This window comes from Coregonus clupeaformis, chromosome 29 (genome assembly GCF_020615455.1).
Source record: "Coregonus clupeaformis isolate EN_2021a chromosome 29, ASM2061545v1, whole genome shotgun sequence".
Lineage (NCBI taxonomy): Eukaryota > Metazoa > Chordata > Actinopteri > Salmoniformes > Salmonidae > Coregonus > Coregonus clupeaformis.
This window is the reverse complement of record NC_059220.1, coordinates 18032639-18176352: the sequence shown is the minus strand read 5'-3', so window position 1 is coordinate 18176352 and position 143714 is coordinate 18032639. Positions and strand designations below refer to the sequence as shown.

The following is a 143714-nucleotide window of genomic DNA, read 5'->3' as shown; positions in this document are numbered from 1 at the left end:
ATCTATGTGTGTGCATGCAAATGGGTGGAGTTGGATTTTTGGAGTAGTGGACACCTTTTGGTAACATGATATCCTCGCCGGTCCCACTCCCAAGGGGGCGATAGCAAAGTATTTCATTTTTGTCTTTTCATTTTGTGAAAACAAGGAAGAGTATCCTTCCCTTGCAAGTAGTAGCTAGCTGGCAGCCTGGCTAAAAACATAGCTAGCAAGCTAGCTATCCTTTTTAGCTTCCCACATCTCCATGTGAAATTATCAGATTTACAGTGGCTTGCGAAAGTATTCACCCCCCCTTGGCATTTTTCCTATTTTGTTGCCTTACAACCTGGACATAAAATTGATTTTTGGGGGTTTGTATCATTTGATTTACACAACATGACTACCACTTTGAAGATGCTAAATATTTTTTTCTTGTGAAACAAACAAGAAATAAGACAAAAAAACAGATAACTTGAGCGTGCATTACTATTCACCCCCCCAAAGTCAATACTTTGTAGAGGCACCTTTTGCAGCAATTACAGCTGCAAGTCTCTTGGGGTATGTCTCTATAAGCTTGGCACATCTAGCCACTGGGATTTTTGCCCATTCTTCAAGGCAAAACTGCTCCAGCTCCTTCAAGTTGGATGGGTTCCGCTGGTGTACAGCAATCTTTAAGTCATACCACAGATTCTCAATTGGATTGAGGTCTGGTCTTTGACTAGGCCATTCCAATACATTTAAATGTTTTCCCATAAACCACGTGAATGTTGCTTTAGCAGTATGCTTAGGGTCCTTGTCCTGCTGGAAGGTGAACCTCCGTCCCTGTCTCAAGTCTCTGGAAGACTGAAACAGGTTTCCCTCAAGAATTTCCCTGTATTTAGCGCCATCCATCATTCCTTCAATTCTGACCAGTTTCCCAGTCCCTGCCGATGAAAAACATCCCCACAGCATGATGCTGCCATCACCATGCTTCACTGTGGGGATGGTGTTCTTGGGGTGATGAGAGGTGTTGGGTTTGTGCCAGACATAGCGTTTTCCTTGAAGCCAAAAAGCTCAATTTTAGTCTCATCTGACCAGAGTACCTTCTTCCATATGTTTGGGGAGTCTCCCACATGCCTTTTGGCGCGCACCAAACGTGTTTGCTTATTTTTTTCTTTAAGAAATTGTTTTTTTTTCTGGCCACTATTCCGTAAAGACCAGCTCTGTGGAGTGTACGGCTTAAAGTGGTCCTATGGACAGATACTCCAATCTCCGCTCTGGAGCTTTGCAGCTCCTTCAGGGTTATCTTTGGTCTCTTTGTTGCCTCTCTGATTAATGCCCTCCTTGCCTGGTCCTTGAGTTTTGGTGGGCGGCCCTCTCTTGGCAGGTTTGTTGTGGTGCCATATTCTTTCCATTTTTAATTATGGATTTAATGGTGCTCTGTGGGATGTTCAAAGTTTCGGATATTTTTTTATAACCCAACCCTGATCTGTATTCTCCACAACTTTGTCCCTGACCTGTTCGGAGAGCTCCTTGGTCTTCATGGTGCCGCTTGCTTGGTGGTGCCCCTTGCTTAGTGGTGTTGCAGACTCTGGGGCCTTTCAGAACAGGTGTATATATACTGAGATCATGTGACAGATCATGTGACACTTAGATTGCACACAGGTGGACTTTTTAAAAACTAATTATGTGACTTCTGAAGGTAATTGGTTGCACCAGATCTTATTTAGGGGCTTCATCGCAAAGGGGGTGAATACATATGCACGCACCACTTTTCCGTTATTTATTTTTTAACAAGTTATTTCTTTAATTTCACTTCATCAATTTGGACTATTTTGTGTATGTCCATTACATGAAATCCAAATAAAAATCCATTTAAATTACAGGTTTGAATGCAACAAAATAGGAAAAACGCCAGGGGGATGACTACTTTTGCAGGGCACTGTATAATTTTCAAAATACGCCTGGCAAATATTCTTATACTTGCCAGTGTAACCTAAAACATTATCTCAGTTTGATATGCTGCGTGTGTATTCATTCCTATACTATATCAGCTAAAAATAGAAAGTCATGTTTTGGTCATGGAGAAAAAAAGCACATGGCTAGCTAATTAGGTTCTACCTTTTCACAATCGCCTGTAATCACTATTTATTACTTTTAAACCCAAAACATTTTGGGGGGATTCTAATAAGGCTCCAATGTTGTTTGGTTTATTGTTTGAACCGTCGCTTAGATTATATTTGCTTGTCGATGCAAAATAGGGTACTTTGATGCATGTCCTATAGATCTGATCAAGGAACCAAGCAAGCTTCATTGCCTACATAACACTGCCCCCACGGCTACAGCTCGTTCCAATTTTCATGTGGCACGGGAGTACTCAAATGTCAGCGCATTACAAGGAGGCGCCCCTTTTGTGACTGGCAGGCTACTGTATAATTCTTCAGTCTTGTGATCATTTACTAGTGTGATGACACATTTTTGGATAGGCCTATCTTGCCTTTATTTTTTTATTTATTTTTTTAACCAGTTTCTAAACTTACTTTATCTAACTATCAGTCTACACACAGATAGAACAATGAGATAGATATTTCACGGGATGTATAAATGTGAAGCATCCGGTTGGCGTTTCCACTCACAACCAAATATGGTGATGAGAGGAAGCCCAATGGCCGGCAGTTGGAGAAGATGGAGCGAGATGGATTTTGGCCGACTTTCTGCACATTTTCTCCTCGATGAAACATTTGATCTCAATAGTTTTCTGTTTCCAAAACTACAATCTGTTACGAACATTGTGGACTACGTTTTGTAGACTTTACCCTTTGCCAAAGTTCCTAAAAAATTGCGTTGTTTAGAAGTGCAAGGGCGAATTGAGTTATTGCACACGCGCACTTCAGAGTAGGCGTTCCCTAACAAAAATATGCAAATACATGCTAGAACGCGCCAATAAGCTTTCGCTAGCTCGTGCTTAGCTCTGCCCACTATGATTCATTTGTTCCCGAAACGACAAGCTGCGGTCTATCTTGGGTTAGTTATAAAGAATCTTTGGTCTGCACACACTTCTTATGCCAGATAAAGCTAATGGAATGAATCTTTGAAATACAGATGGCGACCAGAGTTCTACATTTACACGAGAGTTGCGCAAATACGCATTTTTACAGGTGAGACAAGGCCCTACCTGGCTGTAAAAATTTGACATTTCACTACACTGTGTCCTATGGCGGACTATTACGGTTGTCCATCTGCAGTAATTGTTCATTACTTGGTAACGACTCGAAATTATAGGGCAAGGTGGAGCCGACTAAATTCAACGATTTACCATACTAGTCGCTGCCCAACTACATCGTAAAACGTTGAGTTTAGTCGACTAAGTTAGGCAAGGTGTTGTAGTTACCTATCCGGCTAAGCTACCCAAGTAGCCTAGTTATTTTCGAACCATTCTCGACCCAAAAAGGATACTGAAGATTGCTCTCTCCCAAGGTTCCAACATGTATAAAGCTGTGACGAGAATATACTGGTAATACAACCAGGAGATTTTCTTCCAGACATCTTCAAACGCCATAACTTTACGTTGTATTCTCTCTTCTTTGTGATCTCCGATTATTTCCTTGTAATGACGTTTAATCACACGGTTGTCTTTGTCAACCAATCACGAATCCCATGAAAAACGACGCGCAAAGGGGAGTTCCCACTTCCTGTCTCCTTAAAAGCCTATTCTACAAAATACACTGCTACCAAAGACAGGGAGATGGAAAGTACAATCTTCGGTGCTACTTTAAGCCCACTGAGGGGCAGTAATGTCACCATGCGGTGGCCCCTTCCTAATTGGTCCCTCCTTGCTTTCGGGATAAAACTTAAGATAAATCTTAACCAAATCTCTTTATACCAAATCATATGATACAACTAACATCTAGTTTACATGATTCAATGACATTGGGTTTAAATATTCCCTTTACATTTTTTTCTCATTGCAATAAACTCATGTTTTTCTTCTTCTAGTAATAAAATCAGAGGAAAGTTCTGTAAGAGAGTTCAGCTACCTGATTAATGCTGATTTTGGAATGACACCCAACAATCATACAAATAATAACATCAAAATAAAATGTTAATGTTTTTAATATGTACTAATGACTAAATATCTGTGGTAGCCAGGTCCAACTTCAGAAAAACAAAATAAGTAGATTTGTTGCACACAAAAAATATATAAATACCAAGAAAAATACAAATACCATAGGGGTAAACTTAATATAATGTTGGAGGACAGTGGCTGTACAGGTACTGTACATGATAATACACACCTGTCTTATACCACAAAAATATGTTGGCATGTGCATTCAGGCAACAGAAGTCTTATCAGAGATATCACAAAGGTCACAGCAACAGTGTAATTTTAGCAGTGGCTGGCGAGGATGTTAAAAAAGTGGTAGACCTCGTCCTTATCGAGCACTGCCACCTCAGTGGAGCACTCTGTACACTGGACAGGATGGTAGATCTCTCCGCCCATCCCCAACACCGCTCCTGAATCTGTGGCTTCCATTGCTGTTGTTGGCTCTGGTTGACACCCTTTCCTCCTCTTTCTGTTCCTCAGATTTTTCTCATTGAGCGTTTTGTACCGTAAAATCTCCTCTTTGTTTACGGTGCAGTTCATGACAAACATGGCTCTGTATTGAGTCCTGTATTTGTCATGCCTGTGGACAAAAAAACTCAGACAATTGGTTTTCTTCAATTTTTTTCATTTAAAGACAATATTCACAGCCAAATTAATCTACAAGTCTTCATTTCCTACCTTTGGCAGTCGAGGCACAGCGTGATCATGCATGCTGGACAGTTAAGGACAGCATCGCTGCTTGGAAGCCCCTGGGACTGCCCTCTTCTGTTCCGTGATGATGGCAATCTTCTCTTTTCATTGTACCTGATCAAATAGGGGAACATAATTGACATCTGTGACCAAAACCAACCCTACTCTTGACTAAAAAGCACTTTCAAATGAGATTCTCCACCAAGCATGCTTTACTAATCTGGGTTCGGGAAACCGACCCTAAATATTTAGATTTTCTTTCAACTTTCACCTGGCAATTTCTTCCCCTCCAAGTTTTAATGTCACATGCACAAGTACAGTGAAATACCTTTCTTGCAAACTCAAAGCCCAACAATGCAATAATCAATAAAGATGTATTACTAGAAAAAACTAAACAAGAAATACACAATAAAGTAAGTAAGCATACTATATACAGGAAATATAAATAGTCAGTTCCAATATCATACATGTGCAGGGATACTGGAGTGATGGAGGTAAATATGTATAGGAGTAAGGTGACTAGGCAACAGGATATAAGATATAGAGTAGCAGCAGCTTGCATGTGAGTGGGTGTGCAGAGTCAGTATAAATGTATGTGCATATTATGTGTGCGTGAGCAAATGATGGAGTGACACGTGTGCGTGTGTTGGAGTGACAGTGTGTGTGAGTGTGTATGGCCCTGTGAGTGTGCATAGAGACAGTGCAAATACTGAAATAAAAGGTCAATAAAGATACAAAGTAAACTCCGTCTGTGTAGCTATTCTGTTAGCTATTTACCAGTCGTATTGCTTGGGGATAGAAGCTGTTCAAGAGCCTGTTGGTGTCAGACTTGATATACCGGTACCTCTTACACACCAAAACACTTTTGGAACATTTTGTATTATGGATACATTGCTTACCTCTTCCTCTTGGCGTCCACCCATGCCTGATCCCGGTCATCCTCATCAGGGTCGTACAGTAGTTCATCATTGGTGGGGATGGATCGCTGTTTCCTGCGTCTCTGACCTGACGAACTACCTGCAGAAGAGGATCAAACGATTATGTTTTTATTTTGCAGCATCTGTACAACACAATAAGACTCTGTCCTGAACTTAAACATGCTCGATGGAGAATCTCCATTGAAATAGCTTTTTAGTCCAGGGCTAGGCTTAATCTGTGTCCAGGAAACCGTCCCTCGGTGTCTCAGAGTTTGGTTTACCAATGAATCCGAGCTACACACTTACTTGGAGCTGTTTCCTCCTCGTCTGAATCGGAGTCAAAATAAACGTTGTCATAAAGCTCTGGCTGTGGTAACCCAGGTGTTGAAGCATTATCATTGGTACCTGAAGTCTCCCCTGGGATGGACAGATGGACACTTATGAGTACAGTGATAATATGAGTACAGCGGTAATTAAGATAAAATGGCCAACAAATTCAGTAAATGCAGCTGAAGTGTTATCCCTATTCATAACAGAACACTGTGCATAGGCCTACTAATTGGACAGGTATCCCACACAAAAAAAGACACACAATGATGCTAGAAGGAAATTCCACCTGCTGATGCTGTAGGTGGCACCCATTTGCACTCCATAGTTTTAATGGTGGTGCTGAGCTCTGCCTCCATCTCTTTCTCAAACTCATCCCCACTGGAGGACTCACTCTCCCCAGTGAGGTATTCTCGGATGAGTTTCTTCTTCTGATCTGGGGTCCCGTTCAAGAGCACTTCCAGCTCATCCTCAGAGCTGGAAATACAGCAACAACATAGGAGGTTCTTGATGATGTACAGTTTTAATTGGTCAGATCCTGTTTGAACAACACTCACAACTTTTGCGCCCCTACAATAAAGTACTTATTGATAGCAGGACTGGGGTCGATTATTTCAATTCAGTCAATTTTTGAAATGGAATTGACCCCAACCCTGCATCACAGATTTGTCCAAGTAATCTTGAATGTTATGGGCCTTCAAGCAAATCAAGGTACATAATATGTTAACACAATACCCAAACATTTAACATTGACACGTTAGCCTACTAGCTAGATAGCATCACTAGCGGCCATGCTTGCATTGAACGACCAGTTTACCTAAGTCTGCTAGCTAGCTATCCAAATGCTAACGCCAAACCATACACCCATAATTACCTGTCTTCAGCTCTTTCTTCATCACTTGGCTCCTCTATCTCATATGAATCATCCTCTACGTGTCTGTTCATTTGGTCTTTTGAGAATTCTAACAAACTTACGTAAGCGGTAGCTAAAGGTAAACAGAGAACACTTTTTTAGATGCACGCCAGGATTTTGTAGCTTACTTCCTGATATGAGGTCATATTACGTCCGGTTTGCGCTTTTCAAAGTAAAAGTTCCAGTATTCAAAATTAGTAGGCAACTGTAGATTTTAGTGTGAGATACATACAATAAGTGCTGTTTTCAGTTCAGTATGAATTCAGTAGACAGATATAAGGTGTGTGATATAGTGAGAGACTTCAGTAGAAAATGAAATTCTTGTTTGAAGTAGTGGACAGTTTTCAATTAATTAGTTAAATGTCAGTGTATTCCTTGTAGTGGTCCTCTGTAGCTCAGCTGGTAGAGCACAGCGCTTGTAACGCCAAGGTAGTGGGTTTGATCCCTGGGACCACCCATACACAAAAATGTATGCATGCATGACTGTAAGTCTGCTAAATGGCATATCATAATGACTAGAGTAAAAGAGAATTGCTCAAATACAGAGCCTTGTGTAAGTATTCACCCCCTTCTATTAATGAAATGTTGATTTCCTCCCCCCACTGATCTACACAATACACTCCACATTTTCAGGGTGAAAGAAACCTATTACAAGCGGTTTAAAAAGTGGCCATCTTTTTTTATTCAACCTTAATATGAACAGTTGATATGGAGTTTAATATATTGAAGGACATTATCCATTGCTTCCCCTGGCTTTTATTCCATGTTTCTCGGGGTCATAAAAGCTACAGAAATGAAAATGATTACAACTAGATAGATGGACAACAAAGAGCCTACTCAAAACATTGAATGAAATTATGTTCAGAATGGTTCTAAGGTAAATAGTATCATTTATTACTATTTTCATCATTTTTATCATAATTATCCATATTACCGTTTGTTTCAGCATTTCTCCATCTAAATAAATGGAAGCTTTGGTCACAGAGTGAAAAAAACATTCATATACAGTGCACTTTTAAAAAATCTGGGTGAAAACAAAACAAACGTATCCATTTATGTTTTTTTTGTTTTGTTTTTTACAATACTTGATAGGATTAATCTACATTAAGGCAAACATACTGAAGCATTACTTGTCTGGAATGAAAAAGAACAGAATTTGTATGAAATAACTGAAAACAAAAGTATTAGTGAAGACAAACGATCATTAGCAGTACAGTAAGAACTAATACAACATTTACAAGGCTTTTAGTGACAATACACTTTAATAATAGTAACAATCAGCTCATCTTGAACAAAGTAACTGAGCAGCATCACAGAAAAGTTTTACTGAAACTATTGGCCTCAACGATTACTCTAAGCAAAATAATAACAAATAACACATCTGGACAGACATGACATGATATAGATTGAGAGAAGATTCCCATGGAGACCGATGATTGTTAACAATTAAAAAGTTGACGTGATTAAACAAAGTTATAGGTTAATGTGCTGTGTGGATTTTGCAGGTATTCCACACTGGCTTCCTCACGTTTTTAGGTGGGGTTGTGAAGGGAGTTTGGTGTCTCTGGTAGTAGTGATGACTACGAACAGGCATCCTGAAAACAAACTGACCCCAGATATGCTCTCTCTTCCATCTTCTCAGTGAAGATTAGGCCAAAGCGGGGAAAGCCCTGTACAGTGAACCTTAAGCAAAGACCTAAGTGTCTCCTTTGAGGACTCCGAGACAGCTTTGCAATAATTGTAAATTACCCTGTGGAGAAACAGAGAGATAGAGGTTCAGCCTTTTACTAAGCACAGGCAGCAGTTTTGGATGTCTTAATAGACAGCCATGTATAATGCAAAATTACCTTAGCATGTTTGAGTTCCAGTTCAGAAAGTTCCACCAAGTTCTTTCTGAAGGCTGCTACTCGTCTTGTCTTGAAGTCTATGAGCTCTGTATTCCGGAATAAACAGAAAGTTATCAGATTAACTGCTCTTCATCCATGGGGCTGTAGTGGAACAGGTTGAGAGCTTCAAGTTCCTTGGTGTCCACATCACCAACAAACTATCATGGTCAAAACACACCAAGACAGTCGTGAAGAGGGCACGACAAAGCCTATTCCCCCTCAGGAGACTGAAAAGATTTGGCATGGGTCCTCAGATTCTCAAAAAATTATACAGCTGCACCATCGAGAGCATCCTGACTGGTTGCATCACCGCCTGGTATGGCAACTGCTTGGCCTCCGACTGCAAGGCACTACAGAGGGTAGTGCGTACGGCCCAGTACATCACTGGGGCCAAGCTTCCTGCCATCCAGGACCTCTATACCAGGCGGTGTCAGAGGAAGGCCCTCAAAATTGTCAAAGACTCCAGACACCCTAGTCATAGACTGTTCTCTCTGCTACTGCACGGCAAGCGGTACCGGAGTGCCAAGTCTAGGTCCAAAAGACTTCTCAACAGCTTCTACCCCCAAGCCATAAGACTCCTGAACAGCTAATCATGGCTACCCGGACTATTTGCACTGCCCCCCCCCCACCCCCACCCCATCTTTTTACGCTGCTGCTACTCTGTTAATTATTTATGCATAGTCACTTTAAATCTACCCACATGTACATATTACTTCAACTACCTCAACTAGCCGGTGCCCCCGCACATTGACTCTGCACCGGTACCCCCCTGTATATATAGCCTCCCTACTGTTATTTTATTTTACTTCTGCTCTTTTTTTCTCAACACTCTTTTGTTGTTGTTTTATTTTACTTTTTTAAATTAAAAATAAATGCACTGTTGGTTAAGGGCTGTAAGTAAGCATTTCACTGTAATGTCTGCACCTGTTGTATTCGGCGCATGTGGCCAATAAAATTTGATTTGATTTGAATCTGGTTTAGCTTCTCTTACATGCAAAATCTGGGACTATTGTTTAATTAACAGGGAGGAATACTTTTTGGAAAAGTATGAAATGTCTTGAATTGTTAATACTCTTAAACAAGTATAAACATTTATAAATGCAAGTGGATAAAGTACCTTGCTTTGCAGACTCTGAGATTTTCTCAAACTTCTGACAGCACACCTGCTGGCTGGTCTCTGCCTGAAGCACATCTTTGTTCTTTGCCCTGGCTCTGTCCAGAGCTTTGTTTGCGTTCTCATAATCAACCAGGGCCCTCCCTCGTCTGTACAATAGATCCTGAAGAAAGAAACAGCAGATTCCATTTAGCACATTAATAATAATCTAAACACTATGCTGTCTGATGAAAAATCCATTAAGGCAAACAAATGCAAACGGATGGAGGTTGAAGAGACTATTCTTCAGGAAATGCGCCAATACTACCTCTGATAACTGACCAGCGTATCTGATCATAATTGTTTGATGATTTAAAAAATGCAGGGTCAAGTTAGATATTGTACCTTCGCAGCTTGCGACTCCCTGAGGTAATACTTCAGTAAGTCTGCAAGTTTCAGGTCCTCATCCGCAGCCACTCGAGCCTCTATTTTCTGTAGAGGAAGGACACCAACAGAAACTTGTGAACTTCAGACAAAACTCATTTTGTCATTGATGCTAATCTGCATTGCAGCCGATAGATGAAGCTACATGACATGTAGTGAATATAGGGCTAGTTATTGACTTCAGCGGCCATTGCTAGTACACAATTGTGTGATACATAGAATCAAAAGACCAGGCAAAAAAAGAACGTACCCGTGTTTTCTCAAACAGTTCAGAGACTTTCAAGAAAAATCTGGAAAACAGTGGGTTGCATTTGAGTTACGGTTGGATCAAAGCTTATTGGCACCAAACAATGTATAGGGAGAAAAGGACAAATAATTTAGTTTCATACTTGCACACATCTGTGGAGTCCTGGGTTCCTAAAGTGTACAGTGTGGAGGCAATTCTATTGATATCATCTGCAGCACCTGCAACACAAGAACACAACTTTAGATTACATCACGACATTCCAAATAACACCTAAACCCCCGTACTCATACACACAGATGGTCGGTCAATCATGTACAAAATGCATCGAACAAAATGCAAGCATAGATTTTTAGAAAATAACATCTGCAGCTGGACATTTTCACTTTTCTAATATAGCATCACGTTTTAATGTTGTGGAAATGAAGTAAATGACAATACATAATAGTTCCTACCGGAGTTTAGGATATGACAGATGTACAGTCTGATCCATGGGAATGACAGACGACTATATATTATATATTATTTTTGAGGGAAATTTGGATCCTGAAGCCTGAAGCCTGAAGTCAAACGTTTCATTCAAGAGACTAAAGACAAGCTCATGGCTCTTACCTGTTAGGATATTTACAAGATATTGTCCTCATACATTTTTTAAAAACAAATGGAACATGACAAGTTTCAAATTGAGTCGGCTGTCATCCCCAACACTTTAAGACTGACTGACCCAACTACAAATAAACATACAACTTACCAATTTCCATATTTGTCAGCGAATTAATATAAAACAAAAAATAGACGTAAAATACAACGCACAGCACAAGGACAAACAGACAGGCTGGTTTCCACAAACATTAAAACATGATACCAAAGTGACTCAGTCCCACTCACCGTTCACAGAAAAAAATGCAATACTTTCCATTGGAATTACTCAAATCAATCTCATTCTCAATAACTGATTAAAATCCATGTATATAGCAGAAAGCTTACCTAGCACGTGGAGATTTTGAGACAGAGAGGAGACTTACTTTTGTGAGACCTGATCATTCTATCAGATTTGGCGGAGGCATCTTTGACACGATTATGGTATTCTAAAAGGAATGTCTTCTCATGCTCAAAGAAATCATCTACATCCTGAAATCCAAAAGACAATCACGTCAAACTTTATACAAGTAATAACTGTTAGAAATAAATTATATAAAAATCGGAAGTAAAAAAAATCAGAAAATAAACTAATTTGACAAATGCATTTACACAAATGTGAGCACCATTCATGATGCTAACAATGTTTTTCAAACAATGTTTAAGTCGTGAAATGCTTATGTTGTGCCTTCATTATAATATAAAACTCAAAGCAAGTTCAATACCCATTTGCTTGGCTGAATGGATTTGCATAGAAAAGAGTGGATGAACGGTATACATTTACATTTCAGTCATTTAGCAGACACTCTTATCCAGAGTGACCTACAGTTAGTGAGTGCATACTTTTTTTTCTTCCATACTGGCCCCCCGTGGGAATCGAACCCACAACCCTGGCATTGCAAGCGCCATGCTCTACCAACTGAGCTACAGGGGACCTATACATAGAAAAGAGTGGACGAATGGTTTACATAGAAAAGCGAACCCAACTCACCTTCACCCCTGCCACTAACACACCGTCTGCAGACTTCACCACATTCTTGAAGAAATCTTCCATCTTCTCCCTCTTGTTTTTGCCTCGTACACTCAGCTGTGAACAAATGATAAGGACAAAATGTCAGTTAAGGACAAACTGACAATGATAAAACTAAGACAAGGTAAGGGAACAGAATATTCTAATGTTTTCAGGCACATCCGACTTTTCAGTTATCTAAAGTTCAATAAAACGAGAGAGAGCTTGTCTAAGAACATGTCCACAGCAACAATCGTCACCAAAATCCTAATTTGGTCATTATAACCACACTCACGTCTTGGTTGTACTCTAAAAATACATGGAAGTTCAGGTCTTTCCTCAAGACAGGATGCGCAGCCACACGGCAAAGAAACACTTCATGCATCGCCACAGTCTTCTTGAAGATAGCCAAGTATTCGCTGAAACACACAGATATAGCCTAGATATTACCAATAGCATTATTATTAGCAAATTATCCCAACCAAACCACTGTACTGAAACACAAAAACAATGTCAGAGCAACATCGGTCGTGTTCAGTAGGAACGAAACGGAAGAAAACACTAAAACAGTGTGGTACTATCTGAACTTGTCCAACAAGAAACTTCACACAATGTGCCCTAATGAACCCCGCCATGAACTCTAAATCACTCACGCTTCAAGTTCCTGTTTCATTTTGGTGAACTCTTCCTTGGTCATGGAACCTTCACCTTCCCCTAGTTTCTGTAACTTCTCTCTGGAGGCATCAAAGTCAGGTCTTGGTGGGGCTGGGGGAATCTATGGGGAATCACCATTACACTTTAAATCAGTAGTTTTTTTTTATTGAACATCTTGCTAATAAGTTCTTACTACATGGAACCAGGGAGTTTGAATAAGAAAGGGGATTGACAATGAATAATTAAGTTGTTTTACAAAACACTAAATTTATGAGCTTATCCTGAAAGCCAAAACATGCTGAGTCCCAAAATGGCACCCTATTCCCTATATAGTGCACTACTTTATAGGGTGCCATTTGGGACCCATACACAGAGTATCTCTGATGGAGCTCAGTACTTACAATGTAGCCTGCATATTCCTCATTCTCCACAAAAGAGTCATGGAGCCAGATGAACTCCTCATGCTGCCTCACCACTGAAAACTCATTCTGCTTGAAGTTAGGAAGAGTGCTCTGGGAAACAAAACAATAGGAATCAGATGTCACTGATGATGTTCCATCTAAAACAAATTCCGGCACTGAGCAAATTCCAGGTCTGCTGAGCACAAACTTGAACGTTGTGAAAATTCTGTGCAACTTCCAGCATGCGTTTACTGTGAACACTGAGGTTGTACCCGCTTTAAGTTACAGTTTTAATAGTGGCCAAGTAGGCTACTGTGGCTATTTGATCATAATGTAGGCCTACCAGAGTGGCCTACCATCAAAAACAATGGGGAAAACACATCCCATAACATTTTAACATGGAAATAGCTGTTCTATCATTCAGCCTATAGTAGCAGCCAATGTGTGGTCTTCAATGCCTACATTCCATGAGCCTTTTGAAAAAAAAAACATGCAGGGCTTGACATTAACCTGTTCATCCACTTGTCCTTCAGACAAGGAGGTGACTGAAAATGTGTTTGATGCAGCTTAGAGGGAACATTGGTCACTGTTGGGACAAATTCTACTGAAAATCATAGCCGAATAGAGTATGTATGGCATATCATGGGTCTCCTAAAAATATCTATCTGCAAATTAGAATGTGCAGCTCAATAAAAAGGGAAAACCAGACTTGATCTGGATCAGAATGATCATCTCAAGTGTCAAGGCAACGGCTAACCCCTTTCAATCATGATTTAATTCCTTCCTTCACAAGAGTCCTTGCAACATGATAAAAGTTGCTGTAAAAACATATAAACCCATGACATTATGAGGTTACACTGACAGGTAATGACTATTGGAATTCTCTCTGCATTGAAAATTAAGTGGAGTGAAATGCGATCATGCACAGAGCTTAATTTCTTCATTTGCATTCCATGACTTCAACAAAGCATATTTTGCATACATGCACACTAGGTTTCAGAAGACAATATGAATGTGGCGATAACACAACTGCTGGGGAGGAACATATTTGCAAGTCATGTGACATGAGTCTCGATTCAGACATGTACAGTGGGGAGAATAAGTATTTGATACACTGCCGATTTTGCAGGTTTTCCTACTTACAAAGCATGTAGAGGTCTGTAATTTTTATCATAGGTACACTTAAACTGTGAGAGACTGAATCTAAAACAAAAATCCAGAAAATCACATTGTATGATTTTTAAGTAATTAATTTGCATTTTATTGCATGACATAAGTATTTGATACATCAGAAAAGCAGATCTTAATATTTGGTACAGAAACCTTGGTTTGCAATTACAGAGATCATACGTTTTCTGTAGGTCTTGACCAGGTTTGCACACACTGCAGCAGGGATTTTGGCCCACTCCTCCATACAGACCTTCTCCAGATCCTTCAGGTTTCGGGGCTGTCGCTGGGCAATACGGACTTTCAGCTCCCTCCAAATATTTTCTATTGGGTTCAGGTCTGGAGACTGGCTAGGCCACTCCAGGACTTTGAGATGCTTCTTACGGAGCCACTCCTTAGTTGCCCTGGCTGTGTGTTTCGGGTCGTTGTCATGCTGGAAGACTCAGCCAAGACTTATCTTCAATGCTCTTACTGAGGGAAGGAGGTTGTTGGCCAAGATCTCGCGATACATCGCCCCATCCATCATCCCCTCAATACGGTGCAGTCGTCCTGTCCCCTTTGCAGAAAAGCATCCCCAAAGAATGATGTTTCCACCTCCATGCTTCACGGTTGGGATGGTGTTCTTGGGGTTGTACTCATCCTTCTTCTTCCTCCAAACACGGCGAGTGGAGTTTAGACCAAAAAGCTAAATTTTTGTCTCATCAGACCACATGATCTTCTCCCATTCCTCCTCTGGATCATCCAGATGGTCATTGGAAAACTTCAGACGGGCCTGGACATGCGCTGGCTTGAGCAGGCGGACCTTGCGTGCGCTGCAGGATTTTAATCCATGACGGCGTAGTGTGTTACTAATGGTTTTCTTTGAGACTGTGGTCCCAGCTCTCTTCAGGTCATTGACCAGGTCCTGCCGTGTAGTTCTGGGCTGATCCCTCACCTTCCTCATGATCATTGATGCCCCACGAGGTGAGATCTTGCATGGAGCCCCAGACCGAGGGTGATTGACCGTCATCTTGAACTTCTTCCATTTTCTAATAATTGCTCCAACAGTTGTTGCCTTCTCACCAAGCTGCTTGCCTATTGTCCAGTAGCCCATCCCAGCCTTGTGCAGGTCTACAATTTTATCCCTGATGTCCTTACAGAGCTCTCTGGTCTTGGCCATTGTGGAGAGAATAATAATAAATAATAATATGCCATTTAGCAGACGCTTTTATCCAAAGCGACTTACAGTCATGCGTGCATACATTTTTGTGTATGGGTGGTCCCGGGGATCGAACCCACTACCTTGGCGTTACAAGCGCCGTGCTCTACCAGCTGAGCTACAGAGGACCACAGGTTGGAGTCTGTTTGATTGAGTGTGTGGACAGGTGTCTTTTATACAGGTAACGAGTTCAAACAGGTGCAGTTAATACAGGCAATGAGTGGAGAACAGGAGGGCTTCTTAAAGAAAAACTGACAGGTCTGTGAGAGCCGGAATTCTTACTGGTTGGTAGGTGATCAAATACTTATGTCATGCAATAAAATGCAAATTAATTACTTAAAAATCATACAATGTGATTTTCTGGATTTTTGTTTTAGATTCCGTCTCTCACAGTTGAAGTGTACCTATGATAAAAATTACAGACCTCTACATGCTTTGTAAGTAGGAAAACCTGCAAAATTGGCAGTGTATCAAATACTTTTTCTCCCCACTATACATTATTGCCAAGATTTTTATAACTAAACCAAGATAGACCACTGCCTGTCGTTTCTAATGGGAACAAATGAGTCATAGCGGGCAGATCAAGCAAGGAGGTGGGCAGAGCCTAGCACGAGCTAGCAAGATCCTAGTGGTGCATTCTAGCATGCATCTGCATATTTCCGTTAAGGAACGCCTACTCTGTGCAGTGTGTGACATAATATAATAATATGCCATTTAGCAGATGCTTTTATCCAAAGCGACATACAGTCATGCGTGCATAAATTGTTTGTGTATGGGTGGTCCCGGGGATCGAACCCACTACCTTGGCATTACAAGCGCCGTGCTCTACCAGCTGAGCTACAGAGGACCACTACAAGGAACTCCATTTGCCTTTGCACTCCTTCTAAACAACGCAATTTTTTAAAACTTAGTCCACTCTGTTCATAACAGATTCTAGTTTTGGGAACAGAAAACTGTATTGAGATCAACTGTTTCATAGATGAGAAAATTTGCAGAATGTCTTCCAAAATCCATCTCGTTCCATCTTCTACCACACCCAGCCAGTGGGCTTCCTCTCACTACCATATTTGGCAGTGAGTGGAAACGCCAAGCGGATGCTTCACATTTATACATCCGGTGAAATATCTGTCTCATTGTTCTATCTGTGTTATTGCCCTTTTATTTGCCAAGTGTCAGGGCAAACAGGAAGAAATACTGACAGATAGCTTAACTCTCTTACCTTAGTATGGACAGTAAACTTAACCTTGTCCCGCTCACTTAATGCATCAGAAATGTCCACTTGAAGTGTTGCATCAGTTTGGAGGTCAACATTGACTGCCCTAGGCTGTAAAATATTGTAATAGATATTGAATTTAGTATTGTATTTAGTGACAAGCAAATGACAAAATCACCATTCCCCACAAGCTGGCTACATTCCACAGAAAGAGATGACAGATATAGCAAGACTACTGTTTGTTTTGCCCCTTTTGGAGGAGAGGGATATACCAATATGCAAATGAAAAGGTATGTGAAACTTTCAACTAGCGTTGACAGCAGTCTTCCTTGCTTACTAGGGTTAGTAATGTTGTTGTTATCCAATTATACTAGCAAGCTAGCACAATATTGCTCAGCATTATGAATGAATGAAATGCGCTAGCATACAATGCCATTATAGCTACATAGCTAATGCTCCAACAGGACACAACAATTACATCTAACGGCTAGTTAGCTAGCTCTGTCAAATGATTGCTTAGCTAGCAAACTAGCCTGCAAAACAATAGCAGAAAGCTAATACATATGCATAGTTAGATGGGTGGGCTACTAGTTAGCAATGGCAATATACTTCTTATTAATACAGTGAGCAGTTAAAATAAGCTTATGTAAGTTCATTGTTAACAAGAGGGAGCTCTCCTAATGGATTGTAACAGTTGCCAGCTAGCTGGCCAGCTAGGAAGTCAACTGACTTCTGATGTGGTCAAGCTGACTACTGTATGTAGCTAACTTAGCTAACGCTAGCTATTCAACAAATGTGACTTCTGTTGTCACCTGTCTAACAGCTGATCAGATCATGCAATAAGTAATTACTGCAGAGTACGAATAAGACAAAAATATAATCTAGCTAACTGTTACGACCAGAGACAAATAAGAGAAATATATATATTTTTAATCTAAGAAGAAAAAAACTTACTCCTCTGTCCTCCTCGGAGAGGAAATCGGGACCATCGTCCAGCCCTTCTTGCTAGGTAACGTTAAACAGAAGACGGCGGCACAAGACAACATGCATTAGCCACATTACCGTTCGATGCGCAAATCATCGTTTATTGATGAATGTGTCTGTGTCGGATGATTGCACATATAAAACAATAAGGTTAGCTAGCTAGAGTAAATTGTGAATAACACCTACCATCATGGCTGCTGCGGGTAGAGTAGTGAGGAAGTCGTGTGACGTCACGTGACGAGGCCGCAGTGGGATCTGAAAACGTGGAGCTTTCAATCCAAACCTTCAAGTGGGGCCAAGAGTACATTTACATTACATTTTAGTCATTTAGCAGACGCTCTTATCCAGAGCGATTTACAGTTAGTGAATGCATACATGTTTTTATTTATTTTTACTAATAGGCCCTTACAAATATGTTCACTCTTACAATTTCAACCACCACATTCACAAAACTTTTCTAAAGGTTTAAACATTGACTAGGCAGCTCTATGGATAGATCCAAGTGAGTTATTTGACCTTTGGGGATTAGATTTGCATTTGCAGCACAGACCACCAATGTATGACCTTGGTTCAATCATATACCTCAGTGGTTAACCCCCCTGAGTTAGTGATCATGTGATCTAGAATCTGAATAACCAATTGATTCAGAATCAACAGCAAAAGGCTTTCCATAATTCTTTGCATTTCATGACTTTTGCCCTAATCCATTTGTGTGTGTGCACATGTGTGTGCCATAGCTACCATAGCTACATCAAAATCAATTAACCTAATATGTTTTGTAAGAATAGAATATCTTCTGGCTACTGATCTGACTCTCTACCACCCCACAGAATATGTACTTTGAAATGTGATGGTTATAAACTACAATCTGACAGTCCAGAACAGCTGACCCAAATTATATTAGTTCTGTTGTCTTTGTTATTGCATAAGATGTGTGTGAAATGGGGGAAACAGAATGAAAAATATATACTGGTCAGTCTTAAGCAAAGGGGGTCAGAGGCTTGTCTACAACTCGTCTTGGAGGTACCGTTGTGGTATGAGCTTTGTTCTGTGTGCTGACTACAATTTGTTGAAATACATAAAGCTTTGGCATGTATATATTATAACGACCACTAGATGGCACAAAACTCACACGGTGATAATAAACAGTATGCGAGTGTTGGTATGATGCCATGTTATTACCATGTAATAAATTACAGCAAATCTTTTAGTCTTACCTTGAAAGTAATATCTTAAATATTCATTATATTAACTACAAAACATGCATTGTGTCTTTCTGTGATTTGATGCAATTATACAAAACACGCACAAACAATGTAATGAATCGCTTAAATTCTAGACGTGAGTGTAACTTTATCACAGCATCAACATGGCTTGTTGTTGTTCTATTTTGCAATCCTTATAAATTGAGAAATATGTTTTGACATGGTGCAGAACTGTGACAACACCTTGTTGCTTCATAACGATACATTACCGTTTGACCCACACAGCTAGATACTGTAATATGTATGCTCTTTCATCATTACATCGCTGATGTTCTTGTTTGACTTTTAGGTTTGAATACAGTCACCTCCAAAATGATTGGCACCCTTGATAAAGATGAGCAAAAAAGACTGTGTAAAATAAATAATACAAATACTGAGCTTTATTTTATGCTAAAACAAATGGGGGAAATTATATTACTTTACACTAATACAATTGCTCAGAGAGAGATTTTGTTTAACAAGTAATACAAAAAAATCTAAAAATAATAGGTGTCAAATATATTGGCACCCCTTAAGATTGTTAAACATAAAACAAAATAAAATCTGCATTAACATGTTACTTTTTTAAAGTTCATCTGAGCTTTATGAACTGTATTGTGGCCTTCCATGGCTTCCTGCTTCCGTATGTTTTATGAGATTGGAGAACACATTGGGAGGGATCCAATCTCATAACATAGAACAATACCCAGTGACATTATCCTAGCAAGATGAGGGTGCACAAAGTATTAAAAACGGGTGCCAATCATTTTGACGCCTATCTTTTTGAGAAAACAAAATATTGCTTTTTAAACAAAATCTCTTTCTCTGAGAAAATGTATTAGTATAAAATAATATAATTCCCCCCCCTTTTTTTTTAGCATACAAAATAGCTCAATATTTGTATTATTTATATGATAGTCATTTTTTTGCTCATCTATATCAAGGATGCCAATACTTTTGGAGGTGACTAAGTATATATGATGTATATGACTATGATCATAATTCTGAATGACAACCTACATGCGCTGGCTCGCTGTGCTCATCCTGTAGGCATGGATAATCTTTGTTGAGAACAAGGAGAGGTCACTTGTTTATTTTCAGCTCACTTGTCCTGACACATTTTCTGAGTTGACATGAATGACAAGCACTTTGTTTAACATGTGTATATGGCCCTATTCAGTGGATGCTGAAAGAAAGCAAAGGTAACGGAACTTAATAACTATCGCCCCATAGCACTCACTTCTGTCATCATGAAGTGCTTTGAGAGGCTAGTTAAGGATCACCTCTACCTTACCTGACACCCTAGACCCACTTCAATTTGCTTACCGCCCCAATAGATCCACTAACGATGCAATCGCATCGCACTGCACACTGCCCTATCCCATCTGGACAAGAGGCATACCTATGTAAGAATGCTGTTCATTGACTATAGCTCAGCCTTCAACACCATAGTACCCTCCAAGCTCATCATTAAGCTCAGGGCCCTGAGTCTGAACCCTGCCCTGTGCAACTGGGTCCTGGACATCCTGATGGGCCACCCCCAGGTGGTGAAGGTAGGAAACAACACCTCCACTTCGCTGATCCTAAACACAGGGGCCCCACAAGGGTGCGTGCTCAGCCCCCTCCTGTACTCCCTGTTCACCCATGACTGCGTGGCCACGCACGCCTCCAACTCAATCATCAAGTTTGCAGATGACACAACAGTAGTAGGCCTGATTACCAACAATGACGAGACAGCCTACAGGGAGGAGATGAGGGCCCTGGCGGATTGGTGCCAGGAAAATAATCTCTCCCTCAACGTCAACTAAACGAAGGAGCTGATCGGGGACTTCAGGAAACAGCAGAGGGAGCACGCCCCTATCCACATCGACGGGACCACAGAGGAGAAGGTCAAAAGCTTCAAATTCCTCTGCTTACACAGCACTGACAATCTGAAATGGTCCACCCACACGGACAGTGTGGTGAAGAAGGCGCAACAGCGCAACAGACTGAAGAACAGCTTCTATCTTAAGGCCATCAGACTGTTAAATAGCCATCACTAGCCGGCTATCACCCGGGTTACTCAACCCTGCACCTTAAAGGCTGCTGTCCTATATACATAGACTTGGAATCACTGGCCACTTTAATAATGGAACACTAGTCACTTTAATAATGTTTACATACTGCTTTACTCATCTCATATGTATATAATGTATTCTATTCTACTGTATTTTAGTCAATGCCACTCCGACATTGTTTGTCCTAATATTTATATATTTCTTAATTCCATTCTTTTACTTTTAGATTTGTGTGTATTGTTGTGAATTGTTAGATACTACTGTACTGTTGGAGCTAGAAACACAAGCATTTCGCTACACCCGCAATAACATCTGCTAAATATGTGTATGTGACCAATAAAATGTGATTTGATTAGAATAATGGCTGGAACAGCGCAAATGGAATGGCATCAAACCATGTGTTTGATGTATTTGAAACCATTCCACCAATTCCGCTCCAGCAATTACCACGAGCCCGTCCTCCCCAATTAAGGTGCCACCAACCTCCTGTGATGTAGGTGTCTATGTTAAGTGGTCTGATAAAGGGACCACATTCTGAATTCAATACAGTGGGAAACCATTTTCCATGGGAGAGAGGAAAACAGGAAAACAGTTACATTAAAAAAAATCTTAACTGTGAATATAATACAGTAGGCTGCTGTTCATCGTAAGACCAACAGTGGTGTAAAGTACTACTTAAGTAAAATTACTGTAAAGTACTACTTAAGTCGGTTTTTGGGGTATCTGTACTTTACTATTTATATTTTTGACAACTATTCCTAAAGAAAATAATGTACTTTTTACTCCATACATTTTCCCTGTACATTCCTAAAGAAAATAATGTACTTTTTACTCCATACATTTTCCCTGACACCCAAAAGTACTTGTTACATCTTGAATGCTTAGCAGGACAGGAAAATGGCCCAATTCACGCATTTTTGCAATTACATTTACTTTCGATACTTAAGTATATTTAAAATCAAACTCTTACTCAAGTAGTATTTCACTGGGTGACTTTCACTTTTACTTGAGTCATTTTCTATTAAGGTATCTTTACTTTTACTGAAGTATGACAATTGGGTACTTTTTCCACCACTGAAGTCCAATAACATTTAGATGCCTGAACATGATGCGCTGAGCTTACTGAGACTTTTGGCAGCATATAGTAGAAGTATTTGAAAGATAAACGTTTTTTATACTTTTTTTTTAATAACCTGTCTTGACCCTGTCTGATAATACACCCAGGGACATGTTTGTGTGACTTGTCTATATGGGAGAAGTTACACAGCAGGAGCCTGGAGACCAGTTTCATAACCATGACTAGTAGGTTCCAGACACCACTGGGGACATCACTGGGTACTACTCATCGCTCACAGATTTGTAGCCTAGTCAATCTAGTCTTATTGCATGTAAACAATGTTCCAGCATACGCTAGTATAAAACTAGTGCTGTTGCCCTGGGTCTGGGATATCCGTAACTCTAGTCAATCCAGGCAGAGTTACATTCAGAGCTGGTTCTAAGTGTATTCGGTGTGACACCAAGCTACACCATACAGTATATCTTAGCTGTCACAGGTATGGGCCATCTGTTGAGTTAGATAGTTCCCATAAGCAGGGGTTTACAACATCTTATAATACTTCAAGGATTTTTTCAATGTGTTTTTCCATTCCTCTCCTATTCTGTTCCTTGAGTGGGAAAAGCATTCTTGGTAGGGCGCAGCGGGCATGTGTACTCTAACTTACTGCTCTCCTCCTCTAACAGGGCTTCCCTTTCATTGCTCTTTGGAAGCTTGTCCGTTTTGCCATTTGTGGACAACGATGACAAGGCACAAAAGCATGTGTTGGCCATAAATAGCTCTGACCAGCAGAGGATTGCTCACTGCCTGCAGATCAAATTCTCCACAGGGAGCAGGCAGCAGGCCTGGACCCCAGCCCAGTTGCAGTAGAAGACACACAAGTCTGCTCTCTCTCCTAGAAACACTCTGCCCTGCTCAAATGAAGGGACAGGGAACAACTGCCCTTAGAGCGTACGAAAAGCTGGCTACATTAATTTCGGGAAGCTGCAGTACTCTTAGTGTTAAGGTTGAAAGATCGCTACATTAAATAAATTACAAATATGAGTTAATCTATAGACGTTCAAATTACAGTTGACAGTACTCCAATTCACCATGACATACAGTATGATCGGTCATTAATGATTTACTGTACTCCTACAGCACCCGATGTCACAGGAAGGCCAAAAAGATCATCAAGGACATCAACCACCCGAGCCACTGCCTGTTCACCCCGCTATCATCCAGAAGGCGAGGTCAGTACAGGTGCATCAAAGCTGGGACCGAGAAAATGAAAAATAGCTTCTATCTCAAGGCCATCAGACTGTTAAATAGCCATCACTAGCACATTAGAGGCTGCTGCTGCTGCCTATTGAAATCACTGGCCACTTTAAGAAATGGAACACTAGTCACTTTAATAATGTTGACATATCTTGCACTACTCATCTCATATGTATATACTGTATTCTATAATATTCTACTGTATCTTAGTCCATGCCGCTCTGTCATTGCTTGTCCATATATGTATATATTCTTAAATTCCATTCCTTACTAGTTTTGTGTGTATATGTTGTAAAATTGATAGATATTACTTGTTAGATATTACTGCACTGTCGGAGCTAGAAGCACAAGCATTTCGCTACACCCGCTATAACATCTGCTAAACACGTGTATGTGACAAATAAAATTTGATTTTTACTAGCTTGGCTTCCCTCATAAAACTGTAGACATTAGATATGAAAAGCATCAGAGAAACCACCGTACACAGAAAATATAGAACTGAAATTCCCTATTCTACACGACAGAGAATGCTATCTATTCTAAACAATATATTTATATCCGAATGTTCCGTAACATTGTACAGTTCTGAACAGAGCCAAGAAGATCGTCACTCACTGCATCCGGTTTAATTGAATAAAACACTAACCAAGGCAATGTAGCAAAACACAGCATGTAGACCAGATCTTTTCGATTTCCTGTTAAAGAAAATCAGTCATGCATCTCTTTATTGCTGCCCAACCCTCCTGATGAACAGATACAGATAGACAACCCAGAACAGAATACACTTCATTCTGTTATCTGCCACAAGGTTTTATTGTAAAGTGGCAACCTCCTCGCCCCATCTCAAAAACAATGTTCCACTTAAGGTTCCAAATGCACATATTGCCATCTTTACTGATATTTTTGATACTTTTAGTGTTAAAAAAAACTGCAAGCACCAACCCTCCTTTTTACTGTGGTGTACTGTACATTCAAATGAAAGTAAGGTGGCAATTGAACAGTCAAATACTAATCTGTTCTTGTCCATTTGCATAAAAGGAATGAAAACTAGTAACATCTCTATCTAGTTGACATAAATACAGATATTCTTTAGTTATTCTTGACCTTTTTGCCTCAACTTCTGTAGTGTATAAACAAAGTGCTTAGTATATGCATAGTCTATTACGTGTTTTGCAATGTCAAATAACATATTGGATAAGATAGAACAGTTCAAATAAATAAGTCAGTCATATGAAAACCTCATGAGTGCAAAATACTTGCTATTAGCTGTAACCGGGGCAGTGAATATGACTGTCAAGGCATTATAGAAAGCATTCACATTTTCCTACGCTACTGAGCATTTAGTCACTGTTTAAGTGGCAAAGAATGCAAAAACAGTGCTAATCTTAATGTTTTTGTTGTGGGAGTGTTATTAATCTCAGGTAGTGTGGCGTTGCTGTTCATATTTGTTTGGAAAAACACGTGATGTGTGAGCATTCCTTGAAGGTTAAAAAAACAAAAAACAACAAGGATTTTTTTTGAAGAAGTCGTCTGGCAAAATAACTTGTAGTCTTTCGCATATGTTAATGAGATCTCCTTCCATTGTATGAAGAAAAAAAAACAGAAAAAAAGCCTAAAGCAATTCCTTTAGGCTCAAATGCTATAGATACAGCTGCTAAGATGAAAGCGTCAGGAATCCAGATGGCATGTAGTATTTTCCATTTACAATGGTAACCCTTCGAGTGATACCACCACGTTGCCTCCCAACTTGTCTGCCAGGGTGGCACGGTCCTGGATGTCGTCTAATCCGTTGACTTGCCATTCGTGTTTGATACCTGAAAAACAAAGGGGTGTATATAGAGTTAATTCCCATCTGTTTTATACTGTTGTGTTGAATACTAAGGAGGCACTTTCAATAATTGCAGGGGGATTTTGTTTGATACCACACCTTTTCTTCTCTAAACTTTCTATGGATCTATGGGGTACAAATTAAATGGTATATTGAATAACTTGAAACGCCAACAATGACATTCATGACACTTTCATAGAACATATATAGGAAAATAAAATAACTTATGTAGTTATTAATAGTTAATAGTTTTGATAAGATAGTAAAAACTAGGCTATGCAAATTTTCTGACATCACCTGAATAAATTACTGAACCACACGATCATACAATATCAGGTCAAACATACAGGAATAGTTATTTGATATAGCAATTTTCACTTACCTGTGAACTTCTTTTTAATGGCATCTTTAGAGCTAGCATAGATCATCTTGCTTTTCAAGGGCGCACCCTCAGGTGCCCTAGAATAAGGAGGGAAACACAACAACTTAATAAGCCTAGCTAATAACGTCCTTATTCCATAGTAATCCATACCACACAAATGAAAGCAGCAGCAACATTTGTGTTTCTCAAACTTTTTTATACCAGGGACCACCAAGTTATGGTCCTCCTACACAACACTTAATAATAATTGACTAATTCGGTGTCAGATCCCAGAGATTGAACCGGTGGTTAACACAGCCACTGATCTAGGGTACCTACCAAATGACTCCCCAGCCAGGCTAGGGAATATAGGCTTTTAAGAAACATTCTTGACAGTTGCTTTGCACCATCCAAACTAACAAAGGACAACGTACAAACGTACCAAAATATAAATACCAGGTCTTCTTTCTTGGATTCTTTTGTTTCATATGTGGCATCGTATAAGCCATATCTGCAATCGTTGAGAGGTAAAAGCTTGACGAAACAGGCGTATGGGTCGTCCACCGACTCCCCAATGTCACCAACGAGGATCCACTTGCCCTCCTCTACGATGATCTTCTTCTTGTCATCACTGAGGCAAAACAGCACAGCCTTTTTACGCTTTTTTACATCTTCAGTAGAGGATGACTTCCTGACCTTCATGTCATTGAAGACCTTGATGACTTCATCGTTTACAGTGACACCAGAGGCCTGTGGAAAGAGGGGAGAATGATACACAAGGTTCATTCAAGGTGTGATTTAGAAATCAGTGTGAACCAGATGACATAGCTGCCTAGATTGTTGTTACCTGTTCAATAGCTAGTAAACATAGGGTACATGGCTGACATTAAAGACTGCAAAGACATCCTGTTTATTTATGATGTGGACATTGAATCTAGGCCTATAGCTAACAGCATGGAGATAGGAAATGCTTTCCTTAACAAGGTATTGAAAATACAAACCTTCACACATACAGTATGTAGCTAGTTACCAGTAGTCATGCAGACAGAATAACAAATGACTGCAGCATTGATCATAGCCTTTCTTTCCTTTGACACTCACTTACAATGAATCAACACTATTTCACTCTGACACTATCTACCACCACACATGCAGAGTCATTTTGCATAGGCTGCAGGCCAAAGGCCGGAAGGTGGCATATTGATGGTTTCATCTTACCTTCCAAAAGCATTGTATGCAGCCAGCAATACACTCATATCCCCCTTGGACCGGTTCTTACCTAAAACATTCTCCATTCAGGCTGCAAAGGCGTCGATTTCCTCCTGAACTAGATTTTAAATAACAGAAAATATGCGTACTTTCTTTATGAAACACCATTTTCCACCACAATGCTAAAGTAGCTAATGCGCCTAGGAATACTAGTCCTGGATGTTGCGAACCGCGTTCAGCTTGCAACAGTCCGTTGTTTACCTCTGGCTGAAAGCAGGGCAACCTCAGGAAGTAGCATTAGCCACTAGCATGGTGGTGGAAATGGTGTTTCATAAAGTACGCATATTTTCCTATTTTTTTACCGCCTTCTCGCCATTAAATGTAGTTAAGGAGGAAATCGACGCCCTTGCAGCCTGAATGGAGAACGTTTGAGGTACGAACCGGTCCACGGGGTATATGAGTGTATTGCCGACTACATACGTTTGGACAGCAAGATGAAACCATCATAACGGATCAATATCGCCATCTGCCGGCATTTGGGCTACATAGGCTGCTATGTCAGTTGGCCAAAGTGTTCTCTCTATTAAAGATGACAATCGGACCAGAAAGCCAAGCCGTGTCAATAGTACGACATTCCAACACAGTGGTGACTGCTGGCTAGCCACCCTCAATATATCAAGTGTACGAAACTCGCTGACCTGTGACTAGTTAGTGACCACCACACTAGTAACCGTCAGTGAATGAGACAGCAAACTTTTGCATGTCTAGCAACATGTGCATGTGTCACGTACCACGGTAGCCGATTAAACAACTCCACGAGTTATGGTGTTGAGCTGCGACCAGTATGGGCTGACTGGACCTAGGACGTCACAAAATGACGTTGTCAAAAACGACTGATTTCAGCACGCAAAGCCTGCAATTACACACAACATTGTTATGTAATTGCAGGCTAGTCTTTTGGGTCCTGAAATAATTGTGTGACTTCGGAGCTCCAGTGCGCCCACACTAGTCGCCACTCAACTCCATTGTAAATCGTGGAGTTGGGTTTAGTCGGCTAGGCCCATTGCAGTAAACCAGTAGCTATGGGAACAGTATTAGCTGCAAATGCTAGCTAGTTTCCACGGTCAAACAAGCGTGGAAATCCGCATGGGCGCATTGGTTTGAGTGCAATCAAACAAAACAGGATGCAGGCAAGACCATTACAAGTTAGCTAGTCCCAATCATTTTAGGTAGCTTGTCGTGTAGAAAACGTCATTGCTATAACGTAGCTATGTTATTAGCTAGCAAGCCAACTTCGCTAAACTTTTAGATCATGAAGCTAACTGGCAGTAGTAGAGTGAATAACTTTACCGTTAGATAGCGGACTGCGCTATAATTAGGTTAAAATGGCCGCCTGACAATGCAGGCCCTGTAAGGATCCTAAATTGGAATTGATTTTACAAACGAAATAACTTTTATATATATTGAACAAACATTGTAGCTATAGCTCACCACTGCCGAATGCCGAACTGTAACCAGCAATCAAACATGGGTGCGAAAGCAAGTAAGCCAATGTTACTGTCGAACACAGCCCAATGTTGCAAAAGTTACAAAAAGTTAAAATCAGCACTCAACTAGAAACTACCAGAGTAGTTTCAGCACTCAACTAGAAGAGTAAAGAATCTTACCATGTTGTCCGATCGTCGGTCCCGTGAGATTTGCTATTATGTGGGGAAATCTTTTGGGGTAAAGAGATATGGGTATGAACGACCTGACCGGGTGTGAGAGAGAGCGAGGGGCGGAGTAAGGGGCGAGCGAGTATGAGTCACTGCACTTGCGGCGGGAGGGATCAGGAATGGGATTCGAAGGGATAAGAGGAATTTGTCCTGGACACGGTTGACAATGAAGCTAGGTTGACTTGCGGACTACTACACTCAACTCCGGCTAACCAACTTCCCGGCAGGAAAGTTACAAGTTATTTCTCTAACCCTACCAAAAGATTGAGGCCATTTTAACTCAGTGAGGTGTAGAAAAAATATTATCCTAAAACATACACGCCATTAATACATTCATGCACTTCATATTTATGGATCAGATTGGCAACAAAAGTGAGAGATGACCAAGAAATATTAAAATCAGGTGAATTTATTTTTTACATATAGAAAATATACACGATAGCAAATACAAAAGCAGAGGTGAGAAATTTAGGGGGACAACGCTCAGTATTTAAACCCTACCCGGAAACAGTTTTCTATAGTTGGAACTCAAAACTATGCCAATAATTCTTTACAAAAACAAAACAAACATGTTCTATAAAAATATAAATAAAAGTTCTTACCTTCAAAACTAAAATAAATAACCAATGAATTATAGGAAATAAGGAACAATAAATCAGGTTCCAGTGTAGTGTTTCACTGAAAGATGGGAACCTGAAACAGTCCATGCGAAATGTGTTTTTACTGTTCACTAATGTGAAATGCACAAATGCAAAACTGTCCATATTCAAAGTTAATACTTAAGTCATCTAAATTGAACTGAAATAGTCAAATAAGAAAAGTATGTGCACAATTGTATTTGTCTAGAAATGCTGCCAAGATACAAAATATAAAAATGCACTGTTAAAAACATTGTTTTTTCAAACCACAATTCGTTTTCCCTGAGTGAATACGAATAGAAAGGAGTAGTTTTCAAATATTCAGTGCAAAAACTTTCACAGCGAGTTAGTTGTTCCTGCATTATCTTGAGGGAATTATATTACACTGCCAAGGCTTTGGGAATGTTCAGACTTTCCAATGAATGGTGGTATTCACTAGAAAACAAATGGATGAAAACAAAAAAGTGAAACAGGGAGGGACTACCTGAATTTGTCCAATAAGAAACTTGTTTTTGTCAAAAAACATTAAGGTAAAAAACATTTTGCTACAGTTTGCAACGGTGTGCACTAATGAATATGACCCAGTAGTTTCAGTCAGTCAGCTTTACATCCGGGACCGCTTCTGTGGAGGAGTGGTCCGGTCCGCCAGCCCCAGGTTAGAGATCTCTGAGTTGAAGAAGGCTTGGAGCCTTGTTCCTGCTTTAGCTTCATTTGTGTGCTGAGGGTTGTATTGTAAACAGTTGGCGAACATGAGCTCCACGTCGTCAACGTACTCCACTGTGAAAAAAAAAAAAGGAAAATGGATCAAATCAAATTTCCCATCTGGTGAAGTACAGAAACATGACAGCATAAACACGTTTTAGTTAACAGGGAAAAACAAAAGCTCAACTTACTGGCTGTTTTATATTCACAGTTGTTAACCTTTTCTCTGATAGTGCTCAGCGCAATGGGCTTTTTGATAATGTCAAAGTAGTCTGGAACCTGCAGAAGTGAGGACAGACAAAATCAGGTCAATTAAAAAGAAAACAATCAGCGAATCTCAAAGCAATACAACAAGTTAGTATTTAGGTTGACTAGTGAAGTATTTAAGACATCACTAGTGAGTATGACAGAAGGTATGTTACCAGTAAAAATATATAGGGCAATGTTTATATGAATCCCTTTCAAACAGCCCGTTATTTTCCACATTCTTGCAAGTATAACCCTTCTATACATATCAGTGGGTAACTGGCAAATTGGGAGGGTGGGGGGTATTAAACCATGGGGGCTGTTTGCATTTGAAATTAGGGAGGCGTTAGCCAATTGAAGTGTTAATGAATTCACCTGCAAAAAAGCAGAGAACCATTCACATACACCCGATACCTATATTTTGGTTACAGGAGGAAGCCTGTATAAAATACAAATATTCCAAAACATGCATCCTGTTTGCAACAAGGCACTAAAGTAACAAACATTTTTTGTCAAAGCAATACATTTTTGTTCTCAATACAAAGTGTTTGGAGCAAATCCAATACAACACATTACTAAATACCACGCTCCATATTTTCAAGCATAGTGGTGGTTGCATCATGTTATGGGTATGCTTGTAATCGTTAAGGACTGGAGAGTTAAGGATAAAAAAATGGAATGGAGCTAAGTACAGGTAAAATCCTAGAGGAAAACCTGGTTGTCTGCTTTCCACCTGACACTGGGAGATGAATTCACCTTTCAGCAGGACAATAACCTAAAACACAAGGCCAAAGTGGCTTACCAACAAGACAGTGAATGTTCCTGAGTGGCCGAGTTACAATCTATGCCAAGACCTGAAAATGGTTGTCTAGCAATGATCAACAAACTATTTGACAGAGCTTGAAGAATTTTGAAAAGCATAAAAATGGCAAACGTTGCACAATCCAGGTGTGCAAAGCTTAGACTTATCCAGAAAGACTCACAGTTGTAATCGCTGCCAAAGGTGCTTCTACAAAAGTATTTACTCAGGGGTGTGAATAATTATGTAAAAAGAAATTTCATTTTCAATAAATGCGCAAACATTTCTAAAAACATGTGTTCACTTTCTCATTAATGGACAGATGGGTTAGAAAAAAAATCAATTGAATCCATTTTGAATTCAGGCTGTAACAACAAAATATGGAATAAGTCAAGGGGTACAGTTGAAGTTGGAAGTATACATACACCTTAGCCAAATACATTTAAACTCAGTTTCACAATTCCTGACATTTAATCCTAGTAAAAATTCATTCTCTGTCTTAGGTCAGTTAGGATCACCACTTTATTTTAAGAATGTGAAATGTCAGAATAATAGTAGAGAGAATGATTTATTTCAGCTTTTATTTCTTTCATCACATTCCCAGTGGGTCAGACATTTACATACACTCTATTAGTATTTGGTAGCATTGCCATTAAATTGTTTAATTTGGGTCAAACGTTTCAGGTAGCCTTCCACAAGCTTCCCACAATAAGTTGGATGAATTTTGGCCCATTCCTCCTGACAGAGCTGGTGTAACTGAGTCAGGTTTGTAGGCCTCCTTGCTCGCACACGCTTTTTCAGTTCTGCCCACACATTTTCTATAGGATTGAGGTCAGGGCCACTCCAATACCTTGACTTTGTTGTCCTTAAGCCATTTTGCCACAACTTTGGAAGTATGATTGGGGTCATCCACAGGTACACCACAGGTACACCTCCAAATTGACTCAAATGATGTCAATTAGCCTATCAGAAGCTTCTAAAGCCATGACATCATTTTCTGGAATTTTCCAAGCTGTTTAAAGGCACAGTCAATTTAGTGTATGTAAACTTCTGACCCACTGGAATTGTGATACAGTGAATTATAAGTGAAATAATCTGTCTGTAAACAATTGTTGGAAAAATTACTTGTCATGCAAGTAGATGTCCTAACCGACTTGCCAAAACTATAGTTTGTTAACAAGAAATTTGTGGAGTGGTTGAAAAAATAATTTTAATGACTCCAACCTAAGTGTATGGACCAGTATGAAAAATAAAAAAAATAATGTATGCACTCAGTCGCTCTGGATAAGAGCGTCTGCTAAATGTCTAAAATGTAAAATATGTAAACTTCCGACTTCAACTGTATATGAATACTTTCTGAAGGCACGGTATATGTGTCACAAGTGACGTAGCTAGTTATGTAATACTATAGGAAAACGTGTATTCATAGAAGCGCTTGCATGGGTGTGTGCTGGGTCTTTAAATGCATGCATGCATGCATGCATGGCTCTGTGTTTGCATGCATGTCGCTCTGTGTGCCTCTCCTATCTACCTTTAAAGTAATGTATTACCTGTGTCCTAGACACCAGTTTCATGAAGGGCCAGCTGTCTTCATGTCTGACTAGCTCTACAGTCATCTGCTCGCAGGCAGACAGCTCATGGACTCCTAGGTTCCTCCCTGAGCTACGACGATTGGACGAAGAACCTGAGACTGAGGGAGTCAGGACCAGCTTGGGCTTGTGGGAGACCTCTGCTGGAGAAACAGAGTCGAAGCAGTTGATGGTGAATATCAATGCAAAGATGAGCACAGAGTGAGAAAGCCCCAACTAGAGGGAGGTTGTGTATTTGATACACCCCCCTGAGTATTTTCAAGTGCTACATGAGAAAATGACAATTCAACACTTCTGTACAGATTTTTTTTGCATTACATCTTCAGCAATATAAAGACCCTGGCAATGTTGACACACTACTTTACAAGAACACAATTTTGTATTTTTATCACCCAATACAACAACCCTCTTCCAACTCCCCGTCTTTAGAACTGGTCTTACCTGAGATTGGTCTTTTACGGGAGTCTGCCTGAGAGGGAGATGGAACGGGCTGGCTTCCTGGCCTGCTGGAGCTACCGTTGGTGGCCAATATCTCATTACTGAGCCGGGAGCTGACTCTGCTGCCTGGCCGTGGTCTGCCGTTGGAGACTGGGGTGGGCTTGTTGGAGACTGGGGTGGGCTTCTTCCCTGAAGACCTGGAGGTGGCTCCCTTCCCGGCTGAGAGGACCTGTTTGGGGGTGGTCTGCTGGCTCCGGGGGGTGGAATGACTTGAGTTGGTCCTGCTGTTCGACCGACCTCCTTTGGTAGTAGGCACAGGAGGTTTCACAGCAGTCCGGACCTTTTTAGCAGCACTAAAGGATAAGAGGGAGACAGAATCGGGGGAGGGAAACTTCAGATATCTGAATAAACAAAATGTGTTGGGTTGTTTTTATTATGTTTTAAAGTATTAAATGTACAACATTTTTTAAATCATCTTGGTCGACCGAGAGTCTGTTCTTCCGACCAATCGATATAGACACCCCCTATGCACTGAGCTTGTCTGATGCTTTAAGCGCAATGTTTGATGAAATAATTAAGACACACAAATGACAAAAGGGAGATCGATGGCCACGTTGAGTAAAAAATACATTAAAATGACAGCGAGTGTCTGACTAGCGCACGTTGTCCCTCTCCTCCCTGCTGCAGCGGACAGGCAGCAGAGCAAGTGTTTATCGCGCCGTCCATGCTGAAGCTGCAACATAATTACAGCCATTTTGTTTGTTGTTTCTGACTGAAAAGTTGTTACTGAAATACCTCAACACGTGACAGCAAAATGGATGCGGTGGACGTGAAAAATAAACTCGAAACAGAGGAATGTTTACTGGTTGCTCAGGAGGAAGTCCGATCTCTAAGACATTTGACTTAGTTGTGGAAAGGATGGTATAGGAGCAAGGGCTGCGTGAGTATTATATGTGCCAAACAGGTGCTGTCAGATTACAGTATACTTTTTTTCTGACCTTTTGGAACAGTGTAAACACTAAATAAATTATAACTGTACCAGAGACTGTCCTAACTATGTTTTTTATGTAGCCTTTATAATAATAAATAATAATAATATGCCATTTAGCAGACGCTTTTATCCAAAGCGACTTACAGTCATGCGTGTATACATTTTTGTGTATGGGTGGTCCTGGGGATCGAACCCACTACCTTGGCGTTACAAGCGCCGTGCTCTACCAGCTGAGCTACAGAGGACCACGAGATTACAGCAAAGACAAAAACAGTTATGTTTTATTGTTTAGGATAATTATCCAAAGCTCCCTTTGTTATTTCATTTTAAAACTAAAATGCTTGATTGCATCACAAAGCACATATGCTGTGAGATTACATGAACGAATGATTAATACAGTAGCCTATATATTGAAATAGGCCTAAGTTATGGTATTAAGACTAAACAGGACGTGCTCTTAGGCCTACAGCTAATAATAACTGTAATAATAACAATGAGATCAGGAGATCTAGAAAAAGAAGGTTATAGGAGCGAGAGCTGCGTGCATATGTGTCACAAGTGCTGTTAGATGACTGACCGTTTGGAACAGTGTAAACACTAAATACATTTTAATACCAGAGTTTCTTCTAACAATATTTTTTAAAGCCTTTATTACAGCATAATAAAGATATTAAAAACAGCCTAATTTGTGAAATTGCTTTATCCGACATGTGGTTGCGTGAGGCTTTGTGCTCACGGAATCAGTAGGCTATTAAACAAACACTCAAACAGGATATGTCTCATTTCTGTAGATATATATGGATGAGTTATAAAGCCAGGCAAATTTAACAGTTAGGTTGATTATAGACCTAATTAAGTTGGGGTTTCATCTCGCCTAAATTCTTAAGACAATTAAGGCAAGGGCCGTTTCCTCATCTCCTCACTTCCTTTGTCTCCGCCACATTGTTCTCAACACCAATACGCTGGTTAACATAGCAACATGGTCTAGGACAAGGCGCCAATTCAACGGCACACTGAAGATCACGTTTCAGAACCACGGACAGCAACCACTATCCAACGCGGGAGAAAGCGCATGTTATGGAATAAATATTATTTGTAATAGTGTTGCACCATTGTTCTCATGTAATATAACCATATACAACTTCAGTAGCACGTCTTCGAGTGATGGACTGTGCCATCCCCACGGCCTCCACAATGGATTAGTCCACTGAGAAAGGCGCAAATCAGACAGGTGTCTCGACTAAAGAAGTCTCGGTCAACCAACAGCCTATCGACTAAACGGGGTCAGCCCTAATATCAACCCAATGAAGTTTAGTGACGCTCAGAACACACACACACACACACCTCTTCTCCTCCTCAGTCTCCTCCCCAGATTCCACTTCCTCAGAGTCTTCTTCCTCCGAGTTCTCCTCTTCCTCTACTTCCTCCTCAGAGTCAACAGAGGACCGTTGGCGGGAGGTGAGGCGGTTGGCTCGCTGTTTGGGACGGCACTCAGGGCAGAACCAGTCCCCTTCTGGGACGGCCTGGACACAACACAGAGCAAAGGAGAGGTTTAGATTAGACCGGTACAGTAGACAGCAGGGTTACAGGTTTAGATTAGACCGGTACATTTGACAGCAGGGTTACAGGTTTAGATGATTACACCGGTACAGTTGACAGCAGGGTTACAGGTTTAGATGATTACACCGGTACAGTTGACAGCAGGGTTACAGGTTTAGATTAGACCGGTACAGTTGACAGCAGGGTTACAGGTTTAGATGATTACACCGGTACAGTAGACAGCAGGGTTACAGGTTTAGATTAGACCGGTACAGTAGACAGCAGGGTTACAGGTTTAGATTAGACCGGTACAGTAGACAGCAGGGTTACAGGTTTAGATTACACCGGTACAGTTGACAGCAGGGTTACAGGTTTAGATGATTACACCGGTACAGTTGACAGCAGGGTTACAGGTTTAGATGATTACACCGGTACAGTTGACAGCAGGGTTACAGGTTTAGATTAGACCGGTACAGTAGACAGCAGGGTTACAGGTTTAGATTAGACCGGTACAGTTGACAGCAGGGTTACAGGTTTAGATTAGACCGGTACAGTTGACAGCAGGGTTACAGGTTTAGATTAGACCGGTACAGTAGACAGCAGGGTTACAGGTTTAGATTAGACCGGTACAGTAGACAGCAGGGTTACAGGTTTAGATTAGACCGGTACAGTTGACAGCAGGGTTACAGGTTTAGATTAGACCGGTACAGTTGACAGCAGGGTTACAGGTTTAGATTAGACCGGTACAGTTGACAGCAGGGTTACAGGTTTAGATTAGACCGGTACAGTTGACAGCAGGGTTACAGGTTTAGATTAGACCGGTACAGTAGACAGCAGGGTTACAGGTTTAGATTAGACCGGTACAGTTGACAGCAGGGTTACAGGTTTAGATTACACCAGCACAGTTGACAGCAGGGTTACAGGTTTAGATGATTACACCGGCACAGTAGACAGCAGGGTTACAGGTTTAGATTAGACCGGTACAGTAGACAGCAGGGTTACAGGTTTAGATTAGACCGGTACAGTTGACAGCAGGGTTACAGGTTTAGATTAGACCGGTACAGTTGACAGCAGGGTTACAGGTTTAGATTAGACCGGTACAGTAGACAGCAGGGTTACAGGTTTAGATTAGACCGGTACAGTAGACAGCAGGGTTACAGGTTTAGATTAGACCGGTACAGTTGACAGCAGGGTTACAGGTTTAGATTAGACCGGTACAGTTGACAGCAGGGTTACAGGTTTAGATTAGACCGGTACAGTTGACAGCAGGGTTACAGGTTTAGATTAGACCGGTACAGTTGACAGCAGGGTTACAGGTTTAGATTAGACCGGTACAGTAGACAGCAGGGTTACAGGTTTAGATTAGACCGGTACAGTTGACAGCAGGGTTACAGGTTTAGATTACACCAGCACAGTTGACAGCAGGGTTACAGGTTTAGATGATTACACCGGCACAGTAGACAGCAGGGTTACAGGTTTAGATTACACCGGCACAGTAGACAGCAGGGTTACAGGTTTAGATGATTACACCGGCACAGTAGACAGCAGGGTTACAGGTTTAGATTACACCGGCACAGTAGACAGCAGGGTTACAGGTTTAGATGATTACACCGGCACAGTTGACAGCAGGGTTACAGGTTTAGATTACACCAGCACAGTAGACAGCAGGGTTACAGGTTTAGATGATTACACCGGTACAGTTGACAGCAGGGTTACAGGTTTAGATTACACCGGCACAGTAGACAGCAGGGTTACAGGTTTAGATGATTACACCGGTACAGTTGACAGCAGGGTTACAGGCAACCTGGAACTACACTCTTTCAGCAGGTTACTTTTGAAGAAAAGACAACAGGGTCCCCAAATGAACCTTGAAAGGTTGCATACCAATTTTTTGGTAGCAGAGGGGAAACACGGGGCATCCATAGACCAGGTGTGAAGAAAAGCATCATTCATCCTACCTTGAGTTTCGGGCGGACACAGTGGATGTGGTGTCCTCGGTCGCAACAGTCACACAGCAGCATGTTCTCTGCATCTCCCTTCCTGCGGCAGACCTTACAGCGGGCGTTGAGCAGGGACTTGGCCCAGATGACACTGCGCTCCAGGGTGGAGAGGTGGAGGAAGACCTGGGACAGGCTGGAACAGCCCAGCAGAGACTCCCTCCAACGCTCCTGGACCGTCTTCACCACCCGACCACTGTCACTACCGTCTGGTCAGAGAGAGAAGAGTCATACATTATTACAGTAGTCATCACCACCCGACCACTGTTACTACCGTCTGGTCAGAGAGAGAAGAGTCATACATTATTACAGTAGTCCTCACCACCTGACCACTGTTACTACCGTCTGGTCAGAGAGAGAAGAGTCATACATTATTACAGTAGTCATCACCACCCGACCACTGTCACTACCGTCTGGTCAGAGAGAGAAGAGTCATATAGTCATACATTATTACAGTAGTCTTCCCCCAACTAGGGATGGGCATTTGAAATTATTTCACAATTATTTTCTTTGGATATCCGGAGTGTCAAAATACATGCGTTTTATAGAAAAACTACTTTTCCTACTTCAATGGGGTCTTGCTTGCGCGGCGCTCTCTTGTTTCAGCACAGATGGTGGGGAGGGACGCGAGATGAGCAGGGGCCAGTGTGTCTGACACGGAAGGAGAGAGAAAGTAGCCCAACTGACTCGCGCAAGTTAGACAAACTTGTTGCGGTGATAGATTATCATCTCATGTAAAGAAGCTAGCTAGCTACACTAGCCAGTTAAGTTAGTCAGCTAGCGAGGCCATTTTGCAGCACTTCCCGCGTCCATTCATATTAAACAGCCTACCAGTTGGTTGATCAATGTAGCCTACTCATTCTCATTTAGCCAACTTAATTACGTCATTGTTATTCCTTTTTGCATCGATTAGAAATCTCCCACTTCACTTGCTACACATGGAGCCTCTGACGGTAATGCTGCTTTGATTGACCGACAATTACAAGCGTGAAAAGTGTGTAGGCTACCGGTACATCTTTCTTTATTGGGCGCACTCAAAAACGGTCAAAACTTTTTTTCTAAAAATGTTGAATGTCATGGTCTATCCTTGTATGTAGCAATGTCATATTGATAATTTAATTTTAGACAAAGCATTTTACATTAAAAAAAGGCCTCTAACTTCTCAAAAATGAATACTCTCGCAAGTAATCGAATACTAAAGTCTGTTCGGATATTCGAATATCCGTGCCCATCCCTACACCCGACCACTGTCCCTACAGTCTGAGGTTCAGAAAGAGAAGAGACAGTCAGGAAGGCCCAGAAAATCATTAAAGACTCCAGCCACCCAAGCCATAGACTGTTCCCTCCGCTTCTGCATGGCAAGCGGTACCAGTGCATCAAATCTGACACCAACAGGGTCCTGAACAGCTTCTATCCCCAAGCCATAAGACTGATAAATAGCTAACAATGGCTTCACTGACTGAGTTGACCCTTGTATTTTATTTTTTACACCATCTAAGCACACTCACAGGACTCTACACACTCAAAACACACATAACATGCGCACATATTTATACTGACTTCACACGCACTCACATACACTGCTGCTACTGTTTATCATATATCCTGATGCCTAGTCACCTTACCCCTACAAATATCATTGTAAATATGGTATTGGAACTGACCCTGTATCTAACTTCTTACCTACGCGTTCTTATTTCTATTTCTTGTGTGTTTTTGTTCTACCTTATGTTATTTTTTGTGCTACATTGATATTGATTACTGCATTGTTGGGTTTAGAGCTTGCAAGAAAGGCATTTCACTGTACTTGTGCATGTGACATGAAAAAACTTGAAACATGGCACAGAATACAGCACTCCTCTCCGTCATCTACAATACAAGCCAACAGTCTTCACCACCCCACCACTGTCACAGCACTCCTCTCCGTCATCTACAATACAAGCCAACAGTCTTCACCACCCCACCACTGTCACAGCACTCCTCTCCGTCATCTACAATACAAGCCAACAGTCTTCACCACCCCACCACTGTCACAGCCCTCCTCTCCGTCATCTACAATACAAGCCAACAGTCTTCACCACCCCACCACTGTCACAGCCCTCCTCTCCGTCATCTACAATACAAGCCAACAGTCTTCACCACCCCACCACTGTCACAGCACTCAGAGCCGAGACAAACTGTCAGATCAACAGCAAATCACTCACTAATTCCCTTTAAATATATATACACACAGTGAGGGAAAAAAGTATTTGATCCCCTGCTGATTTTGTACATTTGCCCACTGACAAAGACATGATCAGTCTATAATTTTAATGGTAGGTTTATTTGAACAGTGAGAGACAGAATAACAACAAAAAACGCATGTCAAAAATGTTATAAGTTGATTCGCATTTTAATGAGGGAAATAAGTATTTGACCGCTCTGCAAAACATGACTTAGTACTTGGTGGCGAAAACCCTTGTTGGCACTCACAGAGGTCAGACGTTTCTTGTAGTTGGCCACCAGGTTTGCACACATCTCAGGAGGGATTTTGTCCCACTCCTCTTTGCAGATCTTGGTTTCGAGGCTGACGTTTGGCAACTCAAACCTTCAGCTCCCTCCACAGATTTTCTATAGGATTAAGGTCTGGAGACTGGCTAGGCCATTCCAGGACCTTAATGTGCTTCTTCTTGAGCCACTCCTTTGTTGCCTTGGCCATGTGTTTTGGGTCATTGTCAAGCTGGAATACCCACCCAATATTTGACGGTACATGGCCCCGTCCATCGTCCCTTTGATTCGGTGAAGTTGTCCTGTCCCCTTAGCACAAGAACACCCCCAAAGCATAATGTTTCCACCTCCATGTTTGACAGTGGGGATGGTGTTCTTGGGGTCATAGGCAGCATTCGTCCTCCTCCAAACACCGCGAGTTGAGCTGATGCCAAAAGAGCTCGATTTGGGTCTCATCTGACCACAACACTTTCACCCAGTTCTCCTCTGAATCATTCAGATGTTCATTGGCAAACTTCAGACGGGCCTGTATATGTGCTTTCTTGAGCAGGGGGACCTTGCGGGCGCTGCAGGATTTCAGTCCTTCACGGCGTAGTGTGTTACCAATTGTTTTCTTGGTGACTATGGTCCCAGCTGCCTTGAGATCATTGACAAGATACTCCCGTGTAGTTCTGGGCTGATTCCACACCGTTCTCATGATCATTGCAACTCCACGAGGTGAGATCTTGCATGGAGCCCCAGGCCGAGGGAGATTGACAGTTATTTTGTGTTTCTTCCAACTGTTGTCACCTTCTCACCAAGCTGCTTGGCGATGGTCTTGTAGCCCATTCCAGCCTTGTGTAGGTCTACAATCTTGTCCCTGACATCCTTGGAGAGCTCTTTGGTCTTGGCCATGGTGGAGAGTTTGGAATCTGATTGATTGATTGCTTCTGTGGACAGGTGTCTTTTATACAGGTAACAAACAGATTAGGAGCACTCCCTTTAAGAGTGTGCTCCTAATCTCAGTTTGTTACCTGTATAAAAGACACCTGGGAGCCAGAAATCTTTCTGATTGAGAGGGGGTCAAATACTTATTTCCCTCATTAAAATGCAAATCAATTTATAACATTTTCGACATGCGTTTTTCTGGATTATTTTGTTGTTATTCTGTCTCTCACTGTTAAAATAAACCTACCATTAAAATTATCGACTGATCATTTCTTTGTCAGTGGGCAAACGTACAAAATCAGCAGGGGATCAAATAGTTCTCTTTCACTGACTGACTGTCTATAATTATTAGATTGTCATCTTATTTCAGGTTACCTTCATTGAGGTACAATCAGTCTTTTGCATGAGATCAGGCAGAGAGAGCGACCATCAAATCCATTATGCTAGAGGAAAAAGTACAAGATTTCATTTAGCCTTCCTTGTTGCTATCATCCTTACCTTCACTGTGTTGATCCTCATCTTTCTTCTTCTCTTTCTTCTTCGCCTTCTGGTCCTTTTTAGAGTCGTCGTCGCCTGATGGAGGGGATGGCATAAGGTGAGGCACTGTTTTGCCATGACAGTCGAGAGATCAATTTGCACGTCAAACATATAAATCAAAAGCTCTGAACACTAAAAGGTAATAAGCGGAGATAATAAAATAGGACACAGACCTTGATGGTTGGACAGGTTATGTAAAGAGAGCCCCTAAACTCAGCAAAAAAAGAAACGTCCCCTTTTCAGGACCCTGTCTTTCATAGTTCATTTGTATAAATCTGAATAACTTCACAGATCTTCATTGTAAAGGGTATAAACACTGTTTCCCATGCTTGTCCAATGAACCATAAACAATTAAATGAACATGCACCTGTGGAACGGTCGTTAAGACACTAACGGCTTAGAGACGGTAGGCAATTAAGGTCACAGTTATGAAAACTTAGGACACTAAAGATGCCTTTCTACGGACTCTGAAAAACACCAAAAGAACACCAAAAGAAAGATGCGTGAACGTGCCTTAGGCATGCTGCAAGGAGGCATGAGGACTGCACATGTGGCCAGGGCAATAAATTGCTATGTCCGTAATGTGAGATGCCTAAGACAGCGCTACAGGGAGACAGGACGGACAGCTGATCATCCTCGCAGTGGCAGACCACGTGTAACACCTGCACAGGATCAGTACATCCGAACATCACACCTGCGGGACAGGTACAGGATGGCAACAACAACTACCCGAGTTACACCAAGAACGCACAATCCCTCCATCAGTGCTCAGACTGTCCGCAATAGGCTGAGAGAGGCTGGACTGAGGGCTTGTAGGCCTGTTGTAAGGCAGGTCCTCACCAGACATCACCGGCAACAACGTCGCCTATGGGCACAAACCCACCGTCGCTGGACCAGACAGGACTGGCAAAACGTGCTCTGCACTGATGAGTCACGGTATTGTCTCATCAGTGGTGATGGTCGGATTCGCGTTTATCGTCGAAGGAATGAGCGTTACGCCGAGGCCTGTACTCTGGAGCGGGATCGATTTGGAGGTGGAGGGTCCGTCATGGTCTGGGGCGGTGAGTCACAGCATCATCGGACTGAGCTTGTTGTCATTGCAGGCAATCTCAAAGCTGTGGTACCCTTCCTGCATGCTCATCCTGACATGACCCTCCAGCATGACAATGCCACCAGCCATACTGCTCGTTCTGTGCGTGGTCCTGCAAGACAGGAATGTCAGTGTTCTGCCATGGCCAGCAAAGAGCCCGGATCTCAATCCCATTGAGCATGTTTGGGACCTGTTGGATCGGAGGGTGAGGGCTAGGGCCATTCCCTCCAGAAATGTCTGGGAACTTGGTGGAAGAGTGGGGTAACATCTCACAGCAAGAACTGGCAAATCTGGTGCAGTCCATGAGGAGGAGATGCACTGCAGTACTTAATGCAGCAGGTGGCGACACCAGATACTGTTACTTTTGATTTTGACCCCCCCCTTTGCTCAGGGACATATTATTCCATTTATGTTGGTCACATGTCTGTGGAACTTGTTCAGTTTATGTCTCAGTTGTTGAATCTTATGTTCATACAGTTTTTTTGCTGAGGTAATACAGTGGGGGAAAAAAGTATTTAGTCAGCCACCAATTGTGCAAGTTCTCCCACTTAAAAAGATGAGAGAGGCCTGTAATTTTCATCATAGGTACACGTCAACTATGACAGACAAATTGAGAAAATCACATTGTAGGATTTTTTATGAATTTATTTGCAAATTATGGTGGAAAATAAGTATTTGGTCACCTACAAACAAGCAAGATTTCTGGCTCTCACAGACCTGTAACTTCTTCTTTAAGAGGCTCCTCTGTCCTCCACTGGTTACCTGTATTAATGGCACCTGTTTGAACTTGTTATCAGTATAAAAGACACCTGTCCACCACCTCAAACAGTCACACTCCAAACTCCACTATGGCCAAGACCAAAGAGCTGTCAAAGGACACCAGAAACACAATTGTAGACCTGCACCAGGCTGGGAAGACTGAATCTGCAATAGGTAAGCAGCTTGGTTTGAAGAAAATCAACTGTGGGAGCAATTATTAGGAAATGGAAGACATACAAGACCACTGATAATCTCCCTCGATCTGGGGCTCCACGCAAGATCTCACCCCGTGGGGTCAAAATGATCACAAGAACGGTGAGCAAAAATCCCAGAACCACACGGGGGGACCTAGTGAATGACCTGCAGAGAGCTGGGACCAAAGTAACAAAGCCTACCATCAGTAACACACTACGCCGCCAGGGACTCAAATCCTGCAGTGCCAGACGTGTCCCCCTGCTTAAGCCAGTACATGTCCAGGCCCGTCTGAAGTTTGCTAGAGTGCATTTGGATGATCCAGAAGAGGATTGGGAGAATGTCATATGGTCAGATGAAACCAAAATATAACTTTTTGGTAAAACTCAACTCGTCGTGTTTGGATGCAACTCAGCATTCTTTGTCCTCCAAAGAACACAATACCTACTGTGAAGCATGGGGGTGGAAACATCATGCTTTGGGGCTGTTTTTCTGCAAAGGGACCAGGACGACTGATCCGTGTAAAGGAAAGAATGAATGGGGCCATGTATCGTGAGATTTTGAGTGAAAACCTCCTTCCATCAGCAAGGGCATTGAAGATGAAACGTGGCTGGGTCTTTCAGCATGACAATGATCCCAAACACACCGCCCGGGCAACGAAGGAGTGGCTTTGTAAGAAGCATTTCAAGGTCCTGGAGTGGCCTAGCCAGTCTCCAGATCTCAACCCCATAGAAAATCTTTGGAGGGAGTTGAAAGTCCGTGTTGCCCAGCGACAGCCCCAAAACATCACTGCTCTAGAGGAGATCTGCATGGAGGAATGGGCCAAAATACCAGCAACAGTGTGTGAAAACCTTGTGAAGACTTACAGAAAACATTTGACCTGTGTCATTGCCAACAAAGGGTATATAACAAAGTATTGAGAAACTTTTGTTATTGACCAAATACTTATTTTCCACCATAATTTGCAAATAAATTCATTAAAAATCCTACAATGTGATTTTCTGGATTTTTTTCTCGCTCATTTTGTCTGTCATAGTTGACGTGTACCTATGATGAAAATTACAGGCCTCTCTCATCTTTTTAAGTGGGAGAACTTGCACAATTGGTGGCTGACTAAATACTTTTTTCCCCCACTGTAACTTCACTGTCCAATTTACAGTAGCTATTACTGTGAAAAAATACCATGCTATTGTTTGAGGAGAGTGCACAACAATAAAAAACATATCACAGCAACTGGTTTGATACATTCAGCTCTGAAGGTAAATCATGTATTCAGTAATCTTGCTCTGATTTGTCATCCTGAGGGTCCCAGAGATAAAATGTAGCATAGTTTTGTTTGATAAAATCCATTTTTATATTCAAATGTAGGAACTGGGTTCTACAGTTTGAACTCCTGCTGTCTCTGGCTCCACATCCACCCCGCCCGGCCATCTACAGTTGAAGTTGGAAGTTTACATACACTTAGGTTGGAGTCATTAAAACTTGTTTTTCAACCACTCCACAAATTTCTTGTTAACAAACTATAGTTTTGGCAAGTCGGTTAGGACATCTACTTCGTGCATGACAAGTAATTTTTCCAACAATTGTTTACAGGCAGATTATTTCCCTTATAATTTCACTGTATCACAATTCCAGTGGGGCAGAAGTTTACATACACTAAGTTGACTGTGCCTTTAAACAGCTTGGAAAATTCCAGAAAATGATGTCATGCTTTAGAAGCTTCTGATAGGCTAATTGACATCATTTGAGTCAATTGGAGGTGTACCTGTGGATGTATTTCAAGGCCTACCTTCAAACTCAGTGCCTCTTTGCTTGACATCATGGGAAAATCAAAAGAAATCAGCCAAGACCTCAGAAAAAAAATGGTAGACCTCCACAAGTCTGGTTCATCCTTGGGAGCAATTTCCAAACACCTGAAGGTACCACGTTCATCTGTACAAACAATAGTACGCAAGTATAAACACCATGGGACCACACAGCCGTCATACCGCTCAGGAAGGAGACGCGTTCTGTCTCCTAGAGATTAATGTACTTTGGTGCGAAAAGTGCAAATCAATCCCAGAACAACAGCAAAGGACCTTGTGAAGATGCTGGAGGAAACAGGTACAAAAGTATCTATATCCACAGTAAAACGAGTCCTATATCGACATAACCTGAAAGGCCGCTCAGCAAGGAAGAAGCCACTGCTCCAAAACCGCCATAAAAAAGCCAGACTACGGTTTACAACTGCACATGGGGACAAAGATCGTACTTTTTGGAGAAATGGCCTCTGGTCTGATGAAACAAAAATATAACTGTTTGGCCATAATGACCATCGTTATGTTTGGAGGAAAAAAAGGGGGTTGCTTGCAAGCCGAAGAACACATTTTACATTGTACATTTTAGTCATTTAGCAGATTGAGTGCATACATTATTTTTCATACTGGCCCCCCGTGGGAATCGAACCCACAACCCTGGTGTTGCAAACGCCATGCTCTACCAACTGAGCTACATCCCTACCGGCCATTCCCTCCCCTACCCTGGACGACGCTGGGCCAATTGTGCGCCGCCCCATTGGTTTCCCGGTCGCGGCCGGCTACGACAGAGCCACCTGTGAAACACGTGGGGTGGCAGCATCATGCTGTGGGGGTGCTTTGCTGCAGGAGGGACTGGTGCACTTCACAAAATAGATGGTATCATGAGGAAGGAAAATTATGTGGATATATTGAAGCAACATCTCAAGACATCAGTCAGGAAGTTAAAGCTTGATTGAAAATGGGTCTTCCAAATGGACAATGACCCCAAGCATACTTCCAAAGTTGTGGCAAAATGTCTTAAGGACAACAAAGTCAAGGTATTGGAGTGACCATCACAAAGCCCTGACCTCAATCCTATAGAAAATGTGTGGGCAGAACTGAAAAAGCGTGTGCGAGCAAGGAGGCCTACAAACCTGACTCAGTTACACCAGCTCTGTCAGGAGGAATGGGCCAAAATTCACCCAACTTATTGTGGGAAGCTTGTGGAAGGCTACCCGAAACCTTTGACCCAAGTTAGACAATTTAAAAGGCAATGCTACCAAATACTAATTGAGTGTATGTAAACTTCTGACCCACTGGGAATGTGATGAAATAAAAGCTTAAATAAAATCATTCTCTCTACTATTATTCTGACATTTCACATTCTTAATATAAAAGTGGTGATCCTAACTGATCTAAGACAGGGAATTTTTACTAGGATTAAATGTCAGGAATTGTGAAAAACTGGGTTTAAATGTATTTGGCTAAGGTGTATGTAAACTTCCGACTTCAACTGTAGATGTGTGAAAGTTAGTGTATAAGCTAATGATCCATCATGTATGACATTCCTGGGAGTGTGTAAACTTACATTTTGTATTACCATATCATTTCTGTATGTTCTCTATAGTTATGTACTTGAAAATGTATCAATTGACCAATTCGGCACATTTGGGCAGACTTGATACAAAATAGTCCAGTATTGCAATGCTTCACTGGATCAATCTACACACACTGCTGTCATCTAGTTGCCAGAATCTAAATTGCGCCTAATCTGCAATATCATATTGTGGCCTTTTTCTTGCATTTCAAAGATCACATTTTAATTTTTTTAAAGCATGTTTTTTTGTTTGTATTATCTTTTACCAGATCTAAGTTGTTATTTCTCCTACATTCATTACACATTTCCACAAACTTCAAAGCGTTTCCTTTAAAATGGTATCAAGAATATGCATATTCATGCTTCAGGTCCTGAGCTACAGGCAATTACATTTTTACATTTACATTTTAGTCATTTAGCAGACGCTCTTATCCAGAGCGACTTACAGTTAGTGAACACATATATATATTTTTTTATATACTGGCCCCCCGTGGGAATCAAACCCACAACCCTGGCGTTGCAAACGCCATGCTCTATCAACTGAGCTACATCCCTGCCAGCCATTCCCTCCCCTACCCTGGACGACGCTGGGCCAATTGTGCGCCGCCCCATGGGTCTCCTGGTCGCGGCCGGCTGCGACAGAGCCTGGATTCGAACCAGGATCTCTAGTGGCACAGTTAGCACTGCAAAGCAGTGCCTTAGACCACTGCGCCACTCAGGAGACTATTCGATCTGGGTATGTCATTCTAGGCGAATAAAAAAAAAAAAAAGTCAGATCCTTAAGAGGTTAACCAATTTAGAAACAGTACTTTAGCAATGGGTTTGTGCAGTAAGCTATAGGCCCAATACATTACCACCGCATATTGCTTGCGAACCTTGAGTCGCACCGCATTATTTCTGCCTCAGGCACAAATTCATGTTGTTACTCCTATGAACAGAGAAAGTGAAATATCCTCGATATTAAAAAAGACCAAGCCGCTAATAATAACGCAAGCTTATCGATACACTTTCCTACTCATTAATTACAGCTGTAGTGCTTGTTGTAGCGCTGAGTGGAAACAGGAAGAACACGCATTTTATGGCTTATAAAAAGGTGTTGACAGTGTTGAGTAAGAACTTAAACTCACTAATAAAAACAGCAGCTCTTCGCTGTATTCATTGTATTCGCTGTATTCGCTGTATTCGCTGTATTCATGGTTTTAAACGTTTTGAAGTCTCATAGTATCAACTTTGCTGTATCTTTCTTTTATGCCTGCTACGTTACTGCAGACAGGGTCATCTGAGCCATCCGATTGGCCAAGGGTAGGCCTATAGTGCACTTAATTTGCTCTCTGGGCCCACCGGGAAGGTAGAGTTTGTACCTTTAGACACATGAAATGGTTCAAAATGGCAACAGTTCGCCTTCCCGGCACGCAAGGCAGCTGCACCTAGCGCCAACAGACCGCTTGTTACAGAAATGTTTGACGATTAACTAGGAATGCCTTGGAGATCGACCAGTCGATCGACCGGTTGGTGACCACTGCTCTAGAAAGTTGAGTGAAGTTCAATCTCGTGCTTCTCTATGTGGGCTTACAGGGAACATTGTCTGTGACTAAAAGCTTGGCCTAAAAAGCATTTCAAGAGATTCTCAATTGCAATTTTTTAAATCCAGGAATAGTCTCAATCTGGATATCAAAATTACTACAATTAGCATTGATCTAAGTGTGCACACTCTGCGTCTAAATGGCACCCTATTCCCTATAGGCCCTAGTCAAAAGCAGTGCACTATAAAAGGGACTAGGGTGCCAATTGGGACAATTTATTTTCTTTGCAGGAAGGCGTTATGATGTGAGAAGGAGGAGTAGATGACCTACCCAGTGGAGCCTTGAGGAACTTTCTCTCGATTCCCTGCTGGATGTGGGCCAGGGCCTGAGCCAGGTAGCGGACAGTGTTGTTGACCAGCTGTGGGGTGCTGGTGGAAGCTGCGCTCATGCTCTCCCTCTTCAGCTCCTGTACCCTGAACAATGACACCTGTAACCTGAACAACAAGGACAAGAACGAGAGAGATTGTGTTAAACTTAAGACTGTGCTTCCTCGGGAGTCAAAGATACTATGGGGAGTAAAGAAAATAGAAAGGTATGTGGAATTTAAAAGACTTATTGCACCAGATGTTGCTCGTTCTTGGGGTCATGAGTTTCCCCATTAAACATTATGACAAACAAGTTCAACACCACATTTTTACAAGTCTGGTACCTATGCTTTTTCTCAACTAACTCACACTATAACCATACAGTACCAGTCAAAAGTTTGGACACACCTACTCATTCAAGGCCTTTTCTTTATTTTACTATTTTCTACATTGTAGAATAATAGTGAAGACATCAATACTATGAAATAACACATATGGAATCATGTAGTAACCAACAAATTTAAATATATTTTATATTTGAGATTCTTCAAAGTAGCCACCCTTTGCCTTGACAGCTTTGCACACTCTTGGCATTCTCTCAACCAGCTTCACCTGGAATGCTTTTCCAACAGTCTTGAAGGAGCTCCCAAATAAGCTGAGCACGTTGGCTGCTTTTCCTTCACTCTGCGGTCCGACTTATCCCAAACCATCTCAATTGAGTTGAGGTCGGGGGATTGTGGAGGCCAGGTCATCTGATGCAGCAATCCATCACGCTCCTTCTTGGTAAAATAGCCCTTACACAGCCTGGAGGTGTGTTGGGTCATTGTCCTGTTGAAAAACAAATGATAGTGGGACTAAGCCCAAACCAGATGGGATGGCGTATCACTGCAGAATGCTGTGGTAGCCACTTGGTTAAGTGTGCCTTGAATTCTAAATAAATCACAGACAGTGTCACCAGCAAAGCACCCCCACACCATAACATCTCCTCCTCCATGCTTTACGGTGGGAACTACACATGCAGAGATCATCCGTTCACCCACACCACGTCTCACAAAGACACAGCGGTTGGAACCAAAAATCACCAATTTGGACTCCAGACCTAAGGACACATTTCCACCGGTCTAATGTCCATTGCTTGTGTTTCTTGGCCCAAGCAGGTCTCTTCTTATTATTGGTGTCCTTTAGTAGAGGTTTCTTTGCAGCAATTCAACCACAAAGGCCTGATTCACGCAGTCTCCTCTGAACAGTTGATGTTGAGGTGTCTGTGACTTGAACTCTGTGAAGTATTTATTTGGGCTGCAATTTCTGAGGCTGGTGACTCTACTGAACTTATCCTCTGCAGCAGAGGTAACTCTGGGTCTTCCATTCCTGTGACAGTCCTCATGAGACAGATTCATCATAGTGCTTGATGGTTTTTGCGACTGCACTTGAAGAAACTTTAAAAGTTCTTGAAATTTTCCGTATTGACTGACCTTCATGTCTTAAAGTAATGATGGACTGTCGTTTCTCTTTGCTTATTTGAGCTGTTCTTGCCATAATATGGACCTGGTCTTTTACCAAATAGGGCTATCTTCTGTATACCACCCCTACCTTGTCAGAACACAACTGATTGGCTCAAACGCATTAAGAAGGAAAGAAATTCCACAAATTAACTTTTAACAAGGCACACCTGTTAATTGAAATGCATTCCAGGTGACTACCTCATGAAGCTGGTTGAGAGAATGCCAAGAATGTGCAAAGCTGTCATCAAGGCAAAGGGTGGCTATTTGAAGAATCATATAAAATAATATATTTTATTAAAAAATATAAAATATTTTGATTTGTTTAACACTTTTTTGGTTACTACATGATTCCATATGTGTTATTTCATAGTTTTGATGTCTTCACTATTATTCTACAACATAAAAAAATAGTAAAATAAAGAAAAACCTATGAATAAGTAGGTGTGTCCAAACTTTTGACTGATAGTGAATATCTAGCTAACCTCTTGGTCTCCCCCTTCAGCTCCTGTAACATGACCAGTGAAACCTGTAACCTGCACAACATAAATTTAAAAAATATGCATGCTTTTTACTGATCCTGTGCAGTCTCACCCCGGAGAGTCAATAAAGATACATTGTGAATAAAAATATTTGGTGGCTATGGCTTTTTCTCAGACGTAACCATAATTAATCTCAATGTAACCATATTAGGGATGTGACAAATGGAAAAATGTTAACGTTTAAACTGCCATTTTAAAATTGGTTCTCCGTTAAAACGATAAGGGAAAAAATCATAGAATTCTGCTTGCTCCCGCAATGCGATCTGAGGCTCCGTACGGAAGGTGTGACAATTGTGGAGCCTGCAGAGGCCAAATCGAGCTCCGTACTGCATCACCATGCGCCTCACAAATGTTATAACAATGCGGAGGGCTCCATATAGCGCCGCATTGTCATGATTGGTTGACGGTAGGTGGGGGCGGGAGGTCCTGTATAACAAACTCACTTCCTTGACAACTTCCTCACAACAGCTCTGCGAAGCGCAAGAATGATGAATGCCCTGACTTCTGCAGAGACTGTATCACAGTAAATGCTGTACGGCCACTGCAGATGTCAGACTGACCATGCAGAGTCTTTAATGGTCCAATTGCGTATGTATGACCGCTAGGGCCGGGCAATGAAGTTATATCTACCGCAACCCTTAAAAAGACATAGAACGCAGCTACAGTAACACGTCAACAACTGATAACATTTCAGACTTTTTTTTTTGGTACCTTTTCAGACAGTGCCAGCATATAAATGTTCTATTGTTTCCCTGACAACAATAAGTGTTGCTGATTGATGTCCTGCTGTGTTTATTTTATGGTATGGTAGCTAGATGTGCTTTCTTTCTACTAAATGTCTCGGTAAGTCGCGACATTTAACAAACTTTAAAGTACTTTTTTAAACGGAAGAGTGGTCTGCGCGGAGGGCAGCAGGCTGGCTAGAATTTACAATTCTGGTCGCCTAGTGATGGAAGTCAGTCCCGCTTCAGAAGCAGCATTACTTTACAGACAAGTAAAATACCGCCCATATCGCCAGAGAAGGTTTCGTGTCAGTGTTTAAAAAGCCTTAGTGTAGCCTAGCCTAACAGACAAGCCATAGCGCTTTCAAAGGGCCACATATCTTTATATCTGAAAAGGGTAGGCCTAATCGATAGACTATACCGGTAGCCTACTGTAATTTCATATAAGACAAACACACTCCCACCCACTCAGCAACGAAGAATAGCCTACCCCGTGCTTGCAAGACTGGCCCGAAGATACTGTACCTCTGTATCTCGGTCCCATAAATACCCTAAGCTAGAATATTCTACATGCAACAGACCAAAGACTGAACACTCCTGTCAGTAGCAAAGATTAAAAAGCAGGCAGGGCAGCTCGAGGGAGAGAGAGGCGGGCAGGCATGCGCATATGTCTTGGTAATCAACATCTCGCAATTTCTTAATTGTCTTGCATGCCTCGCAAATTCACCATGTAGCTTTAAGTTCCTCTTCCTCTGGTTCTCCTTAAATTACCCAACTTTCCCCAGGCCTTTATAGCCATATAGTCTAGTTAGGCTATAACACAGAACATTATGTTTTGTGATAACGGCACTGATTTTAATTATGTGGGGGGGATTTTATTTCTTTTTTCGGTTAGGGATTTTTCTTAACGTTAAGGATCCCAACTTCGTTTTCATGTTTACACCCCTAAACCATATTCATTATAGCTAGCTAACCTCGGTGCATATATGACAGACAGTACTATGATGCTGTGCATTTACAGTACTTACCTTTCTTTTTTCAAGTTGTTATCATTCATTTCCATGTTCTCCACATCACAGTTCTCTCCTTTAGTGACACCATTCTCCTTCAGCTCAGGGCTCAGTAGTTCATAGTGGCCTTCCTCAAGTGCTTTCCTCCATGCACTCCTCTCCATCACCTACGATACAAGACGTCAGACAATAATTACCAATGTTCTCACTTTTTATGCATTCAGATGCAATTCATAACTCAACAACATACAGCACTTCCGCATACCAGCTCATTCCTCATCTTACCGAAGTGTAAATACCTAATCATTACTTTAAAAAAAGAACTTAAGTCGCTCTGGATAAGATAGTATGCTAAATGACTAAAATGTCAATGTAATGCGGTTGCATCTCAACGTTATTACCATGTGAAATAAAACAATATTAAATCAGAAAGCGCTATTGACCAATCAAAGCCAGTGTACCTTGACTTGTCCCAGTGTACCCTGGTAGATGCGGTCCTCTATATCTAGCAGCAGGTCTCTCAGCCTGTTGCCCATGAAGTCCTCAGCAGGAGCCGCTGTGCCCTCTGGGAGAGGAGCAGGGGCAGCCTTGGACTTGGCTGAGACAGCTTTGTTACCACCAGCCTCTGCTTTAATATCTGGAGGGAAAGAAAGACAGGCAAAACAGTGAATATCCCAAACGTCCAGTATTTCAGGATATTCCACTCACGCAGTCAATCATTCACTCCTGAAGCAATTGTCAGCTGAAGTGCAGTGAGACAAACCAATCAGTGGACTCGATTACAATTGTTGATGTAAAAAAGGGATTTATAAATACATTGGATTGATTTGCCATTTGGATCAGGTTGCTCTAGTCTAGCCAGAGGCCTCTCCTCTACAGTCTGGTAGACTGCAGTAGTCAGTACCTGTGTGGTGGTAGCGGTCAGCGGCTGCTGTACCGAGGAGCTGTGCGATACGTTCCTTCTCCTGCACCAGGACCTCCTTCAGGCTGCTCTCCCTGTGACCCCGCGGGTTTAGGGCCTCGATCAGTGCCTCCACCTCCTGGGGACTGCTGTAGAAGGCCCACTGGTTAGGACGGTTCACTGGGGGAGCAGAGCTGCTCTGGACGGGGGCTGGGAGGATGGGTTTGGAGACAGGGCTTGTCTGGGAGAGGTCCTCTGGTTCTCCGGCCTCGTTCCGAGACACCTCCATCTCCTCAGCTTTGGCTGGCTCCTGGGGTTCCAGCATGTCCTCCGTCAGGCCGAAGTAGTCGTCCTCCACGAAGAGGGCAGGTGTGGAGGGGAAGAGCCAGTAGCGGCGGTAGAGGCGGTCGCGCCCCAGGGGGAGGATATAAGTGCAGGCTGCAGCCTTCTGGATGCGCTCCTGGAGATCCTTCTCCCTCGGCTGCTGCTCAGGGAGTTCCTCTGGGGTCAGGCCTGGGCTCACCTCCTCTTTAGGCTGCTTCTCCTTGGGATTGCTGCCGTTCTCTAAGGGTGAAATCAAACGATTGCGTTAGAATGGCAATATGGGACTAACCAGAGGGGGAAATATTTTACAATGCACATAGAACTGGACTATAGAATATAGAACATTTCCATTCCAAAATGTGCATTCTATTGTTCTGCGCAACAATTGATTGAGTCACACTATGTGAAAGCTTTCTATGATTGCTAGCAGTATGCCAAGATAGGCTATTATTTACCCTTCCTACTCTTGTTGGTCGTCTGCTCCTCCTCGTCTTCGGTCTGATGTTCGTCCTTCAGGCTCTCAGTGCTGGTGTTCATCTCTTCAGTCTTCATGTCACCATTTCTTCCTTCCTCTTCCATCAGCTTTTCATGTTTCTCTTTCAGCTCTTTCAATTTCATCTCCTGTTCCTTCAACTTCTCCTCCTTCCTCTTGCGAACTCTGATGGCAGCCTCTTCCCTCTCTCTGCGGTGCTGCTCAGCCTTCAGTTCCCTGAGCTCCTGCTTGGCCTGTCTCTGCTCATCAGCGCTGTCCTCTATGAAGTCCCTGGTAGACACTAGAGTCAGCAGCTTCCCACACAACGCATGGAGGATCTTCAGCTTCTCACCTGGGACAGAACACCAGACACATTACACTCAATTCAATAAACGTTACTTATTCCCAAGCATGGCTCTAAAGTGTGACAATTTTGGTTGCATTTGCAGCTAAATATTTTGCAGTGAGAACTGGAATTTTAATTTGGTAGCACCAGTGTGCCTAGAAAAAATAAATAAATTCCAGATATGTTGTAATGATTAAGCGTCGCTCTACCGTTGTTTCCAAGAGCCCTAGAGAAATAAAACAAAGTGTGCATATTCCTTAGCGTTGTGGTTGTACCATTACTACAGCGGAAACGGTGTGTTTCTAGACCAAAACAGTTCACAAGATATGACCCATATTACTGGTTGTCTGATTGGCGGGCCTGATAACTTTACTAGTAGGCTATATCCCAACACTTGGGGGTTCAGAAAGAAAGGAAAAGGGATAGCTTCTTCAGTTCTGCTTCTTTTGTTAGGCAACAACCTGAAGAGGCTGTGTGTGTGCCTCTCAGTCTCACCTGGCAGCAGGTCGTAGACAGCAGTGCAGGACAGCCTCTTGAGCAGCGCAGGGTTGGCCAGTCTCAGCTCAACACAGGGGTCGTCTGTAGAGCCGAATCCTCCACGTTTCTGGTAGCGGAACTTGGCGTTGGCAGAGTTGCAGTCAGGCCCCGATGCCAGGATGTGCAGCCTCAGGATCTCTGACAGAGTACAGCTGTCCAGGTCCAACTGCTTCAGACTGCAGCCTACAGAGACATGCATTGAAGAGTCAGGCTCGCAGTACAAAATTAACAAATGTGCGAGTAGTTGTATATGAACATCGACTATATTAAAGGTTGTAGTCCTTCTCTCACCTTGGTGGAGCTGAGGCCAGGCAGCAGCCAGAGAAGCCACAGCACTGATGGCAGACTGGGTGGGGTCGGCATCATCGTCCAGGGCCTCACTCAGATCTGACAACAAGGAAGATTTACACACACTGACAAAACTACGATATTTCGCCATATGCTAAATCTTGTCATTAGTCAATCCTACAGCCTGGATGAAATGTCGCCATTGATAACGTTGCATTGCTCACTGCCAAAGTATATTTGGTGACCAACCACGATGGGTTAAGTAGACTAAACAGGGTGTTGACAGTAAACAAGCGTTGTCGAGGCCCGTTGCTGTCCCTACCTTTGGCGTCAGTCTCAGCCACCTGGTCGCGGGCCACCTCCTCCTGCTCCTCAGCTAGGGCCTGGAAGATGGCCGACAGGAAGAAGAAGAGCAGCTCACAAAGCGGCCCCTCAGGTTCCGAACCCACCAGGGCCTCCTCCAGCACATCTGGAACACACAGACAAGGCCCCACAGTCAGAAAACTCCTGACACAAACACTAAACCAGACTGTCACTGTACCAGCGTACTTTCACACAATGAACTACATTCAAATATCAAACATGGGTGATAAACCTAAAGTTGTAGAAGAGTGATTGTAAAAATACATTGTTTTGCCAGTGTTTCTCACCGAGTGTGAGGCCTTCTGGGAACTCGTCCTTGAGGTCAAAGAGCTCTCCGAAGGCTTTGAGGAACTCCAGCACCATGAGAGCATCTCCAAACAGCTCTGCAGGCAGACGGGTCTTCACCAGGATGGGGGCTGGGAGATCCTGGACATGATTCCATAGAGGAGAGTCAGGCCTAAACATGCTAACTTTATTTACCAACTTAGAGATACCATTTAGGACAATGTTTCACAACCTTTGTCCTTAACCACAAAAAGCTAGCAAGGTCCCAGATGTGTTTGTGCTGTATAGCCAACTCATATCGAACATAGAAGTTGCCTATACAGCACCAACTTTCTTGTACCAAATAGAAAATATAAGCGTTTCAACTACGGAGGATGAAACCAAACAAAGACTAGCTAAGGAGGTTTTGGGGCTGCTTACCTTCAGGTCCTCACACTCCATGTCTTCTCTGGGTTTGCTCCAGATCTTTAGTCGCTCTGCATATTTCTTCTTCTCCTCCTTAAGCTTCTCCCTCTCCTACAATACAGCATAACGATACATACAGTATAATCTATATCAAGTGATTTGAGACGTTGTCTGGTGAACAAATGTAAATTAAACTGTGACATGGATCAAAAATGACGTTAATCATATCAGCTTACTTTTTCCTTTTCCACTTTCATGCGTTCCTTCTCTTCTTTCCTCCTCTGCTTCTCTTCTTCAAACAACATCTTCATCTCTTCCCTCTTCTTTTCTCTGTCCTCCTTTTCTTTCTTTTTGGCCCCCAGGTCATCTTCCCTCTCCTGATTGGCCTTTCCATGTCCTGAACATATGGTTTTTTGTTATAATAACAAAACGCATCATTGTTTTAATGTTGTGAAAGTCACCATTCTGGATGGATGGATATATATATATATATATTAGGGCTGTCAAAAATAGCGCGTTAACGACGTTAATTAGTTGTTTGCTGTTAATTACGTCAATTTTTTTAACGCATTTCACGCATGCGCAGTGTGACAAATTATTCAGGTCAGGAAAGTGGTTGGGAGCTAGAGGCGAGATGGAGCAAGGTGAGCAAAGTGGGCCTATTGACGGATTCAAATATAAAAAGAATGATGATGGTACAGTTAACAAGTACAAGGTTATTTGCAAGATTTGTAAGAAGGAGTTTCAATTTCACCGGAGCTGTTCAAGCTTGAAGTACCATGTCAACGCCAAACATGCGTTTGCTGGGCCGTCAGATTCAGCAAGTGGTTTGCGCCAGACCACGCTGAATGTTTGCAGGCAATTAACAAAATCAACCTCAGATAATTTGACCAACACAATAGCAAAATGGATTGCAAAGGATTGTAGACCCATTAGCATTGTAGAAGACTCAGGTTTCCTTGATGTTTTGCAAGTGGCGTCTCAAGACTCATTCTATAAGCCACCGTCAAGAGCCACAGTTATGAAGAAAATCCACGAGCTCTATGAAAACGAAAAAGAAAAAAGGAAAGAGGTCTTGGCTCAAGTAAATCATATCGCCCTGACAGGAGACCATTGGACATCAGTGAGTAACAACAATTACCTCGGAGTAACTGCACATTTAATCAGTGACACGTGGGAACTGAAGTCTTTTTGCGCTGACTATATTAAAAACTGAGGAGCGTCATTTTGCGGAGGCTTGTAAAGAACAGTTCCTGTCTGTTGCACGTGAGCGGGACATCGTATGCATTTCAGAAAAAAAATGGTTAGGATTCAGGTGTAATTGCAAATAGTGATTAATCATGATTAATCCACTGAAAATTCTGATTAATTTGATTAAACATTTTAATCATTTGACAGCCCTAATATATATATATTAATGTGGCAGCCAAACCTTGGGATCATTCGTACATCTCTTGGCAGTCTCGCTAGCACTTACATGCTAACAGCGCACTACTTTTTGCACTTAGATGCCAACTAACATGCTAACAATTATCTACTAATATCCAACTAATCCACTGGACTCACCCGTAGCCATCATCTCCTGTTTCTGCTGTATCAGACGAAGCTTTTCCTCTGCTGCGTTCAATAAATTGTGCCCCAACTAAAGAAAATAATCAAAACGCAATTGTCACGAGATGCTTTACATTTCAGTGGTCTTTAAAAGTCGTACTGACCAAATTCATGGTGGAAGTCCAACAAGTTATTATTACAATGTAATAAGATGGTTATTACATTGTTATAATAACATCTTCGCCTGAGTAATCATAAAGGCTGTACATATGGGATGAACCCCAAATGGCACCCTATTCAGTATATAGTGCACGACTTGCCCCGGGCCTGTAGGGCCATTTGGGACACATACATTGCCAATCCTCACCTCTCGAGGAGAAGAATCATTCTGGGGCCTGCCCTGCCCTTTAGGAGGAGGACTGAAGACAAACACAGGCGGCTGGTCAGGGAAGAACTGGGAGAAGTGCTGTTCTGCCAACTTGTACTTAGCAACAGTTGATGCCTAACCATGAAACAAACAAGAAACAGTTAGCAACAACACTAGCGCAAAATGACAGTTGCTTGATTGTAGTGCTGACTCAAATGAGTGGACTTGTCGATTGTTTGGTCGACCAAGATTTTTTTAGTCGAGCAGTAGCACACACATTCGGAAAGTATTCAGACCCCTTGATTTTTTCCACCTTGTTACGTTACAGCCTTACTCTAAAACTGATTCAATAGTCCCCCCCCCTCAATCTACACACAACAACCCATAATGACAAAGCTAAAACAGGTTATACATTTTTGCTAAATTATTTAAAAAGAAACTGAAATATCACATTTACATAAGTATTCAGACTCTTTAATCAGTACTTTGTTGAAGCACCTTTGGCAACGATTACAGCCTCGAGTCTTCTTGGGTATGATGCTACAACCTTGGCACACCTGAATTTGGGAAGTTTCTCCCATTCTTCTCAGCAGATCCTCTCAAGCTCTGTCAGGATGGATGGGGAGCGTCGCTGCACAGCTATTTTTAGGTCTCTCCAGAGATGTTCGATCAGGTTCAAGTCCGGGCTCTGGCTGGGCCACTCAGGGTCATTCAGAGAGTTGTCCCGAAGCCACTCCTGTGTTGTTTTGGCTGTGTGCTTAGAGTCGTTGTCCTGTTGGAAGGTGAACCTTCACCCCAGTCTGAGGTCCTGAGTGCTCTGGAGCAGGTTTTCATCAAGGATCTCTCTGTACTTATCTCCTTTCATATTTCCCCTCGATCCTGACTAGTCTCCCAGTCCCTGCCACTGAAAAACATCCCTACAGCATGATGCTGCCACCACCATGCTTCATCGTAGGGATGGTACCAGGTTTCCTCCAGACATGACACTTGGCATTCAGGCCAAAGAGTTCAACCTTGGTTTCATCAGACCAGAGATTCTTGAGTCCTTTAGGTGCCTTTGGCAAACTCCAAGCGGGCTGTCATGCGCCTTTTACTGAGGAGTGGCTTCCGTCTGGCCACTCAACCATAAAGGCCTGATTTGTGGAGTGATGCAGAGATGGGAGAATCTTCCAGAAGGACAACCATCTCCACAGAGAAACTCTAGAGCTCTGTCAGAGTGACCATCGGGTTCTTGGTCACTTCCTTGACCAAGGCCCTTCTCCCCCGATTGCTCAGTTTGGCTGGGCGGTCAGCTCTAGGAAGATAGACCCAACCATTTTCCTCCTGCTGGCTTTCGCAGTGCCATTACTCTCCTGAAGTTACTGGTAATAGGGTACACGAGGAGTCTGCAACCTTTCTCATGTGGAATGCCAATTTATCTTGCCATTTCTCCCAATCTGCGTGCCAGTTATGGTTTTCATATAAACATTTTCGTGGAACAGTTTAATTTATAATAAGTCTTCATATCTCAATCATTGTCATGTGATTTAATACAAATTATATCTAAATGAAAATGATACTTTTTAGGTTTGTAACTTCTATTGCCATTGCCAACTATGTAAAAATAGCCTGCATAAAGCCAACAAATAAAAACCATGCAGCCTGCATGTAGAAGAAAAAAATAATATATACATATACAGTGAGGGGAAAAACGTATTTGATCCCCTGCTGATTTTGTACGTTTGCCCAATGACAAAGAAATGATCAGTCTATCATTTTAATGGTAGGTTTATTTGAACAGTGAGAGACAGAATAACAACAAATCCAGAAAAACATGTCAAAAATGTTATAAATTGATTTGCATTTTAATGAGGGAAATAAGTATTTGACCCCCTCTCAATCAGAAAGATTTCTGGCTCCCAGGTGTCTTTTATACAGGCAACGAGCTGAGATTAGGAGCACACTCTTAAAGAGAGTGCTCCTAATCTCAGTTTGTTACCTGTATAAAAGACACCTGTCCACAGAAGCAATCAATCAATCAGATTCCAAACTCTCCACCATGGCCAAGACCAAAGAGCTCTCCAAGGATGTCAGGGACAAGATTGTAGACCTACACAAGGCTGGAATGGGCTACAAGACCATCGCCAAGCAGCTTGGTGAGAAGGTGACAACAGTTGGTGCGATTATTCGCAAATGGAAGAAACACAAAAGCACTGTCAATAACCCTCGGCCTGGGGCTCCATGCAAGATCTCACCTCGTGGAGTTGCAATGATCATGAGAACGGTGAGGAATCAGCCCAGAACTACACGGAAGGATCTTGTCAATGATCTCAAGGCAGCTGGGACCATAGTCATCAAGAAAACAATTGGTAACACACTACGCCGTGAACGACTGAAATCCTGCAGCGCCCGCAAGGTCCCCCTGTTCAAGAAAGCACATATACATGCCCGTCTGAAGTTTGCCAATGAACATCTGAATGATTCAGAGGAGAACTGGGTGAAAGTGTTGTGGTCAGATGAGACCAAACTCGAGCTCTTTGGCATCAACTCAACATGTTTGGAGGAGGAGGAATGCTGCCTGTGACCCCAAGAACACCATCCCCACCGTCAAACATGGAGGTGGAAACATTATGCTTTGAGGGTGTTTTTCTGCTAAGGGGACAGGACAACTTCACTGCATCAAAGGGACGATGGACGGGGCCATGTACCGTCAAATCTTGGGTGAGAACCTCCTTCCCTCAGCCAGGGCATTGAAAATGGGTCATGGATGGGTATTCCAGCATGACAATGACCCAAAACACACGGCCAAGGCAACAAAGGAGTGGCTCAAGAAGAAGCACATTAAGGTCCTGGAGTGGCCTAGCCAGTCTCCAGACCTTAATCCCATAGAAAATCTGGAGGGAGCTGAAGGTTTGAGTTGGCAAACGTCAGCCTCAAAACATTAATGACTTGGAGAAGATCTACAAAGAGGAGTGGAACAAAATCCCTCCTGAGTTGTGTGCAAACCTTGTGGCCAACTACAAGAAACGTCTGACCTCTGTGATTACCAACAAGGGTTTTGCCACCAAGTATTAAGTCATGTTTTGCAGAGGGGTCAAATACTTATTTCCCTCATTAAAATGCAAATCAATTTATAACATTTTTGACATGCATTTTTCTGGATTTTTTTGTTGTTATTCTGTCTCTCACTGTTCAAATAAACCTACCATTAAAATTATAGGCTGATCATGTCTGTCAGTGGGCAAACGTACAAAATCAGCAGGGGATCAAATACTTTTCCCCCCTCACTGTAACTACCCCAACATACCTACTATACTACTCCCCAAAAATACTGACTATACTACCCCCCAACGTACCTACTATACTACCCCCCAACGTACCTACTATACTACCCCCAACGTACCTACTATACTACCCCCCAACGTACCTACTATACTACCCCCCAACGTACCTACTATACTACCCCCCAACGTACCTACTAGACACCAACTGACATATTTCATAATACTTTAGAGTTAAATCATAATACCTTGATCATGACGACTCCATTCTGTGGTTCACAGTGCTGTTTGAGCAGCAGCTTTAGTCTGTCCCGTGAAAACGTGTTCTTCTTACGGCTAAAATAAGGGAGCGAGAGATGGAATAACAGTTAGTGGTTACATTTAAAAAGTCAGAGGGGATTAACTGTCGAATAAGAACAATACAAGCTAACAGAACATTGTTAGTCAGTAGGTTAGTCTCACCTCATCTGACCAGCCTTGGCGAATATGGGCTCACTGCCTTCCTTGATGGGTCGTACTTTGTACTTGAACACAGACGGGTTGACAGATTTCTTTTTCTTGCTTTAGACATGACAAGGGAAAAAGAAACAAAAAGGTTTGAATCCATGCTAACAAGGAAAATGGACAGGGACAAAGACTGTGTGCATCCGCAATGGCACCTAGTCCCTATAAAGTGCACTACTTTTGACCATAGGGATTAGGATGCAATTTCAGATGCAGCCTTGAATTGCTTGGCTTACAGACTAACCCATTGGCCTTTGATTTGGGGCTTTTAGGAGTGTCCTCGTCACTGTCACTGATGACGATGAAGTCCCCCTCCATCTGAAGTTTGGCATGCCCGTTGACCGGCCCGTTGGAATGGTGGGGAGACTGCACATTCAGGATTTCACATAGCTGCCTGTAGGAAACATTCAAAACACATTTAAATTGATTGAAAAACACTGCCAAGGTCTAAAAGGTGATGCATGGGTCAATCTGATGTCAGTGATAGGGCCTCTGCAGATGTCAGGGCATTTATACTTCTTGCGTTTCATGTAGCAGAGCAGAGCTGTTGAGAAGGAAGTTGTCAAGGAGGTGAGTTTGTGTTTATACAGGACCTCCTGCCCCCACCTACCGTCAACCAATCATGTCAATGCGGAGCTATACGGAGCCCTCCGCTGACTTCCGGGTAAAGTGAGCAGTGTCTTAGAAGTAGGCAGCTAGGCGGTTATGTTTCAGAGGACGCGTGTCTCGACCGTCGCCTCTCCCGAGCCCATTGAGGGTAAAATGGTGTAAAAACTACAGTTTATTAATTTTTTATAGAAAAACAATGCCAAGCTTGAATGAAATACATGTTTGTTTTGTTGCCCAATGCATTGGTAAGTCACGTAGGGGATAGCAAATAGGAAAGACAAAGGTAAATCACTGAAAACCCCTGTATAACAAGTCCATGGGGCTTCTAAGGTCCAGTTAGAGCTCTACTACCGACCCCGATAGCTCCCAACATTATACAGTGGGTTAGGGCTTGTTTTTTCATCAATAACTAGGGTACAGCTAGTGCTCGGGTATCACTAAATTGATCATTAACATTTTGAAGCTGAGCCATTTGCTTGTGCTCTGCTGTGCAGTACATATCATGGTGTCAGAAGTGCTTCAACCTCTTTAAATAAGACCAGAACATTGTCCGACTCCAGAGGATAGATTATTTTACCGAAAATAATGTTCCTTGAGTTTAGTGATGAAAAGTAGCTGGTTCACAGTTAACTGCGCTCAGTCTCGTCACCAAGCAGAACAGCAAGCAGAGGCGTTGCTATGGATACTCACAAGCAGAGCCAGGCACGGAGTGCATGCAGCGCGGGACAGACGAGCAGCTAATGGAAGTTATTTCTGATTTTGGGCAGGACCGAGCCATGAATTTGGCAGAAGCAATCGGGCCTAGGTAGGGTCTGTACTTCACGAGCATGGGTAGGGCTTAAAATTAATGTTGTGCAAGGCTCTAGGTCCAGTTCATAAACTTTTATCTACATTGAGCAGACTTAGTAACTGAACTTGTAACAAGTGTCATGGTAGCAGAATTGTTAAGAACAGTCATTGGTTCAAGCCAGGACTTAAGAATATTTGTAACTTAATACATGCTTTCACTAATACAGTTGAAGTCGGAAGTTTACATACACCTTAGCCAAATACATTTAAACTCAGCTTCACAATTTGACATTTCATCCTGGTATAAATTCACTGTCTTAGGTCAGTTAGGATCACCACTTTATTTTAAGAATGTGAAATGTCAGAATAATAGTAGAGAGAATGATTTATTTCAGCTTTTATTTCTTTCATCACACTCCCAGTGGGTCAGACGTTTACATACACTCAATTAGTATTTGGTAGCATTGCCTTTAAATTGTTTAACTTGGGTCAAAGGTTTCGGGTAGCCTTCCACAAGCTTCCCACAATAAGTTGGGTGAATTTTGGCTTATTCCTCCTGACAGAGCTGGTGTAACCGAGTCAGGTTTGTAGGCCTCCTTGCTCGCACACGCCTTTTCAGTTCTGCCCACACATTTTCTATAGGATTGAGGTCAGGGCTTTGTGATGGCCACTCCAATACCTTGACTTTGATATCCTTAAGCCATTTTGCCACAACTTTGGAAATATGCTTGGGGTCATTGATTTGCGACCAAGCTTTAACTTCCTGACTGATGTATTGAGATGTTGCTTCAATACATTTCACAATTTTCCTTCCTCATGATGCCATCTATTTTGTGAAGTGCACCAGTCCCTCCTGCAGCAAAGCACCCCAACAGCATGATGCTGCCACCCCCGTGCTTCACGGTTGGGATGGTGTTCTTTGGCTTGCAAGCTGCCCCCTTTTTCCTCCAAACATAACGATGGTCATTATGGCCAAACAGTTCTATTTTTGTTTCATCAGACCAGAGGACATTTCTCAAAAAAGTACGATATTTGTCCCCATGTGCAGCTGCAAACCGTAGTCTGGCTTTTTTATGGCGGTTTTGGAGCAGTGGCTTCTTCCTTGCTGAGCGGCCTTTCAGGTTATGTCGATATAGGACTCGTTTTACTGTAGATACTTTTGTACCGGTTTCCTCCAGCATCTTCACAAGGCCCTTTGCTGTTGTTCTGGAATTGATTTGCACTTTTCACACCAAAGTACGTTCATCTCTAGGAGACAGAACGCGTCTCCTTCCTGAGCGGTATGACGGCTGCGTGGTTCCATTGGGTTTATACTTGCGTACTATTGTTTGTACAGATGAACGTGGTACCTTCAGGCATTTGGAAATTGCTCCCAAGGATGAACCAGACTTGTGGAGGTCTACCATTTTTTTTCTGGGGTCTTGGCTGATTTCTTTTCATTTTCCCATGAGGTCAAGCAAAGAGGCACTGAGTTTGAAAGTAGGCCTTGAAATACATCCACAGGTACACCTCCAATTGACTCAAAAGATGTCAATTAGCCTATCAGAAGCTTCTAAAGCCATGACATCATTTTCTGGAATTTTCCAAGCTGTTGAAAGGCACAGTCAACTTAGTGTATGTAAACTTCTGACCCACTGGAATTGTGATACAGTGAATTATAAGTGAAATAATCTGTCTGTAAATAATTGTTGGAAAAATACCTTGTGTCATGCAAGTAGATGTCCTAACCGACTTGCCAAAACTATAGTTTGTTAACAAGAAATTTGTGGAGTGGTTGAAAAACAAGTTTTAATGACTCCAACCTAAGTGTATGTAAACTTCTGACTTCAACTGTACCTAAACCACTGGCCTAGGACCAAGGACTACAAGAGAAAGAGGGAAGAGCACGCCCCCATCCACAGTACCAGTCAAAAGTTTGGACACCTACTTATTCCAGTTTTTTTTTTTTTTTTTACTATTTTCTACATTGTAGAATAATAGTGAAGACACCAAAACTATGAAATAACACATGGAATCATGTAGTAAGCAAAAAAGTGTCAGTCAATACGGAAAATGAAGAACTTTGAACGTTTCTTCAAATCAAATTGTATTTGCCACATGCGCCGAATACAACAGGTGTAGACATTACAGTGAAAACTTCCTTACAAGCCCTTAACCAACAATGCAGTTAAAAATAAAATAAAAAAAGTGGTAAGTAAAAAATTCAAAAGAGCAAATAATGAAAGCGCAGCAGTAAAATAAAATAACAGTAGGGAGGCTTTATACAGGGGGTACCGGTTAGTCTAAGTAATTGAGGTAATATGTACACGTGGGTAGAGTTAAAGTGACTATGCATAAATAATAAACAGAGTAGCAGCAGCATAAAAGGGGATGGGGTGGGGGGGGGGGGCAATGCAAATAGTCTGGGTGCAGTCGCAAAAACCATCAAGCGCTATGATGAAACTGGCTCTCATGAGGACCGCCACAGGAAAGGAAGACCCAGAGTTAACTCTGCTGCAGAGGATAAGTTCATTAGAAATACCAGCCTCAGAAATTGCAGCCCAAATAAATGCTTCACAGAGTTCAAGTAACAGACATCTCAAAATCAACTGTTCAGAGGAGCCTGCGTGAATCAGGCCTTCATGGTCAAATTGCTTTAAAGAAACCACTACTAAAGGACACCAATAAGAAGAAGAGACTTGCTTGGCCCAAGAAACACGCGCAATGGACATTAGACCGGTGGAAATCTGTCCTTTGGTCTGAGGAGTCCAAATTTGCGATTTTTGGTTCCAGCCACCGTGTCTTTGTGAGACGCAGGGTAGGTTAACGGATGATCTCTGCATCTGTGGTTCCCACCGTGAAGCATGGAGGGGGAGGTGTGATGGTGCTTTCCTGGTGACACCGTCTGATTTATTTAGAATTCAAGGCACACTTAACCAGCATGGCTACCACAGCATTCTGCAGCGATACGCCATCCCATCTGGTTTGCGCTTAGTGGAACTCCCTTTTGTTTTTCAACAGGACAATGACCCAAAACACACCTCCAGGCTGTGTAAGGGCTATTTGACCAAGAAGGAGAGTGATGGAGTGCTGCATCAGATGACCTGGCCTCCACAATCCCCCGACCTCAACCCAATTGAGATGGTTTGGGATGAGTTGGACCACAGAGTGAAGGAAAAGCAGCCAACAAGTGCTCAGTATATGTGGGAACTGCTTCAAGACTGTTGGAAAAGCATTCCAGGTGAAGCTGGTTGAGAGAATGCCAAGAGTGTGCAAAGCTGTCATCAAGGCAAAGGGTGGCTACTTTGAAGAATCTCAAAAATATTTAGATTTGTTTAACACTTTTTTGGTTACTACATGATTCCATGCATGTTATTTCATAGTTGATGTCTTCACTATTATTCTACAATGTAGAAAATACTAAAAATAAAGAAAAACCCTTGAATGAGTAGGTGTCCAAATTTTTGACTGGTACTGTACATATTACCTCGACTAATCTGTACCCCCGCACATTGACTCTGTACCCCCTGTATGTAGCCCCGTTATTATTTTATTGTTGCTCGTTTATTTAGTAAATATTTTCTTAACTCTTATTTTTTCTTTAAAACGGCATTGTTGGTTAAGGGCTTGTAAGTAAGCATTTCACCTGTTGTGTTCGGCGCATGTGACAAATACAATTTGATATTAGAGGTCCTCTGGTGCCCCTCTCCCAACAGCTCATAGCGAACTCTCAACCTTGTCAAAAATCAATGTATCGGTTTACTACAGAGAACATGATTCCACTGTCAAAGAGCTGGGATCTACAGTCAGAGGTAATGCTAGTGAACATAAAGAACATCAGACATTGAATGAATACTCCTTTGGCTAAATAGGGGAACTATCAAAGCACAGACGCATAGGGAGAGAACGTAAAAGGCATTGTAGTCCTTCGGGAAGGTGGTATAAAACCAAATGATATCCGACCCCTGGTTAGAAGTGAAACTGATTACACTATTTTGTACATATGACCTAATCTAAAGTGAAACTGATGCTAGGTGAGGTCATGTGGTTAAATTAACACTTTACCTGGTACCGGTGCGGGTCACAACGTCCACGATCTCCCCGGGGAAGAACCTCTCCTTGACGTAAGAATACACATCATCACAGATCTCGTGGAGCCGGGTGCGGTATGTGAGGGCTGTGAGGTGCAGCAGGGGGATCACCAGAGCTGAGGGGAAGCTCTGGAGGCTCTGACGACCCCTCTTCTCACAGTCCAGGGCTTCCAGGTAGGTCAGGCCAGGCTTGCCCGTCACCGCACAGCTCCACACCAGGCTGTTGCACAGGATGGTCCTCTCAAAGAAGTCACTTGTGGGGAGACAGGGTGGTTCTAGTCAGTACAGGTCAGTGCATATTCCCTATAGTGTACTACTTTTGACAAGGGCCCTAATGTGTAAGAGCATGAAATGAAATTGCGCACTAATTTTGAATGTTGGACTGGACACTTGCAAAATACTGCTGCCCACACAATCATTGGAGGAAACGAAAAGAAATGCTTAACCCAGATCAGCGTTAAAAACATTATCACACAACCTCACTTGCACAACATTTTTATTTTACCTTTATTTAACTAGGCAAGTCAGTTAAGAACAAATTCTTATTTACAATGACATATCCCTTGCTCATCTGTGTACACTTAACATCGAGATGCTTTTCCACAGTTTCTGCATAGATAGGACCTCAAAGTCCTCAAGTTTTCCAAAGTCATGTTGATCAGTCTGTCACACATGCTGACTAAATACAATTCCAAAAAAATTATACCTTAAAACAAAACCACAATCTAATATAAAATAGTCCATCTTCAAAATTGTGATAAAATAATTAACAGAACTAAAAGATGTCTGTCACTGTCCCTCTACTAAATGTACAGTAACATGCGAAGTTGTGGTCTATCTGGAATATGAGAATCAGGGTGAAATTGTTTACCTTTCAAGACCCCCTTGGACTAAGTCAGTATGTTATTCGTAGGCAAGTCCTACATTTAAAAAAAGTGTATCTATGCTATGAGTTACAACTTGCTAAAATAATAAACTATAAACTACTGAAATAAATACACCACAGTTAGCATGTTGCTTCCTAGTTAGCTAGCTATAAACAAATCACACAACAATAGCCCTACACACGTTTCTTTCGCGAACCGAGGCAAGACGCGTTGTGAGGAGCGCCAACTGCTCTGCTCTAATCTTAGGTCCTTAGGACTATGTAAAATGATCTGAGAAAAGAGCCATCCTATAACTTCTAACAAGACTGGCTAGCTTTACCAACCAGTTATTCGACGGATATGACAGTAAATTATGGCAATAATGATAACCTAGTCAAATTAAAGTTGACTCAAGTTGGATATTTTGCAACGCTAGCTTCCAGCTGGCTAGCAGGCCCAAATACTTGGCTAACACGGCTGGTAATGGTACTCGCTTCAACACTACTAGCTAGCTAGCCGCTAAACTAGCAGTGATCTAACGTTACTTGCTACACCTGCCAAACAATAAGTTTGACAACTGGATAGAAATAACTGTTCTGACCCATTTAATCTGATGGCTAGCTAAATAGGTGTCAACCAGACAATACATTATTAATGATTTACAATTGTTTATAATAAGTAGTACTTTGTCCATCTTCCAGCACTGCAGAGGATTTTAGCTTCCTAGCAAGCTAGATCATGTTAAACTTTCCTAATTTGAGTTGAGCCAATATCGGATGGTCATTTGATAGCTTGTTATAACATTGATCATTCTGAAATATTAATTTATCAGTTTGGACTTCACGTACTCGTATGTCCTGAAGATTTCATGTGTGACTTTGCAAAGGAACACTTCTTCATCTGGTTTGAGGTCCGCTGGGGGCTTCTGTCTGACAAACGGCTTTCTGTGGAGAAGCGGCATCTTTCTTTCTATTTGAGACTTTAAAAAAAGGAGGGAAAAAGAAAGCCAGAAACCATGTAATTACATAAAGTTTAAAATCAGTATTCATCTGCAATAAACTCAGACATAAAGACAGTGACCCGAATATTCTAGAAATGGACGGGATAATCTACGAGAATTTAAGAGGAAATCCAGCCTTTGTTAATGACACACGCTTCCCAGTCAGTAACACACAGAAGTGACGCTTTTCCAACCAACCCACATGAAAATGTGCTCAATGACTGAGAGAATGGGAATCAGTCTGATATTATCAATTAAAAACTTCGATGTTTAAACCACCTGAGAACATTTTCGCATACTAGAGGAAGAATTCAACAGATTTACCGGTTCGGTTATGCAACGTTGAAACAATAATCCGCGGGAGAAAAATACAAAAAGTCAGCGGACTCTCCCCCTTCTCCAGCCGACGGACTGCGTATTGACGACAAATTTGATCCGCTCTATTTCACAGATGAGGAAGCGCGTAGGAGGGCGTAGCCTGAGTGAAGACTACGTTATCTCCATTGGTTGTTTATCCCGCCACTCGCATCATCACCACCAATCATGTTTATGTTCGTTGAACATCAACGGAGTGGAGAAGCAGTATTGGATTTGTTACTACTTGAATCAGAGCATCGTACAAATGAAAAGTAAAACATAACATATATCTGTTCTGGTAAAACATACTTTTTCAACTGATACACAACTTTTGTACAGGTCTAAGTGAGTGATCATAATCAGTTACATCATATTATAGCGCCCATCATTTTCCACATGCATGACTCATCCAACTTCCCGTCTGTCCGCCATAAGGGGCTATGAATCACAAATATGTACATGCCTTGTTCTTAAGCTGCGTTTACACAGGCAGCACAATTCTGATATTTGCAAAAGAGCTGATCTGATTGGTAAAAAATTTTTATTGGTCTGCTTGTGTAAACGCAGCCTTACTTCGGCTTCTGTCATATTTCAATAAATAGAATATTGAGGGTCACTGAAGGCCAATGTTCAACATGGTGTTGACGGCTTGTTCAGTTTAACATGACGGCTGCATGATGCCTGTCTGGTGTAGTTTGAGAGCTTCATAACTGAGGTGCAAAATCCATCAGAAGTTGTAATTACAATGTCCAGAGTCCAAAATGAAGCACTATTAAAGCTCTGCAAAAAGGATGGGTTACAGTGATTGAGACATGATGCCATGCTGTTGGTAAAGAAGGCAACACAAAAGTTCATCAGAGCTGGTGCCATTTAATAGCCACTTTCTGCTGTAATTATGCTACCCTCCCATGCTTCGTGTTTCAGTAGTGTGAGTGAGGGGACTGTACAAGAACCATCAGGAAAATGTTTTAAAGATTTATTTACTACAGTATTTCAGACATTGGTCAAACATTTTCTGTAAAAAGGCTGCCAGATCATTCACTGAACTGTAAAGTACATAACAAATATCATTGGGATTTCTTGTCACAGATCACTCGGTCATCTTTATAGATTGTTATACCTTGAACATGATATGGTAAGGCACAGTCCTATCAGAGAATCCATCTGCATTGTAGCAGAAAGTCAATTTCCAAGGGCCAGAAAGTCTGTGCGGATGTTTGGACTTCACTCATGGTTACAGTACCCTATACAGGTGTACATTTTTGAATGCGTCCGGGTCACCGTCCTTCCCCAGATAGACGTTGTAATCCAGAGGTAGTTCCTCTACCCACTGGCTGAGGTTGAGCCCTCCCTGAAGGAGCAGCACAGTACAGCATTAGAAGTGTGCATTACGCTTGAAGTTACACATCATAGAAACATTACATTCTTAAAGTGTAAAACAGACCGTTTTTACAGGCATTTTCAGTATTTACCTGATGTGAAGAAAGTGCTTCCTGGAGGCTTGGAACTGTAACCAATAGAGCACCATTCTTGCGGAAATTGTCAACGATAAAATACCAGGCTCTATAAAAGCAAGAGGATAGAGACATTAGAGCAGGGTTTCCCAAACTCGGTCCTCGGGACCCCAAAGGGTGCGCGTGTTGGTTTTTGTCCTGGTACTACACAGCTGATTCAAATAATCATCAAGATTTGATAATTTGAATCAGCTGTGTAGTGTTAGGGTAAAAACCAATACGTACACCCTTTGGGCTCCCGAGGACCTAGTTTGGGAAACACTGCATAATAGGACGCAGTAAGTGATCATGGGAATATCTCAATTGCATACTCCTCGCGTCGTCTCCTTCTCAAAATCCATTGGATGAGAAAGCCAGATGTCCCGCCCCTCTGACCTTCTCCTCCAATGGGTTTTGATGAGAGAGGAGCAAGGATGCATTTGAGATCTTCCTCATGTATTGTATCTGGTAATGATGAGACATTGTAAGTTGAGCACGTTCATGGTGTTCTGGGTCATGTATAAAAAATAAAATACTAACTGAAACAGTGAGAGATTACTTGGACTTTTACAATGAGAAACGCTATTGAATACACCCCTGATGTGGTGTCCCAGGTTTACCTACTTCATTTGGTCATTGGGCTGTAGAAAGTACTCAAACACATTGTTCATGATGAGAACATCTGCATTCTGTAACAGGGAATCCTGAGTACTTATATCTGCATGGATGACCTGCAGAAATGTGAGACAATGAGAGAAAGCTGTGGCACTTACATTCTTTAAAAACATAAAACAAAGACCAAGAGAAATAAACTTAAAATTATATTTATGATCGCTTTACCTGTATTCGGTCACTGAAGCCATACTTCTCCACAGCCATATTCTGAAGCCTGACAAACTCTGCACTGATCTCTACCCCAACAAGCCGAGCTGCAGAGCTGTACAGGTACCCCTGAAGCACAAACAGATGACTGGAAGAGTAAATACTTTTGTGCCAAAGAATTCATGACACCAATTTTCCTGCAATATTTTCACATAACCATTAACAATACCGTACAGACAGACAGCATGTAAACACATTGTAATTTACCCCATAAAGTACTGCCCCTAGCCTGGAACCCACATCCACCACTAGTCTCCCAGTCAGGTCTGGTAGGACATGCTGGAATATGAACTGGAGCTCCAATATAGAGAAGGAGTGAGAGATGAACTCTGAGAATAAACATTAAAATAAACATTAATTTTGATACAATGCTGCGACATGACATTTTAGTCATTTAGCAGACGCTCTTATCCAGAGCGACTTACAGTTAAGTGAGTGCATACATTTTTCATACTGGCCCCCCGTGGGAAACGAACCAACAAACCTGGCGTTACAAGCGCCATGCTATGCAAACTGAGCTACAGGAGGCCCTGCATGAGAGTTATAAACCCACCCTTATATTACACATCTATACGGAACAAAAATATAAAACGCAATATGCAACAATTTCAGCGATTTGACTGAGTTACAGTTCATATAAGGAAATCTGTCAATTGAAATAAATTCATTAGGCTTCGTGTAGCGCGACACATCTCCTTCGCATAGAGTTGATCAGGCTGTTGATTGTGGCCTGTGGAATGTTGTCCCACTCCTCTTCAATGGCTGTGCAAAGTTGCTGGATACTGGCGGGAACTGGAACACGCTGTCGTACACGTTGATCCAGGGCATCCCAAACATGCTCAATGGGTGACATGTCTGGTGAGTATGCAAGCCATGGAATAACTGGGACATTTTCAGCATCCAGGAATTGTGTACAGATCCTTGCGACATGGGGCAGTGCATTATCATGCTGAAACATGAGGCGATGGCGGCGGATGAATGGCACGGATCTTGTCACGGTATCGGTGTGCATTCAAATTTCCATCGATAAAATGCCACTTTGTTCGTTGTCCATAGCTTATGCCTGCCCACACCATAACCCCACCATGGGGCACTCTGTTCAGAACGTTGACATCAGTAAACCGCTCGCCCACACAAGACCATACACTAGGTCTGCGGTTGTGAGGCCGGTTGGACGTAAATCCAAATTCTCTAAAACGACGTTGGAGGTGGCTTATGGTAGAGAATTGAACATTCAATTCTCTGGAAAAACCTCTGGTGGACATTCCTGCAGTCAGCATGCCAATTGCACGCTCCCTCAAAATGTGAGACATCTGTGGCATTGTGTTGTGTGACAAAACTGCACATTTTAGAGCTGCCTTTTATTGTCCCCAGCACAAGGTGCACCTGTGTAATGATCATGCTATTTAATCAGCTTCTTGATATGCCACACCTTTCAGGTGGATGGATTATCTTGGCAAAGGAGAAATGCTCACTAACAGGGATGTAAACAAATTTGTGCACGACAAATTTGTGCACGACAGCTTTTTGTGCGTATGGAACGATTAGTTACCGGAGTGTAACTCCAGTTCTATGAGTGGAGCGGAGCCCCATAGGGGAGCTCTGCTCCTAATGGTTTACCCTCTGCCCTAAGGCAGCAGCAGCCTGAGACAAAATTATGCACACACCTACAGCCAATAGGAGTACAGGTGTCCCTATAAGAGGGGGTGCCTCCCCTCAATCAGCCTCCCGAGATATTTTCTTCAGCGAGACTAGAGAGGGTCGGCAGGGCCTTAAAGTCCTATGGGGCTCCGCTCCACTCATAGAACTGGAGTTACACTCCGGTAACTAATCGTTCTATATCGTGGAGCTCCGCCCCATAGGGGAACTCTGCTCCTAATGGTTTAAGGCGGAGCGTAGCGCTCCAAAATGTACTCCCTGCCGAGCCTAACACTTCCCACCGAAACGAAAGTCAAGCCTAGCAATGGCTGCAACCGAGTCCCGCAGTACTGCAACTAAAAAACCCTACGGGCGTCACAATATACCGCGTCATCGGTTAAAAAACCCGCCCCACCTAGTCCAATGGCAATGCCAATGACTAGTGGGCAGATCACCAGAATAGAAGCCATACTAATCTGTACTAGCAGATAGATGTGCCTCAATATCCTGTGAAAACACTACCGACCACTAATGGAATGACATCAAGTGTCACTCTACATTATGAACGCGGTAGACCGCCTCACTCACTCAATAGAATCCCAGAGATTAGTGGGCAGGAACAAAAACATGAGTCATACTAACTGAACAAGCAGATAGATGACCTCATATTCTGTTAATCAACGCATGCCTCTACTGTACTGATCCTGTCAGTCAGGATTCATGTCACAAAATATGTTTTCTTATCCAAAGCGGACCTGATGGAAACCCAGTCCATAGTCCTGCTTTTCCCTCTCTTCCTAGCTCCAGATCTCCCTTCAGCTATGCTGAGTACAGACCGAGCTAAAGAGTTAGAAAACACATCTGTCAAAAACACGTCTTCCTAACCAAAGCGGACCTGATGGAAACCTGAGTCCACAGTCCTGCTTCTCCTCTCTTTCTTGCTCAAGATCTCCCTTCAGCCACGCTGAGTACAGATCGAGCCAGAGAATTAGAAGACATATCTAAGAGATAGAAACGGATAAATGGAGACGGCGTCGACCGGATGCTGCTCTACAGATATCCTCTACTCCTGTTCCTCTAAAAAGGGCAGTAGAAGCCGCTACTCCACGAGTGGAGTGAGCTCTGATACCCTGAGGCAATTGCCGCCCTGCTACCTCATAAGCTGTCTCAATGCCTTCACAAAGCCAGTGAGACAGCCTCTGTTTTGAAAGTGGTCTACCTAGTGCAGCCGCACCGTGACACACAAACAACTGAGGCGATGACCTAATCGCTGCTGTGCGCTCGACGTAACACGCCAAAGCGCATACCGGGCACAGGCGATGGAGCTTCTCCTCACTCCTCTCTCTATGAGGAGGAGGAGAAAAAGCCCACAGCTCCACGGTCTGTGACCTATATGAACTCTTAATAACCTTCGGCACAAATGCCGGGTTAGGGACGTAACACTGCTCTGCTCAGGTCACCATTGATGGCCAGGCAGTCAGGTCTCGTCGAAAGAGCACACAAATCACTGACCCGCTTAGCTGTAGTCAAAGCGAGCAACAGTGCTGTCTTGATAGACAGCATCTTGAGGGGTATTTGATTCAATGGCTCGAACGGCGACTTACATAGCGCTTCGAGTACCAAAGCCAAATCCCACTGAGGAAGCGTGACTCTAGGTGTTGGCCTAAGTCGCCGCGTTCCTAATAGGAAGCGTTTCAAGTCGCCGCATTCCTAATAGGAAGCGTTTCACTAGAGGGTGACTAAAGACATTGTCTCTGCCAAAACCCTCATGACAAGCTGAAATCGCTGCTGCAAACACTCTAATCGTGGCAGGCGATTTTTGCTTATCAAACATGAGCTGCAGAAAAGAGAGAATACTCTCCACCTGACAGCTCATGGGGTCCACACCTTGTGTGACACACCATCGTGAAAACACGTTCCATCTACTGGCATACATCTTAGAAGTGGAACTGGCACGTGAACCCTGTATGGTCCTGATCACTGCATCAGATAACCCACGGCGCTCTAGCCTGTCCCTCTCAGCAGCCAGGCCTTCAGTGGTTGGCCGATTATGGGCAATTTCCCTATCGTGCCAGCCGCCTGAGACAACGCGTCCCGTCGATGTGGAATTGGCCAAGGTGGCGCAATCAACATCTGACTCATCTCCGCAAACCACAGAGCCCCCAGCGATCGGGCGCTATCAGTATCACTGACAGCCCCCCTGACCTCACCCTGGCTAGCAGTGGGAGAATGCAGGACAGCGGAGGGAATGCATACAGGAGACCTCTCGGCCACGGTTGGTGCGCAAAGGCGTCCCTTCCCAGTGGCGGTTCGTCCTGTTCCCTCAGAGAGAACCACAGAGGACATTGCGCGTTCACGCGTGACGCGAATAGGTCCACCTCGGCTCTCCCGAATTGTTCCCAAATCTGGAGAACAATGTCTGGATGCAGACACCACTGGTCGTCTCGAGGACCCCCTCTTGACATGAGGTCTGCTCCCACGTTCAAGTAGCCCGGAATGTGTGCTGCTCTCAATGAGCGAAGGTGCTCGTGAGCCCACAGCCACAATTCCTCTGCCGCCCGATGGAGAGCAGGCGACCTGACTCCACCCTGGCGATTTATGTGGGCTACTGTGGTCCGGTTGTCTGACCAGACCAGCACATCGCGACCCCGAAGGGTAGACGTGAAGTGGGTCAGAACCAGTCGAACCGTTTCCAACTCCAGGAGGTTGATGTGACGACCTGATTGAGGCCACACACCTCCTATCGCTTGTGTCTGACATGTCCCTCCCCATCCCGTCAGGGACGCATCCGTGAATACTGGGATGTGAGAGGACACCTTTCCTATCGGGACTCCGTGCGTGAGAATGCGCGAGTTTCTCCAATAGTTTAGGTCTGCACTGAGCGAGAGGGGAACCACCACCAACCGATGACGTTGACGCAATGGGTCTAGTCTTAGTTGGGCGAACCATCACTGCGTCCTGCGCATGTGCAGGAGTCCCAGCGGAACCACAGAGTGGGCTGACGACATGAGACCCAAAAGTGACATGATCGACAGCGCCGTCACCGTGTGATTCGGACGACACTTCCTTAGGGCTAGCAACAAGGCTACCCTTCGGGGGTCCGAGATTCGAGCCCTCATCCTCACAGTGTCTAGCTGTATCCCCAGGTAGACAATCTGATGAGTGGGCCAGGGCGCGCTCTTTTTCCAATTCACAGCGAACCCCAGACTTGTGAGATGCATCACTGTCTGTGTTGTGTGAGTGATCGCCAGCTCTGCTGATGGGCGAGAACCAGTAGGTTGTCCAGGTAGGCTAGTAGCCGTATTCCCTGACGACGCAACGGTTCCAATGCCGCCTCCACACACTTGGAAAATGTGCGAGGTGCCAGGGCGTACGCAAATGGCATCCTCGTGTATTCGTACGCCACCCTTTGAAAGGCGAACCGCAGAAACGTCCTGTGACGCGGCTGAACCGGCACATGAAAGTACGCGTCCTTTAGGTCTATGCTCCTACAAAAGTCCCCTCTCTGGACACATTCCAGCAGACGTTTTGTCGTTAGCATTCGGAAGGGCCGTTTGGTTATGCTCTCGTTGAGAATGCGTAAATCCAAAATCGGCCTCACTCCCCCCGTCTTTTTGGGCACTAGGAAATAAGGCGAATATAGCCCTTTGTTCCTTTGCTCCCGGGGAACTACTGTCACCGCCTCCTTCGCCAAAAGTTCCGTAATCTCTGTCATCAGAGCGGCCACTTTGTCTGGCGTTTTCATCACCGTCTCCACCACTCCCCTGAACGGGGGTGGGGTCCGGTGGAATTGGAGAGCATAACCCTTCTGCAACGTCTGTTCTAGCCAGCGTGAGAGGGTGCAGCTTCTTCGCCACTGCCAGCAATGCTGAGAAAGTGGCTGGGCGCGAAGCTGTGGTGCATCCAGTAGGAAGGACCTGTATTCCTCTATGGCCCTTACCGCCACTGTTCCCCAACATTGAAGTGGTGGAACAGCCCAAGGTGGGCCTCCCGTGAAAGAGAGAGGAAATGCGTTCTGAGAAAGAAAGAGGGAGTAGGGACGTCGGTTAAACCCGTAACCGCCGTATTCCTGCCCTCCTTGAACGCATTGCGGGTCTGAATTGCACTGACCGAGGCCACAGCCTGCGGCAGGGCACCATCCCCAGCAAGCGATTGCGTCATCTTAGGTGACTGCAATTCGCTATCAGAGCCCTTCACTACAGTACTCCTAGAAGTCTGTAGTATGAGGTCTCTATGAGGTAAAACAAGGCGGCGCCTTGATACCTTCTTAACTTTCACCTTCTGTGTGTGTTCAACTCTGCACCCCTGGTGGGTTGATTCACGCTCAGTGTGGTGAGTACTGGCTCGTTCTGTCAGGGGAGCTGATACTTTGGTTATACCCATAACGCTAGTAATCCTGCCCTCCGTGAACGTAGCATGGGTCTGAATCGCATTAACCGAGACCTTGGTCTGCGATAATGCGCCGTCCCCAGATAGCTGCTGTGTTACAATGCCTGGGGGCGCCGATACTCTGGGCACCTTGGTGACCGCGGTAATCGGGCCCTCCGTGAACGCAGCATGGGTCTGGCTCGTACTAGTGGAGACCTTAGTCTGTACTAGTGCGCCATCCCCAAATAGCGGCTCGCGTCCTCATGTCAGAATCTGACCGGGACTGCTGCCTTCTATGTAAAGCACTTCTTATACGTGAAGTGTGATGTGACGACCTGATTGAGGTCTTCTGGATACCTACTCTTAGTGCCTGTTCAGCAACGCACCCTCGGTGGGCTGAACGGCTCTTAGAGTGGTAAGGAAGAGAGGGTGAGATTTGAACGCTCTCTGACGTATTATGGAAAAGAGGCTATTTTTTGACAAAGTCAGGTGGAGCCAACTCTTTATTAAACACATCAACAAAAGCATTTACATCAGCACCCGTCCCTTCAACCGAAGGGTGGGGGGGAACAGTGGGCGCGTTCGACACCATCGATGCGTCCTCCATCCTCTCCCCCGCGTCCCGTCACGTACGCCTCCTCTTGCCTCCCTTGGAGGGCCAGGTCGGGCGTCCTCGTCACCTCCCTCGCCGGCTGTAGTGGGGCTACCGTAGCTGCTGGGAGGGCCGAGCTCGCTCCCTTGCTGCTCGTGGCCGCCGGATGACGCCGATACGCCGCCTCGTCGTAGATCCCGGTCTACTTAGAGGGGCGGAGGTAGATGGCCTTTGGGGAGGAGGGGGCCGAGTCGTCCTGCCAACGGCAGGTGCTTGGCCAACTGCTTCTTCTCCTCCTCCAACTTTGAAAAACGCTCCCGTCGCCTCTTTGACTGCGACCCCAAAGAGGCCGTCGTCAGAGAGGGGGGCGTTCAAGAGAGACGTCCTGTCTGCCTCTTTCATGGAAGTCAAAGACAACCAGAGGTGTCGTTCCCCGACCACCGAAGTGGCCATGGATCTCCCCGCGCAGACTGCGGACGCCTGTGGAAGGTGGAGTATGGCGCCAGAAATTCTGGACGCCTCCTCCACCTCCTCCGGTGCCATCTCTGTCTTACCCCTGGTTAAACGGGACAGAGAGGCCGCCAAGAGGGCAATGTTGTTAGCTGCTGCTACAGCTTGGGCTCCCAACCCAAAAGACTTCTCTAACAGCGACGCTGTGAGTCGGTCCTTCTGGGATGGCAACGTGGCCTTCTTGGAAGAGGGCCAAGGGGCTCGAACCCGGTACGAGATACGCCGCCATGGCGCTCTCTAACCTGGGGATTCCCTGACCCTGAAGCCTTCCTTCCACTCTCGTGAATGGGAGATACGCTTTTACAGGCAAACGCGCCGCTAAAGGTGCCTCCCACGAGCCTCCAACGCACCTAGCCAAAGAAGGCATGGCAGGAGCCACTGGCTCTGCCGCCTTCCTTGGCCTGGAATAAGGACCGCCCTCCATCATATCAACCTCCGGTGCGGAGGGAAGAGGGGGCAGCTCTATTGCCAGCCGTTGAGCAGCTCTCTCAATGAGACCCGGAAAATCCGCTCTCAGAGAGGCTGCAGCGAAAGAGAGAGCTTCTGATCTCTCAGAGCTCGTATCCCCTTCGCTATAGGGACTACAAGCCCTCTCGCTCTCCAAAGGAAAGGGGGGCTTGAAAGTATGAGGGACGGGGTCCGACTGTTCCATTGGAATGCCAGACCCTTCCTCAAAATCCCCATCTTCCCCGAGTCTGCGCCGCCGGACGACGCCTCGAAGCAGAGGCTAGTATCGACAACACATCCTCAAGGGGGATGTCCTCCTGAAAACGCCTAACGCTGCTTCCTCTCCTTTAAAGAAAGGAGGGCGCAGGAGGCGCACTTGGGGACTGCAGACGCCTTCCTTGGCATGCTGGGATCCCAAACACACGAAACATAAGTCGTGGTGGTCACGGCCGCCATGGAAGTGCATCTGCACTGAGCTCTGAAAAGAGCTTTTGGGGGTGGAAAATCTCCCGGTGTGCTCATTTAGACGACGTTGATGACTGGAATATCAACGGCGTTTGGCGTCCTGAGTCTTCGTGCTTCGTCTCTTCTTGGCTCTTCAGTCTAGTCATCCAGTCGCTGAAGAAAAAGGGCGGCTGATTGAGGGGAGGCACCCCCTCTTATAGGGACACCTGTACTCCTATTGGCTGTAGGTGTGTGCATAATTTTGTCTCAGGCTGCTGCTGCCTTAGGGCAGAGGGTAAACCATTAGGAGCAGAGCTCCCCTATGGGGCGGAGCTCCACGATATAGAACATTTCGGGGATATTTTATTTCAGCTCATGAAACATGGGACCAACACTTTACATGCTGCGTTTATATTTTTGTTCAGTATAATTATTGATGGGCTTTGGGTAATTGGATTGTTGGTGAGATGGCATGATCCTTCAGAACAAGTACAATGATTAAACAGGCAGGGCACACCTTTATTTGTTGTACTTTTTACCCCTTTTTCGTGATATCCGATTGGTAGTTAGTCTTGTCCCATCGCTGCAACTCCTGTACTGACTCGGGAGTGGCGAAGGTCAAGAGTCATGCATCCTCCGAAACACGACCCTGCCAAGCCGCATTGCTTCTTGACACACTGCTCGCTTAACCCGGAAGCCAGCCGCACCAATGTGGCGGAGGAAACACCGTACAGCTGGCGACCTCAGTCAGCGTGCATGCGCCCGGCCCGCCACAAGGAGTCACTAGAGCGCGATGGGACAAGGACATCCCGGCTGGCCAAACCCTCCCCTAACCCAGACGACGCTGTGCCAATTCTGCGGCGCCTCATGGCTCGCTGCGACACAGCCTGGGTTCGAACCCGGGTCTGTCGTGACGCCCTTAGCACTGCGATGCAGTGCTTTCGACCACTGCGCCACTCGGGAGGCCCAGGTAAAGCAAACCTACCCAGGGGAGCTGTTCTGTGAGTGCCACAGTTCAAGCAGTAGTTGCGGCTCATCTTGCCCTCCTCACAGAGTGTATCCACGGTCTCCTCATCATACAGGAAAGCATCCACATGCAGTGTGGGCTGGGGGTTCTGTTGGGTCTGAATAATCAATTGATGATGAACATAATTAGTTGTTAACTCGTTTGTTAGTCAAAGGGATAGTTCACCGAAATTACAAAATGACATCGGTTTCCTTACCCTGTAAGCAGTCTCTGCACAAGGTATGAAAGCAATTCATGCTTTGGTTTAGTTTCCCTTGCACGGTTTCAACATGCTAACATTTTAGCATTTATGGCACAAATCCCATTCAAGTCATGGGACCGATATTAGCATTTTTCACACATCATGTTCAAATCATCTGTGACTTTGTTGAGCTTCACAATCAATTTTAGACACTTTTGGATTTTTTGGAGATGATGTGTGAAAAATGCTAATATCAGTCCCATGATTTGTACCACACACACGTGTTAGCATGTGGAAACAGTGCCAGGGAAACTAAACCAAAGCATGGATTGTTGTCATCCCTTGTCCATAGACCGCTTACAGGGTAAGGAAACGATGTCATTTTGTAATTTGGGTGAACTACCCCTTTAATTATTGAAAAGTCTAACTTTAAGTGTGAGTATATATTTTTTTTGTATTCCTCTCTGAAAATAAAATACACACACCTTGCACCAAATACAAGCACCCAGCTAGTAAATCTGGCCCTGAGTAAAGAAGTTTCTTGTGTAAAGAAAGCCATTACAGTAACCCACCTTCTGAATAGCCAAGGACTCGGAGGAGAGCACAGCCTCCAAAGGAAGACATGTCCTAAGATCCTCTGAAATACTTTGAAGTATCACCTTTTGATTGTCAACCAATCCATCATCCACTTCATCTGCAAGAAACAAAATCACTAGCTAATGTTATTCAGTTTAATCATCATTATCCAACATGAACATGGCATGGTTGATTTAGGCTTAAAATAGCTAATGCCAGGGTTAAATACCAGAGTTTTTCATCCAGTCAATTAACCTTGGCAGGTCCTTGGAATTTACTCTGGAGAGTAATCGTACGATTTCGTTTTTTGCGTCTGAAAAGTTCATTTCAACAAATATTTTGCCACATACGATTGCTCACGCTTGAATGTATTGAACGCATGTGTAGAAAATACCGGATACGTATTTGAGATTTAAGGAGGCACGATAATTGGAGCCCTATTAATAGTAGTGGTGAAATCAATGGGAAATTGAGAGAATTTAGTATATATTATTTCATTTCATGTAACTTGTATTGTAGAAATATATTGAATATTGATTTTGGCAAATTAAATGGACATGTGTTGTATAAAATTACCGTTTACTCTAAGTAGAAAAAGGACATTTCAGAAGCCCTTAAAATCCAGGCGTCACAAAGAAGTAAACATGACCCCGGAAGTAGATAGGAATTCTGGGATATTTTGGATTGAGATGACGTTCGTTTGATTGCATTTTTCAAGCCAGTTGGCAAACCTGAGGTAACGATCTTCTTTATAATTATAATAATGATAATGTAGTAGCTAGCTACTGTTTTTTAAATGTCGAAATACTAGCTAGATAGCTAGCTATCCATCGAAATTATGATGCTGTCGTTATTCGTATCATATACTCGGAGAACCACGGCCTCGCCCGAGTCTAGTTGTCGATGCTAACGTTAACTAGCTAGCTAGATAGTTTTAAAAGCTGCGTCGATGCAATTTTTACATTTACATTTAAGTCATTTATCAGACGCTCTTATCCAGAGCGACTTACAAATTGGAATCGTGTCAATATTATGTCTTCTTTACATACAAGTGTTGTATTTGTTAACTACGGTATTTTTCTAGCTAATTTATGTAGAATAATTATTGAAGAAATCCTGCCATGTTGTCTTGGCTATCTGCTAAACTAATCTCCAGATTTCACTCATTGTTTTCGTTCACTGCTCAGCTGGAAGTCAACAACGGACGTTTGATCACCAATAAGTGGCAGTGAAAGTTGTGTAGACAAGGGGGTCCGCCCTCAACATTGAAGCCGAAGAGGCCGTATTTCTCAACTGATTTTGTAAGTCCCTTTCCATAACATTTATTATCCAGCATTGAAGTGGAATAGTAGTTGGCAGTGGCAGTATGACCAAACTTACTAATCCAAATAATTTTTCCAGGTTCCACAAGACCTGCCAACATGGTGTTAGCCGATTTGGGAAGAAAAATAACCTCGGCGTTGCGATCACTGAGCAATGCCACCATCATCAATGAGGAGGTATATCTAGTACCAAATCAGACTTTTTTATTTTTTGTACAACTTTTGGCAACGTGTGGTTGTTAACTAAATAGTAGTTACATATGTTGCCAGGTTTCACCCACGCAAGAACATATGATATTTCTCATAGATAATGTCTTCTCTTTCTCTAGGTATTAAATGCCATGCTGAAAGAAGTGTGTGCTGCCCTGCTGGAAGCTGATGTCAACATCAAGTTGGTGAAGCAGCTCAGAGAAAATGTAAAGTGAGTGACATTATTCAGGAACACATTGTACTGTAGCTGAAGCTGAATTCTGTATCCTACTAATGTAATCTGTCTTTGACAACAGATCATCCATTGACCTGGAGGAGATGGCCTCTGGGCTGAACAAGAGGAGAATGATCCAGCATTCAGTGTTCAAGGAGCTCGTCAAGGTCAGTCTCATTCTCTGACGATTCTTACGTCATTGTTTGTTAGTCAGTTATTGTGTCGTGAAACTGAACGTATTATAATAGTGTTTTGTAAACTGTTTCGGTAATGTACTATACCTTCAAACCAGTCATTCCCGTCAAACAATTACCTTAATTGAACTAAGGGATCCAACAGCTGTAGTCTACCTGTATTTAAAGGTTTTGATTGCTCAGCTCAATACATAATTAGTTTCACATTAGAAGGCCTACCCTCGGACATGGATACTCAACTGATCAGTTTAGATTTCATGTGGGTTTTTGGGTGGGGGAGAAGACTTTCAGATGGCTTGTTTACACTTTTAAAGAAGCTTGTGTGGTTGGAAGAGGCACATCCCAACGTTCTCACTTCACATATTTTACAAAGATGCAATGTTTCTGTGTTAGTCGCATTTGATGCGATGGGAGTGTGTCTAAGATTTTCTGTTGTGGTTGTCTCTCAGCTGGTGGATCCAGGGGTCAAGGCTTGGACACCCACGAAGGGAAAGAACAACGTCATCATGTTTGTGGGTCTTCAGGGCAGTGGGAAAACCACAACATGTTCCAAGGTGAGCCATTCCTGGATTTCAGCCTAAAGATAAGGACATTCAGGTGGCCATTTGGCCAAAATATATTATGCCATCACTAATGTACTGTATTGAATCCCTTTTCCACAGCTGGCCTACTACTACCAAAGAAAAGGGTGGAAGACCTGTTTGATATGCGCTGACACTTTCAGAGCTGGTAAAGTTTCGTTTTCTAAATCTATCTGTTTGATATCCCTCCTCAAAATAAAGAAAATGAGCTAAAAAACAAACAAAGTCAACAACAACCGTTTTTTATGTGTGTGCAGGTGCCTTCGATCAGTTGAAGCAAAATGCAACAAAAGCCAGAATTCCATTCTATGGAAGGTATGTATGCTTTGCATTTGGTCGCTTCTCATATGTATGTGATGCATCTCATCAAGTAATTTTTTAGTGATATTAGATTTTTATGCTAATGTAAAAGGTAAGGAGCCTTGCACAAGCTTTGGCAGCTTGATGTGTAAATACACCCCCTGGACAGGATGCTAGTCTATCGCAGGGCCTTGCCTGCATACAGTACACTAACGTTGTTAAATCCACAGTTACACAGAGATGGACCCTGTCGTCATAGCTGCGGAAGGTGTGGAAAAGTTCAAAAATGAGAGCTTTGAAATAATCATTGTTGATACCAGTGGCCGACACAAGCAAGAAGATTCCCTTTTTGAGGAGATGTTGCAGGTTTCCAATGCAGTGGTAAGTAGTATTTTTGCGCCACTGTAATCATTTAAATCTGTGAACCATCCAGGGCCCTTCAATGTCATCAATACAGTCAACTAATGCAAACATAATCTCTGGGGACATTTGTATCTCTCTGCCAGCCTGAGCTTTTGATAGTCCATTATAAAATGTACAGTGCATTCGGAAAGTATTCAGACCCCTTGGCTTTTTCCACATCTTGTTACATTTTGCCTTATTCTAAAATTGATTACAATTTATATTTTTTTCCTCCTCAATCTACACACAATACCCCATAATGACGAAGCGAAAACAGGTTATTATTCTTTTGTGCAAATGTATTAACAGAAATACCTTATTTACATAAGTATTCAGACCCATCGCTATGAGACTCAAAATTTAGCTCAGGTGCATCCTGTTTCCATTGATCATCCTTGATGTTTTTACAACTTGATTGGAGTCTACCTGTGGTAAATTCAATTGATTGGACATGATTTGGAAAGGCACACACCTGTCTATATAAGTTGCCATGGTTGACAGTGCATGTCTGAGCAAAAACTAAGCGATGAGGTCGAAGGAATTGTCCATAGAGCTCTGAGACAGGATTGTGTCGAGGCACAGATCTGGGGAAGGGTACCAAAACATTTCTTTAGCATTGAAGATCTCCAAGAACACAGTTGCCTCATCATAATTAAGTGGAAGAAGTTTGGAATCACCAAGACTCTTCCTAGAGCTGGCCGCCCGGCCAAACTGAGTAATCGGGGGAGAAGGGCCTTGGTCAGGGAGGTGACCAAGAACCTGATGGTCACTCTGACAGAGCTCCAGAGTTCCTCTGTGGAGATGGGAGAACCTTCCAGAAGGAAAACCATCTCTGCAGCACTCCACCAATCAGGCCTTTATGGTAGAGTGGCCAGACGGAAGTCAATTTATTTTTAATTTTTTAGCCATTTAGCAGACGCTCTTATCCAGAGCGACTTAGAGTTAGTGAGTGCATACATTGTTTTATTTTTCATACTATACTGGCCCCCCGTGGGTTTCGAACCCACAACCCTGGCGTTGCAAACGCCATGCTCTACCAACTGAGCTACATCCCTGCCGGCCACTCCCTCCCCTCCCCTGGACCAATTGTGCGCTGCCCCATGGGTCTCCCGGTCGCGGCCGGCTACGACAGAGCCTGGATTCGAACCAGGATCTCTAGTGGCACAGCTAGCACTGCGATGCAGTGCCTTAGACCACTGCGCCACTCGGGAGACATTCCTCAGTAAAAGGCACATGACAGCCCGCTTGGAGTTTGCCAAAAGGCACTTAAAGGACTCTGACCATGAGAAACAAGATTCTCTGATCTGATGAAACCAAAATTGAACTCTTTGGCCTGAATGCCAAGCGTCACGTCTGGAGGAAACCTGCCACCATTCCTACGGTGAAGCATGGTGGTGGCAGCATCATGCTGTGGGGATGTTTTTCAGCGGCAGGTACTGGGAGACTAGTCAGGATCGAGGGAAAGATAAACGGCGCAAAGTACAGAGAGATCCTTGATGAAAACCTGCTCCAGAGCGCTCAGGACCTCAGACTGGGGCGAAGGTTCACCTTCCAACAGGACAATGACCCTAAGCACACAGCCAAGACAATGCAGGAGTGGCTTCGGGACAAGTCTCTGAATGTCCTTGAGTGGCCCAGCCAGAGCCCGGACTTTAACCCGATCGAACATCTCTGGAGTGACCTGAAAATAGCCGTGCAGCGACGCTCCCCATCCAAGCTGACAGAGCTTGAGAGGATCTGCTGAGAAGAATGGGAGAAACTTCCCAAATTCAGGTGTGCCAAGGTTGTAGTATCATACCCAAGAAGACTCGAGGCTGTAATCGTTGCCAAAGGTGCTGCAACAAAGTACTGAGTAAAGAGTCTGAATACTTATGTAAATGTGATATTTCCGTTTTTTATTTGTAATACATTTGCAAACATTTATGAAAACCTGTTTTGCTTTGTCATTATGGGGTAGATTGATGAGGGGGGGGAACAATTTAATCAATTTTAGAGTAAGGCTGTAACATAACAAAATGTGGAAAAAGTCAAAGGGTCTGAATACTTTCCGAATGCACTGTATTGCTTTAGATAAAGTGCATGCATGTTTCTATTTCCTCCAGCAACCCGACAACATTGTGTACGTGATGGATGCCTCCATTGGCCAAGCTTGCGAAGCCCAGGCTAAGGCCTTCAAAGACAAAGTAGAAGTTGCGTCCGTCATAGTGACAAAGCTGGATGGTCACGCCAAAGGTGGTGGCGCTCTCAGTGCGTAAGTAAATGGCACTCTTTGCTTTGACAATTTATCCAAGTAATGGTGAACTGAGTTTCCTTACTACTGCAGAATTCATTAACTCAATGATAATCCTGATGGTTAGGTAATGTTTCATACTCATGTTGCCTTTTTATAGAGTGGCTGCTACTAAGAGTCCCATAATTTTCATTGGTACTGGAGAACACATTGACGACTTAGAACCATTTAAGACACAACCCTTCATCAGCAAGCTACTGGGTAAGCTGTTTTTTCCCTTTTTGAATAATGGATCATCATAAGAGGTCACATTACATTTAGTTTTACCCATTTTGTACAACCTGTATTGAATGAGTTGTGTGTATTTTGTCCTCAGGCATGGGAGACATTGAAGGTTTGATAGACAAAGTCAATGAACTCAAGCTGGATGACAACGAGGAGTTGATTGACAAGCTGAAACATGGTGAGAATGAGATCATCAGCTGACATACTTGTAATATAGGCCCCATATCATAACTGACATACAGTATGCATATGCTCTGCAGTCTATAACACAGTTATACATTGTTATGTGGTATGGTTTTTTAAGCTTCTTCTAATCACCATTTGCACCACAGGTCAGTTCACTCTCCGAGACATGTACGAGCAGTTTCAGAACATCATGAAGATGGGACCATTCGGCCAGATCATGGTAAGTAAGCGGCAACCAGAATAACTATAGGGAGAAAAATTAAGGTCCCCCATATGGCTACATACTATAGATGAAACAAGAAGAATGTCAACGTTTCAGCACAACGCCCTTTCGAAACAATCTCAGCTGTATCCCCTCTTCTTGTTTTACCTAACAATATTTTATATTGTTCTGGTCACGAATGGGATGTATTGAAAGATGACAATGCTAATCTTACTTCTGTTAATGTCACAAGGGTATGATCCCAGGCTTCGGAACAGACTTCATGAGCAAAGGCAACGAGCAGGAGTCCATGGCCAGGTTGAAGAAACTCATGACAATTATGGACAGCATGAACGACCAAGGTAAAGATGTAATCCGCTTTCATCAATAAGCAACAGTAAGTGACAAACAAAAGGGTTATACAAGATGCGTACATGTTTTCCTCACTGTGGTTTCTTTCTTTGGTTTTTGCAGAACTTGACAACAAAGACGGTGCAAAGCTCTTCAGCAAGGGGCCGAACCGAATCGCCAGAGTGGCGCGCGGTTCAGGGGTCGCCACCAGGGATGTCCAGGAGCTGCTCACCCAGTACACCAAGTTCGCCCAGATGGTGAAGAAGATGGGTGGCATCAAGGGCCTGTTCAAAGGTATGCACTTCTTGGATGCATCTTAAAACATTACTAGCTGTCAAGTCCTTGCTTCCTCCGTCCTTGTTTCCTCCATTTCCCTCCTCCCCTCTCAAAGCGCATTAGAGGAGGTCTGAGGGAAGGACCTTGGATCCTCTCCTCCAATGCACTGTGAGGGGAGGAATAGAGGAAACCAGGACAGAGGAAGCAAGGATTTCATGCCTAGTCACGTTTTCAGCCTTGAAACGGAAGCACTGGTCCAATTACACAATTTTGCGTTCATCAAGTAACAGGCTATGTCTCTAAATTATTTTTGCAATTTTACGCGTTTGCAGGTGGTGATATGTCCAAGAATGTCAACCCCTCTCAGATGGCTAAGTTGAACCAACAGATGGCAAAGATGATGGATCCAAGGGTTCTCCACCATATGGGTAGGCTTGACTTTCACTTCCATTACAATAAGTCATGTCACATTTCCCAAACTTCCTTTTGTTACTTTACTTTGAGCATGGTCGGTCCAAACGTAATGACATAGATGTGATATAGTGTATGTTTGAGATAGGCTGCACAGAATCTCTGATCTACAAATCACCTTGCACTTCAAATAATCTCTCATTATTGGATGAAGTTTAGCGATTCTGTGCCTCTCCGCCTTGCTCTAGAGTTGAACTGATCCCCCTGAAACACGCTGATTATTGTTTGTCTCCTCTGCAGGTGGAATGTCTGGTCTCCAGTCCATGATGAGACAGTTCCAACAGGGTGCAGCTGGCAACGCCAAAGGAATGATGGGATTCAACAACATGTGAACCACTGAGCCTGAACCCAGCTAAATAAAAGGTTGTCATTTGGATTTAGCGAGAAGGTGTGAGGAGTTTTGATTTAGCAAGGAATGGAGAATATTTAGCAAAAAGGAGAGGACAGTTATTTTGCCTCCGTAATATAATTAATTAAGATGTTTGTGTATAAAACTATGCAGAGGCTTATTTACTTGTCAGGATAAATCAAAATAAGTTCTGTGATTTTACACTAATTGTAAATGAGGCACAAAAGATGCTTAAATAGTGGGATCATGATGCTTGTCCTGGGTTATGTTCATTAAGCACCAAAAGGAAGAACTTAAACCGGGAGTCACTACTTGGACTTGTCCAATAAGATACCCACAGTTTTATTTGTATTTTTTATTGCAAAACAATTTAAAATGTTTTCCGGTGTGCCCTAATGAACACAACCCTGATTTGGAGATGTTGCAAAGATATGCTGAAATTAGTTGGACATTTTTTTTTGTCATAATGTAATAAATTTTATTGCAATGTTTTAAAAAGCCAGTTTTCTTTTCTTTCATAGTTTGGTAGATCAATGATTGTCATAGTTGTCAATCATAGTTATCGCTCTATCAATAAAACTTGTCAAAGATTAGACCACATACTTTAATAGACAGTACTAGTATGAGCTACCTATGACTATTGAAACGTGTTATTGTTGGGGCACTGCATTTCAAAGGAAAGTGAGCAGAAAATGTGCATAAAACTACTGATATTCATGTTGATTTATGTGGTGTTGATCACATACAGTGCTTAACTTGGGCAGGAGATCACTGGAGCGGAGTACCAGCACCTCTTATAGAATATTAGCTCAAAAGTATTGCAGAGTTTATGCATCTACATATAAACAGTACCTGCCCTGAAAATGAGTAATGGCATCTATTTCAGGCCAAGTTAAGCACTTCACATATTTAATTTATTCAAAAGGAAATGTTTAACCAAGAGTCTCCTATCAGTCCAATAAACAGAAAACGTCTTATTTAGGTAATTCTCTCGTTTGGATCAAAGCCAGACAGGTAAAAAAATGTACTGTTGAAAATAAATAAGAAAATGATTAAAGCTAGTTAACTCTGTCATGAAGCTGTCCTTAAAACTATTTTTGGTGAGGCCCTATGATTGGACACCTTGACGTGGCATTACTTTCCGCAGCCATGTTGTTTGCTACGTTGTCAGCCTATGTTGTGCGGGGCGCTGTTCACTGTGGCAACAGTACGTAGCAGAGTGAACCAGTCTGAGGATATCAGGTAAATATTCCAAATATGCTACTATTTGCTGTAAATATTGACTAAGACATATCTTTGGGATATGTGTATTTCGTAATGTATTTTGGATGTAATGTTTCTTAACTGACAAGTTACAGTAGTGTGGCGGTTAGCTATCCGAGCAGGACGATTAATTTTTTGCACATTGCATTGGCATTCGCCGGTGGGTCCGCTAGATCTGTAACTAAATTAGATAGCTAGCTGGTTGCTAACATGGTGAACACTATTTCTTTTAGTTAGCTAGCGTGTCTACTTTTGGCTTTGGCTGTCTTTTTTTGGGATGGGATTTTCTCCCCTGAAATCTATTGAACAATTGTAATTGTTTTTGGCGTGCCCTTGTTAGCTACTGTATCTAGCTAATGTTGTTGTAGAGAGACTGGATGTTCATTCAATCAAAATAGCTTTGCTGGTAATCCAGCATCCGTTTGTAAAGCCTGTTGATTGATTCACCATTTGTATTTATAATGGATCCCAACTACTCTTCCTGGGGTCCAAACACATTAAGGCACTTACATCACACATAAAACAGTACATGATATAACATTAATACACCACGTCATATCTACAATACAAAATGTGTAATACCACCATACAACAATATTACAATGTACGTGTGTGTAGAGTGCCCGTGTCTGTGTTTGATTGATTCAGGTCAGCTACCTAACTAGCTAGATTAAAGCCCAGTACAGTGAGTGTTTCCATTTTGAAAGACCTTTAACTATAAAGGAATTGTGAACATTTGCATCTGATAGAATCTCATCAATTCAAATATTTTGACATCAGGAGACGGCAAAGGTTAGTGATGGTTTAATACAATTAGCTTACTACTAGCTAGCACAACTATGCATACACTTTTATTCAGATTCAGTGTGTTTTCAAAGTAAATTATTTTAAACACTTTGATCAGACAGTGGGTGAAGAAGTGGGTCACAGTCAGGATCATATTCTGTACTTTAGCCTAGTTCTAGCCATGACTTTTAGACCCAATTTTTTGCCCCATTTAGAAGTAAGCCAGAATTTCCCATAGCATAGGTTACATCATATTTGGCTGCATTTTCTCTGCCCGTTTATTGATATGACACATTCAACTCATTGCAGTGCAGTGGACTATTATATAATTAATGCTATGTTGAAATATCAAATGGAATCATGACCATAAATTGTATAGCCTATATTGCTATAACATGCAGACACTCCTTTCTCTCCTTCTCAGTCTGTAGTTCTCATAGGGTGCTATGGCGACCTTCCCGGAGTTTATTGCCCAGAATGAGGAGCGTGATGGGGTGCGTTTCAGCTGGAACGTCTGGCCCTCTAGTCGTCTGGAGGCCACCCGCATGGTGGTCCCCGTGGCCTCATTGTTCACCCCCCTGAAGGAGCGCCCAGACTTGCCCCCCATCCAGTATGAGCCTGTGCTGTGTAGCAGGGCGACCTGCCGCGCTGTCCTCAACCCGCTCTGGTAAGTGAGACAACAATCCTTTTTCACTTTAGTATTTTTCACGTTTCAAATAAAGCAGATATACACTACACTCGGTGGCCCATTTATTAGATACACCCATCTAGTACTGGGTTGGACCCCCCCACCCCCCTTTGGCTCCAGAACAGCCTGAATTATTCGGGGCATGGAAACGTTGCTCAATTGGTATCAAGGGATCTAATGTGTGCCAGGAAAACATTCCCCACACCATTACACCACCACCACCAGCCTGTACCATTGACACCAGGCAGGATGGGGCCATGGACTCATGCTGCTTATACCAAATCCTGACTCTGCCATCAACAACAGGAACCGGGATTCGTCGGACCAGGCAATGTTTCTCCACTCCTCAATTGTCCAGTTTTGGTGATTGCGTGCCCACTGGAGCCGCTTCTTCTTGTTTTTAGCTGATAGGAGTGGAACCCGGTGTGATCATCTGCTGCAATAGCCCATCCGTGACAAGGACCGACTAGTTGTGCGTTCTGCACACGCCTGTTGTTTGCCGCTGTTATTTGCCTGTTTGTGGCCCACCTGTTAGCTTGCACGATTCTTGCCATTCTCCTTAGACCTCTCTCATCAACGAGCTGTTTTCGCCCACAGGACTGCCGCTGAATGGATGTTTTTTGTTTGTCGCACCATTCTCGGTAAACCCTAGAGACTGTCGTGCGTAAAAAGCCCAGGAGGCCGGCCGTTTCTGAGATACTGGAACCAGCGCGCCTGGCATCGACGATCATTCCATGCTCAAATTCGTTTAGGTCACTCGTTTTGCCCATTCTAACGTTCAATCAAACAGTAACTGGATGCCTGTCTGCTTTATATAGCAAGCCACGGCCACGCGACTCATTATCTGTAGGAGCTAACTATTTTTGTGAACAGGGTGGCTTACCTAATAAACTGGCCACTGAGTGTATAAATGCCTTGTACATTTTGGTGATTGTGCTCCAAATCTTTTGAATTTTTCACTGGAACAAAGCAGCATTCCCTATTCCAGGGGTCTCCAACAGGTCGATCACTAGCTACCAGTAGCTCGCAGACCACCTATGAGTAGCTTGCCAAGCAATTCTGAAAGTACATGCAATTTTGTCATAAACAAACTGTCATAAACAAATCTACCAAGTATCAAGACACCGAAAACTCCCAGCTACTATCTAACCAACGCAACATTGACATTATCCCACCACTGGTTAGCCACTATTGGCTTATAAAGCCAATATCTGCCAATTAATTTCCAGCAATATTGTCCCTTTCTGTCTGTGTAGTGCAGGCGTTTGTCTATCACTCCGGGTGTAGCCAGTAGGGATGGGTCGTTCGCGAACAAACGGCTCTTTTTGAACGGCTCTTTTTGGTGAACGTCGGGGACCAAATCCCTGATTTGCATACTTTTTCTATTGCTTTTTGAGCTCCAGACATCGATTATCTGCAGATAAATTATAAAAACATTCTCTGAAGATGGTAATTCCTCAGTGCAGAAACAATATAGTGAGGAGAGTGCCTCATTCTGTTCCACACTAATTTCTTTAGTCTGTAAAATTTGGCTCCCAAGAGCCGTTTGGGAGCCAAATGATCCGGCTCACAGAAAATACTCGGAATGCCCATCACTAGCAGTTGATGTGATAACCGTCTTGTGGGTTGACAGAAAAACTTTCCCCAAAACCTTCTCAATTAAATGTTAAATGCAAAGTAGGCTTCCCTGGCAAAAGTATATCATGAGTAAATATATCATTTGTATCTATTTGTTATTTGAAAACTTTGCCATGAAATGAGCAGCAACAGTACAGAACCATCGCTAGACCGGCACATTAGATGACACACTAGATGCGCAATTAAAGGGGAATTGTTTTTTTCCAGACCCCCTTCTCATGTGATTTAAGCATTGACATCGACTCGGAACATCCAATTTTGTTTTTTCTCTAAGAACAATTGTAATTTTGAGAGTGAAATAAATTAAATCTAAAACCAGGAAAAATAAAACTGAGAGCATCATTTGGGGAGAAAAAAACACAGATTTTATAGGGCCCCCTTAGAGTTTTTTTAATTAATCATTATTTTACCTGGTACAGTACCAGTCAAAAGTTTGGACACACCTACTCATTCAAGGGTTTTTCTTTATTTTTACCATTTTCTACATTATAGATTAATAGTGAAGACATCAATACTATGAAATAACACATATGGAATCATGTAGTAACCCAAAAAGAGTTAAACAAATACAAATATATTTTAGATTCTTCAAATAGCCACCCTTTGCCTTGATGACAGCTTTGCACACTCTTGGCATTCTCTCAACCAGCTTCACCTGGAATGCTTTTCCAACAGTCTTGAAGGAGTTTCCACGTATGCTGAGCACTTGTTGGCTGCTTTTCCTTCACTCTGCGGTCCAACTCATCCAAAACCATCTCAATTGGGTTGAGGTCAGGTGATTGTGGAGGCCAGGTCATCTGATGCAGCACTCCATCACTCTCTTTCTTGGTCAAATAGCCCTTACACAGCCTGGAGGTGTTGGGTCATTGTCCTGTTGAAAAACAAATGATAGTCCCACTAAGCGCAAACCAGATGGGATGGCGTATCGCTGCAGAATGCTGTGGTAGCCATGTTGGTTAAGTGTGCCTTGAATTCTAAATAAATCACAGACAGTGTCACCAGTAAAGCACCCCCACACCATCACACCTCCTCCTCCATGCTTCACGGTGGGAACCACACATGCGTAGATCATCTGTTCACCTACTCTGCGTCTCACAAAGACACGGCGGTTGGAGCCAAAAATCCATTCATGTGGCAGTCCTCATGAGAGCCAGTTTCATCATAGCGCTTTATGGTTTTTGCGACTGCACTTTCAAAGTTCTTGAAATGTTCCGTATTGACTGACCTTCATGTCTTAAAGTAATGATGGACTGTCGTTTCTCTTTGCTTATTTGAGCTGTTCTTGCCGTAATATGGACTTTTACCAAATAGGGCTATCTTCTGTATACCACCCCTACCTTGTCACAACACAACTAATTGGCTCAAATGCATTAAGAAGGAAAGAAATTCCACAAATTAACTTTTAACAAGGCACGCCTGTTAATTGAAATGCGCTCCAGGTGACTACCTCATGAAGGTGGTTGAGAGAATGCCAAGAGTGTGCAAAGCTGTCATCAAGGCAAAGGGTGGCTACTTCTGTGGTCCTCTGTAGCTCAATTGGTAGAGCATGGCGCTTGTAACGCCAGGGTAGTGGGTTCGATCCCCGGGACCACCCATACGTAAAAATGTATGCACACATGACTGTAAGTCGCTTTGGATAAAAGCGTCTGCGAAATGGCATATTATATTATTTATATATTATTATATTATACTTGGAAGAATCTGAAATCTAAAATATATTTTGATTTGTTGAACACTTTTTTGGTTACTACATGATTCCATATGTGTTATTACATAGTTTTTATGTCTTCACTATTATTCTACAATGTAGAAAATAGTAAAAATAAAGAAAAACTCTGGAATGAGTATGTGTGTCCAACCTTTTGACTGGTACTGTATATTGACAGAAAACATAGTGTACAATAGAAAGTAGTGCACTAAGAACCCGGGGAAGAGTTGTAGAGGAGAGGAGAAGAAAGCGCCAATTTAAAAGCTAGACAAAAATGAGTAGGTCACAAAGTTTCATTTTGTAAAATTAGCACTCATGCTAGAAAAGGTTGGAGACCCCTGCCCTATTCTATTTTTCCTCATTCATGACTTATAGCCTACTCCTCAATTTGTAGCCTAACTGTAATCAGGTGATTTGCACATATCCTCAGTCTTCAGAAGGTTCACATGTACTGTTTAAATAATTGTAGCCTGGGGGCATTTCCATCTAAAAGGACCCATGACCACCAACATGTGAAGTTCATAGGAGCATGTCAAATTGGGTTTCAAATGAAAGCCAAGAGTCTATATGTTTGAGAAATTAAGGCATATAAAAATGTGGAATAAGCAAAGGCTTTGATTTCTGGTCAAAAATAAAGAAAAGGGGTCTACCAGAAAGTCTTAAAAGGTATTAGAAATACATCAAAACACAATAATGTTGAAGTAAAGACCCCTCCCAACTGATATCAACTCTTATATTTAGTTTTGGATAAATTATTTGCCTTCTGTAAGATTAAGAAACATTGCCTTGTGCTTTGTAATTCCGTTACCAAAAATCCACATCTTTAAGATATTTCCTAATTTCTATCCCTCGTGAGGAGGGAGGATAATGAAAGTTCACAGAAGTAACAAGTAAAGGTAGACCTACCAATTTAGTTATAGTGTTTTTACTGAAATCAAAGTTTGTTTATGAATTGTTAATTGATTAAAACTCGTAATTCTGTTACCAAATCAGTAACGGAATTACTGCAATTGAATTGGCTACAATGGGAAATCATAGTAGTCACAAACCACAGTTAGGTCACCTGCTACTGTCCTCACTTCCACTGGCATACTGTTATGTTCAGCTCATAGGGTCACCTGCTACTGTCCTCCCTTCCACTGGCAGACTGTTATGTTCAGCTCATAACAGTTTTTTTCTTCTCTTTCTGTCGTCTGGTTGTCAAAGCAAGACTGTGAAAAGAGTCTGTACAACCCTTCCCTCCCTCTCTCGCTGCCGCTCTCTCTCTTTTCTCTCCATTTAATGTCACCTCTCCCGGCTCTTTCTGACAGTGGTTCGAAAACCTTGGGCCGCGGGGGGCTGATGTGGTCTTGTTTGGGGGATGAGCTCATTACAATAATAGCCAGTGTGTAGAATAATACCCAAATATGCAAAAGAAGGATATTGCATATTTCTACCTTTTTGTGTACCTATTCAGGATACATCACCATGAAGAGAATAATATTCATATCCATAATTATGCATTTCTGTATAGTACAGATCAGGGAACCATGATGTCTTTCGGTTACTGTAATTCTGTTACCGGATGTCAACCCACTTCACCTACTAGTTGAATAACCAAAATACTGTATATTTTTTCAAACTCAATGTGTCATGCCATAGCTGACACCCCATTCTTTCTGCAGACATCTTTGAATCGTAATTCAGAGCAGATATTTAAGAGCTTTTGGAAAACGTGGTCGCATAAAAAATGGAGGGACATTTTACCGTAATTCCGTTACCAAACTTTGCATCTGCACAGTTCTTCCAGTAAATGTGTTTGTGAATTTTTCTGTGTACATTTTTCTTCGTAGTCCTTGTGCATGGAGTTGTATTGTTTGTTAAACTTAGAAATCAATGTTTATTGTTGAAAAATATGAGTCAAAGCGTAATTCTGTTACCATGGAATGGTCCCTTAACTGTGTGGTCATTCTCTCACAGATTTGTACCACTCTTATCAATTTGTGTCTTGTTAGCAGTTGATGTTATTCTTCAATAACACAGACCCCAAAGCAAATCAGAGGGAGAAAAATGTATTTATTAAAAGAGAACAAATCATAGTTGTTATGCTGGAAAGTAGATGGTAGATGTTCATTCTTCCCTGTCCTCAATGTTTCTCCACTGAACAAAGAGACAGGATGTAGTTTATAGCCTCAAGCCTAGCATGTGGCTGACCAATTAGAATTCCTTGCAATACAATTGGGCCAATGGCCAAACCCCCAAGTATCCTGTTTCAGGCTCAATGTATAGACAATTTGGACCAATGAGAACTTGCCACATGTAGCTGAGTCCCTGGTTGGAACCCCTACACAGATTCTAAACAATGTTGAACTGAAAAACAACTATTTCCATTGATCGTTAATTCCCTCTTGACCTTTAGTCCTCTGCGTTGTGTATTTATCTTCAAATATTCTTACACTCTCAACCTAGCCAAGTGGATTACGGAGCCAAACTGTGGGCTTGCAACTTCTGCTATCAGAGAAATCAGTTTCCACCTACCTATGCTGGGATATCAGAGGTCAACCAGCCAGCTGAGCTGCTGCCACAGTTCTCCACCATTGAATATGTTGTCCAGGTAAGGTTTCTATTTGATCGATGCTGGATTCTCGAATTGTTATACAGTATTTTGATTTATCTCAATTTGATCAGTTTTATAGTAGTGTTCAACAGCATTCAGATCAGATCTCATCTTTCCTACAAATCTGTGTTATTTCGTTTTCATATAGTACATTAAAACAAGGCCTATGATGGATATCTCACACACCTTGTTCATTTTACTTGAAAACCATTTTGTCCTTTTTTATTAGTCCACCTTAAAATGAGTTTACTATCCCCCTGGCCCCCACAGAGAGGTGAAAATGAAACCGTCACTCATCTGTTGGATTCTAGCATCCTTTCACTGTTTTATGCAATAGGATAGTTGACCAGGTTCTCTCTCTTTACCCTGCAGAGAGGTCCCCAGATGCCTCTGGTCTTCCTGTACGTGGTGGACACCTGCATGGAGGATGAAGACCTGCAGGCCCTGAAGGAGTCCTTACAGATGTCCCTGTCCTTGCTGCCTCCTGCGGCCCTGGTGGGCCTCATCACCTTCGGACGCATGATCCAAGTCCATGAGCTGGGCTGCGATGGCATCTCCAAGAGCTACGTCTTCAGAGGAACCAAAGACCTTAACGCCAAGCAGCTGCAGGAGATGCTGGGCTTGACCAAACCCACTGCTGCACAGGCAGGACGGGGACCACAAGCTCCACAGCCCCCCCTCTCCAACAGGTAAACCACTCTACAAAGATACAGTCTACAGCATTGTATAGACATTGTATACTGAACAAAAATATAAACGCAACATGTAAAGTGTTGGTTTCATGAGCTGAAATAAAAGATACCAGACATTTTTCAGACCATGAAAAGCTTATTTCTCTCAAAGTTTGTGCGCACATTTAGTTACATCCCTGTTATTGAGCATTTCTCCTTTGCCAAGATAATCCATCCACCTGACAGGTGTGGCATATCAAGAAGCTGATTAAACCGCAGGATCATTACACAGGTGCACCTTGAGCTGGGGAAACTAAAAGGCCACTCTAGAATGTGCAGTTTTGTCACACAACACAATGCCACAGATGTCTCATGTTTTGAGGGAGCGTACAATTGACATGCTGACTGCAGGAATGTCCACCAGAGCTGTTGCCAGAGAATTGAATGTTAATTTCTCTACCATAAGCCGCCTCCAACATAGTTTTACAGAATTTGGCAGTACGTCCAACAGGCCTCAAAACCTCAGACCACATGTAACCACGCCAGCCCAGGACCTCCACATCCGGCTTCTTCACCTGCGGAATCGTTTGAGACCAGCAACCTGGACAGCTGATGAGGAGTATTTTGTGTCTGTAATAAAGCCCTTTTGTGGGGAAAAACATATTCTGATTGGCTGAGCCTGGCTCCCCAGTGGGGCTTATGCCCTCCCAGGCCCACCCATGGCTGCGCCCCTGCCCAGTCATGTGAAATCGATAGATTAGGGCCTAATTTATTAATTTAAATTGACTTATTTCCTTATGTGAACTGTAACTCAGTCAAATCATTGAAATTGTTGGATGTTGCATTTATATTTTTGTTCAGTATAGTACCTTTTTGATTGTGGTCTGTAGATTGGTTGACTTGACTGATTTATTGATTTATTGAATGCATAAGAAAAAAATACACATACAGCCGCACACCAATGCAATGGCAGTACGTACACAAAATAAGTATAATGTTAGGACTTATTTCAATTTTCTTGTGTTGCCTAGATTCCTACAGCCTGTCCAGAAGATTGACATGAACCTGACAGACCTGCTTGGAGAGCTCCAGAGGGATCCCTGGCCTGTCACTCAGGGCAAACGGCCCCTCCGCTCGTTAGGGTCGGCCATGTCCATCGCTGTTGGCTTGCTGGAGGTTAGACCTGGACATACATATATACTGCCTCACTGCAGACCTGGGTTCAAATAGTATTTTAAATCTTTCAAATACTTTGGCTTGATTAATAGATTTTTCCTGGCACAATGGCACCAATATAATAGTTATCTGGCATCCTAGGCAGACTCAAGCAAGAGCTTTCAAAGTGTTTGAAAGATTTTAAATACTATTTAAAACCAGGTCTGTTCATATTTGTCATTGGAATATAATGGTACATATTTTTAATATTACCGTTTCGTCTGATCAGCCCCCACACACTACTTCAAATTCATATTTCCCTGTGTTCCTCTCTATGAAGTGGGATTTGTAAGATGTATAAACCTATTACGCCGTGGAATGGGGCAGGATTGTTTACTCAGCTTCATAGAAATGTTTTGTAATAAAATGTCCCTTTTTTTCCACCATCCATTCTCCTTCCAGTGCACCTTCCCTAACACTGGGGCACGCATCATGACCTTCATCGGTGGACCAGCCACTCAGGGCCCAGGCATGGTGGTAGGAGATGAGCTAAAGACCCCTATTCGATCCTGGCACGACATTGAGAAGGACAACGCCAAGTTCATGAAAAAGGGGACCAAAGTACGTTTTGGGTCAACCTTTGACTGTTCACTTTGCCTGTTATTTACAGTGGGGGAAAAAAGTATTTAGTCAGCCACCAATTGTGCAAGTTCTCCCACTTAAAAAGATGAGAGAGGCCTGTAATTTTCATCATAGGTACATGTCAACTATGACAGACAAATTGAGGAAAAAAATCCAGAAAATCACATTGTAGGAATTTTTTATGAATTTATTTGCAAATTATGGTGGAAAATAAGTATTTGGTCACCTACAAACAAGCAAGATTTCTGGCTCTCACAGACCTGTAACTTCTTCTTTAAGAGGCTCCTCTGTCCTCCACTCGTTACCTGTATTAATGGCACCTGTTTGAACTTGTTATCAGTATAAAAGACACCTGTCCACAACCTCAAACAGTCACACTCCAAACTCCACTATGGCCAAGACCAAAGAGCTGTCAAAGGACACCAGAAACAAAATTGTAGACCTGCACCAGGCTGGGAAGACTGAATCTGCAATAGGTAAGCAGCTTGGTTTGAAGAAATCAACTGTGGGAGCAATTATTAGGAAATGGAAGACATACAAGACCACTGATAATCTCCCTCGATCTGGGGCTCCACGCAAGATCTCACCCCGTGGGGTCAAAATGATCACAAGAACGGTGAGCAAAAATCCCAGAACCACACGGGGGGACCTAGTGAATGACCTGCAGAGAGCTGGGACCAAAGTAACAAAGCCTACCATCAGTAACACACTACGCCGCCAGGGACTCAAATCCTGCAGTGCCAGACGTGTCCCCCTGCTTAAGCCAGTACATGTCCAGGCCCGTCTGAAGTTTGCTAGAGTGCATTTGGATGATCCAGAAGAGGATTGGGAGAATGTCATATGGTCAGATGAAACCAAAAAAAACTCAACTTGTCGTGTTTGGAGGACAAAGAATGCTGAGTTGCATCCAAAGAACACCATACCTACTGTGAAGCATGGGGGTGGAAACATCATGCTTTGGGGCTGTTTTTCTGCAAAGGGACCAGGACGACTGATCCGTGTAAAGGAAAGAATGAATGGGGCCATGTATTGTGAGATTTTGAGTGAAAACCTCCTTCCATCAGCAAGGGCATTGAAGATGAAACGTGGCTGGGTCTTTCAGCATGACAATGATCCCAAACACACCGCCCGGGCAACGAAGGAGTGGCTTCGTAAGAAGCATTTCAAGGTCCTGGAGTGGCCCAGCCAGTCTCCAGATCTCAACCCCATTGAAAATCTTTGGAGGGAGTTGAAAGTCCGTGTTGCCCAACGACAGCCCCAAAACATCACTGCTCTAGAGGAGATCTGCATGGAGGAATGGGCCAAAATACCAGAAACAGTGTGTGAAAACCTTGTGAAGACTTACAGAAAACGTTTGACCTGTGTCATTGCCAACAAAGGGTATATAACAAAGTATTGAGAAACTTTTGTTATTGACCAAATACTTATTTTACACCATAATTTGCAAATAAATTCATTAAAAATCCTACAATGTGATTTTCTGGATTATTCTTTCTCATTTTATCTGTCATAGTTGACGTGTACCTATGATGAAAATTACAGGCCTCTCTCATCTTTAAGTGGGAGAACTTGCACAATTGGTGGCTGACTAAATACTTTTTCCCCCCACTGTAGATGGGTTTACCATGATCTGAACTTTTTTCAGGTCTGTTGCCACTGTCTGTGAATGGTGATGAAGTAGTGTGTTACAGCACATTAAAGTGAGACAACCAGTTAATGGCTAGATGTGTGTTTTAGCATAACAAAAATACAAACAGGCAATACCTTTTTCTATATATTATATTAAGGGATTTTCTGCCCTTGAGATCCTTGGGGGGCCTCCTAAGCGTTTTTTCGGGCCGCCTAAATCCAAACTGTGTAAAAAATATATATATATACACTACCGGTCAAAAGTTTTATAACACCTACTCATTAAAGGGTTTTTCTTTATTTTTACTATTTTCTACATTGTAGAATAAAAGTGAAGACATCAAAACTATGAAATGACACATATGGAATCATGTAGTAACCAAAAAAGTGTTAAACAAATCTAAATATATTTTAAATTTGAGATTCTTCAAATAGCCACCCTTTGCCTTGATGACAGCTTTGCACACTCTTAGCATTCTCTCAACCAGCTTCACCTGGAATGCTTTTCCAACAGTCTTGAAGGAGTTCCCACATATGCTGAGCACTTGTTGGCTGCTTTTCCTTCACTCTGCGGTCCGACTCATCCCAAACCATCTCAATTTGGTTGAGGTCGTGGGATAGTGGAGGCCAGGTCATCTGATGCAGCATTCCATCACTCTCCTTCTTAGTAAAATAGCCCTTACACAGCCTGGAGGTGTGTTTTGGGTCATTGTCCTGTTGAAAAACAAATGATAGTCCCACAAAGCGCAAACCAGATGGGATGGCGTATCGCTGCAGAATGCTGTGGTAGCCATGCTGGTTAAGTGTGCCTTGAATTCTAAATAAATCACAGACAGTGTCACCAGCAAAGCACCATCACACCTCCTCCTCCATGATTTATGGTGGGAAATACACATGGGGAGATCATCCGTTCACCCACACTGCGTCTCACAAAGACACGGCGGTTGGAACCAAAAATCTCCAATTTCTACTCCAGACCAAAGGACACATTTCCACCGGTCTAATGTCCATTGCTCGTGTTTCTTGGCCCAAGCAAGTCTCTACTTATTATTGGTGTCCTTTAGTAGTGGTTTCTTTGCAGCAATTTGTCCATGAAGGCCTGATTCGCACAGTCTCCTCTGAACAGTTGATGTTGAGATGTCTGTTAATAGAACTCTGTGAAGCATTTATTTGGGCTGCAATTTCTGAGGCTGGTAACTCTAATTAACTTATCTTCTACATCAGAGGTAACTCTAGGTCTTCCATTCCTGTGGCAGTCCTCATGAGAGCCAGTTTCATCATAGTGCTTGATGGTTTTTGCGACTGCACTTTCAAAGTTCTTGAAATTTTCCGTATTGACTGACCTTCATGTCTTAAAGTAATAATGGACTGTCGTTTCTCTTTGCTTATTTGAGCTGTTCTTGCCATAATATGGACTTGGTCTTTTACCAAATAGGGCTATCTTCTGTATACCCCCCGCTACCTTGTCACAACACAACTGGTTGGCTCTAACGCATTAAGAAGGAAAGACATTTCAAATTGAGACGGTTTGGGATGAGTCGGACCGCAGAGGGAAGGAAAAGCAGCCAACAAGTGCTCAGTATATGTGGGAACTCCTTCAAGACTGTTGGAAAAGCATTCCAGGTGAAGCTGGTTGAGAGAATGCCAAGAGTGTGCAAAGCTGTCATCAAGACAAAGGGTGGCTATTTGAAGAATCTCAAATATAAAATATATTTAGATTTGTTTAACAAATTTTTCGTTACTACATGATTCCATATGTGTTATTTCATAGTTCTGATGTCTTCACTATTATTCTACAATGTAGAAAATAGTAAAAATAAAGAAAAACCCTTGCATGAGTAGATGTTCTAAAACTTTTGACTGGTGGTGTGTATATATATATATACATATTTTTTTATAATATTTGAGAACTAACAATAACCATAAAAGCTAGAAAGTTAATTAGAATTAAAAATTCCTCAAACAATGAATTTAGCAGAATTTATTTTGTTATTATGTTTGAGCAAAAGAACACAGCATTAGCCATGGCAAAATGAATAGAATTGCAGGAAATTAGCTTTAAAACTGATAAATGTTATCTCAGCTTCATGGCAGAATATGTAGAATCTATGTAAATTAGCTTTGAAACTGCAACATTATCTCTCGGATCCATGGTAAAATGTGTAGAATTGCAGGAAATGTCCTTTTAAAACTGTAAACATTTCTCTCAGCTCCATGAAGACATTTGTAGAATTGCAGGAAATTGGCTTAAAAATGGAAAAACATCTCTACACCACCAAGATGGGAGGCCTCTAAAATTCAGCCTCGCGCAGTGAGCGTAGTGGCACGCCCCCTGCCTTACACACCACCTAAGCCCCTTTCTGATCCAGAAAAAACCCTGATATTGGATCCTGTTTTTATCCTGTATGAAGTTGGGGTAAAACCCTTTCCTTCATTTTCAGCATTACGAGGCATTGGCGAGCCGTGCCTCCACCAACGGCCACATCATAGACATCTATGCCTGCGCTCTGGACCAGACCGGACTGCTGGAGATGAAGTGTTGTTCCAATCACACTGGGTGAGGATGCTCTGTCTGTCTGGTGAACACACAAGTTGCGTCCAGAATGGCTCCCTATATAGTTCACTACTTTTGACTAGGGCCTACAGAGCTCTGGTCAAAAGTAGTGCACTATATAGGGAACAAAATGCCATTTGATACGCAGAACACACACATATGTCAATCTCTCTGGCTCCTCCCATAGTAAGAGGAGAGTTTGTCCTCTTATTTTCTCCTCCAATGCTCTCCTCTGAGGCTTTGAGGAAGAGAAGGAAGGCGAGGAGAGAGGAGGAGGCGAGGAGAGACTTCTGAGATTCACCCTATGTACAGTGGGGGGGAAAAGTATTTAGTCAGCCACCAATTGTGCAAGTTCTCCCACTTAAAAAGATGAGAGAGGCCTGTAATTTTCATCATAGGTACACGTCAACTATGACAGACAAATTTTTGAGAAAAGAAAATCCAGAAAATCACATTGTAGGATTTCTTATGAATTTATTTGCAAATTATGGTGGAAAATAAGTATTTGGTCACCTACAAACAAGCAAGATTTCTGGCTCTCACAGACCTGTAACTTCTTCTTTAAGAGGCTCCTCTGTCCTCCACTCGTTACCTGTATTAATGGCACCTGTTTGAACTTGTTATCAGTATAAAAGACACCTGTCCACAACCTCAAACAGTCACACTCCAAACTCCACTATGGCCAAGACCAAAGAGCTGTCAAAGGACACCAGAAACAAAATTGTAGACCTGCACCAGGCTGGGAAGACTGAATCTGCAATAGGTAAGCAGCTTGGTTTGAAGAAATCAACTGTGGGAGCAATTATTAGGAAATGGAAGACATACAAGACCACTGATAATCTCCCTCGATCTGGGGCTCCACGCAAGATCTCACCCCGTGGGGTCAAAATGATCACAAGAACGGTGAGCAAAAATCCCAGAACCACACGGGGGGACCTAGTGAATGACCTGCAGAGAGCTGGGACCAAAGTAACAAAGCCTACCATCTGTAACACACTACGCCGCCAGGGACTAAAATCCTGCAGTGCCAGACGTGTCCCCCTGCTTAAGCCAGTACATGTCCAGGCCCGTCTGAAGTTGCATTTGGATGATCCAGAAGAGGATTGGGAAAATGTCATATGGTCAGATGAAACCAAAATATATATTTTTGGTAAAAACTCAACTCGTCGTGTTTGGAGAACAAAGAATGCTGAGTTGCATCCAAAGAACACCATACCTACTGTGAAGCATGGGAGTGGAAACATCATGCTTTGGGGCTGTTTTTCTGCAAAGGGACCAGGACGACTGATCCGTGTAAAGGAAAGAATGAATGGGACCATGTATCGTGAGATTTTGAGTGAAAACCTCCTTCCATCAGCAAGGGCATTGAAGATGAAACGTGGCTGGGTCTTTCAGCATGACAATGATCGCAAACACACCGCTCGGGCAACGAAGGAGTGGCTTCGTAAGAAGCATTTCAAGGTCCTGGAGTGGCCTAGCCAGTCTCCAGATCTCAACCCCATAGAAAATCTTTGGAGGGAGTTGAAAGTCCGTGTTGCCCAGCGACAGCCCCAAAACATCACTGCTCTAGAGGAGATCTGCATGGAGGAATGGGCCAAAATACCAGCAACAGTGTGTGAAAACCTTGTGAAGACTTACAGAAAACGTTTGACCTGTGTCATTGCCAACAAAGGGTATATAACAAAGTATTGAGAAACTTTTGTTATTGACCAAATACTTATTTTCCACCATAATTTGCAAATAAATTCATTAAAAATCCTACAATGTGATTTAATTGATTTTTTTTCCTCATTTTGTCTGTCATAGTTGACGTGTACCTATGATGGAAATTACAGGCCTCTCTCATCTTTATAAGTGGGAGAACTTGCACAATTGGTGGCTGACTAAATACTTTTTTCCCCCACTGTATAGTTGAACTCATATGAGTATATCTGTTTTGCAGAGGCTACATGGTGATGGCAGACTCTTTCAACACCTCCCTATTCAAACAAACCTTCCAGAGGGTCTTCACCAAAGATGTGGCTGGAGCCTTCAAGATGGCCTTCGCTGGCACCCTGGAGATAAAGGTAGAGCCATTGCACAGACTGGCTGTCTGAAATAGTACCCTTTTACCAATATAGTGTACTAGTAGTACACTCTTAAGGAATAGGGTGTCATTTTAGATGCAGCCACTGTTACAATATCCACACATACCCAATACATTGCTTCTACGTAGTGTGTAAGTGTGGATATTGGAACAGAGCGACATGCTCTCATGGATAGTTGATTCTATCCATAAAACTCTATGTGAAATATCAGATTTCTTAACTTTGCCTTTTACCAAATATAATTGTGCACAAACTGCTAATATGTTCTAATATCATCTGTCCTCCTTCATTTCAGACGTCTCGAGAGATCAAGATTTCAGGAGCCATCGGGCCATGTGTGTCATTAAATGCCAAAGGACCGTGTGTGTCTGAAAATGTGAGTCCATGTCAAATACATAGAACAGTGACCTAATATAGTACTTTTGACCGGTCGACCCTTTTGTAACTGCAGTTGTTAATCCAGAATAGTGTGTGTCCTGAATCTCTGCCGAAGGAGATGTAACAACGTTGTTCTGTTTCTGATCCGTTCTAGAACAATGTCATTCTGATTCTGATCCCTTCTAGAATAATGTCATTCTGATTCTGATCCCTTCTGTTTGTTTCCTTAAAGGAAATTGGAACAGGGGGCACCTCTCAATGGAAGATATGTGGTCTTGACCATAACACCACTCTGGCAGTGTACTTTGAGGTGGTCAATCAGGTATGCCTTCATATTACACTCTCTGGATTGTGATCACTAAGCTACTTTTGGCAATAACTGCCGTATTTTGTGTTATATTGCGATCAGAAACTAAAAGCTTTTGATTGTCAAGGTTGCTGAGTAGTCATTTTTATATCACAGTAATCTGAGATTAGGCGATCCACAGAGCAATGTTCCACTTGTTCCAAAGACTCAGATAATTTGATTGCACCACCAGAGGTGAACTAGCTGTTCCATAATGATCTCTTCCACTGCTGTACAGTTGTGGTGAAAGGTTTTGAGAATGACACAAATATAAATTTTCACAAAGTCTCCTGCCTCAGTTTTTATGATGGCAATTTGTATATACTCCAGAATGTTATGAAGAGTGATCAGATTAATTGCAATTAATTGCAAAGTCCCTCTTTGCCATGAAAATGAACTTAATCCCCAAAAAACATTTCCACTGCATTTCAGCCCTGCCACAAAAGGACCAGCTGACATCATGTCAGTGATTCTGTCGTTAACACAGGTGAGAGTGTTGACGAGGACAAGGCTGGAGATCACTCTGTCATGCTGATTGAGTTAGAATAACAGACTGGAAGCTTTAAAGAGAGGGTGGTGCTTGAAATCATTGTTCTTCCTCTGTTAACCATGGTTACCTGCAAGGAAACACATGCCGTCATCATTGCTTTGCACAAAAAGGGCTTCACAGGCAAGGATATTGCTGCTAGTAAGATTGCACCTAAATCAACCATTTATCGGATCATCAAGAACTTCAAGGAGAGAGGTTCAATTGTTGTGAAGAAGGCTTCAGGGCGCCCAAGAAAGTTCAGCAAGCGCCAGGACCGTCTCCTAAAGTTGATTCAGCTGCGGGATCAGGGCACCACCAGTGCAGATCTTGCTTAGGAATGGCAGCAGGCAGGTGTGAGTGCATCTGCACGCACAGTGAGGCGAAGACTTTTGGAGGATGGCCTGGTGTCAAGAAGGGCAACGAGGAAGCCACTTCTCTCCAGGAAAAACATCAGGGACAGACTGATATTCTGCAAAAGATAAAGGGATTGGACTGCTGAGGACTGGGGTAAAGTCATTTTCTCTGATGAATCCCCTTTCCGATTGTTTGGGGCATCCGTAAAAAAGCTTGTCCGGAGAAGACAAGGTGAGCGCTACCATCAGTCCTGTGTCATGCCAACAGTAAAGCATCCTGAGACCATTCATGTGTGGGGTTGCTTCTCAGCCAAGGGAATGGGCTCACTCACAATTCTGCCTAAGAACACAGCCATGAATAAAGAACGGTACCAACACATCCTCCGAGAGCAACTTCTCCCAACCATCCAAGAACAGTTTGGTAACGAACAATGCCTTTTCCAGAATGATGGAGCACCTTGCCATAAGGCAAAAGTGATAACTAAGTGGCTCGGGAACAAAACATCGACATTTTGGGTCAATGGCCAGGAAACTCCCCAGACCTTAATCCCATTGAGAACTTGTGGTCGATCCTCAAGAGGCGGGTGGACAAACAAAAACCCACAAATTCTGACAAACTCCAAGCATTGATTATGCAAGAATGGGCTGCCATCAGTCAGGATGTGGCCCAGAAGTTAATTGACAGCATGCCAGGGCGGATTGCAGAGGTCTTGAAAAAGAAGGGTCAACACTGCAAATATTGACTCTTTGCATAAACATCATGTAATTGTCAGTAAAAGCCTTTGACACTTATGGAATGCTTGTAGTTATACTTCAGTATACCATAGTAACATCTGACAAAAATATCTAAAAACACTGAAGCAGCAAACATTGTGAAGACCAATACTTGTGTCATTCTCAAAACTTTTGACCACGACTGTACTTGGCTGTTCAGAGGTACTGGATAGAGGTGCATCAGCATCACTATGCCACCAGATGGTGTGCTCGTATATGAAACCACTATGGCATCTTTATAAAACATACAGTAGTATAAGATGGATCTATAAATGTAAATGAGATGGTCATATTCATTTTAACCCAGTTATACAAAACTGAAAGATTACATTTAAATGATTTTAGATAGGCAGTGTTGCCATAGGTATATTCATTGAGGAAGAACACATTTGGACAGATAGTGATGTTTGTATATGTACAGTCTGCAATCTAGTTCAAACATTGTAGTTCAACATTGTAGTTCAAACAGATAATGGTCCAATGCCCCTGAGTGACTGTACAATGTGCATTGCAAGCTAACCTTTTTTTTAGTCAGAAACAGAACAGATAGGATCGCTGATATGACAGTCTTGTTGTGTAGATCCACTTAAGACATAAGTGTCACAATGACATCCCATTGGTCATACTAGAATGATCCTTCATATGGTCCTTCTCTGGTGTTTAGTCCCAACCTGTATTGTATTTAATTTCATTAATTCATTTGTATATTTTTAGCCAGGATTGTCCACTCAGTAACAATTGCCACTGTTTTCCAGGGAGTCCTGGGATTCATAAAATCAAGTGTGTATTTGAGTCTGTAGTCAGGCTAGTTTTCCAGACTGCTCCATGGTGACAGAGTCCTGGTCCAGTATAGTGTCTTTATGATCCTCCATAGTCACCTCTGACATGGACTTGGCCTCTGGTGACCCTGTTTTGGAGTTGGTTTCTGACAAGAGTGATGGGTTGGAGAAGTTGTTATCTTGGCTCACTATATCCAGTTGGATGGCGGTGCTCTGTGGGCGGCAGTTCTTCAGAGGGCGCTGGAACAGCTGTCGTATTTTATTCAGGCTTTTCCGCAGAGCCGCTCTGTAGCGCCTGAGAGGGAGGGAGGGAGGGAGGGAGGGAGGGAGGGAGGGAGGGAGGGAGGGAGGGAGGGAGGGAGGGAGGGAGAGAGAGAGAGAGAGAGAGAGAGAGAGAGAGAGAGAGAGAGAGAGAGAAGAGAGAGAGAGAGAGAGAGAGAGAGAGAGAGAGAGAGAGAGAGAGAGAGAGAGAGAGAGAGAGAGAGAGAGAGAGAGAGAGAGAGAGAGAGAGAGAGAGAGAGAGAGAGAGAGAGAGAGAGAGAGAGAGAGAGAGAGAGAGAGAGAGAGAGAGAGAGAGAGAGAGAGAGAGAGAGAGAGAGAGAGAGACCTAATATTAGATAAAGGGAACCTGAGTGAACAAATAACACAACAATTACATACTTATTTCATTTATTCCATAAACAAAGTTATGCAACACCCAATGCCCCTGTGTGAAAAAGTAATTGCCCCCTTACACTCAATAACTGGTTGTGCCACCTTTAGCTGCAATGACTCCAACCAAACGCTTCCTGTAGTTGTTGATCAGTCTCTCACGTCGCTGTGGAGGAATTTTGGCCCACTCTTCCCTGCAGAACTGCTGTAACTCAGTGACATTTGTGGGTTTTCAAGCATTAACTGCTTTTTTCAAGTCCTGCCACAACATCTCAATTGGGATTAGGTCTAGACTTTGACTAGGCCATTCCAAAACTACAAATGTGTTGCTTTTTAGCCATTTTCATGTAGACTTGATTGTGTGTTATGGATCATTGTCTTGCTGCATGACCCAGCTGCGCTTTAGCTTAAGCTCAGACGGATGGCCTGACATTCTTCTGTAGAATTCTCTGACACAGAGCAGAATTCATGGTTGCTTCTATTAAGGCAAATCATCCAGGTCCTGAGGCAGCAAAGCATTCCGAAACCATCCCCATGCTTGACCGTTGGTATGATGCTCTTACTGTGGAATGCAGTGTTTGGTTTTTGCCAGGCATAATGGGACCCATGTCATCCAGTGTATGCCAGTTAGGCTCTACACCGGTTGTAAAGCGGATTAATGTGCTTCATTTAAAGAAGTTATTAGGCCGCTTTAGTTGTGATACAAAACGTATCAAACATATAGGCCTATGGGCTAGGCTACATGAGGTGTGCGACTATGATTTGAAAAAGTCGCCAAAGAAAAGGCGTGCGCTGTTTCTTGATTTACTGCACACACTGGGCATCGTTCACAAGTGATAATAAATACATCATTCACAAGTGATAGTATTGTCACTCATCAGACTATTCTTAATGTAATCTTGTCTTTACATATAGGCCTACTAAATAATATACAGTGCCTTCGGAAATTATTCAGACTCCTTGACTTTTTCCACATTTTGTTACGTTACAGCCTTATTCTAAAATTGATTAAATTGTTTTTTCCCCTCATTAATCTACACACAATACCCCATAATGATAAAGCAAAAACAGGCTTTTAGAAATTATTGCACATTTATTACAAATAAAAAACTGAAAAATAACATTTACATAAGTATTCAGACCCTTTACTCAGTACTTTGTTGAAGCACCTGTGGCAGCGATTACAGCATCGGGTCTTCTTAGGTATGACGCTACAAGCTTGGGACTCCTGTATTTGGGGAGTTTCTCCCATTCTTCTCTTCAGATCCTCTCAAGCTCTGTTAGGTTGGATGGGGAGTGTTGCTGCACAGCTATTTTCAGGTCTCTCCAGAGATGTCCGGGCTCTGGCTGGGCCACTCAAGGACATTCAGAGACTTGTCCCGAAGCCACTCCTGCATCATCTTGGCTGTGTGCTTAGGGTCGTTGTCTTGTTGGAGGGTGAATCTTCACCCCAGCCTAAGGTCCTGAGCGCTCTGGAGCAGGTTTTCATCAAGGATCTCTCTGTACTTTGCTCCGTTAATCTTTGCCTCGATCCTGACTAGTCTCCCAATCCCTGCCGCTGACAAACATCCCCACATTATGATGTTGCCACCACCATGCTTCACCGTAGGGATGATGCCAGGTTTCCTCCAGACGTGACGCTTGGCATTCAGGCCAAAGAGTTCAATCTTGGTTTCATCAGACCAGACAATCTTGTTTCTCATGTTCTGAGAGTCTTTAGGTGCCTTTTGGCAAACTCCAAGCAGGCTGTCGTGTGCCTTTTACTGAGGAGTGGCTTCCGTCTGGCCACTCTACCATAAAGGCCTGATTGGTGGAGTGCTGCAGAGATGGTTGTCCTTCTGGAAGGTTCTCCCATCTCCACAGAGGAACTCTAGAGCTCTGTTAGAGTGACCATTAGGTTCTTGGTCACCTCCCTGACTAAGGCCCTTCTCGCCCGATTGCTCAGTTTGGCCGGGGGGCCAGCTTTTGGAAGATACTTGGTGGTTCCAAACATTTTCCATTTAAGAATGATGGAGGCCACTGTGTTCTTGGGTACCTTCAATGCTGCAGAAATATGTTGGTACCCTTCCCCAGATCTGTGCCTCGACACAATCCTGTCTCGGAACTCTACGAACAATTCCTTTTTGCTCAGACATGCACTGTCATATAGACAGGTGTGTGTCTTTCCAAATCTTGTCCAATCAATAGAATTTACCACAGGTGGACTCAATCAAGTTGTAGAAACATCTCAAGGATGATCAATGGAAACCGGATTTACCTGAGCTCAATTTCGAGTCTCATAGAAAAGGGGCTGAATACTTATGTAAATAAGGTATTTCTGTTTTTTTATTTTTAATACATTTGCAAAACTTTATAAAAACCTGTTGACTGAGGTTAGAGGAATAGAAAGCCACGGATTTGGAGATGAAAATGACGAGGGTATCAAATTGATTTTGATTGGTCCAACACACGGAAACACCTTCAAATGTTACCACCTCCCAACAGCAAAATATGGAAGAGATACAACCAAGAGCTGAGCGGTCTAAACTAGCAACGGTCACAACAAACGTTCTTATTTCATCAACACTGTTAAGTACAAGCTTATTAAGGTTGTAATATTGTAGAGAACAATCTAATGATTTATTGTATGTGATTCATAATGGCATAGGCTAAAGAAAACATTTAGTAGCACCCTGTTCAATTTACCCGTATTTCACTACATTCTAGAGCAGTGAGTGAACGCCCTACAATATGTTTGGAACATCAAATCACAGTATCGAATCGCAATACATATAGAATCGTGAGAATCGCAATACATATCGTATCGGCACCTAAGTATGGTGATAATATCGTATCGTGATGTCCCAGCCCTATTGGCTATCCCTTACATCTGAATCATGGAGTTGATCACTTCTCAATTCCCTCTGACTTTGGGTTCATGTGGCCATTGATGGACCACAAGGATATTGAGGGGCTTTATAATGAGGTATAACAGCTTCATAAGATTGAGCCTTATTCTTCTTGAGACACAGCATTGAAATTACTGTATATTGTCTGAATGACTGTTTGTTTGGGGCTATTAAGGGGAAGTGGAAAGGGGATACCTAGTCAGTTGCACAACTGAATGCATTTAACTGAAATGTGTCTTCCGCATTTAACCCAACCCCTCTGAATCAGAGAGGTGCAAGGGGCTGCCTTAATCAACGTCCATGTCATTGGTGCCCGGGGAGCAGTTGTTGGCTATTGCTTACGTCTGTGTCATGGAGTTGATCCATGGGTTGAGAGCGGAGGTGAGGAGGACGAGCCAGGTAGCCACGGCTGAGGCTGCTGCTGGCGGGTCATGGCCACTAAACGTCTCATAGAAACAGGTGGAGATGTAAGGCAGCCAGCACACCAGCAAGCACACTGACAATGGAGAGAATTTAGACAGGAGATTATTAGAGTAATTATGATAGAAAAGTATATTTATGGAGAAATAGACAGGCAGTTATTAGACTAATTACGGTAACATTACAAGAATTCTATTTAGTATATTTATATATTTGCGAGACTCCATAACAATGAGCCTTATTGTGATGCATGTAATGGTATTGTAGCACATTAATATTAACAAATTGAAGAAGACTGAATTTCACCGGTTACAAATGTAGCCTACAGAAAAATGTATTTAATAACAGCCACTGATGGACCTTGAAATCTTATTTGCATTTGTCCTTACATAAAAGGCTTTTATTCTGTGTCTATCTGCTCGGTGCTCAGAGTATATCAAATTGTTATATCAAAGGCTTATGCCTTGCTTTGTTTGAAATAAATTACATAAACAAATCGATAGCTTCACTGTACTATTCACAAGTTTAACCACCAATGAGACTCACCCACAGTTGCCACCATCACTATGGAGCTCCTGAAGTAGTTATTAGCAGGGACATAAAAACAGTGCTGGTCGTTGCAAACGAACGTCCCCCGCCGCACCTGTTTCCTCGCAATATACACAATGTACGCATACATGGAGCACATAATGAGTATGGGTGCTATGATCCCGACCATGATGAAGAGCATACTGAAGCCCCTGTAGTCTGGCTGGAAGCTGGGGCCACACAGGAACCTGGTGCTGCTGTAGGTGTAGCTGCCGAAGCCCAGCAGTGGCAAGGCTGCGTTGATCAGGCAGTAGAGCCACACCAGGACCAGCACCACCCTGATCCTCCTGGATGTGCAGATGGTGGTGTAGCTCAGGGCGAAGCAGATCTCTGTAAACTTGTCGATGGTGGCCCAGGTCAGGGAGTGGATGGAGGCCAACTGAAGGAGCAGGTAGAGGAAGGCGCTGCCCTGGCAGAGGGGCCCGTCGCTGGGGTAGCCCTGCGGCCTGAACAGGCTGTTATGGACTCCGAAGGGAATGGTGGAGAGACCCAGGGCCAGGTCACTCAGGCAGAAGCTCAGGGTCAGCGCCCAGGTTTCGGTGCGGAGCTCCTTGTTGAGCAGAACCACCAGTAGTAGAACCACGTTACCACACACAGAGCACAGACTGGAGACCACCATCAGAGCTGCATAGACCAGGGCCACCGGCTGCATCCTCATGGCCTCCTGGTGGAAGAGAAGTCCTCCCTGTGTTGGCTGGCTGCTCACTCTCCTCTCGCCTGTTTCAGTCCATGAGATCTGGCTGTCTGGCTGACTGGTGGACTGACTGGTTGGCTGACTGTCTGGCTGACTGGTGGACAGAGTCTGACGTGTAAAGTCACTTTATCCTGTGTGTGCCATGGGCCGGTCCTCTGGGGCTCCAGGGAACCAGTTGCTGTTGTGGATGTGTCAGTCTCCTGCTGTGCTCTGGGAGGGGATGCTCACCTCCAAGTCATCTAGCTATCCTCCTATACGCCGCCCTGTGGTGTTCAGTACAAGGGCATAGCTTGCTTCTTACTATGTACTATCTATCAAGAGTGAGGAAGGGAGAGAGAAACAGTCTAGAACAACCCACTTTCAAGCACTAGAATTTTGAGGAGTGAGCGTGAGAGAGGGAGAGAGATGCTCTGCCTGTGTAAACAGAAGCTTGAGATCCAATATCCTCTCCTCCACTCTAATGGCTGCAGCACAGTTAATGAGCCATTTGACTCTGGAGTGTTGTTGGGGTTATTGGTAAGACGCATGCCTCTAATTCGATCTAAGCTCCCAATCATTCATTATGAATGAATTATTATAAATTATTAAGCCCCCTCATATCACCCAGTTGTCCATAAGGCAGTAGCAGTTATGTGTTTGTACAGGGCAAACCATTTGAATAAAACTCACAGGCACCACCCATGTATATTAGCCTAGTTAGATGGGGAATTTATTGGTATCATATCTTGGTGTTTTTATAACATGTGCACATTCATAATCAGATAACCAACCGTTCTTGTCTCCTCTCAACACAGCATAATGCACCTATACCCCAGGGGGGCCGCGGGGGGGTCCAGTACGTCACCCAGTACCAACACTCCAGTGGACAGAAACGCATCCGAGTCACCACCACCGCCAGAAAGTAAATACACACACACATTGCATATTTAGCTCACTTCACATTCAAACTTATAAAAACACAAACATATGAATCTGGATTTGATTCATCATTCACATCTTCTTTTCAGAGTAACTACAGACTTTAAGGTTTATCTACCACTTTTCATTCCACTATGTAACTGCATCTGCAAGCTCACCTTGTTTCCATAGCAACGCGATAGGGAGAGAGGGCAAAGTGTGTTTGTTGTGTGTTGTGATCAGAGGAGGAGATGATCTTGGTTGTTAGTGTTAGATGTGTATTTATGTAGATTCTGGCTGAGCAGTAATATAGCTCTCAGTATGGGGTTTGATCAATGTTGCAGTTCATGTTTGTTATTGAATTTTACCTTATGAGACCTGTGTTTATACAATGTTGGACATGTGACAGGGCAGTGGCGAGTGGAATTTTTTATAGATAAGCAGAGCCCCAGGCTGTTATTAAAAGATCAGTTCAATTTACTTTGACTTATAGTATGGGGTGACTAAGGGCTTTTCAATGCCAAAGCAACCAGAACAAAACATCTGACATAATATCCCTTATTTAACTCATGTATCCGTACTAACTATAGTACAGATTCGTGTTGGTAGTATCACTTGCCTTATAACGGAGAACCTTACAACTGTGAAATAAACAAAAGTGTTTTTGTGTCAAATGATATGCAATGCTTATGCAGGTTGTTTCTCTCTCCTCTCTCTGTCTCTGTCTCTCTCTCTCCCTCCCGCCTCTCTCTCTGTCCCTCCCCCCTCGCTCTCTGTCCCTCCCCCCCTCTCTCTCAGCTGGGCAGATGCAGGGACCCAGATCCAGAGCATTGCAGCATCATTTGACCAGGAGGCCTCAGCCATCCTGATGGCCAGACTGGCTGTGTACCGTGCTGAGACCGAGGAGGGCCCCGACGTGCTGCGCTGGCTGGACAGACAGCTCATCCGACTGGTAAGATAGTATTCTCACTCGTATTCTCAGTGCTTGCGTCCCAAATGGCACCCTATTCCCTTTATAGTGCTCTACTTTTGGCCAGAGCCTTATGACATGGAAGATTGGCAGGGGTCAAGGGAGGGGGCTGCTTTATTTTCTCATCCCCTCACATATTCTATCAGCCCCCTCCCCAGAGCCTTCATAAATGGACCAGGATTTTTAAACATTGAGATGTTGAAATGCAACAATATCATTATTTCCTACTGCTAACCAGTGAAAGTACCAATTTCAGGCTAGCAGGCATGCTGAAATAGTGTGATGAAGTGTGACGTGACATTTTATAGATAAGTGTAGACTCAGTTGCAGGCAGGACTTTCTGGTTGGTCTCGTGTTACATGGGCAACTTTGAATTGGCTTTTTCTCTCTCCTTTCCAGTGTCAGAAGTTTGGAGATTATAATAAGGATGATCCCAACTCCTTCCGCTTCTCAGAAACCTTTTCTCTCTATCCCCAGGTAAGTGATCATGTGCTGAATGGCTGATTGGCTCAACAACACAGTTATAGCTAGTAAACAGATGTATGATAAATATCTTACCGCTAAAATATTTTTTTAAAGTAGTGTTTCGTGCTTAGCATAAAGACTATTTTAAAATGCACATTATAGCTTTGGCAGCATGATGGAATGCTTTTTAAAACATCTCTCTGCTTTTCCTTTGTCCCTCAGTTTATGTTCCACCTGAGAAGGTCTCCCTTCCTGCAAGTGTTCAACAACAGTCCAGATGAGAGCTCTTACTACAGACACCAGTTCATGCGTCAGGACCTGACCCAGTCTCTGATCATGATACAACCCATTCTCTATGCCTACTCCTTCAACGGGCCCCCAGAGGTAAGACCGAACACACACACACCCACACCCACACAGACTGACACACACACACACACACACACACACACACACACACACACACACACACACACAGACACACACAAAGACAGACAGACACGCATACAGACACGCACACAGACACGCACACAAACATATACACACACAGACACACACAAACACAGACACAGACTAATCTTTCCATTGAAAAATTAGCTTTCCTTCTTCTTTATAAACGTAAATGGATGCCTTGTGAAGACCTCAATCTCTCTGACTCTCCCACCTTCCTCCCACTCACATTCTGCAGGCATAGCTGTGTTGGCCAGGTCAACAGAGAGTGCACAAATGCCCCGGTTATTTTATTACAGATAACCTTGTGGTTAATTAGTGTAGCATGTGTGAGTACAGTAGTGTGTTCCAGACCAGAGCTTCTTTCAGTGCAGATATCAACAGTGTGGTTTTTAACACCTTACAGACAGACAGCGTAGTACACACCTCTCTGAAAAGGGTAAGTTATTTAACCATTCTGTGTCACAAATGGATCCCTATTCCCTATATTGTGCACTACTTTTGACCAGGGCCAATGGGGTTCTAGTAAAAAATAGTGCACTACCTTGGAAATAGGGTGCCTTTTGAGACTGCCTTTTGGGACTTAACCTTAGTAATTTAACAGTGAAACTGGCTCTGTATCAGCTGTAATGCATGTAACCAGGAGACGCAGCACTTCAGGTGTTTATTTTTTAGATTAGCAGAGACCTAGGCTACCTCTCAAATGGCACCCTATTCCCTATATTGCACTAGTTTTGACCCTAGTGCACTATATAGGGAATAGGGTGCCATTTGGGATGCTGTTCTAATGTTTCCACCGGCTCTGACTTTTCATTCTTTCTACTCCTGCCTGTTAAACATTGAAAGAGTAATCTTCTTCTCATCTCTGTGCCCCTTGTAAAGCAGATGGCGTAACGTATAAACAGAACCACTATCTGCGCTGTTTGTGGCCTTTTAAAACGGCCAACACACTATAAAAGATACAAGATATACTACTACCTGTCTGTCAAGATCGTCCATCTTTGTATTTTTTTTGTACCTGAGATTGGAGTTGGTGTGTTGTGACATTGAGAGTTTGTTTTGGAAAGGAAAAAGGCAATATTGTGACATTCCTATCAGTGTCTGGGATTAAACTACCCCCCTGCTCTAATCTTCAACAAACCTGGTTTAATCATGAAACAGCATTATTGACTGGAGCTGCATTAGAAGGATGCCATTTTGTTTAGAGGGCAGTGGTTTAAGACGGTGTCGCTTTTCTCGCCTTGTAGCCTGTGTTCAGTATCCTGCTTATAGTATAGTTTAAATGTGGTTTAAATGTAAAACTGTGTTTCTTATTTTCTCCTCCTAGCCTGTGTTGCTGGACAGTAGCAGTATCCTTCCTGATCGCATCCTTCTCATGGACACCTTCTTCCAGATCCTCATCTATCATGGAGAGGTATGTTCATCATCAGTCATCCAATCATAATCAACATACCCACTAACAGACTACATCAAAACATGACTTTCCTAATGATCTCACCACTCACACAGATACGATCTCTTTACACTCAGAGAGAGGCAGCTCTATCTATCAGGTGATTCTATCGCAGGGTTCCCAACTGGTGGCCCGCGTGACAAATTTGGCCCACGGGTGATTGTATTTGGCCGCCCGCAAGTTTTCTGAGAAAAAAAAATGAAAATTATTGTTGGACATAAAAGACTGTAAAAACACCAGCACATCAGACCAAGTTATTTTGGTTTTGGAAATCTGTTCCAAAGTATTCCCATGCATAATAGAGAGATGTGATCGTATGCCCAGCGTCGTCCAGGGTAGGGGAGGGAATGGCCGGCAGGGATGTAGCTCAGTTGGTAGAGCATGGCGTTTGCAACGCCAGGGTTGTGGGTTCGATTCCCACGGGGGGCCAGAATGAAAAAATAAATAAAAATGTATACACTCACTAACTGTAAGTCGCTCTGGATAAGAGCGTCTGCTAAATGACAAAAAAAAAAAAAAAAAAACATTCTCTGTTTGGCCTTCTTGCGGTCAATTTGCAGTCTACAAATTATTTTGTATTATGTTCCGGCACCCTGACCATCCCCTCAAGAAAAAAATCGTCCCGTGGCTGAATCTAGTTGATGATCCCTGTTCTATGTAACACTAGATTGATTTCATTTCAGGTTGCAGCCAGATACTATTGTCCTTGTTTGACATTTGTGAATAGATTAGGGAGCAGTGGGGACTGTAATACCAGTGTTGCACTAGTGCAGGGATCATCAACTAGATTCAGCCGCGGGCCAATTTTTTTCTTGAGTGGGTGGTCAGGGAACATAACTACAAATAATTGTAGACTGCAAGTAGCCCAAACAGATATAATATTTGACTAAAACATAATCATTTCAAACCTTGCTTACATTTGTATGTCTGGAAGTAGCTAGCAAGCTAGCCAACGTTAGCCAGTTAGCTTGGGTGCTTGACTGCTGTTGTTAGGTCAGCTAGCTAACGTTACGTGTATGATGTGTAGTAATATTATTCATATCTCAGAGCCATTTGCTTTGCTAGTTATAGCCTAATGTTAGCTAGCTAACATTGAACCTGGTTGGTTAGCTACCTGCAGATTCATGCAGGGTAGTAACATCATGAGTTGGGATTATGGTTCATTGTTTAGCTAGCTAGCTACATGTCTTAACAAAAGACTCCACTATGCAAGTATCCATTTCAATAGAATGTTCATGATGTCACTGCGACACGACAGCTGTTGATAGACGTAGCTGGTAAATTCGCTCTGGCTATCTACTCCGATTTCAGAGCACTCTCGTCTGAGTGTGCTAGAGCGCAGAATAATTGATCAATTTTCGAACGCTCAACACCCGTTGAATATGGCCGGTGTCAGTAAACGTTGTCAAAAAAGCGTCATTAAATTGTTGCAAGCAGCACAGTTGCAGTCGCCGTCGCCAACACTCTGGATAAAATAAAAACTGCCTAACCAGCTCTGCTAGGGCCAGTAAAATGGTCAGAGTGAGCTGTTCTCTCATTTGTGTCTGGAAGTAGCTAGCAAGCTAGCCAACGTTAGTCAGTTAGCTTGGGTGCTTGGCTGCTGTTGTTAGGACAGAACACTCGGATCAACCCTTAAAAATTACAATAAAAACGTTTAATTTATTTTATTATAATTATTTTTGTTGTATTTATTTATTTTTGCTCAGAAAACTTGGGGGCCAAATAAAATCACCCGCGGGCCACCAGTTGGGGAACCCTGCACTAGTGCATTCACCCTGAAGTTATATTATGGAAATTGTGTTTCAATAGGGCTGACACTGAGGACTTGTGAAGAGCAGAATCAACAACCTCTGCATAGTCAAAACAGTTGCTTTGTGAGAAGGTGTTAACCACTGAAGATGTAAAACCCATGTTCACAGTTAGCTATTGTTATGTAAATGCAGCCCCTTAAAGCCCCAATGGCCTTACCTTAGCCGCAAGTCAGGAGAGGTCCACTGAGGCCATGTCCCAGGCTTTTTGGGGGGGGTACATCCTCAGTGGAAATTTGCCACCTGGGTTTCCTATTGAAATCAAACAACATGAGTATATTGTCCTTACCGGAAGACGAGGAAAAAGGAGACCCTTCCAGCTACGTGGTCAAACTGAAATCAGAGGAACTTGACAGGGCTATACCACCAGAAGATCTGGAACAACGCCATAGGATTGGCATGAAACAGAAGAACGCTAAATACCCTCGCATTGTAATCTTCTAACTGTGGAACTATCAGACCAAAATAAACATTTTGAGGACACGGGAGGAAGGGAGATCAAAATCCACGGCCGGTCCATTCGTTTCGCAAGCTAGCCAACGTTAGCCAGTTAGCTTGGGTGCTTGACTGCCGTTGTGAGGTCAGAACGCTCGGATCAACCCTACTCCTCGGCCAGAGCGTCCAGTGTGCGCTCTGAACGCTCCGAGAGCAAAAACGCTCTGAATTTATGAACTGACAATCTGACAATGCTCTGAATTTACGAACGCCCAGAGTGCACTCTGGCACTCCAGATTGAATTTACGAACACACCCTTGGGTAGTTAGCATATTGTTAATATACTGGCAAGTTCGATGTATTAGTAGCCATTTTAATGTTAGGTAGCTAGCTAACATACTGGTACATACTGCTGTAATGATATGCTATGCGGTTCGTAAGGATAGCGAAGCTAACAAATTGTCAGCCAACATAACGTGTAATGTAACTTATTTGAAAAGTCATTACTTTATTACATTGCTCAACATTTTCTTAACATTTGTCATAATTAGTTAAAGCAATGAATTTGTATCTGCTCTCGTCGGACTTCGCTGCATATTTTCCGAAATGTTCCTCAAATTAGAAAACGTTGTGAAGCCACACCCATTTTCTGAAGAATTGTATTATGGGCCCTAAAAGCATGGAAATAGTGTCCACTGTTTGTACACTTGTTATTTTGGCGAATGTAGTACGACATCCGGGAACATTTGGCATACTAACTATATACATACTATGACCAATAAGCATACTACATACTCATTAGGGGAAAGATAATCTCATACTCGCCAAAAATTTTATCTGATTTAGAAATTAAAATTTAAGAAAAAAATATCACTATTTTAGAAAAAAAAACATTAAAAAATCTTTACAAGGTAAAGAATAAAATAATGTTTCTGAACTTAAGCAGGAATATGATCTTTTACTTTTTAAGTGAGCCAACAACTACAGGTTAAACTCAAATAAAGCATAATACTTAATGGCAAATAAACCTGGTAAACATCTCGCAGCCCTCACAAAACAAATACATGCCAAACCAGTTATAATTTAAAAAGATAAAGATACAAATGTGTTAATTAGAAACAACGCGATTAATGACAATTTTAAAAGCTTCAATGAAAATCTATATAAATCAGAATTAAACAATAGTTGGATTGATCCTACAGCCTTCTTAAGGCATCCGCTTGCTTCTCAGCCGAAACAGTTCGAGAAAGTTTGTGCATATATTATGACGACATTTGGTGACGATTTGGACGTCAGTAAGGTATTTTTTCGGTTGTTCATGCACACAATTTGTTTTCTTGAGGCAAGCCGAAGTCAGTAGCCGAAATCTACGCCCCTTCGTCGGTGATTGGTCAACAGTAGGGATTCTTCAGTAAAGTCTTTGTTGTCATTCAATGAGAGACAACTAGTTTTCCTGCAAATTTTCTCATTAAGAAATACTGCACCAAACATCTTAGTTCGGTGTCAAATTGCACGACTAAGATCTCTTCGGCGAAAACGTCAAAATCAATGACAGATTTCTTGAGTTATCTTAGATGAATTCTGACTATTTTCAGGAAGTGTATACTGGCTACAGTCTCTCTAAATGGTCAAACAATAAATGTCGCTTTTTTATCTTTTTTCAAGCGAATGTCTTTTAAGGAAGTCTGCGAGCACTCTAGTTCGGATCGGCTAGCCGCCATCCGAACTGAAGCATGCTGACGCCTTTAGACTTAACAACTCTGAAGCAATTATCAGCAGACAAAAAATAATCACTAAAAACAGAGATCACCCAAAAAGAAATATTAGACACTGTTAAAACATGTGCACCGAGAAAAGCACCAGAAATGGATGGCTTTCCCATATCATTTTATTTAACATTTTGAGGCAAAGTAGCCCCCCTATTTACACAAATGACAACACACCTCACTGAATTCAGTGCTTCCTAGTTCCATGTATCAAACAGTTATTTCAGTTATATTAAAACCTGGAAAATCTGGAGTGTCTCCTGCTGATTACAGACCCATACGTTTTTTAAATAAATTGTGACTATAAAATAATAACAAAGCTCATAAGCAATAGAATCGCAAAAGTCTTACCAGACTTGATACATATCAATCAAACATTTTTTTTTTAAATAGACACTTACAAAGAAATACATGAACATGTTTCAGTTTAATACAATACGCTAAAAAACAAGAATACATTGAGTGTACAAAACATTAGGAACACCTTCCTAATATTGAGTTGCACCCTCTTCTGCCCTCAGAATAGCCTCAATTCGTTGGGGCATGGACTCCTATAAGGTGTCGAAAGCGTTCCACAGGGATGCTGGCCCATGTTGACTCCAATGCTTCCCACAGTTGTGTCAAGTTGGCTGGATGTCCTTTGGGTGGTGGACCATTTTGATACACACGGGAAACTGTTGAGTGTGAAAAACCCAGCAGCGTTGTAGTTATTGACACACTCAAACCGGTGCGCCTGGCACCTACTACCATACCCCGTTCAAAAGGCACTTAAATATTTTGTCTTGCCCATTCAACCTATGAATGGCATACATACACAATCCATGTCTCACCGCTTAAAAATCCTTCTTTAACCTGTCTCCTCCCCTTCATCCTACACCAGTGGTCACGAACCTTATCTGAGTCAAGATCACTTTCTCAGTCAAAATTCTCCTCTCTCCGCTGAGAAAAGGGGACACAGTCTTCCGACTGATGGCGAATTGCATTATTTCTGTGATCGGGGTCCCATAGGGCGGCGCACAATTGGCCCAGCGTTTTCCGGGTTAAGGGAGGGTTTGGCCCGGGGGGGCTTTACTTGGCTCATCGCGCTCTAGCGACTCCTTGTGGTGGGCCGGGCGCCTGCAGGCTGACCTCGGTTGTCAGGTGAACGGTGTTTCCTCCTACACATTGGTGCGGCTGGCTTCCGGGTTAAGCGGGCGGTTGTTAAGAAGCGCGGTTTGGTGGGTCGTGTTTCGGAGGTTGCATGACTTGACCTTCGCCTCCCGAGCCCGTTGGGGAGTTTCAGCGATGAGACGATTGAAATTGGGGGTAAAATACAACAACAACAAAAACACAACAAAAAAAATACAGTAGCTCTGCGGTATTTATTGAGTCTCTCTCTAGTCATGGTTTTAAAAGTTAAAAAATCTCATATTATCAACTTTTCTGTGCATTTGAGGCTTCCTTTTACAGTCTATGGCGCGTAGAAACTGTGCAGACACGGTGATCTGAGCTGTCTGATTGGCCAGCGGTAGGCCTATAGGTGCCCTTGATTTGATCTCTGGGCCTGCCGGGTAGGCGGAGTTCAATCTTCAGACACATGAAATGGTTCAAAATGAGAATACTTTGCCTTCCCGGTGCTAGGGCTGCTGAATCAAGTACACCTACCACCAACAGTGCGAAACAAAACCCAAAAATAGGAACGCAAGGCTTTTTCGTTGGGGTAAAACTAATTCTGATTGGCTGAGCTTGGCTCCCCAGTGGGTGGGCCTATGCCCTCTGTCACGAGTGTCAGTGTAATGCGGTGGATCGAAGTCAGGCGCAGGACACTGAACTCAATGAAAACGTACTTTACTGAATAAGTAAAGAAACCAATACAAAATACCTCCACACAGGGAGGAACAAACCCGCTCACCAAACGACACACGGGGAAAAAATAAAAACAAGCACAAAACACAATGGGAGCCACCGGGTTAAATAGGGAAGGAGTAATTACATGATGGGAAACAGGTGTGTGACAATCAGACAACAACGGGTAGAACATAGAAACATAGAACATAGATCTGCAGCAGCTAGTATTCCGGTGACGACGAACGCCGAAGCCTGCCCGAGCAAGGAGGGGCAGCCTCGGTAGAATCCGTGACAGTATCCCCCGACGCGCGGCTCCAGCCGTGCATCGACACCAGCCTCGGGGACGGCCAGGAGGACGCGGCGCGGGGCGAGTCGGATGACTGCGGTGGAAATCCCTCAACATGGAGGGATCGAGGATGTCCCTCCTAGGGATCCAGCACCGTTCCTCCGGACCGTACCCCTCCCACTCCACGAGATACTGCAGGCCTCCCACCCGACGCCTCAAATCTAAGATGGAACGGACCGAGTACGCCGGTGCCCCCTCGATGTCCAGTGGGGGCGGAGGAACCTCCCGTAACTCAGACTCCTGGAGTGGACCAGCTACCACCGGCCTGAGGAGAGACACATGGAACGAGGGGTTAATACGATACTCAGGAGGAAGCTGTAACCTATAACATACCTCGTTCAATCTCCTCAGGACTTTGAATGGCCCCACAAACCGCCAACTCAGCTTCCGGCAGGGCAGGCGAAGGGGCAGGTTTCGGGTCGAGAGCCAGACCCGGTCCCCCGGTGCATACACCTGAGCCTCACTGCGGTGGCGGTCGGCGCTCGCCTTTTGCCGCCCGATGGGCCGTTGCAGGCGCACATGGGCAGCGTTCCAGGTCTCCTGCGAGCGCCGAAACCATTCATCCACCGCAGGTACCTCGATCTGGCTCTGATGCCAAGGTGCCAGAACCGGCTGATAACCTAATGCACACTGGAATGGAGTAAGGTTAGTGGAGGAGTGGCGGAGTGAGTTTTGGGCCATCTCTGCCCAGGGGAGGAAAACCGATCACTCCCCCTGCCGGTCCTGGAAATACGACCTCAGAAACCTACCCACCTCCTGGTTGACTCTCTCCACCTGCCCGTTACTTTCGGGGTGGAACCCTGAGGTCAGGCTGACCGAGACTCCCAGACGTTCCAAGAACGCCCTCCAGACTCTCGAGGTGAACTGGGAACCCCGATCAGACACTATATCCTCCGGTACCCCATAGTGCCGGAAGACGTGTGTAAATAGGGCCTCGGCAGTCTGTAGGGCCGTAGGGAGACCCGGCAGAGGAATGAGGCAACAGGACTTAGAAAACCGATCCACAACGACCAGGATTGTGGTGTTCCCTTGTGAGTGGGGAAGATCCGTCACGAAATCCACCGATAGGTGGGACCACGGTCGTTGTGGAACGGGTAGGGGTTGCAATTTCCCTCTGGGCAGGTGTCTAGGAGCCTTACACTGGGCGTACACCGAGCGGGAGGAAACATAAACCCTCACGTCCTTAGCTAAGGTGGGCCACCAGTACTTCCCACTAAGACAATGCACTGTCCGACCGATGCCAGGATGACCAGAGGAGGGTGACGTGTGAGCCCAATAGATCAAACGATCGCGGACCTCCAGCGGGATGTACACATGACCCTCTGGACACTGGGGAGGAGTGGGTTCGTTATGCAACGCCCGCTTGATGTCCGCATCCACCTCCCACACCACCGGTGCCACCAGACACGACGCCGGAAGTATGGGAGTGGGCTCCACGGAACTCTCCTCCGTGTCATACAGTCGGGACAGAGCATCTGCCTTAGCGTTCTGGGAACCTGGCCTGTAAGAAAGGGTGAAAACCAAACGGGCGAGAAACATGGACCACCTTGCCTGGCGAGGGTTTAATCTTCTCGCCGCCCGGATGTACTCCAGATTGCGGTGGTCAGTCAAAATGAGAAAAGGGTATTTAGCCCCCTCAAGCCAATGTCTCCACGCTTTCAGGGCTTGGACCACAGCCAACAGCTCCCGGTACCCCACATCATAGTTGCGCTCCGCCAGGCTGAGCTTCTTCGAAAAGAATGCACAGGGTGGAGCTTGAGTGGTGTGCCCGAGCGCTGGGAAAGTACAGCACCTATCCCAGCCTCCGACGCGTCCACCTCAACCGTGAAAGCCAAGGAGGGATCCGGATGGGCCAGCACTGGAGCCGAGGTAAACAGGTTCTTCAGATGACTGAACGCCCTGTCCGCCTCAGCTGACCACCGCAGACGCACCGGTCCCCCCTTCAGCAACGAGGTAATGGGAGCCGCTACCTGACCAAAGCCCCGGATAAACCTCCGGTAGTAATTGGCAAACCCCAAAAATCGCTGCACCTCCTTCACCGTGGTTGGAGTCGACCAATTACGCACGGCCGAAATGCGGTCACTCTCCATCTTCACCCCAGACGCGGACATGTGGTACCCTAGGAAGGAGATGGACTCCTGGAAGAACAGGCATTTCTCCGCCTTGGCATACAGGTCATGCTTCAACAGTCGTCCAAGCACTTTACGCACCAGGGACACATGCTCGGCCCGTGTAGCGGAGTATATGAGAATGTCATCAATATACACCACTACACCCTGTCCGTGCAGATCCCTGAAAATCTCATCGACATAGGATTGGAAGACTGATGGAGCATTCATCAACCCGTATGGCATGACGAGGTACCCATAGTGTCCTGAGGTAGTACTGAATGCCGTCTTCCACTCATCTCCCTCCCGGATACGCACCAGGTTGTACCCGCTCCTGAGATCCAATTTCGTGAAGAAGCGCGCCCCGTGCAATGACTCCGTCATACAAGCTATCAGAGGTAATGGATAGCTGTACTTGACGGTGATCTGATTAATACCACGGTAATCAATGCACGGGCGTAACCCACCATCCTTCTTCTTCACGAAAAAGTAACTTGAGGAAACAGGTGAAGTGGAAGGCCGAATGTATCCCTGTCTCAGAGATTCGGAGACATATGTTTCCATAGCCGCCTTCTCCTCCTGTGACAGAGGATACACGTGACTCCGGGGAAGTGCAGCGCCCACCTGGAGATTTATCGCACAATCCCCCGGACGATGGGGTGGTAATTTAGTCGCCCTCTTTTTACTGAAGGCAAGAGCCAAATCGGCATACTCGGAAGGAATGTGCATTGTGGAGACCTGGTTTGGACTCTCCACCGTAGTAGCCCCTAAGGAAACCCCTACACACCTCCCTGAGCACTGACTGGACCATCCCTTGAGAGCCCTCTGTTGCCATGAAATAGTGGGGTCATGAGTGGTTAACCAGGGAAGTCCCAACACCACAGGATACGCAGGAGAATCAATCAGATAGAGACTAATCCTCTCCTCATGACCCCCCTGCGTCCTCATTAAGAGTGGTGCGGTGATCTCCCTGATTAGGCCTGACCCTAACGGGCGACTATCTAATGCATGTACAGGGAAGGGCACATCAACACGAACAGTGGGAATCCCTAAACTAAGTGAATACTGACAATCAATAAAATTCCCAGCTGCGCCTGATTCTACTGGCGCCTTATGCTGGGAATGTGGAGAAAACTCTGGGAAAACAACCTCAATACACAGATGACCAACAGGGAGCTCTGGGTGAGTCGGGTGCTTACTTACCTGAGATGGTCGACCAGTGCTCTGCCTACTGCCTCGACTCCCTGCGAACCCTCCCCAGCACCGACCAGCAGTGTGTCCTCTGCGGCCACAGTTGGTACAGGGGACAGGCCCTCTCCTGGTCTCCCTAAGCGCAGCACCTCCGAGCTCCATGGGGGTAGGGTCGGAGGTGCTGGGGGATGGAATGGACGGGCCCTGATCAGAACGTCCGCGGGTTTCCAACAGGTTATCCAGCCTGATGGACATCTCCACCAGTTGGTCCAGGTTGAGGTTGGTATCCCTGCAGCCCAGTTCCCGACGAACGTCCTCCCTTAGGCTGCATCGATAGTGGTCGATCAGGGCCCTCTCATTCCATCCTGCGCTGGCTGCCAGAGTCCTGAACTGCAGCGCAAAATCCTGGGCGCTCCTCCTCTCCTGTCTTAGGTGGAACAGACGCTCGCCCGCCGGGTCTGGCGGGTAAAATCCTTGTAGCGGACAGATGTAGCGTCAATTCCTCCCCACTCGGCGTTTGCCCACTCGAACGCCTTCCCCGACAGACAGGAGATGAGGGCGGACACGCTCTTGTATCCCGAGGGCGCCGGGTGAATGGTTGCCAGGTAGAGCTCTACCTAGAGAAGAAAACCCTGACACCCGGCTGGTGTACCGTCATATGCCCTCGGGAGCGAGAGCCGAATCCCACTGGACCCAGGTGGCGAAGGGGTGGACAGTGGTATGGATGGTTGAGTGATTGGAGGTGTAGGAAAGCCACCTCTCTCCCATCGGTCCATAGTGTTAACCACTCTCTCCATAGCGGTGCAGAGAGCCTGGATCATGCTCTCCTGTCGTTGGACGCGTTCATCCATCGATCCGGACTGACTGGCTGTACCTGCTGACTCCATACTGGTGCGTGTTTCTGTCACGAGTGTCAGTGTAATGCGGTGGATCAAAGTCAGGCGCAGGACACAGAACTCAATGAAAACGTACTTTACTGAATAAGTAAAGAAACCAATACAAAATACCTCCACACAGGGAGGAACAAACCCACTCACCAAACGACACACGAAACGAAAAAACAAACGCGCACAAAACACAATGGGAGCCACCGGGTTAAATAGGGAAGGAGTAATTACATGATGGGAAACAGGTGTGTGACAATCAGACAACAGGTAGAACATAAAAACATAGAACATAGATCGGCAGCAGCTAATATTCCTGTGACGACGAACGCCGAAGCCTGCCCGAGCAAGGAGGAGGGGCAGCCTCGGCAGAATCCGTGACACCCTCCCAGGCCCACCCATGGCTGCGCCCCTGCCCAGTCATGTGAAATCCATAGATTAGGGCCTAATTAATTTTTCAATTGACTGATTTCCTTATATGAACTGTAACTCAGTAAAACCATTGAAATTGTTGCATGTTGCGTTTATATTTTTGTTCAGTATACATTATCTGATGAAATTGCTTTAGAAAGGGGCACAAGACAGGGATGTCTTCTCTTCCCCCTCCTGTTTGCACTGACAATTGAACCACTTGCGGAAAGAATTAGACAGGACCCAAACATAACAGGTATCAGTATTTGGTGAACATTAATATAAACTAAACTTATTTGCAGATGATCTCCTGATATACCTGACCAATATTGAAAACGCAATACCCACCTTGCTAAAAATATTTTCAGGATATGAAATTCACGTGGAAAATAACGAAAAAATGGCAATAGGAAAAAGAAAAAGAATAACTCATGATCTAACACAAAAAATATCAAATACTTAGTATGCTTAATAAGTGACAACAAACAACAAATATATAAAGATCACTTAATCCCATTACTTATCAATATGAAAGCAGATCTTATTAAATGGAACAATAAATCTTACAGGTAGAATAAACCTCTTCAAAATGGCATGGCTCCAAAAGGTTTGATATTTATTCTCGGTAATACCAATTACCCCACCGAAGATATTCTTTAAAAAAAGTATACTCAGTCATAACAGACTTTATATGGGCAAATAAAACTCATAGAATAAAAAGGAAAGTTTTACATCTTCCTAAATCTGAGGGTGGTTTTAACCTTCCAGACTTGGAATTGTATCAACTCACCATCCAAGGCTTTTACTTGCGACACTTAGTTAAATGCACTAAAGAGGAACCATGGCTACATATTGAAGATGCGCATCCCCAGAATCTTTTCACTTGTCTATTTTCAAAGGATAAAGCTAAGAACATTAACTTCAATGTTAAGAACACTATAACAATATGGATGAAAATTAAACGTATTCTACTAGAACCAATATCCCTCCCTAAAAACACAACCCTGTGGAACAACCTCCTTGGAAAACTCACGGCATAGAAACCATAAAGGACTTGGTAATAGGAAATCCATTTATTTCCATTACAGAATTAAAAAGCAATTTTGGACTGACCAATGGAGATATTTTCAAATACATGCAACTTAAAAGTTTAATATCACGAAATGTAGATTTGAAATCTTTTGGACATCAGAGCAATCTTGAGGGAATTCTATTTGAGTCAGAAAACGATATTCATATGATAGGTAAGGTATACAAAACCTTGCAGAGAGCCTATCCAACTGACAACCATTTTAGAAAAAAATAGAAACTATTGGAACCATGACTTAAAAATAACTGATATTGGCACAAGATGGAGGGAATGTTGGAACAAAACTAATGAAATTACAGTTAACGGAATTGTATGCTTAATCCAGTATAAACTAATGTATAGAATGTATTATACAAGCGACAAAATTCACAAATTCTACAGCACAACGGCAGAGTCATGTCTTAAGTGTAAAACTAACAATGACTCAAAAATCCATGCCTTCTGGGAATGCTATAAAGTAAAAAAGTTATGGGCGGAGTTAGAAAGTTGGCTGTCAGAAGTATTACAATGTAAATCTGTCTGTCTGCATATTTCAAGACATGGCATATGAGGGTGCATAGAGATACCCGATGGGTTGGGCGATACTTTTCTCCTCAATCATCTTTTAAAAAGTTATACTTAAAAACGGGAAATCAACCAATCTTCCATCGTTAACACAATGGAAAGGTCAAATGCTTTATTATCTAAATGTTGAAAGTGCTTGGACGACGGAGAGAAACAAAATGGTGCAGTTTGAGGCCATGTGGCGTAGAGTGATGCGGGCGCAGGAGATAGGGGTGTGAGCAGGTGGGTCTGGGCAGGTGTGATGTCGTTGATGTTTGTGTGCGTTTTTATGCTGTCATTTGTATGTGTATGTTTTGTATTGTTTAGAAAATAAAAATAAATCAATTGTCGTTGATTGGTTTTGTGTGACATTACTTAAATAGCAATCTGCTCCTAAACAGACTTCTCTTTATTTCTCAGATCTGTAAACGTCTACATGTAATTCTTCATGTCTTCAGGACAACTCTAACTGGCCTCTCTTTCTCTCGCTAACCCTTTCTCTATGTCCATCCATCAGACTGTGTCTCAGTGGCGTAAGGCAGGCTACCAGGAGATGCCAGAGTACGAGAACTTCCGCCACCTGCTGCAGGCTCCAGCGGACGACGCCCAGGAGATCCTCCACAGCCGCTTCCCTATGCCCCGATACATAGACACAGAGTTTGGTGGATCACAGGTACATACATTTTAGCGAGTGTATGTCAACTGTCAAGTCTATTCAACTTCCTGTATTGATGTTCTTGTTGTGTTCTAGGCTCGTTTCCTGCTATCTAAAGTTAACCCATCACAAACCCACAACAACATGTATGCATGGGGCCAGGTAAGACTTCTACTGCCTATTTTCTATTCTGATTTTCCCAGGAACTAGAGAAGATACTATTAATAAAAAGGACATACTGCTAAGGATGGTGTTTTTAGTATTGTATTACAGTGGGGGAAAAAAGTATTTAGTCAGCCACCAATTGTGCAAGTTCTCCCACTTAAAAAGATGAGAGAGGCCTGTAATTTTCATCATAGGTACACGTCAACTATGACAGACAAATTGAGATTTTTTTTTACAGAAAATCACATTGTAGGATTTTTAATGAATTTATTTGCAAATTATGGTGGAAAATAAGTATTTGGTCACCTACAAACAAGCAAGATTTCTGGCTCTCACAGACTGGCTCTAACTTCTTCTTTAAGAGGCTCCTCTGTCCTCCACCCGTTACCTGTATTAATGGCACCTGTTTGAACTTGTTATCAGTATAAAAGACACCTGTCCACAACCTCAAACAGTCACACTCTAAACTCCACTATGGCCAAGACCAAAGAGCTGTCAAAGGACACCAGAAACAAAATTGTAGACCTGTACCAGGCTGGGAAGACTGAATCTGCAATAGGTAAGCAGCTTGGTTTGAAGAAATCAACTGTGGGAGCAATTATTAGGAAATGGAAGACATACAAGATCACTGATAATCTCCCTCGATCTGGGGCTTCACGCAAGATCTCACCCCGTGGGGTCAAAATGAGTGCATTTGGATGATCCAGAAGAGGATTGGGAGAATGTCATATGGTCAGATGAAACCAAAATATAACTTTTTGGTAAAAACTCAACTCGTCGTGTTTGGAGGACAAAGAATGCTGAGTTGCATCCAAAGAACACCATACCTACTGTGAAGCATGGGGGTGGAAACATCATGCTTTGGGGCTGTTTTTCTGCAATGGGACCAGGACGACTGATCCGTGTAAAGGAAAGAATGAATGGGGCCATGTAGTTTGAGTGAAAACCTCCTTCCATCAGCAAGGGCATTGAAGATGAAACGTGGCTGGGTCTTTCAGCATGACAATGATCCCAAACACACCGCCCGGGCAACGAAGGAGTGGCTTCGTAAGAAGCATTTCAAGGTCCTGGAGTGGCCTAGCCAGTCTCCAGATCTCAACTCCATAGAACATCTTTGGAGGGAGTTGAAAGTCCGTGTTGCCCAGCGACAGCCCCAAAACATCACTGCTGGGCCAAAATACCAGCAACAGTGTGTGAAACCTTGTGAAGACTTACAGAAAACGTTTGACCTGTGTCATTGCCAACAAAGGGTATATAACAAAGTATTGAGAAACTTTTGTTATTGACCAAATACTTATTTTCCACCATAATTTGCAAATAAATTCATAAAAAATCATACAATGTGATTTTCTGAATTTTTTTTCCTCATTTTGTCTGTCATAGTTGACGTGTACCTATGATGAAAATTACAGGCCTCTCTCATCTTTTTAAGTGGGAGAACTTGCACAATTGGTGGCTGACTAAATACTTTTTTTCCCCCACTGTATGTACAGGATAAGCAAGTTGTGTGTGCAATAATGACTGTTGATCTTGGAGGAGCGTAGGGTCCACTGTGGTTCAGCCTGACTCAGCTTAATGTCGTAATGAAAGTCATTATGTAGCTGGAGAGAGAGAGAGTCCCTGTACCTGTTTGTCATGGCTTACAGCTGCTACTACTGCTTATTAGAGGAGACACATAGAGTAGTGGACCTGTGAAACCTTTCGGGATAATTATTACATGGACAGTCACACCAACTGAGATGCACACAATCCTACTCCTGTTCTTGACTAATAATTTTTCTACAACTCCTACTTGTTGTCAGTTTCTTTTACACGAGCAGGTAAAGTCTGCACAAATTAGTGTAGTCATCTTACATTTTTTAGTGGAGAATGAAGGTGTGACTTCGGTCGGTGCCGTTTTTGTTGTTGGGGGGAGCGTGGCCTTATTTCTATTACAGCATATTGGATGACTGTCATTCATATTACATTCACCCAACTCAATGTAACATCGATAGGTTTAGGCTACTACATGATACTCAGATTGTTCCTGTACCGGATGATCAAGAGGTTGCTACAACCTAGTCTATGAATTAAAGTTTACAACGTAATTGCACAGGTCGAGATAACATTTTGAGTAATCAAGGTGACAGACAGTGACGCATTCAATACCGCCTTGCACACTATTGCCTGCATCTAGTTGATCTAGGGTGTAATCATTAGTCCAACAGTTGCAAACAAGAGTTTCTATTGGACAAATTGAGGTATGTTTATCCCCATTTAATTCAGTTTGCTTTTGTTTAAGAATCGGCAGAACGAATACACCCCTGATCACGCGCAAACACAGTTTACTTTCATAGCAGCCACATACAAACATTATGATCACTTTGCGCGTTGTATAATTCCTTCTTATATCTACGCACTCTCCTCCTCTCACCTTTTCCCTTCACTTGTGGACTTCAGTGTACAACACATCAGCTGTCTATGACCAGGCGAGAAAACCTTTCCAAGCCAAACCTTCATATCATAACCGCTTATCGCTACACACAGTCTACATCATTGTCACCGTATTAGCTAACGTCATAGTCAACATAGCTACTAGAACTAACGCATTAGTAAACCCGCTAGCTACAATCATGCAGTACAGTGTACAGTCAGCAAGCAGTTTAGCAGTTACACCGGTGGGCCCTGGTGGCAATAAATTAATAAAACCAAAAGCTTACCTTGACTTGGAAGAGTTCCAGTGTTGGATAGCCATAGCCAGCTAGCTAACATAGCATCCCTCTCAGTTTGAGCCGGGTGTTTGAGTAGGCTAAACTAGCTAGCTGCATTTGTTAGCTAAATAAGTAAAAAATATATAGCTATCTCTCTCTCTCTTGCTTCTCCTTCATTTTTGAAGAAATTAGTTTGTTCAAAACTGTTAGACTATTGTCTTTCTCTCTCTTTGAGTCAACTACTCACTACATTTTATGCACTGCAGTGCTAGCTAGATGTAGCTTTTGCTTTCAGAACTAGATTCATTCTCTGATCCTTTGATTGGGTGGACAACATGTCAGTTCATCCTATAAGAGCTGTGATAGGTTGGAGGACGTCCTCCGGAAGTTGTCATAATTACTGTGTAAGTCTATGGAACGGGGTGAGAACTGAGAACCTGTCCTCATGCTACACTATGGTGCTACCCTACAGAGTGCTGTTGAGTCTACTGTAGACCTTCTTTGCAAAACAGTGTGTTTTAATCAATTATTTGATGACATTAATATATTTAGTAAAGTTTTATTAATTTTATTTAATGTTTCATTATTTTTATGGAATTCCTTCTCTGAGGAGCCTCTAGGGTGTATCTACTTTCCAAGATTATATAACTGAATTCCACTCTTGTCCTCTCTGTGTGTAGGAGTCGGGAGCCCCCATCCTGACAGATGACGTCAGTCTACAGGTGTTCATGGACCACCTGAAGAAGCTGGCTGTGTCCAGTGCTGCCTGACACTGAGACAGACGCCATAGTAACCACTGAGCATCAGCATCACAGACCATTGTTCCGCCTCATCATCCACTCAACAGCACACCTGGGTTCAGATTGTATTTGTTTTCTTTCAAGGACTTAATCTGCACTTGATTGAGCTTGTCTGGCGCAATAAAGCCAATGGAATAGACCCAAAAGCAAACCCCTCCCATCTGGCACTCGAGACAGGCTCAATCAAACGCTTAAAGTATTTGGAAGAAAACAAATACTATATGAACCCAAGTTTGCTCAACAGTAGTCAACTCATACTATACATGGGAAAGTCAACAACCAAAAGAGTCCCCTGTAGCTCAGTTGGTAGAGCATGGCGCTTGCAACGCCAGGGTTGTGGGTTCGTTTCCCACGGGGGGCCAGTATGAAAATGAATGCACTCACTAACTGTAAGTCGCTGGACAGATAAGAGCGTCTGCTAAATGACTAAAAATGTCCTCTTTTTCCCTTTTTATATTGAAAACAAAGAGCTTTGTACAGGAAAGTGACGAAGTACAGAAAATGATCTGCAGTACAGCCTTTTTATGCGACTAGTCGGTGGTCAGTGATTGTAAAAAGAACAAACAAAATAAAACATCAGTTGTTGACTACTAGCTTAAATGTTTGGTCCTGGATCAGTATATGAATCGTAAGATGAGTCTGATATTTATGTACATGTACTTTCCCCTCAGAACACTAACTAACCCAACATCCAGTTGGAGACATTTTATTGGATGTTTTATTTTGATGCTTCAATGGCAATACGTCTAGTTTATCTACAACAACACAGCATCTGGGCTTTATATGATATTTTCTGTCTTGTGTTTCTATAAAAAAATATATTTATCAAACAGAGAAATGTATAATATTATCGTCCAGTCAGTCAGAGCTGTCATTGCTGCAGGCTACAGAAAGAGGACAGGTGGGTGTCGTATCGTCGGTTGGTAAAGCTTGGAGAATCCAATACAACTTAATTTAATTAGAGCCAAGTGTTTTCTGTTCTTCTCCCTGCATATGCCACAGAATAATAGGTTATTTTCAGACCTTTAGTGTGTGCTATCTAATTCATGTTAGTCATTCATATCACTCATTGTGGTACAAAACCCTGCCTAGTACAGATGTTGGATCATAATTTGATCACCCTGTTGCAGATTAACATTCCTACAATGCATGACATTTAACTAGTGTAGTGTATTTGAGGTTTAAAAAGGCTTCTGAAGTTTGTAATTTGCACTTTGAAATTTCAGACTTTTCCCTTACAAAAAAATGTATCAACCCCTACAAAAATGGCCATTAATTATAATCCACATCATTTACATTTCCTTTTTTCTGCTGGATTATTTTCCTGCTGTAGCAAACTGGCTCAAATTAAGATCCTACATCTGTACTATACAGACTGGTACAAACATGCTCCACAATACAGACAGATTTGCAGGGTATTAAAGCTGCCCTCCCTCTTCTCTGGATCTCATATCATATCTGCCTTGTGTTATTTTTGACATTTCTAATAAAATAACTCCCTGTTAAAATATTTATTTTTTGTGTATTAACACTTTCTATCTGATTTACTTTAAGTGATGCTGTTTTCAACTAGACGTACCTGATTGTATGAACTTGTACAGGTAACTGCCAAAATAAAGGAAACTAGGGCTGTCCCCGACTAAAACCATATATTGACACTTCCTATGTGTTTCAATCAAATCAACTAGAGTGAGGGAAAAGGGTATTTGATCCCCTGCTGATTTTGTACGTTTGCCCACTGACAAAGACATGATCAGTCTATAATTTTAATGGTAAGTTTATTTGAACAGTGAGAGACAGAATAACAACAAAAAAATCAAGAAAAACGCATGTCAAAAATGTTATAAATTGATTTGCATTTTAATGAGGGAAATAAGTATTTGACCCCTCTGCAAAACATGATTTAGTACTTGGTGGCAAAACCTTTGTTGGAATTACAGAGGTCAGACATTTCTTGTAGTTGGCCACCAGGTTTGCACACATCTCAGGAGGGATTTTGTCCCACTCCTCTTTGCAGATCTTCTCCAAGTCATTAAGGTTTCGAGGCTGACGTTTGGCAACTCAAACCTTCAGCTCCCTCCACAGATTTTCTATGGGATTGGCTAGGCCACTCCAGGACCTTAATGTGCTTCTTCTTGAGCCACTCCTTTGTTGCCTTGGCCGTGTGTTTTGGGTCATTGTCATGCTGGAATACCCATCCACGACCCATTTTCAATGCCCTGGCTGAGGGAAGGAGGTTCTCACCGAAGATTTGACGGTACATGACCCCGTCCATCGTCCCTTTGATGCGGTGAAGTTGTCCTGTCCCCTTAGCAGAAAAACACCCCCAAAGCATAATGTTTCCACCTCCATGTTTGACGGTGGGGATGGTGTTCTTGGGGTCATAGGCAGCATTCCTCCTCCTCCAAACACGGCGAGTTGAGTTGATGCCAAAGAGCTCGATTTTGGTCTCATCTGACCACAACAGTTTCACCCAGTTCTCATCTGAATCATTCAGATGTTCATTGACAAACTTCAGACGGGGCTGTATATGTGCTTTCTTGAGCAGGGGGACCTTGCGGGCGCTGCAGGATTTCAGTCCTTCACGGCGTAGTGTGTTACCAATTGTTTTCTTGGTGACTATGGTCCCAGCTGCCTTGAGATCATTGACAAGATCCTCCCGTGTAGTTCTGGGCTGATTCCTCACCGTTCTCATGATCATTGCAACTCCACTAGGTGAGATCTTGCATGGAGCCCCAGGCCGAGGGAGATTGACAGTTCTTTTGTGTTTCTTCCATTTGCGAATAATCGCACCAACTGTTGTCACCTTCTCACCAAGCTGCTTGGCGATGGTTTTGTAGCCCATTCCAGCCTTGTGTAGGTCTACAATCTTGTCCCTGACATCCTTGGAGAGCTCTTTGGTCTTGGCCATGGTGGAGAGTTTGGAATCTGATTGATTGATTGCTTCTGTGGACAGGTGTCTTTTATACAGGTAACAAGCTGAGATTAGGAGCACTCCCTTTAAGAGTGTGCTCCTAATCTCAGCTCGTTACCTGTATAAAAGACACCTGGGAGCCAGAAATCTTTCTGATTGAGAGGGGGTCAAATACTTATTTCCCTCATTAAAATGCAAATCAATTTATAACATTTTGGACATGTTTTTCTTGATTATTTTGTTGTTATTCTGTCTCTCACTGTTCAAATAAACCTACCATTAAAATTATCGACTGATCATTTCTTTGTCAGGTGGGCAAACGTACAAAATCAGCAGGGGATCAAATACTTTTTCCCCTCACTGTTACTAGAGGAAGTCCGACCAACAATTGACTTGATTGTGCCGGTCCGGGCTCAGATTTGCTGCTCTGTTAAAAAAAAAAAAAAAGACAGCGAGTGACTGTGTGACTAGCACCTGTTGTCTCTCCTCCCTGCTGCAGCGACCACCACAGAACATAAAAGTGTTAATCGCGCTGTCCGTGTTGCTGAAGCTGCAACATAATTACAGCCATTTCTGACAGAAAAGTTATGTTCCCTAAATCCCTCATTTGTTTAGGAAAAACATTACCTATTCCTTCAACTCTTGCTATCTTTACGTGAATAATCACATGCACGTGACCAAAGACCTATTCGCATGGGACTAGTACTACTAGAGAACGTTGGTTATGTCATTATTACTCCAGAATGTCCGTTATTCCAGAGGACGATTCGGACGGGATTCGTTTTTTCCAAACTGGCACCTGTAATTCTTTTTTTTTTTCTCAATAAATTGACATTTATGATGGAAGCTTGGAGGTTTTTATTCATGTCCAGGTGATAGGGCCAGACTGAACTCGAGCTTGGTTCCCAAGTTTCTAAACCATACCAAACCATATTTGGTATAGTGTCGCCATAATATTTGAATTGAGTAAGTGGGATCATAATCATTAGGATATTATAGCAATCTACAGTATGTCCTAAATGCCCCCCAGCCTTCAGATGTGAGCTAAACAGTGCAATTGCACTTGAGATGCGTGTTAAGGCTATGGATGAGAAAGTTAACTTAGCATTTCCAAACATTTAGGTCAGTTGTATGCTGGTTTGCGATCTATTTAACAGCAAGGGTTGCATTAAGTAGGCTCAATATGTTTTACTGATGCATCTGCCAATATTCAATTCATACGCACAAAACATAAACAAAAGCATTCACTGTGAAAGTTAATACATGTAGGCCATTCATATATAGCTTATGCGCAGCCCCTAGTTACTCTCCTGCCATGTAAAAATTACTGCCATGGCAGATTCGGAAGGGACTAAAATTACAAGTGGTGTTTTGTGCTAATGCACATAATTACATTACCCAACTTCCCCCAGTAAAACTAATCCCATCCGAATAGGACACAATAGGGCTTGACCTATAGCATCACATCAATAAAATGGTTATAACAAACTCTGAACACCTTAACACGTGACAGCAAAATGGATGCAGAGGATGTGACAAATAAACTCAAAATGGGGAATGTTTACTGGTTGCTCAGGAGATAAAGGGAAAGTCCGATGTGTGGAATAAATTTGACTAGTTGTGGAAAATACTGGAGATCAAGAAAAATAAGGTAAGGAGCAAGCGCTGCGTGCATATTATGTGTGCCAAACAGGTGCTGTATAGATTACAATATATTTTTTCTGACAGTTTGGAACAATGGAAACAACACAAAATAAATTATAAGCCTACCAGAGAGTCTGTTGTAGAAAAATAAGTATAAAGCCTTTATTACAGTAAAGACTAAAAACAGTCGCATTTGTTTGTTCGTGAATGCAATTTCCGAAATGGAACGGTTTATTTATTGTTTAAGCTAATTATTCAAGGCTCATGTTATTTTATTTTAAAACTAAAATGCTTGATTGCATTTCAAATCATGAATGACTCGCATGCTGTATGATGACATGAACGAATGAATGATTGATTGATACAGTAACCTATATAAGTATTGAAATATACAGCGCATTCGGAAAGTATTCAGACCCCTTGACTTTTTCCACATTTTGTTATGTTACCGCCTTATTCTAAAATGTATTAAATCGTTTTTTTCCCTCATCAATCTACATACAATACCCCATAATGACAAAGCAAAAACAGGTTTTTAGAAATGTAACAAAATTATAAAATATCTAAACTGTAATATCACATTTACATAAGTATTCAGACCCTTTACTCAGTCCTTTGTTGAAGAGCCTTTGGCAGCGATTACAGCCTCGAGTCTTCTTGGGTATGACGCTACAAGCTTGGCACACCTGTATTTGGGGAGTTTCTCCCATTCTTCTCTGCAGATCCTCTCAAGCTCTGTGGGGTTGGATGGGGAGCGTCGCTGCACAGCTATTTTCAGATCTCTCCAGAGATGTTCGATCGGGTTCAAGTCCGGGCTCTGGCTGGGCCACTCAAGGACATTCAGAGACTTATCCCGAAGCCACTTCTGTGTTGTCTTGGCTGTGTGCTTAGGGTCGTTGTCCTTTTGGAAGGTGAACCGTCGCCCCAGTCTGAGGTCTGGAGCAGGTTTTCATCAAGGATCTCTCTGTACTTTGCTCTGTTAATCTTTCCCTCGATCCTGACTAGTCTTCCAGTCCCTGCCGCTGAATAACATCCGTAGAGATGGTGGCAGGTTTCCTCCAGACGTGACGCTTGGCATTCAGGCCAATGAGTTCAATCTTGGTTTCATCAGACCAGACAATCTGAGAGTCCTTTAGATGCTGTCATGTGTATTTTACTGAGGAGTGGCCTCCGTCTGGCCACTCTACCATAAAGGCCTGATTGGTGGAGTGCTGAAGAGATGGTTGTCCTTCTGGAAGGTTCTCCCATCTCCACAGAGGAACCATCGGGTTCTTGGTCACCTCCCTGACCAAGGCCCTTCTCCCCCGATTGCTCAGTTTGGCTGGGCGGCCAGTTCTAGGAAGAGTCTTGGTGGTTCCAAACTTCTTCCATTTAAGAATGATGGAGGCCACTGTGTTCTTGGGGACCTTCAATGCTGCAGACATTTTTTGGTATCCTTCCCCAGATCTGTGCCTCGACACAATCCTGTCTCGGAGCTCTACGGACAATATGTTACAGGTGACATAGGGCAAATTACTCATCATTCCCTAATAAGCTGTACTATTTGTTCAAAGCAAGTAAAAAACAATTTTTGTATCATGTCAGCTGCTGGTATAGTGTTATGAGCAAAGATCTCCAATTTCTTCAGTTCAGAATCATGGGTTGACAAGAGCATACTAGAAAAGATACAAGAGCATACAATTTGGTATTTGGTATTTTATTAGGAAACCCATTAGCTGTTGCAGAAGCAGTAGCTACTCTTCCTGTCGTCCACACAAAACATGAAACATGACAAAATACATACAGTGGGGGAAAAAAGTATTTAGTCAGCCACCAATTGTGCAAGTTCTCCCACTTAAAAAGATGAGAGAGGCCTGTAATTTTCATCATAGGTACACGTCAACTATGACAGACAAAATGAGATTTTTTTCTCCAGAAAATCACATTGTAGGATTTTTTATGAATTTATTTGCAAATTATGGTGGAAAATAAGTATTTGGTCAATAACAAAAGTTTCTCAATACTTTGTTATATACCCTTTGTTGGCAATGACACAGGTCAAACGTTTTCTGTAAGTCTTCACAAGGTTTTCACACACTGTTGCTGGTATTTTGGCCCATTCCTCCATGCAGATCTCCTCTAGAGCAGTGATGTTTTGGGGCTGTCGCTGAGCAACACAGACTTTCAACTCCCTCCAAAGATTTTCTATGGGGTTGAGATCTGGAGACTGGCTAGGCCACTCCAGGACCTTGAAATGCTTCTTACGAAGCCACTCCTTCGTTGCCCGGGCGGTGTGTTTGGGATCATTGTCATGCTGAAAGACCCAGCCACGTTTCATCTTCAATGCCCTTGCTGATGGAAGGAGGTTTTCACTCAAAATCTCACGATACATGGTCCCATTCATTCTTTCCTTTACACGGATCAGTCGTCCTGGTCCCTTTGCAGAAAAAACAACCCCAAAGCATGATGTTTCCACCCCCATGCTTCACAGTAGGTATGGTGTTCTTTGGATGCAACTCAGCATTCTTTGTCCTCCAAACACGACGAGTTGAGTTTTTACCAAAAAGTTATATTTTGGTTTCATCTGACCATATGACAGTCTCCCAATCCTCTTCTGGATCATCCAAATGCACTCTAGCAAACTTCAGACGGGCCTGGACATGTACTGGCTTAAGCAGGGGGACACGTCTGGCACTGCAGGATTTGAGTCCCTGGCGGCGTAGTGTGTTACTGATGGTAGGCTTTGTTACTTTGGTCCCAGCTCTCTGCAGGTCATTCACTAGGTCCCCCCGTGTGGTTCTGGGATTTTTGCTCACCGTTCTTGTGATCATTTTGACCCCACGGGATGAGATC

General features: G+C 43.0%; 8 protein-coding genes across 10 annotated transcripts in view; 2 read left to right on the top strand and 6 right to left on the bottom strand.

Annotated features, from left to right (window-relative positions):
- sptssa (serine palmitoyltransferase, small subunit A) overlaps positions 1-3601 on the bottom strand; it is an 8898-nt gene extending 5297 nt beyond the window's left edge. Inside the window, exon 1 of the mRNA XM_041854782.1 lies at positions 3412-3601. Within this exon, the coding sequence (XP_041710716.1) occupies positions 3412-3514 (103 nt within the window). The 5' untranslated portion in view covers positions 3515-3601. The remainder of the gene's footprint in view (positions 1-3411) is intronic.
- Positions 3602-4050: 449 nt separating this feature from the next.
- On the bottom strand, positions 4051-7048 carry LOC121544314 (E2F-associated phosphoprotein). The gene is made up of 6 exons (XM_041854232.1): positions 6869-7048; positions 6284-6471; positions 5974-6084; positions 5650-5767; positions 4739-4864; positions 4051-4640 (listed from the first exon to the last, which is right to left on the bottom strand). The coding sequence occupies exons 1-6, from the start codon at positions 6937-6939 to the stop codon at positions 4343-4345; spliced, it is 912 nt and encodes a 303-aa protein (XP_041710166.1). The 5' UTR covers positions 6940-7048; the 3' UTR covers positions 4051-4342.
- Positions 7049-7565: 517 nt separating this feature from the next.
- On the bottom strand, positions 7566-18107 carry LOC121544705 (sorting nexin-6). Its single transcript, XM_041854781.2, has 14 exons — positions 18026-18107; positions 17810-17860; positions 16862-16966; positions 13278-13388; positions 12876-12997; positions 12518-12641; positions 12205-12300; positions 11600-11705; positions 10720-10795; positions 10581-10620; positions 10292-10378; positions 9911-10070; positions 8755-8840; positions 7566-8657 (listed from the first exon to the last, which is right to left on the bottom strand). Exons 1-14 carry the CDS (start codon positions 18029-18031, stop codon positions 8604-8606), a joined length of 1224 nt encoding a protein of 407 aa, XP_041710715.1. The 5' UTR covers positions 18032-18107; the 3' UTR covers positions 7566-8603.
- Positions 18108-24105: 5998 nt separating this feature from the next.
- LOC121544704 (cofilin-2) lies at positions 24106-28644 on the bottom strand. Of its 2 annotated transcripts, none has more exons than XM_041854779.2 (4): positions 28517-28644; positions 26083-26390; positions 25662-25738; positions 24106-25265 (listed from the first exon to the last, which is right to left on the bottom strand). In XM_041854779.2, exons 1-4 carry the CDS (start codon positions 28517-28519, stop codon positions 25153-25155), a joined length of 501 nt encoding a protein of 166 aa, XP_041710713.1. In that variant the 5' UTR covers positions 28520-28644; the 3' UTR covers positions 24106-25152. The 2 variants fall into 2 exon arrangements, with proteins under 2 accessions (XP_041710713.1, XP_041710714.1); XM_041854780.2 differs by lacking the exon at positions 28517-28644 and adding an exon at positions 26859-27257.
- Positions 28645-28955: 311 nt separating this feature from the next.
- baz1a (bromodomain adjacent to zinc finger domain, 1A) lies at positions 28956-69889 on the bottom strand. Of its 2 annotated transcripts, none has more exons than XM_041854776.2 (26): positions 69790-69889; positions 69314-69444; positions 67574-67852; positions 62376-62525; positions 62090-62188; positions 61876-61963; positions 58368-58502; positions 58016-58091; positions 56686-56846; positions 56465-56560; positions 56047-56185; positions 55719-55865; positions 55400-55495; positions 55067-55291; positions 54209-54577; positions 53433-53993; positions 52990-53165; positions 52547-52695; positions 48721-48884; positions 41416-41490; positions 37465-37712; positions 35312-35490; positions 32980-33329; positions 32500-32681; positions 30096-30183; positions 28956-29979 (listed from the first exon to the last, which is right to left on the bottom strand). In XM_041854776.2, the coding sequence occupies exons 2-26, from the start codon at positions 69424-69426 to the stop codon at positions 29807-29809; spliced, it is 4518 nt and encodes a 1505-aa protein (XP_041710710.1). In that variant the 5' UTR covers positions 69427-69444; positions 69790-69889; the 3' UTR covers positions 28956-29806. The 2 variants fall into 2 exon arrangements, with proteins under 2 accessions (XP_041710710.1, XP_041710711.1); XM_041854777.2 differs by having other exon boundaries at positions 32500-32678.
- An 895-nt stretch (positions 69890-70784) lies between these two features.
- On the bottom strand, positions 70785-82362 carry zgc:109986 (uncharacterized protein LOC553566 homolog). Its single transcript, XM_041854775.2, has 8 exons — positions 82210-82362; positions 81977-82098; positions 81182-81320; positions 72405-72526; positions 72156-72266; positions 71940-72046; positions 71295-71385; positions 70785-71173 (listed from the first exon to the last, which is right to left on the bottom strand). The coding sequence occupies exons 1-8, from the start codon at positions 82304-82306 to the stop codon at positions 71057-71059; spliced, it is 906 nt and encodes a 301-aa protein (XP_041710709.1). The 5' UTR covers positions 82307-82362; the 3' UTR covers positions 70785-71056.
- A 262-nt stretch (positions 82363-82624) lies between these two features.
- Positions 82625-90051, top strand: LOC121544700 (signal recognition particle 54 kDa protein). The gene is made up of 17 exons (XM_041854773.1): positions 82625-82716; positions 83168-83281; positions 83382-83479; positions 83632-83723; positions 83809-83893; positions 84370-84474; positions 84583-84649; positions 84759-84816; positions 85032-85182; positions 87306-87454; positions 87594-87694; positions 87810-87896; positions 88051-88124; positions 88360-88468; positions 88581-88751; positions 89066-89161; positions 89445-90051. The coding sequence occupies exons 3-17, from the start codon at positions 83402-83404 to the stop codon at positions 89534-89536; spliced, it is 1515 nt and encodes a 504-aa protein (XP_041710707.1). The 5' UTR covers positions 82625-82716; positions 83168-83281; positions 83382-83401; the 3' UTR covers positions 89537-90051.
- Positions 90052-90705: 654 nt separating this feature from the next.
- LOC121544699 (protein transport protein Sec23A) lies at positions 90706-136685 on the top strand. The gene is made up of 18 exons (XM_041854772.2): positions 90706-90795; positions 92027-92269; positions 98085-98229; positions 98605-98921; positions 99935-100079; positions 100521-100679; positions 104771-104886; positions 106826-106949; positions 107266-107346; positions 107581-107670; positions 116165-116271; positions 117066-117219; positions 117637-117714; positions 117925-118086; positions 119480-119566; positions 132532-132687; positions 132766-132831; positions 136205-136685. Exons 2-18 carry the CDS (start codon positions 92049-92051, stop codon positions 136292-136294), a joined length of 2298 nt encoding a protein of 765 aa, XP_041710706.1. The 5' UTR covers positions 90706-90795; positions 92027-92048; the 3' UTR covers positions 136295-136685.
- Positions 136686-143714: the final 7029 nt, after the last annotated feature.

Bases quoted from the DNA above. Each gene is read 5' to 3' on its own strand.
- LOC121544704 (XM_041854779.2), bottom strand. The intron at 25,739-26,082 runs GTACGTTTGTAC...TCCTTATTCTAG, and splicing joins GACCTGGTATTTATATTTTG to GGCACCTGAGGGTGCGCCCT. The intron at 25,266-25,661 runs GTAAGTGAAAAT...TTTGTTTTTCAG, and splicing joins CATTAAAAAGAAGTTCACAG to GTATCAAACACGAATGGCAA.
- baz1a (XM_041854776.2), bottom strand. From the start codon at position 69,426: ATGCCGCTTCTCCACAGAAAGCCGTTTGTCAGACAGAAGCCCCCAGCG. The intron at 61,964-62,089 runs GTGAGACTAACC...CCCTTATTTTAG, and splicing joins GCCAAGGCTGGTCAGATGAG to CCGTAAGAAGAACACGTTTT. The intron at 56,186-56,464 runs GTAAGCAGCCCC...AATCATGTCCAG, and splicing joins TGGAGTGTGAGGACCTGAAG to GATCTCCCAGCCCCCATCCT.
- LOC121544700 (XM_041854773.1), top strand. From the start codon at position 83,402: ATGGTGTTAGCCGATTTGGGAAGAAAAATAACCTCGGCGTTGCGATCA. The intron at 83,724-83,808 runs GTGAGTGACATT...CTTTGACAACAG, and splicing joins CAGCTCAGAGAAAATGTAAA to ATCATCCATTGACCTGGAGG. The intron at 88,125-88,359 runs GTAAGTAAGCGG...TAATGTCACAAG, and splicing joins GACCATTCGGCCAGATCATG to GGTATGATCCCAGGCTTCGG.
- zgc:109986 (XM_041854775.2), bottom strand. From the start codon at position 82,306: ATGAACTTTTCAGACGCAAAAAACGAAATCGTACGATTACTCTCCAGA. The intron at 81,321-81,976 runs GTGGGTTACTGT...TTGATTATTCAG, and splicing joins AGTCCTTGGCTATTCAGAAG to ACCCAACAGAACCCCCAGCC. The intron at 72,047-72,155 runs GTAAAGCGATCA...ACATTTCTGCAG, and splicing joins GCTTCAGTGACCGAATACAG to GTCATCCATGCAGATATAAG.
- LOC121544699 (XM_041854772.2), top strand. From the start codon at position 92,049: ATGGCGACCTTCCCGGAGTTTATTGCCCAGAATGAGGAGCGTGATGGG. The intron at 107,671-116,164 runs GTATGCCTTCAT...CTCTCAACACAG, and splicing joins ACTTTGAGGTGGTCAATCAG to CATAATGCACCTATACCCCA. The intron at 117,220-117,636 runs GTAAGATAGTAT...TCTCCTTTCCAG, and splicing joins ACAGACAGCTCATCCGACTG to TGTCAGAAGTTTGGAGATTA.
- LOC121544314 (XM_041854232.1), bottom strand. From the start codon at position 6,939: ATGAACAGACACGTAGAGGATGATTCATATGAGATAGAGGAGCCAAGT. The intron at 6,472-6,868 runs GTAATTATGGGT...CTGTATTTCCAG, and splicing joins GAAGAAAGAGCTGAAGACAG to CTCTGAGGATGAGCTGGAAG. The intron at 4,865-5,649 runs GTAAGCAATGTA...CTATTTGATCAG, and splicing joins GTGGACGCCAAGAGGAAGAG to GTACAATGAAAAGAGAAGAT.
- LOC121544705 (XM_041854781.2), bottom strand. The intron at 11,706-12,204 runs GTGAGTTGGGTT...TTTGGATTTCAG, and splicing joins TGTTAGTGGCAGGGGTGAAG to GATGTAGATGATTTCTTTGA. The intron at 10,621-10,719 runs GTATGAAACTAA...ACTGTTTTCCAG, and splicing joins GACTCCACAGATGTGTGCAA to ATTTTTCTTGAAAGTCTCTG.